This window comes from Chionomys nivalis, chromosome 3, assembly GCF_950005125.1.
Source record: "Chionomys nivalis chromosome 3, mChiNiv1.1, whole genome shotgun sequence".
NCBI lineage: Eukaryota > Metazoa > Chordata > Mammalia > Rodentia > Cricetidae > Chionomys > Chionomys nivalis.
In genome coordinates, this window is record NC_080088.1 from 95390680 (window position 1) to 95534858 (window position 144179).

The window sequence follows — 144179 nt, forward strand, 5'->3', positions numbered from 1 at the left end:
GTAGAAGAATGAAAATAGATCCATTTCTATCACCATGTGCAAAACTCAAGTCCAAATGGATATAAGACCTCAATATTAATCTGAACACGTTGAACCTGATAGAAGGGAAAGTATGAAGTAGTCTACAAGACATGGGCACAGGAGACCACTTCCTATGTAAAACTCCAGTAGCACAGACAATAAGGGCAACATTGAATAAATGGGACCTCCTAAAACTGAGCTTTTGTAAAGCAAAGCACACTGTCATTAAGACAAAAGGCAACCTACTGGCTGGGAGAAGATCTTCACCAACCTCGCAACAGACAAAGGTCTGATTTCCAAAATATATAAAGAACTCAAGAAACTAGACTTTAAAATGCTAATTAACCCAATTTAAAAATGGGGTACTGAATTGAACAGAGAATTCTCAAGAGAAGAAGTTCAAATGGCCAAAAGACACCTAAGGTCCTGCTCAACCTCCTTAGCCATCAGGGAAATGCAAATCAAAACAACTTTGAGATACCTTTTTAAACCTGTCAGAATGGCTAAAATCAAAAACACCAATGATAGCCTTTGCTGGAGATGATGTAGAGTGAGGGGAACACTCATCCATCGCTGGTGGGACTGCAAACTTGTGCAACCACTTTGGAAATCAGTGTGGCGATTTCTCAGGAAATTTGGGATCAACCTACCCCAGGATCCAGCAATAGCACTCTTGGGAATAAACCCAAGAGATGCCCTATCATACTACAAAAGCATTTGTTCAATTATGTTCATAGCAGCTTTATTTGTAATAGCCAGAACCTGGAAACAACTTAGATACCCCTCAGTGGAAGAATGGATAAAGAAAGTATGGAATATGTCTGCATTAGAGTATTACTCAGTGGTAAAAAACAATCACATCTTGAAGTTTGCATGCAAATGGGATGGAAATAGAAAACACTATCCTGAGTGAGATAACCCAGACCCAAAAAGATGAATATGGTGTCACTCATAAGTGATTCTAGCCATAAATAAAGGACATTGAGCATATAATTTGTGATCCTAGAGAAGCTAAATAAAAAGGTGAACCCAAAGAAAAACATATATTTATTCTTCTGGATATTGGAAGGAGACAAGATTGCCAGGCATAAATTGAAAACTTGGGGGTGGGGGTGGGGTGAGGGTAAGAGGAGATGGGGTGAGAAAAGTGAGAAAGGGAGGATGGGGAGAGTTTGGGGGAATGGGATGGTTGGGATGGAGGAAGGGTAGATATTGGAGCAGGGAAGTATATATCTTAATTATGGGAGCCATTTTAGGGTTGGCAAGAGACTTGACTCTAGAGGTGTTCCCAGGTGTCCAAGGAGCTGTCCCCAGCTAGGTCCTTGGACAGCTGAGGAGAGGGAGCCTGAAATGGCCCTATTCTATAGCCAAACTGATGAATATCTTGCATATCACCATAGACCTTTCATCTGGCGATGGATGAAGCTAGAGACAGAGACCCACATTGGAGCACTGCACTGAGCTCCCAAGGTACAAATGAGGATCAGAAGGAGGGAGAACATGAGCAAGCAATTCAGGACTGTGAGGGATGTGCCCACCCACTGAGAAGGTGGGGCTGATCTATTGGGAGCTCACCAAGGCCAGCTGAACTGGGATTGATGGAGCATGTGATCAAACTAGACTCTCTGAACACGGTGGACAAGGAGGGCTGAGTGAGAAGCCAAGAACAATGGCACTGGGTTTTGATCCTACTGCATGTACTGGATTTGTGGGAGCCTAGTCTGTTTGAATTCTCACCTTCCTAGACCTGGATGGAGGGGGGAGGACCTTGGACTTCCCATAGGGCAGGAAACCCTGACTGCTCTTTGGACAGGAGAGGGAGGGGAGGGGACGGGGAAGGGGGAGGGAAATGGGAGGAGGGGAGGAAGTGGAAATTTTTAATTAAAAATAAATAAATAAATGGAAAAAATATCGAGAGAATAATGGATGAAGCATGATCCTAATTAGTCTTAATAATAAAAACCCAGAGCCTATTATCAGGGTAAAAGTTGAAAGATCAGAGAAGCAAAGGAGCAGCCACAGTCAACTCTTACCTCTCCCACTCCTCAGATCAAAAGGGTTGAGATCCTGTCTTTGCCCTGCCTTATCACTTCCTCATTCACACCAGTTATATTACTTCCAGTCTCCTGCCTGTACAGACCTCCAGACCTCTATGGTTAACTAGTGGCTAGATTCACCTTCTAATCTCCAGGTAAGCTTTATTTGTTAGAACACAAGCAAATTATCATAACAAATGAATTTTCGTGGATGTCAGCTTCTAATTTAAACAAATATGTAAATCATATTAGGAGATGAGAGAATAAAGATGGATTTCATTAATAAACAAAAGAAATTATATATATATGTATGTATAATCTTAAATTTCTATATTATCTCTGACAATTGGGTTGGTGCTAAACAGGCTGGGTGACTTCTATGTACTTAAGAAAACATGGACGAAGATGTAAGATTGACTTTTCCTCTAGAATGTGTTTTGTTCCTGACATGAGGAAGCACATTCCTATCTGCTCCGAACAAAATAATATAGCACTTGGGAAGAAAGATGCAGCCTAGGAGACCTGCACTGGAAGCTAGGATGGAGAAGACTTCCATGGCCACCATGAGTTTCCCCTTGGAGTTGTGGTAGACAGGGAGGAAGGTGACACACACATTGAAGAACACCAACATGCTGAAAGTCATGAACTTGGCTTCAAAGAATGTGTCAGGCAGGTTCCTGGACAGGTAAGCCATAGTGTAGCTCCCAAGTGCCATGGAGCAGAGGTATCCCAGGACAGAATGGAAGGCAGTAGTGGATCCCATGTTGCATATAATAATTAAGTGGCTGTGTTCAGAATAAGCATCTGACTCAATAAAAGGACAGATACTCAGCCAAATTCCACAGAGTACAAGTTGAATGAGGGTGCAGATGGGAATGATTAAGTTAGGGGTCCTTGATATCATCATCCACCTCACCATTCTCCCTGGAACTGTGATCTTGAAGGCCAGAACCACAGTAAGAGTTTTGGCCAAGACTGTAGAGAGAGCCACCGTGAAGAGCACCACAAATGTGTTCTGCTGTAGGATACAGTTGTCTGTGTTGGGATGGCTGATGAAAAGCAAAGGACAGAGAAAACAGAAGATCAGAGTGATGAGCAGGATGTAAGTGAAAACCTGGTTATTGGCCTTGACAATGGGAGTGTGGGTGCTTCACAAAGACAATAAGAACACCAGCTGTTAGTGCAGACAAGGCCAGGGCCAAGTAGGTGAGTGCCATGCCCAAAGGGTCTTCATAGGCGACAAAGCTCACTATTTTCTGGAGGCAGTGGTTCTGTTCTGTGTTTATATAATGACTTTCTGGACACTTCACACAATGATCCATATCTACACAGGAATTAAAGTTATTGTGAGTTTCTCCTCAGATTCCCCTTTTATCCCAAACAGCTGCCCATAGCCAGCTCTCTGGCATCTGGCCACATTTCCTTTGTTGTTTAAGACTCAAGTAAATCATTTTTCTCTAAGAAACATTCTCAAATGCTCTTTAAATAACCAGTTCAGGCTGACAGTGCCCATTTTCTTTATTTGACATAAAATCATAAGTATATTCTTTTCATTATTATATTTAAATATATTTTCAAATAAGTGATAATTTATATTTATTTATATAGTCATAAATTAGTTAAACCAAACTTGATAATAGGATCACTTCCATCTGAATTACTTTGTGTGAGTTTGTCATTTGAGTTCAGTATAAGTGGTATGTGCTTTTTTTTTTTTTTGGATGCTAAGTTATTTAATTTAATTTTATTTTATTTTTTTATTAATTAATTTATTTAATTATTAAATATTTCTGCCTCTTCCCCGCCACCACCTCCCATTCCCTCCCCCTCCCCCAATCAAGTCTTCCTTCCTCCTTTTGAAATATTCTGTTATCTCTCACAATTTTGCCTAATTCCATAATGTTTATTGAATTCTCCAGTGTGTTCTTTCTCTGACAGTGCTTCAGGGAATGAGAATTTTTAGATTAATTAAAGCTGGAAAAACTCCTTTTGTGAAATTGTTTTATCATTTCCAGCGAGAAAAGATCTGTTTAACAGATATTAAAACTCTTGCTTTAATCTTAGTTGGTCATGAAATAATTTTGTGATAGCTGAACAATTACAATTTGTGAGTTTTATTATGAATTCCAAAGATATAAATATTAATTATTTACTACTTATTTTCATTCTATTAAAAATATTCAATAATTTTTCAAAGTGGATTTTTCAGTTTGATTTTGTTCAAAAATCTTATGAAAAATCTATTGAATTTATCATTTTGTTTGTGCCTACTACATCATACCTTCTGTTATCCACATTTTATTTGTTATTTCTACCAGATAGCCTTTGTGCTACCCCTTCAATCTCAAGAAACCCTGTCTCTTCTATATCCTGTGTGTTTTCTTCTGTTGGTTTCTAAATGAGCATGAATTCCTCATAAGCACAACTCCATATCTTGTTTAGTAAAGGTATAGGGTATAGAAGAAACTACAAATGTTTTATAGTTCTTTATATGTGATTGTTTTAAATACGGATATACCTCATTTTGTCAGATTTAAAGTTTAGGATTCACTATTTTAAATATTTAGAATTTATGTTTCAGTTTCTTCTTTCTTTCTAAAGCTATTTTGAACTATTTTCTTAAAATACCAAGAATCAGGGTTTTTGGCACTCCAATGCAGGGCCCTTTGGCCTCATTTACTGCAGGGATTCGGGCGTTGGGCTTTTAGGCTGCCCTCCCCTGCGCCTTGCGCCCTCCTCTTCCCGGTGTACTTCTCGCACACAGCACTGCGCCCAGCCCAAGTCCTGCCAGCCTGCTGCAACCCCAGCCCTGGTCCCGCCCAGCTCCCAGCCACCAGGTCAGACATGCTGAATCTTTCCTGGTAAGCCACCACCTCGTGGTGCTGCACAGATTATTAGATATGGGTTAAAGCAAGATATGAGAGTTAGCCAAGAAGAGGCTAGATATAATAGGCCAGGCAGTGTTTAAAAGAATACAGTTTGTGTATTGTTATTTCAGGTAAAGTTAGCTGGTGGCCAGAACCAGGGGGTAGGAAGTGGCCCGCAGCTCTTTTTACAAATGGCACTCAGACATGGATAACTAAATCCACAGAAATCCTAAGAAAGCTTGGGAAAGAATAGAGTAAAGCATGTTTTTTTGGTAGCAGCAATTTCTTGGGTCTGCTCTGCTTGCTAGAGGCACACAAGCGCTCTCATGTAAGAGAGGCTTCCTGACTCAGCTTTAGCTGCAAAACCCTGCAGTTCTTTTAAGAGGTTCTGCCACGAAACACTTAAACGGTGTTGATGAAAAGCTGAATGCATGCTTTTCCGTTTTCAGCCATAGCAGGAAAAAACCTGCACCATTTTAAAATGCCAGCTTTCTGGGCCATCCTGCCAGGACAAACTCTGACTCTTTCAGGCAGGCAGTCTAACTGACTGTGGTCTGTGAGAAGAATGCTGCAGCTTGCTTGCTGGCAGGGACCTTGAAACGCCACATTGTTGTGGCAATAAAAATGGCTCTAGCAGTACCTCTGCCATGAGGCTGGAAAGATAAGGAATGGGCTGGATCTATCCGTCAAAGCCACAGCTTTAATCCTACTCATATTGCTTGGTAAATTAAAGACTTATGTGGTCACAAAAAGAGAGATATACAGTAAAAGAAAGATTTAAAGTTGAAGAAAAACTCTAAATGGTTTACAGTGTGTTAAAAAATATATGCAGGCATGAAAAAAAGTTAAAAGTTCTTAAAGTAAAAAAAAGAGAGAGTAGTTGGGTGTGGTGGTACACACCTTTAATCCCAACACTTGGGGGGCAGAGGTAGATTGGCCTCCATGACTTCAAGGTGTGGCAGGACATACCTTTAATCCCAATGCCTGGGAGGCAGAGACAGATGGATCTCTGAGAGTTCAAGGACAGCCTGGTCTACAGAGTTATTCCAGGACAAAGATATACAGAGAACCTGTCTCAAAAAATAAAAGTAAAAATAAACGAAATAGAGGTTAAAATAAAGCTGCACAAAGATGGAAAATACACAGAGAATCTTGATACTGTATGCTATTATGCTCTCTTTGAATTGTTTGAATGGTGAGGAAGGAGCAACAGCTGCTAAAAAAATATTTGTTTATAAATGCTGCTGAACCAATCCAAGATAGATATTTTGAAAATACCTTGACTTCAAAATTTGGATCTAAGGTTATGATGCTTTGGAAAAGTTCTTCTTTTGTTTTCACAGAGGATGGGACCCTGTGGATTGCTTCTATTCCAATATGGTATGATAGAACACACCCTCCTGAAAGGTTGCTGTGAGCACCTCAAAAATTACTTCACTCACTGCCAACTGAGATGAAACTAGCACACAGGTTATACCATGAAAGACCTGAATAACAGCGTCCCCGTAGAGCAGGAAGCAGTTTGGAGAGAAAAACCTGTGCCCATATTCCCAAATATTGTTTATAAATGTTCTTTTACATTTAAAGGGGGATATGATATAGATATGAATAATTTATATTGGTACAAATTTTGCTTTATTGGTATAAAGTTAAGGTCAATTTTGTTATATGTATATGTATTTTTAATATTGACTAAGGTATTGTGATTGTGTAGTTCATTTTTAAAATGTAATGCATAATTAGGAAATATAGGTTGTTAATGTTGTTAATGGATAATCATCAATAATAGTCAAGCTTGTAGTCATTTTAGTTAGATTTTCTAGATATATAGAGATATATTTCAGTTAGATAGACATTCTTCATATCTTTCAAAGACTGCAGAATATGGCATTTAATATTTTAATAACTTAGGGCTTTTCATAACAATGAAACACATCTACTCCTGGCAGCACCAATCTACTTCAAGAGGAAGATGGGCATTGAAGAGGCTCCTTATGGAGTTTGATAGTCATTTGGGCAAGAAACTGCTCTTGCCTGGACTGATGCATAAACTGGACACAAAGAACCCTCAGAGAGAGGACTGCTGAACTTGCTTAAAGGTGAGATGATCTTTCGGGGTTCCTGATTCATGAACGAGTCTGTGAGACATTCTGCATGACACAGAAGAAAGTGACTGAACTGTCTTTGAAATTTCCTGCTTCATGGAAGAGTCTGCTAGATATTGTGGGTCTGAAGGCTTAAGTTGGATGCCCCAATGGTACAAAAGAACTTTGGGTGGCTGCCCAGGCAGCAAGATGTCTCTGTCACTTCTAGAATTTAGAAGTTGCTTATTTACTGTTTGCTTAGGTAATATTATCTCCTTCTGGAGTATTTGATGGAGTTGAAGAATGGATAGTTATAGTTTTACTTAGTTATGATAAAAGATAAAATAGATATAAATATTGTAACTGTAATTCTTGTTTGATAACTGTTTTGTTATATGTAATTTTACTATGTTAAAGTGAAAGCCTTTCTTTTTTGTTTAAACAGAAAAAGGGGAAATGATGGAGGAGGGTCATCTGTCTATCTGTTGTTTTCGTTGGTTAATTAATAAAGAAACTCCTTGGCCTGATAAGTCAGAACTTAGGTGGGTGGAGTAGACAGAACAGAATGCTGGGAAGAAGGGAAGTGAGGCAGATGCAATGAAGCTCCGGCTCAAGATGGACATAGGTTAGAATCTTCCCGGTAAGCCGCCATCTCATGGTGCTATACACATTAATAAAAATGGGTTAAGCAAGATGTGATAATTAGCCAATAAGAGGCTGAAACTAATGGGTCAGGCAGTGTTTAAATGAATACAGTTTCTGTGTAATTATTCTGGGGCTAAGCTAGCTGTGTGGCAGTTGGGTGGGACAAAAGACAGGCCTGCCTGCAGCTCCTTCTACAGGGTTTGATATGAATGTTTCTCACATGAATACATGTAATTTGTGTATGAACTCCTCATGGGTTCAATGTAAAGAAGCACTTATTTGCATATTAGGTCTTTGATGATCTGTATAGTCAATCTCAATATGCACATTTTGAAATTAGGCAAATTAAAGTCACCAGAATGTTTGAAAGTTTCTATATTTATGAAGTAGTGTTAAAACGTCTGAGTATTCAGGAAAAACATTATGTTACTCAAAATATTCCAATTGATATATGAATAATCACATTAGATTTAAATGCTAAGGTTGAGAAGTCCTCTTTGATTTTTTCTTTATATTCAACATTGGTTTGTATGTGCTCCTCAGATTCACTTTTCTTAGTTGTCTCTTGCCTATTATCTGTTCTTTGGATATATTTAACTCAAGATTCCTCTATTATATCTACCTTTTCCTGGAAAAGAGGATCCTTTGAAATCAGTCTGACTCATTTTAAAACAAGGGTGTGCATCTATTCTTGTCTTATTCACAATACTATTAATAATGGAAGGGGTGATGAATCATTTCAACCCCTTATCACAAAATATTATTCCACAATCTACCTTTTCTATGTTTAGTAATGCTTTCATTAATATCTTAAAGAAAGTAGAGTCATATGTAGAAAATGAGCTAATGAGTACTTATCACAATCTTTAGTTTATATTAGTCAGATTAACACTTAAGTGATATAAATCTAGATTCAAATTTATGATGCATACTAACTAATAATGATTTTAAAAAGATTTTTGTGTTCAGTGCAAGATTCTCATAATATTTTCTTGACATACCTCCATAATGGATATTTCCTGGTCCACAATGTGTTCTAGAACTTTATTGTTACTGAGGGATATTCCTCTTCTTGGAGATACATAATTTTAATTTTTCTGCTACTTTCATGGAGATGGAGAAAAGGAGGGAAAAAAGTATTCTTGTTGAAGGAATGCTGAATGTTATTTGTTCTAGGCATCAAAAGGATGAAAGTAGATAAATCATCCTGTGGTTCAGGGTGCTTATCACTCTTAAGGGAACCTGGGTTAATTTTCAGGCATTCACATGGTGATCAATACTAACTATGACTCCAGCTTCAGGTGATCTGATGTCCTCTCCTAACTTTGATTTTGACCAAGTAAGAGGAGGACACACAAACATGCACATTGACAGAACAGTCACAAATAATATTAAATTATAAAAACACTGAAATAAACATCTCTAAATATGTACATAGGTAAAACATATTCAATCTTTCTGATCACTGCTTATGAACCTGGAATCAAGACTGAGAGAAACACAGCTTGCTACAATACAGAGAGGACCAAGAAGTGAATGACCAGTCATCTGGCAGGACACCTCACTCTCTACACCTTCCATAGTGGGACAAAACCCTGGGCCCCTTCTCCACCTGAATCAGCATATATAGACAGCCAGCACGACCAACAGAGAGGACCAAGAAAGGAACTCTAAAGCATAAACTGTGACTGCACAGAATGGACCAAAAGAGGGAAATAGGAGAGAAAACCAAGAGAGCAGATTGATAAAGACATTAGGGGCTCCCTGAGACACAGACATTCACAGTACAGAGTAGACCAAGTATAATTCCCAAAGACTCAGACAGTCACTGCAAGGATTGGATCAAGACACAAAGAAACTGCTAGCATCAGTTGAAGAAAAAGATGCATAGGCACCAATATAAGAATTCATCCAACAACCTAAAAAGCAACATGTGACCCAGTGGTCACACAAAAGAAGACTTGATCATCCTAACCCAGAAGAAGCAGAAGAAAATGACTTTAAATATAACTTTATGAAAATGATGGAGACATTTAAATATGAAATGAAAAGCTCCCTTAAAGAAATGAAGGAAAAGGCAAACAAAAAATTAGAAACCCAAGAAAAGACAATCAAACAGAAAAAGCAAACAGTTCAAGACTTGAAGACTGAAATAGAGGCGATAAGGAAAACATAAACCAAGGGAACTCTGGATATGGAAAATCTGGGTAAACAAAAGGAACTACAAAAAAAAGGATAACCAACAGAATACAAGAGATGAAGGACAAAAGGCATTCTACTGAATGAAAGGTCTTCACCAACCCTGCATCACACAAAGGTCTGATATCCAAAATATATAAAGAACTCAATTATTCATATCTATATCATATCCTCCTTTAAATGAAAAAGCACATTTATAAACAATATTTGGGAATATGGGCACAGTTTTTTCTCTCCAAATTGCTTTGTGCTCTATGGAGGCGTTCTTAATCAGGTCTTTTATGGTATATCCTGTAAGCTAGGTTAATCTCAGTCTGGAGTTGAGCGAGTTAATTTTCTGAGGATGTTTATGGCAATCTTTCAGGAGGGCGTGGTCTATCATACCATATTGGTCTAGTAGCAATCCACAGGCTCTCATCCTCTGTGAAAACAAAAGAAGAACCTTTTTTCCAAAGCATCATATCCTTAGACCCAAATTCTGAAGTGAAGATACCTTTATAATATCCATGATGGTTTAGCTTGGCAGCCCATATAGTGAGATGTCTCTCTGTACCTAGCTCCTTCACAGTCAAAAAATTTAAAGAAAACACAATAATGCAAAGAATCTAGACTCTCTGTGAATTTTCCATTTTTACATGGCTTATTTTTCTTTCTTTATTTTTTATTTATTTATTTATTTATTTATTTATTTTGTTTACAGTGTTCTGTCTGCGTGTGCGCCTGCAGGTCAGAAGAGGGCACCAGATTTCATTACAGATGGCTGTGAGCCACCATGTGGTTGCTGGGAATTGAACTCAGGATCTCTGGAAGAACAATCAGTGCTCTTAACCTCTGTACTGTCTCTTTTAAGACTTTTTTTTTAAACAATTGTTTTGAGACAGGGTTTCTAGCGTGTCTTTGTCCTGGAACTCACTCTTTAGACCAGGCTGTCCTTGAACTCATAGAGGTTTGCCTGCCTCTGCCTCCCAAGTGCTGGGATTAAAGATGTGTGCTACTACACCTTGAACTCACAGAGATGTGTCTGCCTTCGCGTGCCAGGCACTGGGATTAAAGGCATGTGCCATCATGCCTTGAATTTACAGAGGTCTGCCTGCCTCTGTCTTTTCTTTTCTCTACCCAAGCCTGCATATATTTTTAACAATGTGAACAATTTAGAGGTCGTTTATGTCTGGATCTGTCCTATTGCATTGTCTTTAGTTGTTTACTGTCTTGACAAGCTTTTAAAATGCTAGGCAGCTAGGTTGCAGCTGCTCCACCTCTCTCCAATTTCAAAATGGTGGATGTACCATTTTTTGCTAGCTGTGGGGCCTCCAGGCAGAAGCTACGCTCAGCAGTTCAACCTGAAGAATGAGCGTGCCACACATAAATCCTTTTTATCTGAGTTACAGCCAAATCTGCCACGCAGAGCACTACGCAGCTGGGAAACATCTCTCTGTATGATGGCAGAAATTCTCCATGCTCTCCTGCCTGTGCATGCCTAGTAGACCTGATCCCGCTGCCTGCCCAGGCAGGGAGTGACAAACCACAGGCATGGTCTCAGTTACTTTGATCAAGACCGTAAGTGGGCACACAAACATCAGGGCCCACAAATGCTCCATAGCCAGAGATGGCACTGGTAACAGGGCCCAGGAAGCCTTGTTTTAAAATGACACAGCTTTTTTTTCTGCTGCTATCACTGAGTCAGGAAATCTCTCTGTGGCATGCACTAGCAAATAGCAAAAAGCTGTGTTAAACTCTATATTTGTGCCTAGAATTCCTTTTAAAGCCCTCTCAGGTGTTACGTGGAGTTAGTCGACCATGTTGAGGTGCCAACTCTCCCATTTTAGTTTAACCCATTTCTAATAATCTGTATATCACCACGAGGTTGTGGCTTACCAGGAAAGATTCTAACCAGCGTCTGTCTCAGGCAGGAGAATCATGGCATCTGCCACACTGCCCTTCTTCCCAGCATTCTGTTCTATCTACTATGCCCACCTAAGGGCTGCCCTATCAAAAGGCCAAGGCAGTTTCTTTATTCAGCCAATGAAAGCAACACATCGACAGAAGAATCTTCTACATCACTCTTACAGCTGAAAAATACTTTCAGTGATGTGGCAGGATACAAAATCAACTAAATAAAATCAGTAACCCTCCTATATACAAATGATAAAGAAGCTGAGAAGGAAATCAGAGAAATCACTTTTTACAATAGCCCCAAATAACATAATATATCTTGGGGTAATGCTAACCAAAGAAGTGAAAGAACTTTTGACAAGAACTTTAAGTCCTTGAAGAAAGAAACTGAAGAAGATACCAGAAAATGGAAGGATCTCCCATGCTCTTGGATAAGTAGGCTAAACATAGTAAAAATAGTAATCCTACCAAAAGCAATTACTAGATTCAATGCACTACCAATCAAAATCTCAATGTAATTCTTCACAGACCTTGAAGGAACAATAATCAACTTCATATGGAAAAAAAATAAAAAAACCCAGGAGAGCCAAAAAAAATCATGTACACTAAAGGAACTTCTGTAAGTATCACCACCCCTGATATCAAGGTCTATTACAAGGCTACATTAATGAAAACAGCTTGGTATTAGCATAAAAACAGACAGTTTGACCAATGGAATAAAATTGAAGCACTGGATTTTAATCCACATAGCTATGAACACCTGATTTTTGATAAAGAAGCTAAAATTATATAATGGAATATAGACAGCATCTTCAACAATTGGTGCTGGAATAACTGGATGTCAACATGTAGAAGAAGGAAAATAGATCCATATCTATTACCACGCACAAAACTCAAGTCCAAATGGATTAAAAACTTCAATATAATTCTGACCACTTTGAACCTGATAGAAGAGAAAGTGGGAAGTAATCTTCAATGCATGGGCACAGGAGACCACTTCCTAAATATAACCCTGGTAACGCAGACAATGAGAACAACAATAAATAAATGGGACTTCCTGAAACTGAGAAGCTTCTGTAAAGCAAAGGACACAGTCAATAAGACAAAAAGGCAACCTACTGAACAGGAAAAGATCTTCAGCAACCCCACATCAGACGAAGGACTGATCTCCAATATATATAAAGAACTCAAGAAATTAGACATCAAAATGAACATAGGCATTTGTCTTTCACAGAGAATTCTCAACAGAATCTCAAATGGCTGAAAGACACTTAAGGAAATGCTCAACATACTTAGCCATCAGGGAAATGGAAAGCCAAACAACTCTGAGATACCATCTTACTCTTGTCAAAATGGTTAAGATAAAAAACACCAATAATAAGTTATGCTGAGAGGATTTGGAGTAAGGGCAGCACTCCACCATTTCTGGTCGGAATGCAAACTTGTACAACCACTTTGGAAATAAGTATGGCAGTTTTTCAGAAAATTGGGAGTCAACCTACCTAAGGATCCAGCAATACCACTCTTGGTCATATACCCCAAAGATGTTCAATCATATAACAAAGCCACATGTTCAACTATGTTCATAATAGCATTATTTATAATAGTCAGAATTTAGAGACAATCTAGATGCCCCTCAACCAAAGAATGGATAAAGAAAATGTGGCACATTTACCCGTTAGAGTACTACTCGGCTGTAAAAAAATGACATCTTAAATTTTTCATGCAAATTGATGGAACTAGAAAAAACCATCCTGAATATGGTAACCCATACCAGAAAAGATGAATATGGTATGTGCTCACTCATAAGTGGATACTAGGTATAAACAAAGGATATTGAGCCTATAGTTCATGATTCTAGACTGTCTAAGTAATAAGGTAAACCCTAAGAAAAACATATAGATCCACCTGGAAAGCTGAAATAGTTAAGTTCCTCTGACAAAATTGGGAACATGTGGGTAGGGGATAAGGGAAGGTAGAAGGAGAATAGGAGGGGAGAAGGAGAGGGATAGGGAGTAGGACTTGGGGGAATGGGATAGTCGGAATGGAGAAAGGACAGAGATGAGAGCAAGGAAAGTGATATCTTGATTGAGGGAGCCATTATAGGGTTAGCAAGAAACCTGGCTCTAAAGAAATTCCCAGGAATTCCCAAGGATGACCCCAGTTAAGACCCTAAGCAATAGAGGAGAGAGTACCTAACCTGCCCTTGTCCTGTAGTCAGACTGATGAATATCTTTTTTTTTTCAACATTTTTTTTATTCTTTTTTAATTAAAATTTCCACCTGCTCCCCGTTTCCCATTTCCCTCCCCTCCTCCCAAATATTGCCCGCTCCCCCCACTTCCCTCCCCCTATCCCCACTCCTCTTCTCCTCCCCCCACTCCATTCCCCCTCCCTCTCGATACTGAAGAGCAGTCCAAATTCCCTGCCCTGCAGGAAGACCAAGGTCCTTCTATCTACGTCCAGAAAGGTGAGCGTCCAAACAGGCTAAGCTCCCACAAAGCCAGTTCACGTATTAGGATCGAAACCTAGTGCCATTGTCCTTGGCTTCTCATCAGTCTTCATTGGCCGCCATGCTCAGAGAGTCCGGAATCAACCCATGCTTATTCAGTCCCAGACCAGCTGGCCTTGGTGGGCTCACAATAAATCAGTTCCACTGTCACAGTGGGTGGGTGCATCCCTCGTGGTCCTGATTTTTTGCTCATGTTCTCCCTCCTTCTGCTCCTCATTTGGACCTTAAGAGCTCAGACCGTTGCTCCAAATTGAGACTCTGTCTCTACCTCGATCCATCGCCAGATGAAGGTTCTAAGGTGATATGTAAGATATTCATCAGTATAGGATAGGGTCATTTCAGGTTCCCTCTCCTTAGTTGCCCAAGGTACCAGCTGGGGACATATTCCTGGACACCTGCGAACCCCTCAAGAGTCAAGTCTCTTGCCAACCCTAAGATGGCTCCCTTAGATAGGATATATACTTCGCTGCTCCCGTATCCATCCTTCCTATATCCCAACCATCCCAATCCCCCGAGCTCCTCCCATCCTCCCCTTCTCATATTTCTCATCCCATTTCCCCTTTGCCCCATGCCATCTCACCCGCAAGTTCCCAGTTTTTGCCCTGCAATCTTGTCTACTTCTCCCTCTCCATGCGGATGACTATATGATTTTCTTTGGGTTCACTTTCTTATTTAACTTCTATAGGATCACACATTATATGCTTAATGTCTTTTATTTATGGCTAGAAACCGATTATGAGTGAGTACATCCCATGTTCCTCTTTTTGGGTCTGGGATACCTCACTCAGGATAGTGTTTTCTATTTCCATCCATTTGCACGCAAAATTCGAGAAGTCATTGTTTTTTACTGCTGAGTAGTACTCTAATATGTATATATTCCACACTTTCTTCATCCATTCCTCCATTGAAGGGCATCTAGGTTGTTTCCAGGTTTTGGCTATTACAAACAATGCTGCTATGAACATAGTTGAACAGATACTTTTGTCATTTGATGTGGCATCTCTTGGGTATATTCCCAATAGTGGTATTACTGGATCTTGGGGTAGGTTGATCCCAAATTTCCTGAGAAATCGCCAAACTGATTTCCAAAGTGATTGCACAAGTTTGCATTCCCACCAGCAATGAATGAGTGTGCCTCTTTCTCCACAACCTCTCCAGCAAAGGCTATCATTGGTGTTTTTGATTTTAGCCATTCTGACAGGTGTAAGATGGTATCTCAAAGTTGTTTTAATTTGCATTTCCCTTATCGCTAAGGAGGTTGAGCATGACCTTAGGTGTCTTTTGGCCATTTGAATTTCTTCTGTTGAGAATTCTCTGTTCAGATCAGTGCCCCATTTTTTTATTGGGTTCATTAGCATTTTAAAGTTTAGTTTCTTGAGTTCTTTATATATTTTGGTGATCAGACCTTTGTCTGTAGCAGGGTTGGTGAAGATCTTCTCCCAGTCAGTGGGTTGCCTTTTTGTCTTAGTGACAGTGTCCTTTGCTTTACAGAAGCTACTCAGTTTCAGGAGGTCCCATTTATTCAATGTTGTCCTTAATGTCTGTGCTGCTGGGGATAAACGTAGGAAGTGATCTCCTGTACCCATATGTTGTAGAGTACTTCCAACTTTTTCTTCTATCAGGTTCAGTGTGTTCAGACTAATATTGAGGTCTTTAATCCATTTGGACTTGAGTTTTGTGCATGGTGATAGATATGGATCTATTTTCATTCTTCTACACGTTGACAACCAGTTCTGCCAGCACCATTTGTTGAAGATGCTCTCTTTTTTCCATTGAATACTTTTAGCTCCTTTATCAAAAATTAGGTGTTCATAAGTTTGTGGGTTAAACTGATGAATATCTTAAATGTCACCATAGAACCTTCATCCAGCAACTGAAGGAAACAGAGGCAGAGACCCACATTGGAGCACTGGACTGAGCTACCAAAGTCTAGTTGAAGAGTGGGAGGAATAAGAATATGAGCAAAGAGGTCAAGACCGTGATAGGTACACCCACTGAAACAGTCTATCTGAGCTAATAAGAGCTCACCAACCCCAGCCAGACTGGGAAGGAACAAGCATAGGACCAAACTAGTTTCTCTGATTGTCGTTGACAGTTGCATGGCTGGGGCAGACTGAGGGGCCACTGGCAGTGGCACCAGGATTTATCCCTATTGCTTGTACTGATATTTTTGTAACTTATTCTCTTTAGCTGGATATCTTGCTCAGCCTAGATATAGTTTAAGAGCCTTGGACATTCCCCAAAGCAATGTGCCTTACCCTCTCTGAGAAGTGGATGGGGATGGGTTGAGGGAGTAAGTGGAGGGAATGGGAACTTGGATTGGTATGTATAATGAAAAAAGATAGTTTTTTTTCTTTTGTAAAAACAAAATAAAAAGACTGAAATTATGCCAGTAAGTTTCATAAGCATCTAGCTCTTAAATTTGTGCTAGCTATGAACTAAACATGCTTTGAAATACAAAAAAGTCAGTAATTTATACTGTGTGTGTGTGTGTGTGTGTGTATGTGTGTGTGTGTGAAATGCCATGGAGAAATAAAGCAGGCTCCTCCATGAATGGTAAAGTGGTTGTCTGAAAGAAACAATGGCTGTAGAGTATCAACAACATAAATCGAGTGTGAGTCTCAATAGCTAGAGCACCAATTACATAATAACAAGCTAAAACATTTTTCTTATAACTTAAAAAATATCAGTCATATCTCTACTGTTCTTTCACAGAACTTTTCCATCTGCTTAGACATTGTAGAACACTGTGGAGAGGTGGTAAGTTCCACAGTGAGACTGACACTTAACCTGTGTCGTTGGAAATCTCATTGTCTGGACAAGGAGTACAATCACAGCAACAGGCAGACCTCCACTCCTGGGGGGATTTTCTCCAGGACCACAGCTCTCACTGCACATAGAACAAGGAAGCTGAGATTAAATACATGGTGAAAACACTCAGAAGTGCACATTTTTAGAACAACAAAAATGTTTTCCAATACTGAACAAGGCAATGGCGTATTTTATTTTTATAATTTGTTGACTGCAAATTCTTTCTTTGATTCAGTATAGTATACCCTACAAAGTTCATTGTGTTTAAACAATGATCCATAACAACAGAAATCTGAACAATTGTTGAAAATATAAGAGGTAGGGAAAACTGACTATGCAAGGTCATTCAGTACACGTTTAAATGGGCAACTGTAATGGCATACTGATCCTATTGTGTACATTCTGACAGCTGGGGTAAGCAGATTTGTTTCCTAATGGCAATGCTTAATTTACATTTGTCAACTTGACAGGATTCAGAATTACCATAGAAACCACTCTTCTTGACTGTCTGTGAGAGATGATCTACATTAGGGTACTTGAAGTGAGAAGATATATAATTAGGGAGCACCATTTCATTGACTGAAGTTAAGGACTGAAAGAAAGAAAACGGGATGTGAAGAGCAGTGTTCATCTCCATTTACTTCCTAACTGCAGATACAACATGACCCACTTTTCAGGCTCTTGTCAACATGACTGCCTCAATTATTATAGACTGTTCAGGTCAAGTAGGATCCAGGAAAATCTTTGTTCTTACGTTATGCCTTCCTGTTTTTTTTTTTTTTGATTGTCTAACAAATTGCTTCCTTCATCAGGAGCAAGACATGTAATTTATCCATGACCATGTGCCCTCCATGCTACTGGGCATTGCCATGTGCCCGAAAGCAAAAGGTACATGTACTGATATTTCATAATCTGGCAGTCAAATTAATGGTCTTGTCATGTAGTTTCAGCACTGGGATAAAATCTTAAAATTAGACACTATATTTATAACTAGAAACATGTGCCCATAGAAAAAATTATGGAAAAACAAACTATTTCATTACTCAGAATAAAGCAACAGAAACTTCTTCATATGACAGTAATTTTATGCATACTGCTGGGCACTGTATACAGAACCAATAGTCATTGCATCCACAAACAAATGTTTAGTGACATAGAGATCAAAGCAGTGATATGAGGTCCAACCCACCTCTGTAAATCCTATAGCCCATTGTATCATATTGTCAGACAAAAACAGTTCTTGACCCTGTGGAGAAAATGTGCCAACTTTCATCTTGTGTCTGAGACAATCTGGAAAATTTCAGAGGATAAGAACATCATATTCTACATCTAATTTCCTTTGTGAATCCCAAACCACAAGGTTTCCAGCACCATTTTTGAAATGGATTTTCTTGAGGTAAGGGTTAAGCTAAAAGAAATGCAGAATATGATCATGAATTTATTCTTAGAAAAGTTCAACAGAACCCAATGAAGCAATGGGTCTCATTATCCTAGATTTCTGACACTAATTGCAAGCTATATCAAGCTATTAAATTTTAAGTGGATGAAGACTGAAAGTGAACATATTGTAACATTTCTAGATGGTCAGTAACTTTTAAAAGAAAGAATTGATGCATACACACACACGCATTTAAATCTTGTTCTTCACACCCATTCATTAGGAACATGTGTCTGCAATGACTACTAGATGATTAATTACAGTCTCACAGATGCATTTTCCAAACATCTGCCAGAGCGTATAGCTACATATTGAGTGCATTTATAAAACCTCACAAGTCATGGTGCTATTGATAAAATATACAAAGAGAGAAATTACCTCCCAAGGGTAGGAATTAACCTCTTCATTTCCAGAGGGATGAATTTTTACTTGTTTGAGAGTCTTCTCATGGACACTGTGAGCCAAAGCATATACAGAATTATATACACTGTAACTCTCTTCAGTCATGTCCATTTCCCAAATATTTCTAGGCAACATTTTCAAGGAAACATTGGGTAGACAGTTACCCAAAATTTTACAATCAGGTCCAGAAAAAGAGCAATTGAAGTGTATGTTCCACAAAACAGCAAGACAAAGGTCTTCTGGATATTTGGAAGGGTTATATGTCTGGATGAACTTCCTAAATTCAGAAATCTCAGCATGTTGATGTGCAAAAATGAGACTCCAATGTAATGAATGTAGAAAGTACATGTACATGAAAGTAGAAAGATATTTAGATACGTCCCATTGTGACTTCATGACCCAAACTTTCCAGGTTATTAAATGTTGTACTATAGTTTGGATTATACCATGTAAAGATTCAGTATCACCATAAATGATAACCACACTTGCCGATGATTTTAGGATCTGTAGGTGAGTTTTTATGGAAAAGTAGTAAAAGGGAACCATGTTGTCTGGAATCATTTCTACAAAAGCTATGCACACTCTATTCTTGTCCAGCTCTCCTCTCAAATCTGAGAGAATTTGGGCCCCATTGTGGTCATCTGTGAGAAACAGTCCCACCCAGGTCCAGCTGAAATGAACCATCAAAGTGACAATGCCATGTGATAGAGAAGTGTCTTTTGGTAGTGTCTGGTAGAGAGAAGAGAACTGACCTCTGTCACTCAGGATAGTATAAAATGGCCCAAAAGTAAGCTGAAGGAAATTTCAAATAGGAAACAAGAGGGAAAATATTTACATAGAACACAATCTTGAACCTTTGAAGGCACCTTGGATTGGTAGCAACTAACTTCTGCTTATGATATTTTAAACTCCCATCTTGTTTCTGGAGACATTTATAGAGAATTCCGTACAAGGAACAGCATTTTCTAAAAAACCACTCTATGCTCCAATCGCTTCCTCTTCTTTAACGCAAGCAAAGTATGTGAGGCCATATAATCAAACGCCTAACTTATTCTTCAATAGATGAATGACACAGCCTCATGTCTTTACAGTTGAAAATACCTGAAATGTCTGCAGTTTAATTTAGGTTTCCTATTCCCTCAAGCCCTCACCTGTGGATATTTGTAGAGATTCAGCAGTGTCCCAATATGTGCAGATGTTGCCCATGATGTTCCTGTAAGTAAAGCAGCAGCCTTTATGTGCCTTCTACATGTGTAATTGGGAATATTAATCCCCACTCCTGTGAGGCAAGTAAAAGCTTCCTGCACAATATTCCATTGATTGCCTTGAACTTTTTAAAGATCAAATCCTAGAGATGTGTTGGGTAAAATGTGAATGTTTCCGTTGATCCCCTCAATGGCAAATATGAAGGCCAAAGAAAACTGGTAGCTCCTCAGCTTGAACTTACAGAGCAAGATTGTCTCTGTTTATGAAAGGAACTCATATCATATCTAAAAGTTTGATGGAATGGTTTTTATACCTTTAATATTGCATATTTTCAATCAACATTTTTGTCATCATATTAATTGTTATAATTTGAATTCTATGATATATAGTAAGTGATGGTTCAGTTATCTAAAAGCCTTGGGTGGATATAAACTATGTGGACAGGAATGCTGGTGTGAACTGTTATCAACCATGGAATGTCTGGTAAGGAGACACACAAATAAACCCCCCTAATTCTCTGATGCTTTGGTGAAATAACCAGTAGATGGAAACTTCCATCCTTAAAAGCTACCTTGTTCTATAATAGAAAAATCCCAACATCACACACACATCCACTCTGTGTGTACATAGATGGAGAGACTGTATCCATTTAGTTGCAGTTAAGGGGCAATTGTTCTTTTTTTTTATTTATTCTTTTTTAATTAAAATTTCCAACTGCTCCCTGTTTCCCATTTCCCTCCCCCTCCTCCCAAATATTGCCCCCTCCCCCCGCTCCCCTCCCCCTATCCCCACTCCAATTCTCCTCCTCCTAGTCCACTCCCCCTTCCTCTCGATACTGAAGAGCAGTCCAAATTCCCTTCTCTACAGGAAGACCAAGGTCCTCCCACTTCTATCTAGGTCCAGGAAGGTGAGCATCCAAACAGGCTATGCTCCCACAAAGCCAGTTCATGTATTAGGATCGAAACCTAGTGCCATTGTCCTTGGCTTCTCATCAGCCTTCATTGTCCGCCTTGTTCAGAGAGTCCAGTTTCAACCCATGCTTATTCAGTCCCAGTCCAGCTGGCCTTGGAGAGCTCCCAATAGATCAGTTCCACTGTCACAGTGGGTGGGTGCACGCCTCGTGGTCCTGATTTCCTTGCTCATGTTCTCCCTCCTTCTGCTCCTCATTTGGACCTTAAGAGCTCAGATGGTTGATCCAAATTGGGTCTCTGTCTCTCTCTCGATCCATCGCCAGATGAAAGTTCCTGTGCCATTCTCCTTGGCCTCTCGTCAGCTCTCATTGTCCACCACATTCAGAGAGTCTGGTTTTATCCCATGTTTTTTTCAGTAGCAGTCCAGCTGGCCTTGGTGAGCTCCCAATAGATCGGCCCCCCTGTCTCAGTGGTTGGGTGCACCCCTCATGGTCCTGACTTCCTTGTTCATGTTCTCTCTCCTTCTGCTCCTCATTATAACCTTGGGAGCTCAGTCCGGTGCTCCAGTGTGGGTCTCTGTCTCTATCTTCATCCATCGCTAGATGAAGGTTCTATGGCGATATGCAAGATATTCATCAGTATGATTATAGGATAGGTTCATTTCAGGTTCCCTATCCTCAGGTGCCCCAATGAACTAACTGGGGACATTGCCCTGGGCATCTGGTAGCCATTCCAGGTTCAAGTCTCTTGCCAACCCTTAGGTGGCTCTCTTAACTAAGGTATGAGTTTCCCTGCTCCCCAATCCAACCTTCTTTTAACCACAATCACCCGATTCCCCCAGTTCCCCTCATCCTCTCCTTCACACTTTTCTCTCCCCATCACCCCTCATCCCCATCCCACCCCACCCCCCAAGATTCCAATTTTTTGCCCGTCAATCTTGTCTATTTCCCATAGCTGGGAGGATATCTATATGTTTTTCCTTGGGTTTACCCTCTTGTTTAGCTTCTTTAGGATCACAAATTATAGACTCAGAGGCCCCTATCCATGGCTAGAAACCAATTATGAGTGAGTACATCCCATGATCTTCTTTTTGGGTCTGGGTTACCTCACTCAGGATCGTATTTTCTATTTCCATCCATTTGCATGCAAAATTCGAGAAGTCATTGTTTTTTTACCGCAGAGTAGTACTCTAATGTATATATATTCCACACGTTCTTCATCCATTCTTCTATTGAAGGGCATCTAGGTTGCTTCCAGGTTCTGGCTATTACAAACAATGCTGCTATGAACATAGTTGGGTCATATGATAGGGCATCTCTTGGGTATATTCCCAAGAGTGCTATTGCTGGGTCCAGGGGTAGGTTGATCCCAATTTTTCTGAGAAACCGCCACACTGATTTCCAAAGTGGTTGCACAAGTTTGCAGTCCCACCAGCAATGGATGAGGGTACCCCTTTCTCCACAACCTTTCCAGCAAAGGCTATCCTTGGTGTTTTTGATTTTAGCCATTCTGACAGGTGTAAGATGATATCTCAAAGTTGTTTTGATTTGCATTTCTCTGATCACTAAGGAGGTTGAGCATGACCTTAAGTATCTTTTGGCCATTTGAACTTCTTCTGTTGAGAATTCTCTGTTCAGTTCAGTGCCCCATTTTTTAATTGGGTTAATTATCCTTTTAAAGTCTAGTTTCTTGAGTTCTTTATATATTTTGGAGATCAGACCTTTGTCTGTTGCGGGGTTGGTGAAGATCTTCTCCCAGTCAGTAGGCTGCCTTTTTGTCTTAATGACAGTGTCCTTTGCTTTACAGAAGCTTCTCAGTTTCAGGAGGTCCCATTTATTCAATGTTGCCCTTAATGCCTATGCTGCTGGGGTTATACATAGGAAGCGATCTCCTGTGCCCATATGTTGTAGGGTACTTCCCATTTTCTCTTCTATCAGGTTCAGTGTGTTCAGATTGATATTGAGGTCTTTGATCCATTTGGACTTGAGTTTTGTGCATGGTGATAGATATGGGTCTATTTTCATTCTTCTACAGGTTGACATCCAATTGTGCCAGCACCATTTCTTGAAGATGCTTTCTTTCTTCCATTGTATACTTTTAGCTCCTTTATCGAAAATCAGATGTTCATAGGTTTGTGGGTTAAAATACGGGTCTTCTATACGATTCCATTGGTCGACTTCTCTGTTTTTATGCCAGTACCACGCTGTTTTCATTACTGTAGCTCTGTAATAGAGTTTGAAGTCAGGGATGGTAATGCCTCCAGAAGTTCCTTTATTGTATAAGATTGTTTTGGCTATCCTGGGTTTTTTGTTTCTCCATATAAAGTTGATTATTGTCCTTTCAAGATCTGTGAAGAATTTTGATGGGATTTTAATGGGGATTGCATTGAATCTATAAATTGCCCTTGGTAGAATTGCCATTTTTACTATGTTGATTCTCCCAATCCAAGAGCAAGGGAGATCCTTCCATTTTCTGGTATCCTCTTCAATTTCTTTCTTCAATGCCTTAAAGTTTTTGTCAAATAGATCTTTCACTTCCTTGGTTAGAGTTACCCCAAGATATTTTATGCTTATTGTGGCTATCGTGAAAGGTAATGATTCTCTTATTTCCCCCTCTGCTTCCATATCCTTTGTGTATAAGAGGGCGACTGATTTTTGAGTTGATCTTGTATCCTGCCACATTACTAAAGGCGTTTATCAGCTGTAGGAGTTCTTTGGAGGAGTTTTTGGGATCGCGTTGTACACTATCATATCATCTGCAAATAATGCAAGTATAACTTCTTCCTTTCCAATTTGAATCCCCTTTATCCCCTTATGCTGTCTTATTGCTATTGCTAAAACTTCGAGAACTATATTGAAGAGGTATGGAGAGAGTGGACAGCCTTGGCGTGTTCCTGATTTTAGTGGGATGGCCTTAAGTTTCTCTCCATTTAATTTGATATTAGCTGTCGGCTTGCTGTATATAGCTTTAATTATATTTAGGTATGACCCTTGTATCCCTAATCTCTCCAAGACTTTTATCATAAAGGGATGTTGAATTTTGTCAAATGCTTTTTCAGCATCTAATGAAACGATCATATGGTTTTTTTCTTTCAGTTTATTTATATGATGGATTACATTGATAGATTTGCGTATGTTAAACCAGCCCTGCATCTCTGGTATGAAGCCTACTTGATCATAATGGATAATTTTTCTAATGTGTTCTTGGATTCGGTTTGCCAGAATTTTGTTGAGGATTTTTGCGTTGATGTTCATGAGTGAGATTGGCCTGTAATTCTCTTTCTTGGTTGGGTCTTTGTGTGATTTTGGTATCAAAGTTACTGTAGCTTCATAAAAGGAATTTGGCAATGACTCTTCTGTTTCTATATTGTGAAATACATTAAGGAGAATAGGTATTAGGTCTTCTTAGAAGTTCTGGTAGAATTCCGCATTGAAACCATCTGGTCCTGGACTTTTTTTGGAAGGGAGGTTTTTGATAACAGCTTCTAATTCTTCACGACTAACAAGTCTATTTAGGTTGTTCACCTGGTCCTGGTTTAACTTTGGTATATGGTATTTATCTAAAAAAGTGTCCATTTCTTTTACATTTTCCCGTTTTGTGGCATACAGGCTTTTGTAGTAAGATCTAATGATTCTCTGAATTTCCTTTGTGTCTGTGGTTATGTCCCCCTTTTCATTTCTGATCTTATTAATTTGCAAATTCTCTCTCTGCCATTTGATTAGTTTGGATAGGGGTTTATCAATCTTGTTGATTTTCTCCAGGAACCAGCTTTTTGATTCATTGATTCTTTCAATTGTTTTCTGTGTTTCTATTTTGTTGATTTCAGCTCTCAGTTTGATTATTTCCAGTCTTCTACCCCTTCTAGGTGAGTCTGCTTCTTTTTTTTCTAGAGCTTTCAGGTGGGCTGTTAAGTCTCCAATGTGTGCTTTCTCTGTTTTCTTTAAGTGGGCAGTTAGTGCTATGAACTTTCCTCTCAGGACTGCTTTCATAGTGTCCCATAGGTTTGAGTATGTTGTTTCTTTATTTTCATTGTCTTCAAGGAAGACTTTAATTTCTTTCTTTATTTCTTCCTTAATCCAGATATGGTTCAGTAGTTGACTATTCAGTTTCCATGAGTTTGTAGGCTTTCTGGGGGTAGCATTGTTTTGAATTCTAGCTTTAATCCATGATGATCTGATAAGATACAGGTGGTTATTAATATTTTTTGTAACTGTGGATGTTTGCTTTGTTACCGAGTATGTGGTCGATTTTTGAGAAGGTTCCATGAGCTGCAGAGAAGAAGGTATATTCTTTCCTATTTGGGTGGAATATTCTATAGATGTCTGTTAAGTCCATTTGATTCATTACCTCCATTAATTCTCTTATTTCTCTGTTAGGTTTCTGTCTAATTGACCTGTCCATTGGTGAGAGAGGAGTATTAAAGTCTCCTACTATTAATGTGTGCGGTTTGATGGCTGCCTTGAGTTTTAACAATGTTTCTTTTACATACGTGGGTGCTTTTATATTAGGGGCATAGATATTCAGGATTGAGACTTCATCCTGATGAATTGTTCCTGTTATGAGTAGAAAATGTCCCTTTCCATCTCTCCTGATTGATTTAAGTTTGAAGTCAACTTTGTTAGAAATTAGTATGGCCACCCCTGCTTCTTTCTTAGGTCCATTTACTTGATAAGCCTTATCCCAACCCTTTACTCTGAGTAGGTGCCTGTCTTTGTGGTTGAGGTGTGTTTCTTGTAAACAGCAGAATGTTGGATCCTGTTTTCGTATCCAATCTCTTAGTCTGTGCCTTTTTATAGGAGAGTTGAGTCCATTGACATTAAGTGATATTAATGACCAGTGGTTGTTAACTCCGGTCATTTTTTAAGTTTTAAATTTTGTGTGTTCCCCTTCTTTGTGTTGCGCTGGTGAAGGGTCTCTAGTTGTCTGAGATATTGTGGTCATTGTTGGACTCCTTGGTTAGTGATTTTCCTTCCATTACTTTCTGTAAGGCTGGATTTGTGGCTACGTATTGTTTAATTTGTTTTTATCCTGGAAAATTTTGTTTTCTCCATTTATAGTGAAAGAAAGCTTAGCTGGGTATAGTAGTCTGGGCTTGCATCCATGGTCTCTTAGTTTCTGCAGTACATCTATCCAGGACCTTCTGGCTTTCATGGTTTCCATAGAGAAGTCAGGTGTAAGTCTGATAGGTTTACCTTTATAAGTAACTTGGCCTTTTTCCTTTGCTGCTCTTAGTATTCTTTCTTTATTCTGTATGCTTTGTGTTTTGATTATTATATGGCGAGAGGATGTTTTTTTTCGATCCAGCCTATTCGGTGTTCTGTATGCTTCTTGAACCTTCATAGGTATATCTTTCTTTAGGTTGGGAAAGTTTTCTTCTATAATTTTATTAAATATATTTTCTGGACCGTTGAGCTGCGCTTCTTCTCCTTCTTCTATTCCTATTATTCTTAGGTTTGGTCTTTGTATTGTGTCCCATATTTCCTGAATGTTTTGTGATGAGAATTTTTTGGCCTTGCTGTTTTCTTTGATCAGCATGTTTATATTCTCTATGGTATCTTCAGAATCTGAGATTCTTTCTTCTATCTCTTGTATTCTGTTGGTTATGCTTGCTTCTGTAGTCTCTATTCGTTTACCTAGATTTTCCCTGTCCAGCTGGCCTTCTGTTTGTGTTTTCTTCTTTGCCTCCATTTCAGTTTTTAAGTCTTGAACTGTTTCCATTATCTGTTTGATTGTTTTTCCTTGGTTTCCTAGGGTTTCATTCACTGATTTACTCAATTCTTCAAACTTTCTGTTATACTTCTCATCCATTTCTATAAGGGCATTTTTTACATGCTGTTTAAGGGCGTCAATCACTTTCATAAAGTCAATTTTATCTACTTCTTCATGATTAAGGTGTTCATGTCCTCCTGTTGTGAGGTCACTGGGTTCTGGTGGTTTCATATAGTTTTTCAGATTGTTGGGTGAATTCTTGCATTGGCGCCTGCCCATCTCTTTCTCCGAATGCTCCCCTATGGATCTTCTTTTACTGGATCAGGTCTCCTTGCCTACTGATGTACCTTCCCAGTGATGGCACCCTGCAGTGATAGCTCTCCTGGTGCTCCAGTGATGTCTCTCCTGGTACCAATATCAGATCTCCGTGCCCAAAGACGGCTCTCCTGGTACCCAGATTAGCTCTCCCACTGATGGCTCTCCTGGTGCCAAGATCAGATCTCCGTGCAGGTTGTGTAGTTCGTAAACAAAGCTCCTCCCTTGCTTGGTGCAGGCAGGCCAGTGAACCAAAGGAAGTCTCGCCTGCCTACTTGCCCTGAGGATTTGCCCCCAGCGCCAGACAGACTGAGCTGGATGGTGTTATGTGCCCAAAGAGGAAAGGGGGCAGAAGGAAGAAGGGTTCTGGATGCAAGCTGGGTGTGACAAGAAGAGAGAGGCTGTATGCAGGGTGTAGAGCCCCTGCAGGGAGCCCAGGGAGTATAGGGTGGGGGATGAGGAACTTCAGAGTTCCCTGTCCAGGGCTGCTTCCGCCGCCGGTCACAAACTCACCCCGCTGCTGTCTCTCCTGGTGCCGAGATCAGATCTCCGTGCAGGTTGGGTAGTTCGTAAACAAAGCCCTTACCTTGCTTGGTGCAGGCAGGCCAGTGAAACAAAGGAAGTCTCGCCTGCCTACTTGCCCTGAGGATTTGCCTCCAGCGCCAGACAGACTGAGCTGGATGGTGTTGTGTGCCCAAAGAGGAAAGGGGGCAGAAGGAAGAAGGGTTCTGGATGCAAGCTGGGTGGGACAAGAAGAGAGAGGCAGTATGCAGGGTGTAGAGCCCCTGCAGGGAGCCCAGGGAGTATAGGGTGGGGGATGAGGAACTTCAGAGTTCCCTGTCCAGGGCTGCTTCCGCCGCCGCTGGTCACAAACTCACCCCGCTGCTGTCTCTCCTCGTGCCTAGATCAGATCTCCGTGCAGGTTGGGTAGTTTGTAAAACAAAGCCCTTACCTTGCTTGGTGCAGGCAGGCCAGTGAACCAAAGGAAGTCTCACCTGCCTACTTGGGGCAATTGTTCTTATGGGGATGCCTGTCACATGCATCAATCCCAAACAACATTGAATCTGAACCTGTGAGGAGTCTGGGGGCTCCCTTATTCAGGCACAATTCTTTAAACAACGTTTCCTCTCTCCCATTGCCATCTCCCTTTCCTTTCTGAGAGACAGACAATGAAGAACAGGATGACTGAGTGAGATTCCTTTGTTTTAACGGTCTAGAATCATGTAGGCTTGAATCCTCTGGGGACTTTTGTGCTCAGATTTCTTTTCTTTTTTTTTTTATTGAAAAATAATTTTCCGCCTCCTCCCCACCTCCCATTTCCCTCCCCCTCCTCCTCCCTCTCCCCCTCCCCCCACTCCTCTTCTCCTCCCTCTCCAGCCCCAAGAGCTGTCAGGGTTCCCTGCCCTGTGGAAAGTCCAAGGTCCTCCCCACTCCATCCAGGTCTAGGAAGGTGAACATCCAAACTGTCTAGGCTCCCACAAAGCCAGAACATGAAGTAGGATCAACACCCCGTGCCATTGTCCTTGGCCTCTCATCAGCTCTCATTGTCTGCCATGTTCAGAGAGTCTGGTTTTATCCCATGCTTTTTCAGTCACAGTCCAGCTGGCCTTGTGCTCAGATTTTTAAAATTTCCTTCATCCACCTTTCTTTTTCTTTATCCTTTCACATTATACAACACCCTTGAATGCACTGATGACAGATGTAATTACCTTACGTTGCATCTGAGTTCAACTTGAAAAGAATATATGACCTGGTTTATTGCACACATGACTTCAGAATTCTTATCAGTATATAAGCAACCATGAGCCTTGGCTGATGATTATGCAAATGATATTACAAAGAAAATATACACCATATGACTTCACCACTATCTTGGTTAATGTCACCACTTGGGGCAAGCAAAATGGTGGCTGTCATTATACTTCATGGTCCCATTGAGTCCAATAGGATCCCCACACCTATTTTATAATTGACCATGGAGAAAATATTGGAACTCTATGGTGTTTATTTTTTAATTTTCAGTGTTTTCTTTTTTGTTTTAACATTAATCGGTTTTCCATGATATAATTACTGGCTTCTATGAGATCCTAATTGAAATGGACAGATTCCAAAAGAGATTCAAAGGATGAATTGCCACGAGTGAGACAAGCTGCAGCCAAGAAAGAACTACCATTGTTGTCTGCTTTTCTTTCTACCCAAATTCACAACATGTTTATTAAAATTCCTCTGTTAAGTTTCCCCTTAACAATGAAAATTATAAAAATCTAATCCCAGTAAGCAATAATCATAAATTGATTTATTAGAATTTGTCTTTTGTATTATTTATATATAAACTGTCAATGTGAAATTATGGTTTGTTGCTCACATCATGCACTTAATAACAAAATGATTATTGTAGAGGCCCAAAAATGTGAGTCTATTTCTAACTTGTCTGATGATCAGAGAATTTGGAAGTTGCTCAGAATGGTTGACAAGCATGGCTGCATGCCCCAACTCAGGATGTGATTACATGGTTCTTTTGACATTATGATAGCTCATACAAATAGATCCTTTCTATCTTGACAGATGGTCAGGAAATACAAACACGCTTCTTCTTCTTCTTTTGTAATTATGAGGTTATCTGGGGGAATGGTTGCTTTCAGGATACTTGGTCTAGTGTGGTTTTACTGCCTAAGCAACAGAATGATAATGACTTGATGCCTCAGAGTGTTAAAGCAATAAACTGTTCACATTGTCCTCTGTGTCATGTTAAGAAGTCTTTTGTTACCTTCTTCTCCCTTTTGTGTTAGGGTATAAAAGAGTATGGAGAATTGAACATGGGCAATATTAGTATTCACTGGAATGCCCTCTTGGAACTTTTTATGGTTTATGTTTTTATTTTTTTCATGCATCTTTGTATTCTTTACTAATATTTCTAAATCCCCACATGCTGTAGGAATTCCTACAGCCAGTACCCTTTAAGATACTGGCTTACTTGGGCATGGCCTCTTATACTATAAATGCCTATGTAAGTGTGCTGTCACCCTCTCTTTTGGTTGCAGGATTTGGTTGATGTTCCTCATTCAAACAAAGGATTGTTATCTGTGAGTCTGCCCTAAATAAATATCTCTTTATTATACTCAATTCTGAGGTAGTGTGGGATTTCTTTTTAGTATCCGTCTTCATCTGGCGCCCATGTGGACCCAAACTTCACACCTACTAAGTGGACTGCCTTAAAGGTTTAACGGGTTAACAGCCCAGAAATTCTCCCACCCTGACTGCTTGGCTTGCTTTTACCTACTAAGCAGTTTTTTATAAAATCCCCACCACAGTGGAGCTAAGTGCATTAGGCGACCTGGAAATTTCCTAAGCTGGTGCACAATCCCCCCTCCCCAGCAGTATTTCCTGCCTCAGGGCGACTTGTGTAGCTTCCAGTTTGTGCTCCCTGCTCTTGAGTTCTGGGCTTCTTGCTCCACTTACGGACTTGATTTAATTGCTTTTAATTTGTCAAGCAAAGCATATCTCTCAGTATTTAACCAGCATTAAGGCAGGAAGCCAAAGTAGTGCTGGACTGTGCCTGGCACCACCAGTTGTGCCACCACTAGTCACGACTCTGCAACAACGACACCTACTGGACAATAAAGATTATTACACCTAAAACAATTTACCAGACATTATTACGTAAATATTTTATTAATTAATAAATCAATAAACTCGAAAGTTATATAATGGCAGCACCAATCCATTCCTGAGAGAATGTTGAACACCAAAGACATTCTACTTGGAGCATTAACCTAGATCTTTAGCAGGAATACACACATTTAATGCAGAACTAATTCTGATGGAAACCTATAAAAGGACAAGAGGAGAAAGGAATTGCTGTTCTTTGCCTGCTTGCTATCACTTACCTAACAAGTCCATTACTTCACTGGCTTTAGAATCTACTTTTTCTGGATTTTAGAATATATATCAAGATAAATGGCTTTGAAATATCTAACTCTGGGATTTACCTTGATACTCTACAACATGTGCTCAGAGGAATATATATATATATATATATATATATATATATATATATATATATATACACACACACACATATATACAGGGAAACGTGTAAAGTTTAAAAAGTGCCCATTGAGTAATAATGCACACAATAATAACTACTCTGGAAACAGAGATACAATAAGCCATTTTATGTAGAATAGAAATAAAAAGACAACATGTAAATTGAAAAATAATATATTGATAGAATTTGAATGCAGATTTTAAGAACTTAAAGTATTCATGCTATACCATATTATACAAAATTCACCCCCATAAAACACATACACACAAACAAAACCATGCATTTGAAAAGCTAGACAAGAAAATAGAATGTTGTCATAATGAAAAATGTCTAATTTTTGTAGAAATGTGTTTCTATATAGGAGTGAGGGGGCCACTTGTTTGTCCTGGCCACCTGGCTAGCTTAGCCCCAAAAGAACCACACGGAAACTGTATTAATTAAATCACTTCTTGGCCCATTAGCTCTAGCTTCTTAGTGGCTAAGTCTTACATCTTAATTTAACCCATTTCTATTAATCTGTGTATCACCACGTGGCAGTGTCTTACTGGTAAAGCACGTCTATCTCTGGCGGTGGATCCATGGTGTCCCCTGACTCTGTTTTCTTCCTCCCAGAATTCAGGTCTGTCTTCTCTGCCTACCTAAATTCTGCCCTATCAGGCCAGGGCAGTTTCTTTATTCATTAACCAATACTAGAAACACATAGACAGAAGGACCTCCCACACCATACCTAGTAATGTAAATACATTGAAATAAATGTAAATTTCTACAGGAAAAATAAAATTGAAATATGATTTAAATTACAAAACAGAACAAGAACTAAAAACAAAACAAAAAACCTAATCAAGGTGATATAAAATCTCCAAGCCTGAATGCAGTTTTCTGGAGATGAGGCCAGATGTGGGATACTTGTGCCATATGTCTTTAGTTTCTATTTTAAAAGTTTTATGAGCCTCCAAAATGATTTCTATAAAATCTCTATACATTTTCATGCCCACCCGCAGAAAATAAGGATTTCTCTTTGCCATCAGCCTTTCAAATACTTACGATTAGAATTCTTGATGTTAACTATTATACTGTGTTAAGCTGGTACTTCTATATAATTGTAATTTTCTTTACACAGCAATCACACAGCCAAGTATCCTTTTAAACAAGGAGAAAAATGAGCAGTTGAAGACATAGCCTAAACAAGAAATGCAGGTGACAGGCTGGATATCAACATGCAGTGAAGTAAAATTAGACCATTATCCTCCACCTTGCATAGGAATCAATTCAAAACAGTCCACAATCCTAAGCTGAGAACATGAAACATTGAAAGTTATAGAAGAACACACACCTAACAATTGTCAAGACATTGGTGTAGGCAAGAAGTTACTGCAAAGAATGCCAATGTCACACAAATTAGCTTCAGGAATCAAAAGATGGTACCACACAAAATGAAGATGCAAATGTGGAAAAGAAATATTTTGTAGAGCAAGGAAAACTATAACCAGAACACCATATGATGAGAGAAAACGCCTTCCATTTGTTCTTTAGATTTTTGGCTAATGTAGAAAGGTTTCAATTAACTGAAGAAGTTGTAAATCAAGGGAATAAAGCCTCCAACCAACAATGAGTAATGACATGAGCAGATCCTATACAAAAGAAAAACACATACACCTAGCACCTACTTTAAAAGGTTTTCAACATCACTGATCATCAGGAAAAACCAAAACTAAAAAAGAACTAAGCATTGATTGTTTTTAGTATTTTAGTATTTTAGATACGCATTGGTTCCACCCAAGGCCTTGGGCTGTCTGAGCTGAAAGAGGCAGTGCTTCTTGTTTGACTATGTGATGTCTTATGAGGAAGAAGGGAGAATGGTTGGTCTTTCTTGGGTGGTAAGACTAGGAGAGGTGGCATAAAGCAGCATGTGATTGGTCCCCAGCTTTCCAAAGACTTTGAAACTTGATTTACCATATCCTGTATTCATGAGTGTATTACCCCCTTTCATATTTAAAAATTCTTAATACCCCTTAAACAGACACATATGGATTTATTATAACAAGTGGCCTTGTTACCTATCAACCTCTGCAGCTGTTGGTGAGTTTGGATCCCTGAGACACAAGATCCCCACCCCACAGCTTCCTGCCCTCCAAGTAGTTTCAGCCCCCACCACATGCTCCCTTAGCCACCTCTGTTTGCTACAGGAGTCGCTTGCTAGCTTCTGCACTAGGTGCATTGAACTCTGGGTCCAGCCTGACCCATCTTATTTATTTATTTATTTATTTATTTATTTATTTATTTATTTATTTATTCATTTATTTATTTATTTGGCAAAAAGGAGACCTGGCACTCACTCTGTTCTGGCACCAGCCCTACAGCTCCCATCTCCCATCTCCAGCTTGGACAAGATCTTGCACCCATGAGCTGCTCTGCCCCTGAGGCCAGCAGCGATGTGCATGCCCTTTCACACCCCTACCAAACTGCTAAGTTGGAACAATGCCTGTGGTAAATTGGCCTGAAGGCCTGAAGAGTCCACATTCCAGCTTCCAGGGTTCCCTGTGGGAGTCAGTGTTACATTCTGCCTCCCGACTCCACTTAAGCACCAGACAGATCTGCTCAGGTTTTTGGAGCACCACACAAGTTGAGGACTTCTAAAATCGTTCAGTGTACTGCTTCATTAGTATATATAATCTGTTGTGCTCTCTATAGTTCTGCCTAGTACTTGGGGGTACCAGGTGCAAGTTTGCTTGGGTGAGTCTCTAATTTACAGGCACCCACTCTGGGAGCCTGACTTAGCCTTATCTGATCTGGTCTGGTGGTACACCTGCGGCTCCTGCTGGTCAAGCGTTGTCATTACAGCCTAAAAATAATTAGGACACCTAGAACAGTCTCCAGAGGATTTTTTTCTGAGATCATACAGAAATTTAAAACCTTTTTTGTTTCTACTATGGATGGAATTTTAGAAGAGATATACGACTTACCTTGTACGTATACATTTTTAGCTATAGTTACTATTAGTCTGGAAATTCATATCATATCCTTAAAAATGATTTGCTAACAGTGCCAAGAGTGAGAAACTTACTGAAATGGTACAGACTTTACAAAGTGGTAATGGGGGATTAGCCAAAAGGATTCATTCAATTGGAAAATGATAATAATAAATTGGCAGGCAAAGTTCATTCCTTGGAACATGGAAATGATAAATTAGCAGATAAAATTCATTCCGTGTCAAATGGTTATGAAAAACTGGCAGATAAAACATTGCTTTGGGAAGACAATCTGAATGCCACACAGGTAATATCTAAGGATGAAAGGTATCATTGATGAATAAAATGAAAATTTTAGAATTATATGCAAATGATGAAAACAAGAAACTGATTGATCTAATAAAATCACTGGATTCATTCATGTTCAGAAGTTCAGACCCTACAAAAAGTGGTGAAAAATAGAGTTCAAACTTGAGAAGAACTTATTATAATGATAAAAAGAGCATTAAGGCACCAATGAAAGGGATTAAGGGAGCTTAACCTCTGTACAAGCTTACGAAGTCAGAGATGGCCCGCCTATAGTCATGAGTTCACTTGCTATGATCTATCCTGTTATTATTGTGTAAAGTCAGCTAATGTTAATTGTCCTGAAGGATATGCAGATTGTATATGGGAGTCTATACATATGAAAGATTTCAATGATATTAAGGAAGCAATAGTGTCCTATTACACATTCAGTATATATAAGGTAGATGCTGAATACCTGGTCTTCTAGGAGTAGAATCACTCTAAATGGCTGGAATCAACTAGTCTCAGAAGTATTAGAATATAGTCATCAGTTATCATGGAAAAACTGGTTGAGAGAAGAAGCTAAGGCCCTTGAACAGCAAGATAAGTTTAGATGTTTTGAGATTTCTCATCTCCTTGGTGAGGGCTGTTTTACTGACATAAATAAGCAGACTACCTTAGATGAGCACACATTGCTCACATACTTTAAGGGAGCCTTAAATGATTGAGATAAGATTCAAGAATTAGAAAAATAATTGAGCCATTTACTAAAGTTATACAAGGCTCAAAAGAACCCTTTACTGACTTTTTGCAGAGATTCACTGAAGAAGTAAATAGAGCAATATCAGATCAAGTTAGATGACTACTAGTTGAATCTTTCACTTTTAAAATGTTAATTTAGAATGAAAAATAATTGTGCGTTTAAAGGTCAGATCAACACCCATGGAAGAATGAATGCAACACAGTCAATATTGAGTCTCATAACTATAGCAATGAGGCTTGGATAGGAGAGGTGATGTTCAAAGGCCTGAAGAGATATCAAAATGTCAAATGTTATAAATGTTGCAAACAAGGACATCTAATAAGAAATTGTACATAGAATGGTACTAGACATGATGTTTTTCTACGAATGACCCAGATAGAAGACCCCAAACTTCTGAATTATGCAGAAGATATTGCAAAGGCCGAGATTGGAAGAATGAATGCAGGTCAATAAGATACAAACAAGGCAACCATTTACCATGGGGAAATGACTTGGGTGGGGGTCCTTATAGGCCCCCAGGTTGATCGTGGTCCAGTCATTCCCAGTCACTGTGGAGGAAACTCCTCCCCAGAACAATTAGAGGATCCAGTGCCTATTGTAAAAAGCCATTCCACTCTGGATGATAGAATATCTTTGGAGGATGAATAAAAAAATTCCAAGAAGAATCATAAAATGTATATTTTTTGCAGACTTAATTATCAAATTATCAAAGGCCAATAAATAACATTATAATATAGGGCCTATTAGACATGTGTGTGTGTGTGTGTGTTTGTGGGTGAGACTATTATTACCACAGAACCATAGCATCCAATTTGACCTCTTCAGGAGGTAGATGTTCATTTCCTAGGATTGAAACCCTATCTCAACAAGAGTAAAACAAAGCATGAGATGGGTTGACTGCATGGGGCCAGAAGTCCAGAAGGAAAGGTTGAAGCCATATGTGGCTAATGTAGCAGTTAGTCCATGGATCTGTGATATGTTACAGTAATGTAATACCCAGATTAATATTTCTCCAAGATCAGAAGTATACCATAAACCAATTTATGTTTCTGGGAATAATATTATAAGACAGTATAAAAAACAGTCACTGACCATTCAGGCTGTACAAAAACAGGGCATAACAGATATTGAACTGTCAGAGGTAAGGTACCAACAGCCTTGCTCTTGAAATGGCTAACTGACAAACCTGTCTGGGTTGAACAGTGGCCTCTGACATCAGAGAAACCAAAGGCTTTAGAGCAGCTGGTACAGGAACAAGTAAATGACTGACATATTAAAGAATCTACCAGCCCTTGATTAAAAAGAAATCTGGAAAATGGAGAACACTAAAAAACTTGAGAGTCATTCAGTCAGTGGGCTCTCTACAGCCTGGAATGCCTTTGTCTTTTCTGTTACCTAAAGAATGGCCTATTATACTTATTGGCTTAAAAGACTGTTTCTTCACTATGCATCTATAAGAATAGGATAGGGAAAAATTTGCCTTCACAGTACCTACTTATAATAATTCTTAGCCAGTTAAGAGATTTCAATGGAAGATTCTTCCACAGTGAATTTTAAATAACACTACCATGTGCCAATATTTTGTGTAAAATCTGTTGGAAATAGTTCATGTATAGTTTCCACAATCTATAATTTACCATTATATGGACAATATCTTATTAGCTGATTCAAAGGTAGATACTTTAGAAAAATATTTGGAAAAGTAATGGAAGGTTTTCATTGCTGGGGATTACAAGTTGCTTCCCCCCCCAAACAAAGAAAAGATTCTAGCAATTACTTAGCATATAAAATAGGTCTATAACCCTAAAAGGTACAAATCAGGAAAGATCAGTTGTTGACTCTTAATGACTTTCAAAGTTTGCCAGTAGTCATTTCCAATTTACAGACCATTATTGGGATAGAACCTTATAAACTGAATAATTTGTTCAGTACTCTAGAAGGGGACAAGGACTTAAATAGTCCAAGAAAATTATTAGCTAAAGCTGAAAAAGAATTGCTTCAGTGAAAAAGAAATTACATAACGCACATGTGGACCCTGTGGATCCAAAGTTTAGCAGCATTCTGGTTATATTACCCTCCAGACAATACCCTAGAGGGATTTTGAAGCAGAGGGAAGGCATATTGGAGTGGATATTTCTACCACATAAACAGAGTAAGAAATTAAAAACATAGGTGGAAAAGATTTCAATTTTGATTTTAAAGGAAAATTTAGACTTTGTTAATGGACAAGAATGGACTTATCAGAAATTATAACTAATATAATTATAACTTTAACTAATGAGTACATTTATGGAAAGATAATGAATATGGCAAAGAGCTTGGAATCTTTTTTTTTGGGGGGGGGAGATAAACAACAGTTATCCTAAAAGAAAGAGTATTAAATTCTTAAAAAGAACCAGTTGGATCCTTCCATGCACTGTAAAGAGAACATCAATCTTTGAAGTCCCTATGTTCTATACTGATGCAATTAAATCAGAAAAGACAGGGTATGCATCAGGAAACTTTAGCAAATTGGTTAAAAGCCCTTATAATTTGTGCAAAAGTTAAAATTGTATTCCATTCTCATTATACTAATAGATTTTACAAAACCTCTCCACATAGTTACTGACTGTCAATGTACAGAAAGAATTGTTTTATATATTTTAACTGCTGAATTTATTCCTGATAAAATAAAATTAGCTTCATTATTTATACAATTACAGGAAATAATAGGAATAGGAATCATCTCACTTATATAATACACATCAGATTTCGTATGGATCTGCAAGGTCCTCTAGCACAAGGTAATGATGAAATTAATCTCTTATTAATATGAAATGTCATAAAGTCACCGTGTTAACAGCACAGATTTGAAAAAGGATTTTTCCATCACATGACAACAAGCCAAGGAAATTGTAAAAAAAAATGTCCTATATATTCCTTCTATAACCAAACTCCATTACCTGCAGGGAGTAACCCTAAAAGTATGCAAAGAAAGGAAATTTGGGAAGTGGATATGTTTCATTTTGCAGAATTTATTTGGAAAACTTAAATATGTATATCATACTATAGATTGTTTTCAGGATTTCAATGGGAGACTGCTTTGAGTTCTAAAAAGGCTGATTTTGTTATTACATGCCTATTAGAAATCATGGCCATTATAGGTATATCTGTATAAATTAAGACTGACAGTGTTCCAGCATATGTCTCCAGTAAAATAAAACCATTTTCTGCATATTATAATATTAAGTGTTTTACAGGTATTCCACACAATTCTATAGGACAAGCTATCATTGAAAGATCTAATTGCACCTTTAAAAATGTTTAATACACAAAAAGAGAGCAATAGCGCCACAGTTTTATGTTAATGAAGAAGGAGCAGCAGGCTGCGTTCCTGCCACCTGGCTTCTGGAAGCCTGGCTAGCTTATGCCCCAAAATAATTACACAGAAACTGTATTCTTTAAAACTGCCTGGCCCATTATCTCTAGCCTCTTACTGACTAACTCTTACATCATGATTAACCCATTTCTAATAATCTGTGTAGCACCATGAGGTGGTGGCTTACAGGGAAAGATTCAGCATGTCTGACCTGGTGCCTGGCTCCATGGCAGCTGCCCCACTTCCCTTCTTCCCAGCATTCTGTTCTGTCTACTACACCCACCTATGTTCTAACCTATCAGACAAGCAGTTTCTTTATTAATTAACCAATGAAAGCAACAGACAGACAGATGACCCTCCTACATCATGTTAAATTCTACCTGTGACCTCACTGTATAGACTCTTGTTCTCAATATTTCTTCCCAAGGAAAGAGAAATTGATATGTACTGATATGCTGACTAAATAATATATATAACTGAAGGCATTTGTGAATATGTATATTTATGGTTATGTATGAGTGAATAATGTATATTTATGTGTTTACATATGTGAATATGTGTGTTTATTTATGTTTTTGTGTAAATGTCTGTATTTGTGTAGGTGCACATATAAATTTGTGTATTTATATATGTATATGTGTGAATATGTGTATGTGTGTCTGTTGAATAAGCCCATGATCTGTTTTTCCCCCATGATATAGTTATGGAACCTAGTCAGCTCTGCTGGTCTCTACATGCTATTTGCTTGTGGGATTTTGGTGATCATTCTATCTCCCTAATCACTAATACAGCAGAAATATTCAGTTGGATGTGAATCAACTTTTGTGCATGTTAAGGCTAATAAGCTATGATTTTGCTGGCTAATATATTCCAAAAGTGATCCAGGATATGAGCAATATGAAGCTAGGGCATCAACAACAGACTAAAGGCAATTCTATTCAGGTTAAACCTGGTAAACCAATGACTTTATTGGTTCTGGAGAATGGGTCAAGAGTACCTTATAGGAAGAAATGGTCACTCAAATTTACCCACATCAATGAAGAGTTCAAACCAGCAGGGTTAGAGACTAATAAATATCCTCACTCCCTGGAACTCCCTCTAAGACTTGTTCCCCACAAGCAATTATTAATTACTTTAATAACCTTGGGGAGGAGCCTTGTGAAACCTGTAACTTATGAGTTTCTGAGTTTTGGTGGACTCATAAGTCTCTTGAGTCTTCTTGGTGATCTCCCTAAGTCTTATGAGTCTCCTTTCTCCTTTAAGAAGGGAAGTTGAAATTTGGAGGAAATAGCCACACAACATATGAACTCATTTAACTTGTCACTGACACATTTTCTGTGTCTGTTCAGTCTGAACAATAGATAAGCTGGAAAACACAGTCTCAAATTTCTAAAAACACAGTGAAATTAAGACACACAAGCTGCAATTGTGTATTTTTCTTTTCTGTTTTTGTTGGCAGTCATTTTGTAGAAATCAAAACTCTCCCTATCTGCATGCCTTTTAAACCCCCATAGTTGCCTGACACTGGCATAAGAGGGAGACATTTCATTGGTTAAAATTTACTGACTTGTACAAATCTCTTCTCATTCTAATTCTTTGCCCAGGAGATTTTGAACACCTTGAAATTTTTGTCACCTTTGAGTGCTGTCCTACTCAAGTGTTCTCCACCATAGCTGCTCCTGATAAGTATAAAACACAAACCAACCTTATTAATGCTTAGTTCAGTGCCTGATGTCTGAATGTTGTCTGTATGTGTGTGTGTTTGTATGTGTGTGTGATGCCATATATGGACTAGAAGCTACAAAAGTCCCTTCCCTCAAGATCATCTTTCCAATGTAGTTAGATAAATACATAGATGGACTTGATACATGAAGCTAGAATACAACCATAGAAAAATAATATTAAGTGTTCAGGAAACTCTGACATATTTTTGTCACCTTTCAACTACTGGGTGTTATTAAACACAGGATCATGCCACTGCTCCCAGTTTTCATGTTTAGAAATAGCTTTGATGTCTTCTAGTGGCTTTATAAATGGTTATTTTTTTCTTTTCTTTTTTGTGTATATGAGTGAGTGTGTGTGCATATCCATCAATATGAGTGTGGCATGAGTGCATATGTGTGCACAGATGTGCACATCAGTGTCCTGTTCTGTCACACTCTGCCTTATTCCTTTGAGACACAGTCCTCATTAAAAATTGAGCTTGATTGGCAGCCACAAAGTCCTAGTCATCTCCTGTCTCCACACCTCATTGTAGTGATGTGGCGAGCAGGCCTGCTTTTCATCCCTCCCGGCTCCTTCATAGTTAGCTTTACACCAGAGATAACAACATACAAATTGTATTCATTTAAACACTGCCTGGCCCATTAGTTTCAGCCCCTTATTGGCTAATTCTCACATCTTGATGAACCCATTTCTAATAATTTGTGTAGCACCACAAAGTGGTGGCTTACTGGGAAAGATTCAGCATGTCTGACCTGGTGGCTGGCCCCATGGTGTCTGCCTCACTTCCTTTCTTCCCAGCATTCTGTTCTGTCTACTCCACCCACCTATGTTCTGAGCTATCAAACCAAGCAATTTCTTTATTAATTAACCAACGAAATAAACACATAGAAAGAAGACCCACCTACATCACCTCACAGTGTTTGGGTTACAAAGTTTACATGACTCTACCTAGCATTTTACATTCATGGGTGCTAGATATTTCAGCTCAGATTCTTGTGCTTGTGTGGTAAGTGCTCTTAGCACTGAACTGCCTATCCAGCTTATCACCATGAAAAGTCATATATAAAACTAATAATAGATAAGGAGATTATTAATCCATTTTTGATTTGCATGTTACCAGAAGAGAAAATTAACCATCCACATTACCTAGTTATAAATCTTGCTATCTACAACAGATTCCAGTTCTGTCTGCAAGATATACTGGCTAAATAGCAGAAAAGATGTTACAGGGTAATGTTTAAGCCCTACTCCACGAGATGGAACCAATAACTGACATTGCCAAAGTGGCCAAAACCCTGGGCCTAGGGGAAAAACCTGCCACTCTTCTAAAGAAACAGCAGAAAATTGGCTGCAAGAGACATATTGATTCTCCCATAATATAGGGGAATCCCTATATTAGTGCTAACACTCAGTCCTCATCAGAAATACTTCTTCTTGCAATTCATGGTGATTTACAAAGAAATTTACAAGTGAACAACTGCACAATGTGTGGAGGGTGAGAGACTTGGAATCACTCAGCCCTAAATGAGATGTCTCTAGTCACACAGAGTGCAAAGGTCACCTGGCTAGAAAGCACATTGTCCATGTCAGTCTTCTAGCAGATAACAGGTTTTGTATTCCTTTTCTTGAAGGAACAAACTTGTGTGCTTAACATTCCAGGTTCTCCTAGCTCGTGTCTGTGGACACAAAAAATTCTGTGCCCTCTACATGAACATGGGTTCAACCCTAACCGATAAGAAATACACAATTGATACCTGATGGCAAAGCAAAAATCAATTTCCTCCCTTGGAATGTCACTGGCTATATCAACCACATCCCAGGGTAGACCCCGTGCCCAGGAGTATTTGAACACCAGAAAATGTACTTCATGTTTCTTTTGTGTGTGATTTTTGTTTTGGTAATTTTTGTCTTTGTCTTATTGATTTTAATTTGAAGAATTTATGTTTTGGATTTTCCCCCCTTTCTTTTTTTTATTTTTGAAATGTTACTGACAACTTCCTTTAACTTTATTTAACTTTGTATTAATGTATTTTTATGGATTCTTAGGTAATTTCATATTATGAACTCCAATCCCGCACATTTTCTAGTCCTCCCATTTCCACTATCCACCCTTGAAGCTTTCCCCCACAAATTAAAAAATAACAAAACATTCATTCCTCCATTTTTTCCACCACTCCATCACATATTCATTTGTGGTAGTGTCCTTGGGAGCTATGATGTGTCATGCAGTATACCCCTTTGCCCAAACAGCTCATCCTACTACAGGACCAAATGAGTCTTTGGCTGTGGTGGTATTCCAAAATTAAAGAGGACTAGATTACTTCTTGTGTAATCAGATTGATGACTCCTCATTGCCATCATAGAACTATTATTCAATGAATGATGGAAACATGCAGAGATTCACAGCCAAGCAAAAACAGACTCATCAGTAGTTTTATCTAGCTGTGAAATAAAGACCAGTATGTCAAGATATGAATTCATGAGTGTAATAGTCACATAACAATTATAGGATAACTAGCCACTTTTTGATTGTATTTAACTTCACTCTAGGAGAAGAAATGCATGCCTGGTACTAGGTCTCTGGCCAAGAATCCATGGTTGAGGAACTCACAAATCTCAAGAATGAAACTACTACTATTATTTTAATCTTCATATCACACTGCTTTCTAAAGTTGTATCTCTTTATCCAGAGATGAATGCAGCCCTTAGACTTAATCAAAGAAATTGTTCAGTGGTCAACACCTAAACTTACAGCTGCTCAAAGGACAAAAAAATGGGTATCATTGGAGTACTCAGTCATCAATCGAAAATCAAAGATTTTATGATGGAAAAAATATTATCAATATTGCTGAGAAAACTTTATCAGTATTGAAATAAAACACAATGAGATATCACTGGGAAAATGGATGTATTTTGATATTAAAGAACATATACATTGTTAAATAATAATTTTCTTTCCACACAAAATAATTGAAACTCGATCAAGACAATGAAAGATAAATAAAGATTCTGAATGCTCAATTCATGAAGTATGGTAGATAAATGAAATATTTATCTAGGCTTTATTCAGAAGTGAATTAAAATCACAGGTGTTTAGGATACAATATTTGAATAACATATCAGGACTTGAGACAAATCAGTTTTCATTTTTGACCCCATCTCTTGATATAGTCTTCAGGATGATAGGTTTTTCTGGATAAAGAAGTACTTGCCCACTTAAATTCATGGGAATCTATAATAGTTGAAAAAAATATACTGGTAAACAACCAATGAAAAATGCACAGAAGACTAATAGAACTAATTTATTAAGAACTACAATAGTTTCTTCATGTATTGTCATTTGGCCATGATCTTAGTACAAAGATGTAAGAGTCAGGAAGAATGTAAATTTAAGGCTGGCTGAGCTACATAGCAAGTTCTATATAAACCTGAACAATATGAACTATTTCATATAAATAATCTGTCTTTATAAATGAATATTTATGACTTTTATCAACACATTTCTTGAATTACTCATACATTTATCTTCATAAAAACTGAAAAAAGAAAATATGCCTTCATCTATCATACATCAAAGTGAATATTTATCACCCATTCCTTACATACCAAGACAAAATTGTCATGGTATGTCTTCCTCAGTAATACACATTTTAAATGGAGCAGTAATTTGAACTCTATAAAGCATATTTGTGGGTATACAGAAAACAGCATTTGAAAGGTGATATAAAGTGAGCAGAAAGAAAACTGCATTTACAGGAGATCTAAAGTGAATTTTGCATTTAGTAAAATGGAAAGATAATCATGATTTTTCTCTGTACACATCTTGCTCCTAAACAATGTATTTACCTTCCACACTGAAACATGGAAATTCGTGATGGAAAGAAAACCTTGGAACCACTAAGATATTAGTCCTCTGTATTTCTTCTGAACTCAAGGGAGTGCTTTAGGATATTTGTAGTCTATTTTATACCTTATTTTTATACCATACTTTCATTAGTTTAAAAAGTGAAGAATCTCCAACAGACCAATATTTTTATCTAAGTAGAAGAATGTACAAATAGTTTGTCCTGTAATTTGACAAAGACCATCTTGTATGTAACTAGAGCTTATCAGGGGTTACCAAAACTTGCTTTCCATCAAAGCAAAGTATCCACATACAGAACATCAAGACACCTGTCCTCAAGTCTCTAAAAAGAAGATGACCACCTTATCCTCCTATTTTTCCATGAAGAAAAACCTACTGATACTCAAGGTATATTAAACACAAAAGTCATAAGATTAAACCCATTTGGCATTACTTCAATTTAAATTAGTGGTAAAGTATTCTTATGTTATTCAGGGGAGGTATTCCAACCATGTTTCTAAATATTTCACCTTACATAAAAAGTACATAGAAAAGGGAGAAAAGTTTTAACATCAGAAGTGATGTCTGACCTCAAGAAACCATGTTTTCCAAACAAAACAACAGAGAACACATGCACAGCTGAAATCACAAGAATATGAAAGAATAAACAAGGCATGTACAACCACAATCTATATAAAATGCCAGAATGGAGTGAGTGTGGATAGAAACACAGTTCCATCCTTAGTTGATGAGCTTTTGTTATCCTATGTTGCTGGAAAAAGCCAAGCCCTTTTTATTTAAATGGTAGTGTCTCTCTTAAATCAACCTGACTCTAGGGAAAGGCCCTCTTTACTCAAGAGCAGTTGGCTAAGAAAAATTAAACTTTATGTATTTAAAAATGAGAGATTGGAATTATAGACAATGAGGTGAATTGCCATGAAATTCTTAGGGAATAAATAAAAATATTATTTAAAATATACACATGTATTTACAAAAGCAATTTTCTTCATTTTAAATGGTAAAATAACTTAAAATATATACCCAAGAGTTAAAAAACAGCTACAAAACCTCCTTTATGTATTCACTGAAAATTTTTAGCCTTAAAGTCAGAATTTCAGTTAATGGAAAGAATAAAATCAAGTGATTCAGAAAGTAAGAGGAATACTGAACATAGAGAAAATACCACAGAAAAGTACATGTAGTAATTAATGTGTTACCAGGGGCAAAGGCAGCATATAGAAACCATTGCTAGAAGACAGGAGTAATTTACAGAGACAAGCTAGGAAAGTTTTATGGGGTTGGGACACAGTTGGTTTCTTTGAATTTGAAGGATGAGAAATAATGAAGGGACATTATTGTAAAAATGTAAAGGGAGGTCTGTTAGTCTATACTAGCATTCCCAAAATGTGAGGACAAATGGTCAGAATGATCTAGAAAAGGAGTAATTTATATCCATGAATAATACTTAAAACTGGTGATTCTTGACTATGGATATAAGTGGAAATCATTGTGGAGCTTTAAAAGCCATTCTGTGGGTGAGGGTTTTCTAGTATCTGAGGTGACACAGGCATCATAAGGTGATCGTTATAGCTTCTGGAGATTAGACATGTCCACATATGTAGTTAACCGAAACACTATTTAATAACTAGTTCTATGTATGGTACATTCATTTATGAATACACTATAAACCAAGCCATTATTTTGTAAAATGGAGATATACTAGTAAGAAGGAAGAAATTTTTTGTTTAAATCCAACAATATCATACATAATCATATAAAAAAGATCTTCATTGACCTTATATGATATTTACACTTAGATATGGACTAATTGCTCCATACTTCAGGACCCTACAATTCACACATGACTTCAGATAGATCACTGAATAGAGAAAGCTTTAATTAGAGATGAATATACATTTTTTAAGAATAAATGAAGCCCCAGTTTATGAAAATGCCTAAAATAAAATCTTTCCAAAAAAAGAATATTTTCTGCCTCACCTGTGTTTCCTCACAAGGTTCCACAGAGAAGTTCTGCAAGATTTTGACAACAGCAAGCTTCATGGTAATGAGAGCAAATCTCATGGCAATGCACTTTCTAGGACCATTCCCAAAAGGCATGTATACAAAAGGATTGATTGCATCTTTGTTTTTCTTGGAGAACCTGTTGGCACAATTTTACAAGAGCACAAAATAATGAAACATTACACCAAGTACACAAGAAGTAAAATGTTTGTAGTTTTAATGTACAACCAAAAGTGAGGATTATGCAGGACACTGCAGTGTGTTGACTGTTCCAAATGTGTTGTGGTTATTTCATTTAATTCATCATGAGTTTTTTTCTCGTTTATTTATTTATTTATTTATTTATTTATTTATTTATTTATTTATCGAGACAGGGTTTCTCTTTAGCTTTGGAGCCTGTCCTGGAACTAGCTCTTTTTTCTTTCAGAGTGAAGTTGGATGTTTATTTAGTGGGCTTTGGAGGGGAAAGGAGAGAAGAGGAGGCTAAATGGCCTCCAGAGAAAAATAATAGTGAAAAGTTCTATTGTGTTGGTCTGGACAATGATTATGTTTTAGGATATAGCAAGCAGCACCACCCAAAACACAGAAACCAAAATCAAAATAAGTAAGATTGTATCAGAGTTAAGGAGAGAGAGAGAGAGAGAGAGAGAAAGAGAGAGAGAGAGAGAGAGAGAGAGAGAGAGAGAGAGAGAGAGAGAGAGAGAGAGAAGACTGTCCAAAATAAAGATAATGAGTCACACAGAGAATTAACTCCTGTATTGGGAAGGAAAAAAACAAATGGCCAACCATAAAACTGAGAAGGGGCTGGGGTCAGGAATTCAAATAGCTTAATGAAACAAAAATTTAAACAGCCCAAAAAATGAAACATAAATACAATTTTTAAATGGGAAAAAGATCTAAGCAGACACACAAATGGCCAACAGCTACCTTAAATGGTGTTTCATATCACCATTGACCACATAGGACAGGTGATGCTTTATGGTGACAGAGCATTAGCCTAGTATTTACAATGTTCTGAGTGTGATCTCCTGAGCCAATAAATAAATAAATAAAAATTAAAACTACAAAGAAACAAACAATGAGCTATTTTCCCTAAATCTATGAAAATGGCTTTTACCGAAAAAATGTAGCTGTTGGTATAATTTGAATGCAAATCCTATAGGCTATAGGTGAGAATATAAATTAGTATAATCATTATGCAAAATAGTATGGAGGTTGCTCATAAAAGTAACAAATAATTATAGAATTTGCTAGCACCATTTCTGGGCATATGCCCAAAGAAAATGAAATTAGTGAGTCAGAAAACTGTTTGTACTGTCTTTGGCATGGACAGCAGCATTATTCACCGATGCCAAGGTACAGAAACAATCCAGATGTCCCCCAAATGAATGAATATATAAAGAAAAGGTAGTATATATACACGATGAGAAATAACTCACCCTTAAAAGGTAAAGAAAATTCTTTCATTTTCAACAACATGAGTAAGCCTATGAGGCATTCAACCAAATAAAAACAAGCCAGTCACACAAAGAGAATGATTTCCTACAAACACACAACCCAAAAAGATATACAAGCTGGAGAGTTGAACAGCACAACCTAGAGATGAGCTGCAAAGCTGGTGGTCGGAAAGTGTAAGATTGCAGCTGAACAGGATAGTATCTGAGACTTAATATCCTGTCTGATATTGAGTTAATAATATCCATTATGTATTTCAAAATTATTGAAAGAGCATATTTTGGATCTAGTCACAACTAGAAGAATTAATTTCATGAGGTAAGAGATATGCTAACTTATTTTAATTATCATACAACTTGAATATTTGCCAAATCATCACATTGCAAATATATGTAAATTTACATATTTAAACACACATATACAACATATATTTATATACATATATATATTAGTAAAAATAAAGAAAAAGGAGAATAAGAGAAATCACAACTTGATTACTTTCTGAAATAGATTAATAAACTTGGTTTTGGAAGAAACGTCTAATATTTAACGTTGTTATATTTCATACTATCTTAGAGGTCATTTTATTTAAGAAACCTTGCAACTATTTCTGGAAAAATTAGTATCCTATATTTTTAGATTTATTAAATATGGAAAGATTTTAATAATTACTTGTAGTTATTTATTTATTTTTATTTTTCCATTCAAAAATTTCCACTTCCCCCTCTCCTCTCATTCCCAACAAATTCCATCACTAACCCTCTTCCCTCCCCCTCCAACCTTAAATGAGGGCAGGGTACCCTGCCCTGTGGGAAATCCAAGGCCCTCCCCCTTACATCAAGGCTTAAAATCTGTGCATCCAAATAGACTAGGGTCCCAAAAAGCCAGTACATGCAGACTCACCCAGGAGGAGTAGAAGACAGGAAATAAGTTCAGAGCTGAAATCAACAAAATAGAAACACAGAAAACAATCCAAAGAATCAATTAAACAAAGAGCTGGTTCTTTTTGCAATAGCAATAAGACTACAAAAGGAGATCAGGGTGATTCGATTTGGAAAGGAAGAAGTCAAACTTTTGTTATTTGCAGATGATATGATAGTGTACATCAGTGACCACCAAAACTCTACCAAAGAACTCCTACAGCTGGTAGATACCTTCAGTGATGTGGCAGGATACAAGAGGAACTAAAAAAAAATCAGTAGCCCTTAGAAACACAAAGGATAAAGAAGCAGAGAGGGAAATCAGAGAAACTTCACATTTCACGATAGCCACAAATAGCATAAAGTATCTTGGTGTAACACTAACCAAGGAAGTGAAAGATTTATTCGACAAGAACTTTAAGGCTTTGAAGAAAGAAATTAAAGAAGACAACAGAAAATGGGAGGATCTTCCATGCTCTTGGATTGGGAGGATCAACATAGTAAAAATGTCAATTCTACCAAAGGCAATCTAAAAATTCAATGCAATCCCCATTAAAATCCCAACAAAATTCTACACAGACCTTGAGAGAACAATAATCAACTTTATACAAAAACAAAACAAAACAAAACAGGATAGCCAAAATAATCCTATACAATAAAGGAACTTCCAAAGGCATTACCATACCTGACTTCAAACTCTATTACAGAGCTACAGTAATGAAAACATCTTGGTATTGGCATAAAAACAGAGACATCAACCAATGGAATCGAATAGAAGACCCAGATATTAACCCACATACCTATGAACACCTGATTTTCGACAAGGGAGCTAAAATTATACAATGGAAGAAAGAAAGAATCTTCAACAAATGGTGCTGGCATAACTGGATCTCAACCTGTAGTAGAATGAAAATAGATCCATATCTATCACCATGCACAAAACTCAAATTCAAATGGATTAAAGACCTCAATATAAATCCAACCACACTGAACCTGATAGAAGAAAAAGTGGAAGTAGATTGCAACACATGGTCACAGGAGACCCCTTCCTACGTATAACCCCAGTAGCACAAACAATGAGAGCAACAATGAATAAATGGGACCTCCTGAAACTGAGAAGCTTCTGTAAAGCAAAGGACATTGTCATTAAGACAAAAAGGCAACCTACTGGATGGGAGAAGATCATCACCAACTCCACATCAGAAAAAGGTCTGATCTTCAAAATATATAAAGAACTCAAGAAACTAGACATTAAAATTCTAAATAACCCAATTTAAAAAATGGGACACTGAACTGAAAAGAGAACACTCAACAGCAGATGCTCAAATGGCCAGAAGATACTTAAAGTCATGTTAAACTTTCTTAGAGATCAATGAAATGCAAATTAAAACAACTTTGAGATAGCATCTTACAGCTGCCAGAATGACTAAAATCAAAAACACCAATGATAGCCTATGCTGGAGAGGACATGGAGTAAGGGGAACACTCATCTATTGCTGGTGGGAATTCAAACTTGTACAACCACTTTGGAAAACAGTGTGGTGGTTTCTCAGGAAACTAGATGTCAACCTACCTCAGGATCCAGCACTACCACTCTTGGGAATATACCCAAGAGATCCCCAATCATACTATAAAAGCATTTGTTCAACTATGTTCATAGCAGCATTATTTGTAATAGCCAGAACCTGGAAACAACCTAGATGTCCCTCAATAGAAGAATGGATAAAGAAAGTGTGGAATATATACACATTAGAGTACTACTCAGTGATTAAAAAAAAAAAAAACAATGACATCTTGAATTTTGCATGCAAATGAATGAAAATAGAAAACTCTATCCTAAATGAGATAACCCAGACCCAAAATGATGAATATGGTATATACTCACTCATGAGTGGATTCTAGCCATAAACAAAAGACATTGAGCCTATAGTTTACAAGCCTAGAGAAGACAAATAACAAGGTAAACCCCCCCCCCCCCGCAAAATATATAAATCCTCCTGGAAATTCGAAGCAGAAAATAATGCCAGGCAAAAGTTGGGAGCATAGGGGTTGGGCTAGGGGTGAGGGTGGGGAAGGGGAGAGAGAAGGCAGAAGGGAAGGATTAGAGAGAGCTTTGGGGAGTGGGAGAGCCGAGATAGAGGAAGGGTGGATATAGGAGCAGGAATAAAAATATCTACATTAAGGGAGCCATTTTAGGGTGGTAAGAGACTTGGCTAGAGAGGGGAACACAGGTGTCTACAATGATGTCCCCAGCCAGGACCTTAGGCAGCATAGGAGAGGGTGCCTGAACTGCCCTTGCCCCATAATCACACTGATGATTATCTTGCATATCACCATAGAATCTTCATCCAGGAATGGATGGAGATAGAGCCACAGACCCACATCAGAGCACTGGACTGAGCTCCCAAGGTCCAGTTGAATAACAGAAGGAGAAAGTAGATGAGCAAGGAAGTCAGGACCATGAGGGGTTGGTCCACCCAATGAGACAGTGTGCCTGATCAAATGGGAGCTCACCAAATCCAGCTGGACTGGGACTGAATGAACATGTGATCAAACTGGACTCCCTGAATGCAGCTGACAAAGGTGGCTGACTGAGAAGACATTGATAAAGACACTGGGACTTGTTTCTACACTGGCTTTTGGAATTAGCTCTTGTAGATCAGGCTGGCTTCAAACTCACAGAGATCTATCTGCCTCTGCCTCCTGAGTGCTGGGATTAAAGGCATGCACCACCACTGCCTGGTGAGATTTTTTTTTATTTTATATTAAATCAAAGGACAAGGTCAATAAGACAAAACGACAGCCTACAGAATGGGAAAAGCTCTTTACTAATACCACATCAGACAGAGGTCTGATCTCCAAAATATACAAAGAACTCAAAAAATTGGTCATCAAAAAAACAAGTAATCCAATAAAAAATGGAGTACAAACCTAAACGGAGAACTCTCAACAGAGGAATCTAAAATGGCTAAAAGACACTTATGGAAATGTTCAACACCCTTAGTCATCAGAGAAATGCAAATCAAAACAACTCTGAGATTCCATCTTACACTTCTACGAATAGCCAAGGACAAAAACACTGATGACAACTTATACTGGAGAGGTGTGGGGAAAAGGGAACACTGGTGCATTGCTGGTGAAAATGCAAGCTGATACAGCCCCTTTGGATGGTGATTTCTCAGAAAATTAGGAAACAACCATCCTCACGACGCAGTAATACCACTTTTGGGTATATATCTAAAGGATGTTCAATTGTGCCACAAGGACATGTGCTTAACTATGTTCATGGCAGCATTGTTTGTCATAGCCAGAAGCTGGAAACAACCTTAATGCCCTTCAACCAAAGAATGGATAAGGAAAATGTGGTAAATTTACACAAAGGAGCACTACATAGCAGAAAAAATAATGACATCTTGAATGTTGCAGGAAAATGGATGGAGCTAGAAAACATTATTCTGAGTTTGGTAACCGAGACCAAGAAAGACAATTCTCACATGTACTCCATCATAGGTGGTTTTTAAACATAAAGCAAAGAAAGTCAGCCCACAAATCACAATACCAGAGAACTTAGACAACAATGAGGAAACTAAGCGAGCCTTACATAGATCTAATCTACATGGGAAGTAGGAAAAGACAAGATCTCCTGAGTAAATTGGGAGCATGGTAACCTTGGGGGAGGGATGAAGGGGAGAGAGGAAAGGCAGGGAGGGGAGCAGAGAAAAATGTAGAGCTTAATAAAAATCAATTAAAAAATGTGTTATCTGCCTAAGCACTAGTGGATCTCCTACTGTTTATATGACATTTGAAGACTACCCATTGAGAGTAAATGTGCCTTTACAGTTCAAAGTACTAAAGATATTGTGGTGTTCCCAATATGAAAAGATCACAGAAAGTGGCATGAAGAAGGAGGAAGGAATTTTTATAACACTTAAGATGGGGGTTTAATGGGGAACATCCTGTAGGGACATAGCCCCACCCATTGGGGGCGTGTTCGCCTCGGGCTAATGTTTACGGATAAATCTGCCGGGCGTGAGCCCAGCAGCGCCTTTTCTTTTGCTCCGCTTTTCCAGTACTCCGTGGGAACCTGTGGTCCTGTAAGTCTATTTCCTTATTAAAGCTGTATATATCTATATAATCTGTCTACATTCATTTGCGCCACCACATTTGGCGTCCCAACGTCGGGCTATTTTGCCCCCGACCCGGCACAGGGGGGGCGCAAGCTCCACCTTTCCCGGCTAGTTGCCTGAGCTCAGGAAGGCGATTTACAGCGCGCTCCCTGCTCACTTTCCCTTCCCCCACTCCAGGCCACTACAGTCGCAGAGCAGCAACCCCCACAGAGCAGTTAATAGCTTCCTGCTTCTTCCAAACCCTCACTGCCTGATTTAAGTGAAGCACCTGCGGTTTTGAAGCAAAAGCCGCCAACCCCTTCCCTTAACAGGCAGTACAATAATTTTTGTTTTGAGTTAATTGTTTCAGACCGGCTCTGGCTTAGATCACGTGGACTCAGGTGCATTTCTTTAGCCACCACTGGCAGGAAAACTTCATTACAGGTACATAATTTTCTTTTATAAATAAGAAAAATGTCTGAAAACATTACCATTCAAGACTTTAACAGCCTTTTCAGTTGTACCATGTGGGAGATTTTACAAGAAGTGTCTGTCAGCCCACAGATATGGATCTTTCTGGGATTCGTAGTTTTCCTTGGTACTGTATGGTTTGATAATAGAAATATGATAAAGTCTTTACGAGACGAGGTTGAACGCTTAAAAACAATTGAGAATGACAACAATCTTCTCAAAAATCAGTTTGAAGTTCTCCAGGCAGAGAACAGATCTTTGTTTAACACAACTCGACAAACTGAAAAACGCTTAAAAACAATTGAGAATGACAACAATCTTCTCAAAAATCAGTTTGAAGTTCTCCAGGAAGAGAACAGATCTTTGTTTAACACAACTCGACAAACTGAAAAAAATTTAGAAGAGGTACAGGCTGATGTTAAGGAGAAATTCATTACTATGGAAGAGGGAACAGCTGATTTGGATCGTAAGCTTCAGTCCCTTTCAGTAGGAACTGAAATATTAACGGCTGATATTAAGGAGAAATTTATTACTATGGAAGAAGGAACAGCTGATTTGGATCGTAAGCTTCAGTCCCTTTCAGTAGGAACAGAAACATTAACTGAGAGAATCAAAACTGCTGAATGTGACAATCGGATTTTGTCTAAAGCTTATGACAGATTGACAGAAAGATTATCTATACAAGAAGGCACGGTATATGCTATAAAAATTATGTCCAAAGATGAGACGTTATCTCTAATGGACAAACTTCATACTTTAGAATCCTCAATGAAGGCTTTAGAACATAATTCTGGACAGGAGATTCAGACATTAAAGAAGGCAATGGTGAATAGAATTGAAAAGATTGAGGAATTTCTAAATTCTGATGAAGAAGAGCAAGAGGTAGAAAGGCATATTTTAACTAAATCTGTGGGTAAATCCCTCCGGGACAATTCCCACAAAGCTCTACCTACAGTTCTACCTGCCTTTCCAGTTGTAACAACCGAGAAAGTAGTTGGTTCCAGAAACCCTAGGGTCATCAAGGAAGATACATGGGAACCTGTCCGTATGAATGATCTCAAAGAAATTAAACAGGCTGTAATGACTTTTGGAATGAATGCCTCTTTTGTTAAAGAGATGCTAAGATCTTGGGCCACGACGAATAAGGTCACGCCCTCTGACTGGTTTCAACTGAGCTCTGCTGTCCTTGAGACTGGAACGCAATTGAAATGGAAATGCTTATTCAGGCAAGAGGCTAGACTTTTAGAACAGCAAGAAAGAGCAAAGGGAATTGAGATTTCCATAGATCAAATTTTGGGAGAGGGGCTATTTTCTGAGCCTTAGGAACAAGCTAATTTGGATGAAAACATACTCTCTGTGTGTACTACAGCAGCCTTAAGGGCTTGGGAGAGGGTGCAAGACCCAGGACAGAGGATGGAATCATTTGTCAGAGTTAAACAGGGTCAGAGAGAACCCTTTAGTGACTTTTTACAAAGAATAACTAAAGCTGTACAAATAGGGATATCTGACCCAGAAGCAAGACATATAATGATCGCGACTTTGGCTTATAAAAATGCAAATGTGGAATGCAAAAGGATTTAGGGATCTTTGAAGTTCAGATCAGCGCCGTTGGAAGAATGGGTCTTGCATACACTGAATGTTGATACATTTGACTATGGCACTGAAGCATGGGTAGAAGAAGCAATTTCCAATGGTAAAAGGAGACATCAGAATACCAAATGTTTTAATTGTGGCAAAATGGGTCATATGAAAAGGAATTGTAGACAACGGATTTTCAGAAATAATAATAATGCATCTTCTAGAAATAACAGAAATAGGAGGACTCAGCCTTCAGGTTTATGTAGAAGATGTGGAAAGGGCAGACACTGGACGAATGAGTGCAGGTCTACAAGAGATAGACAAGGCAACCTGATACAGACGGGAAACGTGAGGGGGGGGCCTCACAGGCCCCCATGGCAAACATGGTTCAGTCATTTCCAGTTACTACAGAGAACGTGACTCGTCAGGACAATTAGAAAGCCCCATGCCTACTGTTACAAGCAATAATGATCAGAAAGATGAGTTCCGTGTGTTTTGGCAAACTTCTATAAATGACCAAAGACCAAAGCTGAGAGTGTGTGTAAATGGCATTTTTATTACTGGCCTGCTGGACACAGGTGCGGATGTAAGTATCATTACCCCAGAATCTTGGCATCCATATTGGCCTCTTCAGAATGTAAATGTTCAGCTCCTGGGAATTGGAACTCTATCTCGAGTAAGGCAGAGCACGAGATGGGTTGAATGTATAGGACCAGAGGGACAAATAGGAAAATTAAGGCCATATGTAGCCAATATTGCAATGAATTTATGGGGTCGTGACCTATTACAACAATGGAATACCCAAATTAACATTCCTGCTACTTCTAGAGCCTATATTTCTGGGGATAATATTAAAAGATATTACAAACGGAGAAAACCGGCCATTCGGGCTGTACAAGAACAAGCAATTGATGTCCCTTCAGAGATACCAACAGCCTTGCCTTTAAAATGGTTGACTGAGAAACCAATATGGACAAAGCAATGGCCTTTAGCTGAGGAAAAGTTACAGGCTTTAGAACAGTTGGTACAAGAGCAATTAGATGCTGGACATATAGAAGAATCTACCAGCCCTTGGAATTCTCCTGTATTTGTGGTTAAGAAAAAATCAGGTAAATGGAGAATGGTGACAGATCTCAGGGCTATCAACAAGGTTATTCAACCTATGGGCCCTCTGCAATCTGGAATTCCTTTGCCCTCTTTATTGCCAAAAGGATGGCCTCTCATAGTTATTGATTTAAAGGATTGTTTTTTCACTATACCTTTACAAAAAGAAGATAGAGAAAAATTTGCCTTCACAGTGCCTACTTATAATAATTCTCAACCTTCGAGGAGGTACCACTGGGCCGTCCTCCCCCAGGGTATGTTAAATAGCCCCTTCCTGTGCCAATATTTTGTGAATCAACCATTGCAAATAATACGCAAGAAATTTCCCAAATCGATAGTATATCATTACATGGACGACATTTTGTTATCCGATTCAAACATGGATACCTTGAACAGACTGTTTGAAGAAATAAAAATACTTTTACCAAAATGGGGATTGCAAATTGCTCCTGAAAAGATTCAGAAGGGAGATTCTGTTAATTATTTAGGTTAGAAAATAGGTTTACAAAAAATTAAGACACAAAAGGCACAAATTCGGAGAGATCGCCTACGGACTCTTAATGACTTTCAAAGACTATTAGGGGACATTTCCAGTCTACGGCCAACTATTGGGATAACACCTGATCTAATAATTCATTTGAACAAAACCTTGGATGGTGACAAAGATTTAAACAGTCCCAGAGAATTAACAGCTGAAGCAGAAAAGGAACTGACGATGATTGAGGAAAAATTACAACAGGCACATGTGGATAGGGTAAATCCAGAGCTCGACTGTATTCTCGTCATACTACCATCAAAAATTTCCCCTACAGGAATTTTAATGCAGAGAGATGATATTATCTTGGAATGGATCTTTTTACCACATAAACCAAGTAAGAAACTGAAAACTTATATAGAAAAAGTCTCTGAGTTAATTATAAAAGGTAAGTTGAGACTTCGTCAACTAGCAGGCATAGACCCAGCAGAAATTATAGTGCCTTTCACTGCTGATGAACTAAAGAAATTATGGGAAGATAATGAACCATGGCAAAGAGCTTGTGCTAATTTCTTGGGAGACATTAATAACAACTATCCAAAAAGCAAGAGGCTTAACTTCATAAAGAGAACTTCTTGGATCCTTCCTCGAATCGTCCGTGATACTCCAATAACTGGAGCCCGTACGTTCTATACTGATGCCAATAAATCAGGGAAGGCAGGTTACAAATCAGAAGACTTGGGTAAGGTGGAACAAAGTCCTTATGATTCTGTCCAGAAGGCAGAATTATATGCCATTCTTATGGTGCTAAGGGATTTTAAAGAACCTATTAATATAGTTACTGATTCACAATATGCAGAAAGAGTTATTTTACATATTGAAACTGCTGAATTTATACCTGATGATACAGAACTAACCTCTTTGTTTATCCAGGTGCAAGATTTGATTAGGAACAGGCTTTGCCCTATGTACATAACACACATCCAATCCCATACGGGTCTGCCAGGTCCTCTAGCACAAGGTAATGCAGAAATTGATCAATTATTGATTGGTAGTGTGCTACAAGCCTCTGAATTTCATAAAAACATCATGTTAATAGCAAAGGTTTGAAGAAAGAGTTTTCTATTACATGGCAACAAGCTAGGGAGATTGTAAAGAAATGCCCTACTTGCTCTTTCTATAACCAAACGCCACTGCCTGCAGGGGCTAATCCAAAGGGCACCCAAAGGAATGAAATCTGGCAGATGGATGTGTTCCACTTTGCAGAATTTGGCAAATTAAAATATGTTCATCACACCATTGACACGTATTCAGGCTTTCAGTGGGCAACGGCTTTAAGTTCAGAAAAAGCTGATTCAGTTATCACTCATTTATTAGAAGTCATGGTTATCATGGGTATACCTACACAAATAAAGACAGATAATGGTCCTGCTTATGTCTCTAGGAAAATGAAACGGTTTTTTGATTATTACAATATCAAGCATGTTACAGGTATACCATACAATCCTACAGGTCAAGCAGTCATAGAAAGATCAAATCAAACTATAAAGGATATGTTGAACAAACAGAAAGGGGTGGAAAACACCCCCAGAAATAGGTTACATAATGCTTTGTTAACCTTGAATTTCCTCAACGCTAATGAGAAGGGAACATCGGCTGCAGAAAGACATTGGATAATGGAAAAGTCTACTGAACTAAATCAACCAGTTTATTTCAAGGATGTGCTGACCTCACAATGGAAGCCAGGAGATGTGCTGCGTTGGGGAAGGGGATTTGCTCTTGTCTCCACAGGTGAGGAAAAATTGTGGATTCCATCAAAATTGATAAAGGTTCGTTTTGATGAAGAGAAGCCAGTTGGGAAAGATAAATAACAATTCAATCACATGGATGGCAATCATACTGATGGTAAGTAATACAAATAGGTTGGGGGCAGGGTTCTCTTCTTATCTCCACAGGAAAATACCCATCTTCAAAGAATTTAAGGTACCCCTAATATTTAATTACTGATGGAGGGACTTGTTCTGTAAGTATTAATTTATATATATATATATATATATATATATATATATATATATATATATATCTATATATATATCTTAAACTTTCTTTGCTTTTCCTCATATCTGTGTCTTTCTTTATATGTCAGTATATGTCCTTGTTGTTAATGTTTAAATTTCCCATAACAAGCAACAAATTTTCCTACAGTAATCTTTGAAGTTTCCAGGATGAAGATGGGGCCCCACAACATCAACTACATCTGGTTTTTATGACGTCATGATTTTTTTTTTAAAGCACTAATATTAGACCTGTTTTTTGGTACCAACTACAAGAGACAATTTCGAATGGTGCACATTTTTGACAACACTCTGGTTGGACCTTCTCAAAACGCTCTGAGACTAGTTACAATTTTCTTAGGTCAAAGGTTAATTTGGAAATTTTACCATCATTTGCTTTCACAGGACCCCCTAACAAGAATGTCGCCCCCATGTCAGCTAGAAGCAATCTTAGAGGACGGCATCCCCTCTCCCAACAGAGTTTGCCCTCAGGGTTGGGGACATCTTTTAATGGTTGGTTTAGGGTTGAGGGGATGGGGTGATATTTTTTTTTTGGAAAAAAAAAAGAAGAAGAAGAGGAAGAAGAAGGGGGTAACTGGTTTTTTGGGATGATTGGTATTTGTGAATTACTGTTTATAGAAAATTGTACTGGTACTGTTTCTTGTATATTGATATGTTGAATATTGAATGTGAGTGTTCCTACCTCTATTTTTGTATGAGTATGCTTATAACTTTGTCTATATTGTATTGATACATCTACCATATTACATTGTACATTTCTACCTCTGATACTATGACATTGTTTACAGTTGAAGATCATTGTCTTCATATATTGCACAGTTGTTTATTCTTTTAGTCTTCAAAGTTAGATAGGTATTGAGAATTATATGTTTGTCATATTTATTTTTAAGTTTATCAGGTCTTTTAGTTACATAGAGATTATATTTAGTATAGAGAGTATGATCTTCAGCCTCTTCGAAGAGCTGTAGAAAATGGCCTTTAATCTAACCTAAAATTTCTGTGCCAAAGAGACACAATTACTCCTGGCAACACCACTTTATCCCGAGAGAACGTTGAGCACCAAAGACACTCCACTGGGAGCTTGTCTTCTTGGCAGAACTGGCCTTTGGGTTAAGAAAAGCCCATACCTCAACTTCTGACAAAGATACAGAATATCCCTAAGTGGATGAAACAGGATTGTCTTATCTTGCCAAGACAGGGTAGGATAGTCCTAAGAAAGTTCCTTGCCTTTAATAATGGTATGCCAGTTATGTTAGGCCTTAGCCAAAGTTGGTTGACTCAACATTGCAAACGAGACTTTGGGTGATTGCCCAGGTAGTCAGTTGTCTCTGTCAATTGTTGCACATTTTGGATATCTCTCGATTGTTAAGTAATATTTATTCCCTTCTCAGATCTTTGACGGAGTTGAAGATTATATAATTGTAGTTACTCTCTATGTTATTTAGACTCCTTGAGATAGAATGTTTAGCAAAAGTTTTGTTCTCAATATTGTTTGTTATATTTATTATTTGTTATTATTGTATATAGTTGTATTTGGTTTGGTTCTATCTTATTTAGACAAAAGGGGGAGATGTAGGGACATAGCCCCACCCATTGGGGGCGTGTTCGCCTCGGGCCAATGTTTACGGATAAATCTGCCGGGCGTGAGCCCAGCAGCGCCTTTTCTTTTGCTCCGCTTTTCCAGTACTCCGCGGGAACCTGTGGTCCTGTAAGTCTATTTCCTTATTAAAGCTGTATATATCTATATAATCTGTCTACATTCATTTGCGCCACCACAACATCCTTCAGCCAATGCCCTTTGATGAGTTGGACCAAGTAGAGAATGGCTTAGGGTACCAAAAAGCCTGCTGACGCAGGCCCTCTTCTACTCATGCACCACACCTGAATGCTGGACCCCATTCCTATTTTCTTGTTGTGACCCATGAGTTTCCCTTTTAATAAAGAAAAACCTTAGTATACTCTCTTCAGAACTAATTTGGAATTATTTGATTAGTGTTCCCCCTTCAGACGTGTTCTGCTTCATCTGACTGCCCAGCGTGGGGCCTAGTCCACATTCACCAGAACTCCCCCGGCATCCCCTGCTCTGCTCCCAGTTCACCAGCCTGGGCATGTTTCTCCCCCACCCCCGCCCACAGCTTACCTACCACTGCCTAGGACTCCAACTTTCCCCACAGCAGTATGCCATTCTTTTTTCACATTGTGATCTCTTAATAACTGTTCTTATTTTGTTAAGCAAAGCATAATTTTCAGTATCTAAGTAAGCAACAGCACAAATGGAACCAGCACAGGACACTGTCAGAACCCTGGATGATCAGTCCCTCTGCCACACAGCTACAACTGTGACACCTTCTGACCAAAAAAAGATATTACACCTACTCCAGTTTACTATAATTACCTAGGCTGATTAGTAGATTGTAAAATTTGAAAGTTTTATGATTATTGATAGTATTACCATTCAGAAATTAAAAAGCATTTTGCTTGTATTATGGATGGTATTCTTAAAGGCTTATGTGATTTTCCTTATCCATGCATTTATTTGATTTTGCTAATTAGATTTATTTTTCATATTATATCTTTAAGAAAATAGCTTGATAACAGAGCCAAGAAAAAAACTTTTACAGAAATAATACAATCTTTACAGACTACTAATGAATAACTAACTGAAAAAAATCATACTGTTGAACAAGATAACATTAATTTGACAGACAAAATTCAATCTATGTCAAAGGGTGCTGAAAAATTCTCTAAAAGAATTCATACTGTTAAATCTAACAATCAGAATCTTTTGAAGTTATGCTAGATTAATGGATAAGGTATATCTCCAGGAAGGCAATATGCACACCATCCAAATAATATACAAGGATGAGACATTATCTTTACTGGACAAATCTCATACTTTGGATACATACGTACAGAATAAGAACCAGAAGCTAAATGAATCAATGAGGCCACTAAAACAGCACAAAGCACTGAAGATTTGGACTTTAAAATAGGCAGTGGTAAAAAGATTTGAAATGTGTTGTAGAGTACTTCCCACTTTCTCTTCTATCAGGTTCAGTGTGTTAAGATTGATATTGAGGTCTTTAATCCATTTGGACTTGAGTTTTGAGCATGGTGATAGATATGGATCTATTTTCATTCTTCTACAGATTGACATCCAGTTTTGCCAGCACCATTTGTTGAAGATGCTCTCTTTTTTCCATTGTATACTTTTAGCTCCTTTATCAAAAATCAGGTGTTCATAGGTTTGTGGGTTAAAGCCAGGGTCTTCTATTCGATTCCATTGGTCGACTTCTCTGTTTCTATGCCAATACCAAGCTGTTTTCAATACTGTAGCTCTGTAATAGAGTTTGAAGTCAGGGATGGTAATGCCTCCAGACAATCCTTTATTGTATAAGATTGTTTTGGCTATCCTGGGTTTTTTGTTTTTCCATATAAAGTTGATTATTGTCTTTTCCAGATCTGTGAAGAACTTTGATGGGGATTGCATTGAATCTCTAGATTGCTTTTGGTAGAATTGCCATTTTTACTATGTTGATCCTCCCAATCCAAGAGCAAGGGAGATCCTTCCATTTTCTGGTGTCCTCATCAATTTCTTTCTTCAAAGACTTAAAGTTCTTGTTAAACAGACCTTTCACTTCCTTGGTCAGAGTTACCCCAAGATATTTTATGCTATTTGTGGCTATCATGAAAGGTGACCTAGTGAAGCAATGGAATATCCAGGTTAACATTCCTGCAATCCCAAAAACTCATGTTTCTGGGGAGGATGTTATAAGATATTATAAATAAGGGTCAACAGCCATTCAGGCTGTCGAAGATCATAAAGCAATAGAAAATCCCCAGAGGTACTAATGTCCCTACATTTAAAATGGTTAACTGAGAAGCCCATATGGGTTAAACAATGGCTTTTAACAGAAAAAACTGAAGGCTTTAGAACAGCTGGTACAGGAGCAACTATATGCTCACCATATTGAAGAATCAATCAGCTTTTGGAATTCTTCTGCATTTGTTGTTAAAAAATCTGGTAAATGGAGAATGGTGACAGATGTAAGAGCTATCAACAAGGTAATTCAACCTAGTGACCCTCCACAATCTGAAACACCTCTGACTTCTCTATTGCCAAAATGATGGCCTCTTATAGTTATTGATTTAAAAGACTTTTTCTTCACAATGACTTTAAAAGAAAAGGACAGAGCTTTTATAGCCTGCCTGCAGCAAGCGAGGTAGGCCCTTTGTTTATGAGCTACCCAACCAGCACAGAGATCTGATCTTGGCACCAGGAGAGCCATCACTGGGAACCTTCATCTGGTGATGGATGGAGATAGAGACAGAGACCCACACTGGAGCACTGGAATGAGCTCCCAAGGTCCCAATGAGGAGCAGAAGAATGGAGAACATGAGCAAGGAAGTCAGGACTGTGAGGGGTGCACCCACCCACTGAGACAGTGGGGCTGATCTATTGGGAGCTCACCAAGGCCAGTTGGACTGGGACTGAAAAACATGGGATAAAACTGGATTCTCTGAACATGGCGGACAATGAGGACTGATGAGAAGCCGAGGACAATGGCACTGGGTTTTGATCCTACTTCATGTTCTGGCTTTGTGGGAGCCTAGCCAGTTTGGATGCTCACCTTCCTAGACCTGGACGGAGGGGGGAGGACCTTGGACTTTCCATAGGGCAGGGAACACTGACTGCTCTTCAGACTGGAGAGGGAGGGGGAGTGAGTGGGGGGAAGGGAGAGAGGAGTGAGAGGAGGGGGAGGGAACTGGGATGCTGGGAGGAGGTGCAAATTTTTTTTCAATGAAAATAATAAATAAATAAATAAAAGAACAGAGAAAAATTTGCCTTCACAGTGCCTACTTATAATAATTCTCAGCCTACTAAGAAATAAAAGTGGACCATACTCCCACAGGTAATGCTCAATAGCCCCAGCCTGTGCCATTACTTTGTAAGTCAGACATTGGAAATATGTATGCAATTTCCTAAGTCTATAATTTACCATTACATGGATGACATTTTGCTATCTGATTCAAGTGCAGAAACTTTAGAAAGGATGTTTGAAGAAGTAAAGAAAGCTTTGCCTAAATGGGGATTACAAATTGCTCCTGAAAAAATACAAAGAGGAGATTCCATCAGTTCTTAGGTTATAAAATAGGTTTACAGAAAGTTCGAACACAAAAGACAAAATTAGAAAGGACCAATTGGAGTCTCTTAATGGCTTTCAATGATCGTCTGTGATGGGCTGTTGGGATAACACCTGATCTAATAATTCATTTCAACAAAACTTTACATGGTAACAAAGACTTAAATAGTCCCAGAAAATTCACAACTGAAGCTAAGGAAAAATTGACTGTTGTTGAAGAGAATTTCAGAACATTCATGTTGATAGGGTAAATCCAAATCTTAATTGCATTCTAGTCATATTGCCTTCAAGAAACTTTCCTACAGGAATTTTAATGCAGAGGAAAGGTATTATCTTAGAATGGATCTTTTTAGTACGTAAACTAAGTAAAAATTAAAAACCTATGTGGAAAAGGTCTCTGAATTAATTATAAAAGGAAAATTGAAACCTAGTCAACCAGCAGGTATAGACCCAGCAGAGAGTATAGTGACTTTTATTATTGATTAAATTAAAAAATATGGAAATACAATGAACCTTGGCAAAAAGTTTGTGCCAAAATTTAGGAGAGATTAATAGCAATTATCACAAAAGCAATAGAATTAACCTTATAAAGAGAACTACATGGATTCTTCCCTGAACTGTATGTGACACACTAATAACTTGAGCCTATACATTTTAACTGATGCAAATAAGTCATGAAAAAAGATTTAATTAAGTAAGGTGTAACAAAGCTTGTTGGGTCAAAATTATCTCAGGGCCTATACCTCGAGACCTGTAGGACAGAGAAAATCCTGACTTGAGTGTGAAGTATACTCTTAAAGCTACCAAGGAGGGATGAGACAGAGGGAGGGCTTGGCTGTCTCTCATTGGCTAGAGGTACCCCACACCACATGGTATCACTTACCCTATATAATCTGATGCTCACAGTAATAAACTGAGTTCCTACTTTGACTTGACTCCCTATCACGTCTGATTGTCCTGTGTCATTAAGCTGCAGATCTGATTGTCCTGTGTCATGGGGCTGAGAAATGGGCAAATAGAGCACTCACCTTTCCCTGGGGAATAAGGTTAAGAAGGTCTGGAAACTGGCATTGGAACATGGGGTTACTGGTCCCAGGGAAAAGTGGTCTGTCAAGGTGAGTGGGTCCCCATGATGGGCAATGTCACTTCAAACAAAAATGACTCAGGGCTTAAGGCGGTGATATATGTGCTACTCTCCCAAGGTCTGGAATTGTCAGACCACAATGCAATCCAGGCATGAGAGGATATAATTACCCTGGCCCCCTGGGTACCATCCAGGAATCTTTTCTCATGGGACATGTGGAACTGAGTGGAGACTCTGGCCAGTGAAAAGGAAAAACACTTTGATAGACCCCCACCATTGGGCTTCTATTCAACTATTAAGACCCTTAAGGCTTGTTTTCACCCTCTGCTTCCCCCAAAGGCAGGTAACAAAAAGGTCAGAGACCAGGAGAGGTCTAAAGAATCTGAAAATAACCAATTGGCTATGAGCGTAGGGGAAAATTTGATAGACAAGGAGCAGGAAAAGGTCAAAGATCAGGAGAGGTATGAAGAATACAAAAATAACCAATTAACCAAAAGAATGGGAGAAAAGGAGACAGACAAGGGGGAAGGTAAAAAAAAAATGGGCACAAGTTATTGAAGAGTTGTTCCAGGGAGAAGGAATATGGCAGGCAGAGGTAAAGACAAAAAGGAAAGTAGATATTGTCTGTGATGAGGAATGCCTGCCTCCTTATGCCCCCAGCTGCCCTGGAAAGAATTAAATGGGTGAAGTGAATGGGACAAATAAGGGGGCTCCATACTTTCCAGGAGGAAATGACTATACGATTGGGTGGGGCTGTATGGAGACAAATGAAAGTTCAGGCCTCTGATCCTCCCAAGGTTATCTGCAAACCTCCTAGAACAAGATTTGTTAGGACAAATGGATGTCATTATTACCACTGACCACCTAGCCTTTTATGATGATAAAATTGAGCAAGGTGTCATCAGGCAGACCCTTGACACCTGGAATCACCCCCAAAAGTAGAGGTCACTGCCCCCACAGTCCCCCTCATTAGGTGTGTATCTGGTAAGCCTGTATGGGTGGAGCAATGGCCATTACCTGAACTTAAACTTAAGATGTTCAAGGAAATGACCAGAAATCCGCCTAAAGAAGGATGGATAAAGCCCTCAATGAGCCCCTGTAACAACCCTGTGTTTGTGATACATTAGCCTAATGGGACCTAGAGAATGTTACAGGACCTACAGGCAATCAATGCCCATATGGAGCTAGTAGGGGCTTACCTTGGGTCCCAACAATCTCCTCCCAGTTTCACCTCACGGATATTGATCTAAAGGACTGCTTCTTCTCAATATCTCTTTAGGAGGAGGATTGTGAAAAGTTCGCCTTTTCCATTCCTACAGTTAACTCCTCTTGACTTGACAAGAGATACAAATGGGCTGTTCTCCACAGGGTATGGCCAATTATCTGGCCTTTTGCCAACAATATTTGTATAATATTCTCTCTCCTTATTTTGACAAAGATAATACCCTCCTATATGTTTATATGGATGATCTAATCATTGGGCATTTAACCACTATATTTGATATCCTCCAACAATGTGGCTTTAAAATAGCCCCAAACAAAATACAAAAGGTACCCCAATTTCATATATTGGGATTCCAGTTAACACTCACTCAAGCCAAAGAGAATGGACCCCAATTCATCAAGTCTGAGTCTCTCACTTTATCAGGGTTACAAAAGATACTGGGGAAAATAAACTGGGTAAGGCCCTGGTTACCTGTAGAGACTGGGAGACTAGATGTGTTATATAACCTCCTAAAAGGGAGGCAATCATATGAGATCATTTCCTTGCCTCCTGAGGGTCATCAGGCACTCAATGAACTCGTCAACAAGCTCCATCAGGCTTCTTTGATAGAATCCTAACATTCTAATCTAAGGCTGAATATTATTAGGAAAAATTACATGCTGGCTGCCATTTTTCAGCTGTCACAACCAGTAGAACATATACAAACCACCCAAGGGACATTCACAGAGGATACTCTCTAGTTGATCAAATAGCTGATATAATAAAATAAAAATAAAAAAATCAAGACACATCCCTCCAACATTATGGAAAAGATTCTTCTAAATTAATAATTCCATTCAAAATTAAGGCTTTAGAAGGGGCAGCCAGACATTGTTCTCAATTGAGCCTCACCCTGGAGGGATTTCTGGGGACTCTGGACACCCACTTTGGGGAGTTCTGGTTAGTGAAGTTATCAAGAACTGTACTGGAGAGTCCCCTTGGTCTTTTCTTCTAGGCCCTTGCCCCAAGCATTCACTGTTTACACAAATGGCAGGAAGAATGGGGCCATCTGTGTAGTTTTCTCTACAGGGGGGACCAAGACAAAGATTGCCAAAATTCTCTCTTGTGGGGGATTTGCTCAATATAAGAAAATGATGACCCTATATATTGCCCTACAAGAGGTCCCAGAACCCTGCAACCTCTATTCAGGCAGCTCTTATGTGGTGAACCTACTGCCACACTTACCCTATGTCTATATCAGACTGGATGCTAATCCAATGTCTGCCTTGATAATACAACTCAGATCACTCTAAGAAGGTAGAAAAAAAACCATATATATTCAACATCTCAGAGGACACCAAAACCTCACTGGTCTCATTTCCCAAGGGAATGCTGTTGCAGATGTTACAGCTTCAGGGGCCTGTCTCACAGAGATCTCAACTCTGCCCATATAAAATGCTACCCAATTTAATGACTTAACTCATGTCAACTCAAATACCTTTACCCCCAGATACCCACAATAGAATTAGAGAGAATTGCTCATATATGTAAGATATGTCAATAGTTTCTCTGCACCCCTCCTTTACAAGGGCTGGGGATTAACCCAAGAGGGTTAGAACCCATTATCATCTGGTAAACAGATGTAACACATTACCTTCCATTTGGCAATTAAAATATATGTTTGTGACAATAGATACATACTCTAAGGCATGCTAGGCTACCAAACACTCAGGGGAAAAGGCAACCCAAGTCAAAGCCACTTCTTACAATGTTTTGCTATGTTGGGACTACCACAACAGGTCAAGACTGACAACGGCCCTGTTTTATAAGTAAAACTTTAAAAGAATTCTTCCAGAGATAGAATATATCCCATACCACTCGGATCCCATACAACCCTCAGGGTCAAGCAACTATCAAAAGCCATCACCAATATCTCAAAGAGGTCCTTATAAAACAAAAGGGGGGAGAAGTCTCCCTCATCTACAACTGCAAAAGGCATTATTAACAATCAATATTTTAAATTTTTAAAAATCAGATGAACAAAATAGATTTCAGAAACATAAAGGTTAAGTGGAAGTTTCCTCTCACTAACCAATGGAGCGGCCCAGATCCCTGTTGACACAGGGCCGAGGATATGGATGTGTCTTCCTAAACCGAGGGAAAATACCTATATGGCTACCTGCTTGTAACTTAATATTTCTCCCATCCCCTCAGGACAATGGGGGAGACCAAGATGACTAATAAAGAAAGAGATTATGGTGAACAACCCTTAATTCAAACACAAGAAAAGAAAAATCACCACTGCCCAAGAGAGACTGACCCTTGAAGAAAGTGTTGCCTATTTATCTATTTTAGATGGTCCTACCAGTGAAATCATGTTAATTCTTCTCACAGGGACCAAGGTATAGGCAACAAACCCCACCAACAACAGAAGTGACGTGGATCTTGTCGAGTGCTGGCATTGAAGAGATCCTAAACCATACTTCCTAGATGATGACACCATGGATATTGTGGCCTGACTTGATGTCAAACCTCTGTGATTTGGTGCATGGGAGCTGGGATGTGAGAGACTGGATTCTGGGGATTGAAGGGAGGCCTGAATGCGGAGGCTCTCAGGGGTGCATCCTACCACAGGAATCTTACTCTAATGAGCCTGGGTGTTCTCATGTCCTTAGGAAACATGCCCTCCTGCAAACACGTTTTTATGTATGCCCAGGAAGGAACCAAACTACCTCCACTATTAGAAACTGAAAAGTGACTCCTGATTACTATTGTTCTTCCTGGAGATGTGAGCAGTCTAGGCTGGACACAATTGGAAAAGACAGAAACTGTGTTACGTTATTTACAAAACTCTTTGAATTCCCTAGCAAGGGTAACCTTACAAAATAGGAGAGGTTTGGACCCTTTTATGGAACAGGGAGGAATTTCCAGGGCACTAGGGAAAAATGTTGCTTCTATGCAGACCATTCTGCAATAGTTGCAAGAACCCTGGATGAGTTAAGAAAAGATATTGATTCATGTAAGTCAAGGACCCCCTATGAGACTTGGTAAAATGGTCCCCATGGCTACGCTAATCTCTTCCCTAATTGGGCCGATGGTTATTTATTTATTGATCTGACTTTTTGGCCCATGAATTCTCCAAAGCCCAAAACAAGCATTCCAAAAACAGATACAACAGGTACAACTCATGGCACTTCAAGCACATTATGATAGGCTTGATAATCTCACCCCATGGATGAACTCTCAATTTGAGGGTATCCAGGCTGAAACTCCAGATAGGGGTGGCCCTGGCCCATACTCTCTCCCTGGTGGGCTATTCTGACTTGGTGACCAGTGTAGAGGGTGGGATATAAAACAAAAAAGGGGAAGATTTTGGGCCAAAATTATCTCAGAACCTGTACCTTGAGGCCTGTAGGACAGAGAAAAGTGTGGCTCGAGTTTGAAGTATAGTCTTAAAGCTACCGAGGGGGGATGGGAGAGCAAAATCTTTGTAAATGCCCCTCTAGCCAGAGTGGGGACTTGGTTGACTCTCATTGGCTAGAGGAACCCCCACATCAAACAATGTCACTTAACCTATATAAGCTGATGCTCACAGTAATAAACTGAGTTTCCGCTTTGATTTGACACCCTATTGTGTCTGATTATCCTGCCTCATGGGGATACAGGTTTGATTGTCCTGCCTTGTGAGGTTGCAGAATGGGTGGATAGCGCACTCACCTTTCTGTGTGGAATAAGGCTAATGAGGTCTGGCAAAAGCCCTTATGAGAGTGTCTAAAAGCACAGTTATATGCTATTTTAATGGTACTAAGGGACTTTAGAGAACCTCTCAATATAGTTACTAATCTGTAATATGCAGAAAGAGTTGTCTTCTATACAGAAACTGCAAAATTTATACCAGATGATACAGACCTGACTTCATTATTCATTTATGTTCAAGATATAATCAGAAATAGTCTTTGTCCTATATACATAACACACATCTAATTCCATATGTGTCTACTAGGTCATCTAGTACAAGGTAATGCAGAAATTGATCAATTATTGATTGGAAGTATGCTATAGGCCTCAGAATTTCCTAAAAATCATGTCAATAGCAAAGATTTAAAGAAAGAGTTTTCTAATAATGGCAACAAGTTAGGGAGATTATAAAGAGATGTCCTACATGCTCTTTCTATAACCAAATACTGTTGTTACCTGCAGGGAGTAACACAAAGGGTACTCAAAGGAATAAAATCTGGCAGATGGATGTGTTCCACTTTACAGAATTTGAAAAATTAAAACATGTATACGACACCATACTTATTCAGGTTTTCTGTATAAGTAATCATGATGTATTAGAAATGATGACCATTATGGGTATATCTGCACAAATAAAGACAGAAAATGGTCCAGCATATGTCTCAGAAAATATTAATGTTTTACTTATTATAATATAAAGAATATTAGATGTAAACCAAACAATCCTACAGGTCAGGTAGTTATAGAAAAATTCAATCAAACTGTAAAGGACATGTTAAACAACCATAAAGGAATGGAAAATACCCCCAGAAATAGATTGCATAATGCTTTATTAACCTTGAATTTTTTTTAGTGCTAATGAGAATGGAACAATGGCAGCAGAGAGACAGGAGATAATAGAAAAAACTTGTGAATTTAATCAGCTGGTGTATTTTAAGGATGTGTTGATCTCACAATAGAAATCAGGAGATGTGCTACGTTGAGGAAGCACTTTCACTCTTGTTTCCACAGGGGAAGAAATGGAAACCATCAAAATTAATAAAGATTCGATCTGAAAAAGAGAAACCTCTTGAGAAAGAGAAACCTCTTGAGAAAGAGAAATGACAGGTCATCCACAGATGTGACAATCATACAAGTTGCATGTATTCCCATAAGAATGGTGGCAGGGTTCTGTTCTTTGCTTTGCAGGAAAATACTCATCATCAAAAAGTCAATAGACCCTGGATGTTTGGATGCCTTTAGAGAACAAAATAAATATTGAAAAATGATCCCCAAACAAAGAGAAACATGACTTACAAGGACAAGTCATCTGAAGGTAAAAATTCATTTTATACACACACACACACACACACACACACACACATTTGGCTTTGAAGTTGCACAATGGCCATTTTTTTCTAATTCCAAGCAAGTTGTTAAAAGAAAAATTCAAAGTTCCTGTCTCGTGTCAGGAGCCATCTTGTATGGGACAATAAGAAGAAAGATTTTAGGAAAAAATTACTTTTCTCCATATCTATTTTTTTTTACTTATTTATTTATTTTTATTCTTTTTTAATTAAAATTTCCACCTGCTCCCCGTTTCCCATTTCCCTCCCCTCCTCCCAAATATTGCCCTCCCCCCACTTCCCTCCCCCTATCCCCACTCCTCTTCTCCTCCCCCCACTCCATTCCCCCTCCCTCTCGATACTGAAGAGCAGTCCAAATTCCCTGCCCTGCGGGAAGACCAAGGTCCTTCTATCTACGTCCAGAAAGGTGAGCGTCCAAACAGGCTAAGCTCCCACAAAGCCAGTTCATGTATTAGGATCGAAACCTAGTGCCATTGTCCTTGGCTTCTCATCAGTCTTCATTGACCGCCATGCTCAGAGAGTCCGGAATCAACCCATGCTTATTCAGTCCCAGACCAGCTGGCCTTGGTGGGCTCCCAATAACTCAGTTCCACTGTCACAGTGGGTGGGTGCATCCATATTAGAGTACTACTCAGCAGTAAAAAACAATGACTTCTCGAATTTTGCGTGCAAATGGATGGAAATAGAAAACACTATCCTGAGTGAGGTATCCCAGACTCAAAAAGAGGAACATGGGATGTACTCACTCATAATCGGTTTCTAGCCATAAAATAAAAGACATTAAGCATATAATGTGTGATCCTATAGAAGCTAAATAAGAAAGTGAACCCAAAGAAAATCATATAGTCATCCGCATGGAGAGGGGGAAGTAGACAAGATTCCAGGGCAAAAACTGGGAACTTGCGGGTGAGGTGGCATGGGGCAAAGGGGAAATGGGATGAGAAATATGAGAAGGGGAGGATGGGAGGAGCTCGGAGGATTGGGATGGTTGGGATATAGGAAAGATGGATACGGGAGCAGCGAAGTATATATCCTATCGAAGGGAGCCATCTTAGGGTTGGCAAGAGACTTGACTCTTGAGGGGTTCGCAGGTGTCCAGGAATATGTCCCCAGCAGGTACCTTGGGCAACTAAGGAGAGGGAACCTGAAATGACCCTATCCTATACTGATGAATATCTTGCATATCACCTTAGAACCTTCATCTGGCGATGGATCGAGGTAGAGACAGAGTCTCAATTTGGAGCAACGGTCTGAGCTCTTAAGGTCCAAATGAGGAGCAGAAGGAGGGAGAACATGAGCAAAAAATCTCCATATCTATTTTGTCTATATCATATCATTCATTCAATATATGTCTATGTGAGCAACGTTTAAGTTAACAATGAACAATAGATTTTCCTGCAGTAACCTTTGAAGTTTCCAGGAAAAAGATAGTACCCACAACAATGACTCCACCTGGTTTTGTGATGTCATGATGCCGATAGTGCTACTATAAGATCAGTTTCGGCCACCAGCTGCTAAAGTTGGTTCCAATTTGGATAGCTAAAGTGGACAGAATTCCAAATTAAGAACTTCAGAAAAACCCTATCTATTACTCAGAGACCATTTGCAATTATACCAGATAGTAATCTTGAAACTTAACCGTCATTTTACTTTTACAGGATCCCATAGAAAGAACATTGTCCCCGTGACAGCTGGAAGTAATTTTAGAAGACAATGGCCCTCCTCCCAACAAAGTTTGTCCTAAGAATTAGGAACATTATCTAGAGGTTGATTGTTACTGATATAAGGTTTGGGATTGGGGTGGAAATTATGTAGGCTCAGAGATCACTTTGAAAGAAAAAGGTAATTCAATGGGATAAGAGGTAGATTAAGTGTGAACTTACTCACACTAATAATAATTATGATAGTGAGTAATAGAGTGAATACTTGTGAGCTATTATTTACGGATACTTTACATTGGTACAGATTTTTGCATATAGATACAAGTTCAAATTATATTTCTTATGTTGTATATCTTCTTATTTCTTTTTACAATATTTGTATACTTATGCAAATTTATTTTGTCAGATGGTATGCATGCATTTTTCTACCTCTGTTTAAGACATTTAATATATTGATACAATTTTAGGATATATTTAACATATTGCATTATACATTTCTACCTCTGATCAAAATACTTACACATTGTTTGCATTTTGAGGTTATTGTTCTCATTTGTTGCACAGTTTTTAAAGATTGTTCAATATTCTAATATGAAGTCTTACTTTTTAACTCACATAGGTGAATAGTCAGCCATGTTTGTCATACTCATAATTAGACTAGTCAGTTATTTGGATATATGGAGATTTTATTCTGCATAGATAGTTAATATTCAACCACTTTAAAGAACTGTAGAACATGGCATTTAAATAACTTAGGGTTCTTTTGACTTGAGAAATGACTGCTCCTGGTAGCACCAATCTATTCCCAAGATAATGATGAGCATCAAAGTCCCTACATTTGGAGATTGTTTTCTTCTTGACAAATCTGGCCTTTGGGCAAGGAATTTTGCTTTGGTCACTGATAAAATGTATGGTGTCTGAACTGGACAAGTAGGATACAAGAAAAAAGACTGCCAAACCTTGCCAAGACAAGGTAAGATGGTTTTGAAACTTTTCCTGTCTCTGAAAATGTCCTGTCAGTTACTCTAGGCCTTAGCCAAAGTTGGTTGCTTCAACATTGCAAATGAGACTTTGGGTACTGCCCAGGTAGCTAGTTGTCTCTGTCATCTACTGCACATTTTGGAAGCAGCTTGATTGCACTTACTGCCTACTCAAGTAATATAATCTCCTTTCTCAGGCCTTTGATGGTCTTGAAGATTAGATAATTGTAGTTACTTTCCTCTCATGATTTAGTCAAGCCATTTCTAATACAAGATTTAGACTCCTTAAGATAGAATAATTATTAAAACACTTAGTATATGTTTCTTTCTTAACATTGTTTATACTGGTTGTAATTCCTATTTTTTTTTACTTGATATCTGCTCTTATTATATAAAGTTTTGTATAGTGTTTGGAACTCTCTTATTTAGACAAAAGGAGGCAATGATGGAGAACCTCCTTCAGCCAATAGCCTTTGAGAGGCTGGACCAGATGGGGTGTGGCTTTGGGTACCAAAAAGCCATGGTCCCAGCCAGTTGGGTCCTCTTATTACCACACACCACACCTGGATGGCAGATTCCATTCCTATTTACTCATTGTAATCTGTGAGTTTCCCTTATAACAAAGAAAACACTTAGCATATCCTATTTGGAGTGAGTGTGGATTATTTAATTCATGTTTCCCCCATTTGATGTGTTCTATTTCAGAGGTTTGCTTATTGGAGAAGAAAAATATTTGTGTTATTAATGAAATGTTTTATTCCATTCCATTCTCTCTTCTCCTTTCTTTCTATCCTTCCATCCTTGTTTAATTCCAATCTTCCTCTACTGTTTTCTCTTCTTCTTCACCATCCTTTCCCTCTCAAGCCTTCATGTTTTTCCCTCATTGAGCTCCTTCCACAATTCTTTTACCTTCTCTCTCCTCCAAAGAGTCATTAAGTGAAATAGTATGCTAAGACACAGCTGCTTCTCTATTATCACTGACCTTTGTCTCTATCTCCTCCTTAGCATAAACAATTTTAAAAGTATAGAGCTATGTTTATATACACACATACAAAAAAGCACAAGTTATAAAATAGTGAAAACAGATTTTCTAAACACAGGAGAAATCTCATATTTTTCTAATTCTTAAATACCTACAGGCACATAGAAATGTGTCCACTGATACCATGATGTTAATGGAATTCATGTTAAAGTTTTTGAAAGGACTTCAAAACAAAATAAAGTAAAGCAGTGTCATTATTTTCTAGATTGAAATGCCTGTAGTTTTTACAATAATTATCACTTTGCACTACAAACATTTAAAAATCAAACACACATGCAAGAAAATAAATATTTATAGTTATGTGGTTACTAGTAAGATGTTTCTTAGAATACTTAGAGAGATATGGTTCTCAGTAGGTTTCCTTTTCCAGTGTCCTCATACCTTTCAGGGCGGAATTTCTCAGGCTCTGGCCAGTATTTTGGATCTCGGTGAAGAAGAAAGATAGGTATGCCCACCCGTGTCCCTTTGGCAATGAACACACCATTTATTTTAGCATCTTTCTTACTGACTCTGTGAATCCTGTAGGTAATTGGATATAATCTCAAAGTTTCATTTAAAACCATGTCCAGATATTCCAGTTTTACCAGGGCTTCATAAGTGGCAGGTGCCTGGGAAGAGAAAAAACAGATTTTGATGAGTCAAGATTTAAAATTAACTTTCAGGTCAAGCAATACAGCACTATTAAGTTGTCAGAAACTACACATTCCACCAAGGTTAAAGAGTGAATTTATCATTATTAGTAATTTTTACAACAGTAATATTTTTGACCTGCTAAAGGAGTATTGAAATGCATGGTGAAGTGAATATGGGAGAATATTCAGTACCCAAATCTTTAGTTTTCTTTTGCACTACTTTCTTTTACATGTAATAATGAATGATACAGTATGACAATTCCATTCAAGGTCAATCAACTTTTGAGTTGGTCATAAGGTAATAGAAAGTAACCATAAGACCAGACAAAGGAAATATAATATGGTACCACCTTTTAATAAAACTGTACGTGAAAGTCTTTCAACTGACAGTTCAAGTTTTGTAAATTTTGTGGCTAAATTTGTTATTACTATACCTATGCAATTTGAAGAGAAATGCTGTTATATATATATATATATATATATATATATATATATGAAATTGATAGTGAATGACTCCAACAGGAACTTCCCCTGAAAATTCATAAAATAAGGCAACAACAGATAGTACTTGAGCACAAAATTTCAATTCAACTGAAAAGTTCACTCAGGTTCATGTCTAACTACTGAAATAATCTTCCTCCTTATAGCTCCAAATGGTGCCCTAGTGAACTTTAACTTCCAACATTAACCAGACCAGAAGCACCCTAGAAGGTCTCAAATTAGGGATTAGTGTTTCCACCATCACACTGACTTGGGAGCATTTGTTGGTAGGTTTGTTCTAATTGCTAAATTGACTGAGCATGGTCAATCCCTCTTCAGGTAGCACTATTTCCTGAGTATGTGTACCTGTGCTAAGAACAGCTAGATAAGCATGAGTCAGTGAGTGATCCAAATATCAACCAGTGTCTTCATGGGCCTTTGCTGTGTTTCTTTAACTGTGAGATAGCATCTTGTTCAGAAGCAGTGCTGTGTGGAGCGATAAGAAGTCCTGCCTCCAAGTTCCTGTCTTGAGTTCCTCCTTTGGCTTTCCTCAATGATAGACTGTTATCAGAAAAAAAAAATGTAAGTTGAAATCAAACCTTTCCTTCCCATAGTTATTTTGTGTCATGGCACTTAACACAGTAGCAGAAAGAAGCAAAAAGAGAGGGTGAGTATGAGGTCTGAAGATGCTTGTGTGCACTTCACTGACAACCCATCCAGTCCCAGAGTTCAGGTACTTCTCTCCCCATAGCATCAGGTTTGGGTGTAGATTTGAATACAACTTGTGTAACATGTGGTTGGCACTCCATGGAGCACTGAAGGGACCATATTGGAAAGGTTAACAGTTTAGATTGTAAGTTACCATGGTTGATCTTGTTCTAGTCTAATTAATTATATGATTGAAAAGACGAGTTATGGTGAGAATAGTTGAATCAGCCTACTTAGCTGAAATAAGCCAAGTCTCCATCAATATACCACATTGCCAAAGTACTTCTAATATTAATAATACAGCTATCAATTGTTGTAAAGTCTAGATGGATGCCTCTGGTTAAGAGCACTATTTGTTCTGTCTGATCCAGAGACAGTTCCTGTAACCATATTATAGATCACAGTTTTTTGGAGCTCTTCTTAGAGGGGACCTGATGTTCTCTTCTGGCCTTTTCTATTTCCAGACATGCACAAGGATCATAGATAAACATTTAGGTAAAACCTTTATAAAAATTAAATTAAAATTAAATTAAGTAAAATTTAAAGGGGACACTTAACTTTTGTATGCTTATTATTAAAATCTAAAGTGTTTTATGCATGTTTTTGGATTCTGTCACTGTGGAAATAGATAATGGATATGACCAGAGGAGTAATGAAATTAAAAAGATTATTTTATCTGAACACAATTTTCTCTATTTCTCACTTTTTCTTCTTCCCATATATTTTCAGTGACTATTGCTGAAAGAACCAATGCTTACTATATTTACTACAATTTTAAGGGCAAGTATGGAAGAAGAACTTCTCATTAGGCCTTCATTTTTTCCATCTGTCTCCAGGCACTACTCACTCACCTTATTGGGCAATACTGAATCGATCTCCTGCTGGAGTTTCCTCTGAACATCAGGGTGAGTGGCCAATGAATACATAATAAAGGAAAGAGTAATGCTTGTAGTCTCATAGCCAGCAAAAATAAATGTGATCGATTGGGCTATGATCTCCATATCAGAAAGAGCTAGAATGAGAATAGATATTTATGTCACCACAGGAAAGCAGCATAGATTAGACCAAGTGAAATAGTCTCTGTTTATATGAATTTAGAAAAGGAATTATAAAGTGTGTGGAAGGTAATTCTGTATAAGAATAAAAAGTACAAAATGTTATATATTAGATGAATAAGATAATCATGGATTATAATGTAGGGCACTAAGTAGAGTGGTAGATAGGAATCAAATTGCCACACACTGTACAGCTGTAGGCAAAAAGGAACAGGGAAGGACTGCGAACCTCCAATGATTCACAATCAGGCATTCTACATAAGTAAAGTTTAAGATGAGAGATTTAAGAGCATCATGCATAGTCAAGAATGGCCCTGTATTTCCTAGTTGCCCTCTAGTGATTTGCATGGAAATGGTCTTACTTGTCAACTGGTAGCTGATTTCAGGGTTATATTTAGAAATGAAAGAGACCAGGAGTAGCTTTACTAGAAAGCACATCTTACTTAGAAAATGTCAGTTGGAGTGAATGGAAATCCTTGTACTGCTCTTGGTTTTAGTGGACATATTTTGAATTTTTTCCATTTATATGGGTTTGAATGTGGCTTTGTTTTATATTGCCCATTTTATGTAGAGACATATTCATTAATTGAGAGATTCTATGAGATTTTCAGCATATAGAGATGTTGGCTATTTCAAAGGCAGCTTCCCATCGAATGAGATGATCTTGTACTTTCCCTTCTTGAGGCTTTTTATGCCATTGGTTATATGTGTTGATGTATATTATTGGGATCATTCCCGCAACTCTGAGACAAAAGAGACTAGATAGAGCTAAATGATCTTTTACATGTTTTCTTGAATTTGGTTTGCAAGTATTTTATCAAGAAATGTTGCATGTATATTCATGAGGGAGATTTGTCTATTCATCCCTTTTTCACTTTTTAACCCATATTTTGTATCAGAGTAATTTTAGAGATGGCGCAGTGGTTAAGAGCATTGCCTGCTCTTCCAAAGGTCTTGAGTTCAATTCCCAGCAACCACATGATGGCTCACAACCATCTGTAATGAGGTTTGGTGCCCTCTTCTGGCCTGTAGACATACTCACAGACAGAATATTGTATACATAATAAATAAAAATTAAAAAAAAATAAAAAAAAATAAAAAAAAATTAAAAAAAAAGATTTTTATATATCTTATTCTTTATTATTTTACAGAAAATTTTGAGAAGTTCTGATGTGATGTTAGTTCTTCGACTGTATGATCAAATTCTACACTAAATTGATATGGCTGTGAGCTTGTACAAGTTGTGACATTTTGAAATTATTCATTCTATCTTTTTTTGGATATTGGTATTTTAAATTGTTTATTTTATCTTGCCCTAACTATAACATATCATATACATGTAGAAATGCATACATTTAGATTTTCCAGTTGAGTAGAATATAGATTTTGAAACTGTGTCTTATGAGTCTATGAATTTCCTCAATATCTAAAATTCATAGATAGGACTGTAAGCCAAGAGAAAGTAAGATAGACTACAATGTATCTTTATCTTTGAGTATACGATTTTATAAAAAAAGAACTCTAAAACTCCACTAAAATATTTCCATCATAGATAAATTTAGAAAGTAGCAGGATACAAAATTTGAATATAAATATCAACAACTTCATAATAACAATGACAAACAAACCAAGAAAGAAATCAGAAAATCTATTTCATCCACAGTTACCTCACAAAAGTCTTGGAATAAATGTAAAGAGTGAAAGATTTGCATAATAAAAATGTTAACACACTGAAGAAAATAATTGTAGAAGGTAACAGAAAAGGTATATAAATCCCATGGGATTGGTAGTATTAATAGTGTGAAATGGGCCACATATGAAAAACAATCTACAGATTCAGTGAAATCCCTTCCATGATTCCAATGCCGTTCTACACAGACATAGAAAGTCATTTCAAAATTCGTATGGAGACAAAAAAGACCTTGAATAGAAAAAAATTCAGAAATTTAAAATTATTTCTTGCAGGTATCACCAGCCCTGGTTTCAAGTTACACTGCAAATCTAGAGAAATAAAAAAATCACAGTAATGACATTTAAACAGCACACTGATCAGTGGAAAAGAACTGAGTATCATATTTGATCCTACAATCCCATGGTCATTTGAATTTACAATTTGCAGAATGGCAAAAACATATTATAGAAAAGAGCCTCTTCAACAAATGGCGTTGATCAAAGTGGGTGTTTGTATGTTGCATCTTAAAGAATGAAAATAGATCTTTTTTTTCACCCTGCACAAAACTCAACTCCAAGTGAATGGATCAAGGACTTCAACATGAGACTTATATGTGCTAGAGGACAATGTAGGCATTAAGCTTCAATTTATAGGCAAGGATAATCGTTTACTCCAAGGGATACAAGTAATATAGGAATTAATGCCAGTAACTGAGCAGTGGACCTCATGACACTAAATATGTTTTTCATGACAAAGGACACCATTATTTGAGTAAAAAGGCAGGCTCTATAATATGGAAAAATTCATATTTTCCCACAATGTATCAGACAAAGGGTTAGTATCTAGAATATACAAAGAACTTAAAATGCCAAAAGTCAATAAAACTAATACCCTTATTAAATATTGGGATATGTATCTAAACAGAGAGCTATATAAAGAAAAATAAAAATATTTTTAAATGTTCAATACCCTTAGTCATCATTAAAATACAATGATCAATATTTTGAGATTTCATTTTACTCCAATTAGACTAAGATTAAAAACTGACAATAAAAGCTGGTATGAATATAATATAAGGGGAAATTTATTTAGTGTTGGGGAGAGAGAAAACTGGTGCAGTCACTATGGAAATCAGTGTGGAGGTTCCTCAAAAAGATAAAAAGTATATCTATAATATGACCCAGATATACTGCTACTGGGCTTATTCCCAGATGATTCTTTGTCTTACTGCACGGACACTAGGATATATATATTCATTGCTGTTCCATTAACAGTAAACTACATATCCACCAATTGAAGAATGGTAATGAAAATATAGTACTACAAGCAGTAAAATATGTAGAATAAATTCTAATTATAATAAATAACAAATATATAATAACAACAACAAGAATAACAATAATAATAATAAACCTAGAGTCAGATATTGGGACAAATCTGAAATTTCAGAGAAGTAAAGGATCCAATCTCCAGAGAGACTTTTTAGCTCTACCAAATCATTAGACCAAAGTGGACAAGATCTTGTCTTCATGAATCATCAGACTGAATGGGCTGAGCTCTGTCTCCTTCCACCTTATATTCCACTCTCCACCTAGCCATATCGCTTCCTCTTTCTATTTTACTAGTTCTGGGATTAAAGGCATGTGACTCCCAAGTACTGGGATAAGAGGTGTAAACCATCATCACCTAGTTCTGTTTCTGTTTTAGACTGGATCATCTTGTGTGGTCCAGGGTGGCGTTGAACTAACAGAGATCTATCTTTCTCTCTCTCCAGAGTGCTGGTATTAAAGGTGTGTGCCACCACTGCCTGGCCTCTATGGTTACTTAGTGGCTTAGCTCCAAACTCTGATCTTTGGACAAGCATCATTTGTTATACCAAAAACAAAATATCACCACAGAAATAGAATGTATTTTAATAAAATATGAGATAATAAATTTCTTGGGGAAATATATGGAGGTGAAAATGTTCATTCTGCTGATGTTAACCCAGACATAGAAAAGGAAACAATGCATGTTGTCCTTAATATAAAGATGCTAGTTTTGTGTCTTTCAATATGTGTACTTAAATTGGATTAACCACAGAAGTCAGAAACCTTGTAACTGATTCTGAGGTTGTTTTTGGGAAAGAGTACAAACTATGAATGAAGTCTGATGGAGCAAAATGCAGCAATAGTTCAGGAGAGTTTAGATGGTGTGGAGCAGGTAGAGGGGGGTGCAAATAAGACCAAATACCTTTGAATATCTCATGGAATCCTGCTACTCTAAGTGATACATACATATGTAAAAAAAATTAACTTAACTATTATGGAGGGACAAAATCTTCCTGAGACATCATTAAAAAAAGAAAAGAAAAGAAAAGAAAGATAGAAAGAAAGAAAGAAGGAAGGAAGGAAGGAAGGAAGGAAGGAAGGAAAGACCATAGCAGAGTTATCCCTTTGGATAGTTGCTGGTGTGTGGGCTCCAAACATTACTGTCTATGGCCCTTATTCTTTGTCACCTTTCAGAACTGATAGTAAGACTTTATTGCTGAAGACACTACATATTTAAGTCACAGACATGAAGAAATCAAGCTGTTACTGAATCTGGAAGTTTTATCCCTGCTGAGCAACTTCCACAGTGAAGCATGCTTTTGTGCAGTCTGCCAGGGAAAGGGTAATAATCAATACTGTTGCCTAGCTGTAAACCTTGTGAGATACAATAATAACTAGCCTGCTTGGTAATGACATTTGGAATGATAGTAACACAATGTTGATATTGGCAACTAGGCAGAGTGGGTCATAGGTCCTATGGAAGAGTCTAACAGTGTAATGACTCAGTAGTAAACTGTTCCATAATTTTTTATCTTTTTCCTTCTATGTCAGTGCACCTCTTAGCCTTCATCATTGAAACTTTTTGTTTTTAATAAATGACAATACAGAGATCCGGACTGGTCAACATGCAAAAAATAAGAGACTGTGTGGAGTTTAGTTCTTAATGGTACATCTACATTATATACCTTTTAGCTCCATGACTCAGAGTTTATCCTTGAATAAAAAGAAAGATTGTCAGAGCCAGAAGTGGTGGATATCTGCAGGATAAGTGCTTGCTGGAGAAGGCAGAGTCCTTGAACAGATGAACTCACAGGAGGTGGAATGCATCCAGAGGACTTGTATTACATCAAGCTAGCCAAAATCCTAACATGGGTTGGAGAGGGTTTATGATATCCCATATGTAAATGAGGAGCTATTGGCATTTCATGACTGCGAAGAAATGTAGAGATATCCCTTTTTTAGAAATGGGGATCTGAGATTCTACTCACACTGCCATACATGGTCCTATATTCATCATATACAGGCAGCACCGAGGACCCAGTAGGTTTTTTTTTTTTTTTTAAAAAGACAGGATATAAACATGGAGGGAAAGTGGTGATGGGGGATTCAGGAGAAATAGAAGAGGAGGAAATTTGGGTAGATTTGACCACAATACATTAATTTTTGTTTGAAATTCTAAATAATAGCTATTTAAAAATCAAAGATGTTTTCAAAGGCACCCAAATTGCTGACTGTCACCATAATTGAATAGGATGTTCACATCTTACATTAATAAAATTATGTAGGATATAATGGACAAGAATTAAATGTTATTTCAACTACAAAGTTCTGTAACAATAGTATGTTAATGCCTACCAATCAATTATAATGAATCCACCACTAGAGTGGGGATACTAATTGCTGGGGAATGTATTTGATTCTAGGCTGGTAAGTATTGAGGAAATATTACATTCTCATCAATGGGACTTTGAACCAAAATATTTCTAAAAATAATCTTTATTTTTACAAGTAGTGTTTTATAAAGAAAGATCTAGAAGTACATGAGAGGGACAAATTCACTAATCTCAGAGAACAAAAAACATGTTGCAAACTATGACTTAAAAAGATGGAATTTGCAAACATGTAAAATCTTATTAGTGAGGAAAAAGTTAGAGACTGTACTAGAAGTTAACTGGTATGTATGAAATACTCTTTACATTGTATACTGATTTTAAATGTAGAATAAGTGACAAAATTAGATAATTGTAATATTCCATCCATTGCAATACTAACATATTGTGAAAACATTATTCTCAAATACTCATGTTAGGGACAATGGGTAAAAGAATAAAGAGGAAATAATTCACTCACAATGATTTTTTTCTTCTTTGTAGTAGATCATTTTGAAAGTTAAAATACATTTACTTAGTCCCTTAAGCTAGTGAACACGTCTACTGTGTGAAACGCAGTAAACATTTATGTGTGGCTACTGCACATCCTTCTTATATCCTATGGAAGTAGATTTACAGGCCGAGGTTCTGAGTCACTGGCTCTGAAGGAGGCTGAGAATAAGCATTTGACTGATTCAGGTGGCCCACACATCACTGGATGCATTGAGAGCATGAAAGTCATATTTACAGATGACATTAAGATTTCTGTAACTTTAATACAATTTAACCATACAATTTTTACCCTTTCCTGATATTCCTCTTATTCTTCCTATGCTATATTCCCACTCATTCCCAAATTCATTGTCTCCTCTTGATTAACCATTATTGTTACACACATGCAAATGAATAATCATATAAATACAGTCTTCTGAGTCTTCTTACTGTTGCCTACAGATTTTAGGTCTAGGGCCAGTGACTTGATATTGAAGAGCCAATAAGGGTGTTCATTCCTGAGGAAGACTTATCCCTGTAGCTCTTCATCTAAGAGTGGTTCCTCATGTGATTTCCCTCACCTATGTAAGAATGTTGATTGTTTCTGGAACTATTCATGTCTTAAGTAGCCATGTTGATGAAATATCATGATTGTAGTTTCCCTGTCATTGATAGAAGGCACAATAATCCTCAGAGTTTGAGCATTCTTACACTGTGTACTTATAGATAATTCCTCAGACTGTTGCCCATAGCACACATATCTCTTTTTGCAATTGAGCTGGAAACCTTCTCTGCTTAAATTACTTCCTTATATTTCAAAAACAAGCCCCTCCCTCTGTGCTTTTCTTTTAGACCCCAAGACATTTTAGTTACCTTTATGAGACTCCTCATTTTTGGAATTCTGGGAGTTCAACATCAGCTGAAGAAAGTCCACACGGTTCTGAAAGCAGACACAAATTTCAAGAGCATAAGTTGCATTGTGAAGTAAAAAATGAGTATGGAATGAAGACCTTAAACTCTTATGAGGATATGGCCTAATTACAGTCAGACTATGTCTAAGTTTGCCTAAATCAGTAGTGACACAAAATACTCATCCACAGATTCTGGAGAACAAAGAACCTATCAAGGTCTAGTATAATGCTGCCATGTCCAACACCCATTCTCATGGCTTTTCCTCATTCTGAGCAGCTGCATCTGCTAAGGAAAGACCCTTACTGGATGATTATCAGGTTCCTCTCCTTGCCATAGATAATTGTGTAGAAATAAATTCTGCAATCAATCTGTTGTTCCTTGACATATTCTAAACCATATCCCACACTAATCAATCACTGTTTGTGGAGCTCATTTCTGGGTTTTATGTGACCACCTAGAAATGCTCCAAATCCCAGAATGCTCAACAAAATGAAGTAACCTTAGGAAAGATACTAATTCCCTGAGATTCTTCTGACATCATCTTTCTGCCACTATTCTTAGGCTATCATATAGGAAATATTAGATAAAGCTGGGTTACTCGAGTAACATGCTCAATGCTCAAAAACATAGCCCAAGCTTAAAGCAAGCTACAAATCAAATTAAACAGACTAAATTTATCAAAAATCCAGACCCTAAGAGAGCCATACATAGATCTAATCTACTTGGGAAGTAGAAAAAGACAAGATCTCCTGAGTAAATTGGGAGCATAGGAACCTTGGGAGAGGGCTGAAGGGGACGAAAGTGGCAGGGAGAGAAGCAGAGAAAAATGTAGAGCTCAATAAGCATCAATAAAATATCCTATTAGAACCTTGTAAGGGGAATGTGTGACATGTGATAGCATTACTTCAAAATTGAAATAAATTTTGTTATATTTTACCTCTTGGTTATTTTCAAGTCGATCTTTTATGGTCTTTTCTACAAAAATCTTTAAAAATATCATAGCTTCACTTGAAAATATGGAGATATTTAATTTTTCATATATTCGGCGAAGGAATGGAAAGAGTGCTATAGATAAAAGAAAAAAAACATGATTAAAATGAAAATTTTATTTAGTGACAGTTATTTTATTCACTAATGACAAAAATTCAATAATTTAGGTAAAAAACAACAAAAATGAAAACATATTGGTAGAAATGATTAGAATTATGAAATATAGAATGCCTAGTAAACCCAAAATTCATTAACTTACAAATAACACACCCAGAAAGGAAAGTTCTGCTTCAGAAAGATTTTGCGTGGAATTCTATGAAATAGTTAACAGAAAATTCTTACCAGTACTTTATAAGCATTTTCAAAACTTAGAAAACTTGAGAGCATGTGAAATTTCAGTCTGAAAGCTAGTACTTCCTGGCTACTAAAATCAGAATATATCCTTGATAGAAATCCTGTATGGATATGTGATTTGCAAGTACTATCAGAAACCTTATCAAGAAATCACTCACCAACTGAATGCAGAAACATGAAATGAATCCTAGTCCATAATCACATGTGTGATACCCAAGGAGGCACAAGACAGAAAAAAGTCAAATCAAACAAACAGCCAGAGATGGAGTATTATGATAAATTTTTAGGTAAAACTCAACATTCTTCCCTGCTTAACATTCTTATAAAAAATAGAAAGAGATGTAACTCACTTTTGTTGATGAAAACTTTCTATGGAAACTAAGAGCTAACACAGAAATTAAATGAATAAATCTTTCCCATCATGTTCAGAGAAGAGGCAATGATAGCTTGCTATTTTCTCACCTCTATTCAGCAACTAAAACCAAAAAGCAGGTTTATATGTTGATGTGGAATTCCCCTTTTTATACTGTGAATATCATTGGCTAATAAAGGAGTTACTTTGGCCTATACCAGAGCATTGCGTTAGGGGAACAGAGCTAGGTGGAGAAAACTAAACTGAATGCTGGGAGAAAGGAGGCAGAGTCAGAGAGATGCAATGTAGCCCTGCCAGAGACAGACACCGGAAACATTAGCTGGTAAACCACAGCCATGTAGCAATACACAGATTAATGGAGATGGGTTAAATTAATACGTAAGAGTTAACCAGTAAGAAGTTAGAGCTAATGGGCCAAGCAGTGATTTAATTAATACAGTTTCTGTGTGATTATTTTGGGCTAAGCAGCCAGGAACCAACAAGCAGCTCTCTCCTTACAACAATATGTCTTTGCTTGTACAACATTAATATGCAAAAATACACAGGAATACAAAGTTATAATCACATGCAGTTGCACATTCATGATTACAACTCATTGGGGATTGAGGCAGAGACTCACACAATTTGAGAGTAGATTTAATTATTAGACAGAATTTGTGTAAAATTTTTAGAAATTGCAATTTTAGTGGTGGTATACATAGCCTTTTACATGCTACCCAAGAGTCATATCATGAAACTCTACCTCCAGCATTTGGTAATGAACTAAAATCTTGATTTTAGAGCAGACAGGTCAAGAATTATAATTCTTCTATTTCTATTGCATTACTGCTGGCATTAAAACTTCACCAAAACACTTGACATAATAATTTACTTTTATTTAATTGTACTCATGTCTAAAGCCACAAATACATACAACATGTGATTAGCAAGAAAACAACATTTACAAAATCATGCTGTTTGGGCTCTGGGACCGGGTAGTGAGTGCAACCAGTAGGGCAGGAGTTCCTTTGTTTTAATAGCCTGCCTGCAGCAAGGTAGGCCTTTTGTTGGCGAGCTACTTGGCCAGCTAAGAGACCTGATCTCGCTACCAGAAGATCCATCAGTGGGGTGAGTGAGTTCCCGACCCACGGCAGCAGCCAGAGAGATGGAGCACAGATATTCTTCAACACCCTATACTTCCGGATCTTCCTGCAGAAGCTATTCTTCCTGGCTACTGCCTCTCTCTTCCTACCCCACCCAGCTTTCATCCAGAAAACCCCTCCCTTCTCCCTTCCCTCTTTAGGCCCATAACATCCCCAGCTCAGCCTGTTTGGGCACTTGGAACAGGTTGTGAGTATAACCAGGCAGGCAGGAGTTCCTTTGTTCCAATAGCCTGCCTGCAGCAAGGTAGGCCTTTTTCTGTGAACTCCCTGGCCAGCAAGGAGACCTGATCCTGTAAAATAAGATCCATAGGGGAGCATTCAGAGGAAGAGATGGGCAGGCGCCAATGCAAGAATTCCTCCAACAATCTGAAAAACAACATGAAATCACCAGAACCCAGAAAACTTACAAAAGGAGGACTTGAACACCTTAATCAAGAAGAAGTAGAAAAAACAGACTTTATGAAAGTGATAGAAGCCCTAAAACAGGAGGTCAAAAACTCCCTTAAAGAAATGGATGAGAAGAATAACAAAAAGTTTGAAGAATTGAGTAAATCTGTAAATGATATCCTAGGAAAACAAGGAAAAACAATCAAACAGATAATGGAAACAGTTTAAGACTTGAAAACTGAAATGGAGGCAAGGAAGAAAACACAAACCGTGGACTGGCTGGATATAGAAAATCTAGGTAAACCAATAGAGACTACAGAAACAAGAATAACTAACAAAATACAAGAGATAGAATAAAGAATCTTGGATTCTGAAGATACCATAGAGAAAATAAACGCACTGATCAAAGAAAACAGCAAATGCAACAAACTCTCATCTCAAAACATTCAGGAAATCTGGGACACAATAAAAAGACCAAACCTAAGAATAATAGGGATAGAAGAAGGAGAAGAAGTACAGCTCAATGGTCCAAAAATATATTTAATAAAATTATAGAAGAAAACTTTCCCAACCTTAAGAAAGATATTTCTTTGAAGGTCCAAGAAGCATACAGAACACCGAATCAACTGGATCAAAGATGAAGAAAGTGTGGAATATATACATATTAGAGTACTACACTCAGCAGTAAAAATCAATGACTTCTCGAATTTTGCGTGCAAATGGATGGAAATAGAAAACACTATCCTGAGTGAGGTATCCCAGACCCAAAAAGAGGAACATGGGATGTACTCACTCATAATCGGTTTCTAGCCATAAATAAAGGACATTGAGCTTATAATTTGTGATCCTAGAGAAGCTAAATAAGAAAGTGAACCCAAAGAAAATCATATAGTCATCTGCCTGGAGAGGGGAAGTAGACAAGATTGCAGGGCAAAAACTGGGAACTTGCGGGTGAGGTGGCATGGGGCAAAGGGGAAATGGGATGCGAAACATGAGAAGGGGAGGATGGGAGGAGCTCGGGGGATTGGGATGGTTGGGATATAGGAAGGGAGGATACGGGAGCAGCGAAGTATATATCCTAACTAAGGGAGCCATCTTAGGGTTGGCAAGAAACTTGACTCTAGAGGGGTTCGCAGGTGTCCAGGGAGATGTCCCCAGCTGGTACCTTGGGCAACTAAAGAGAGGGAACCTGAAATGACCCTATCCTATACTGATGAATATCTTGCATATCACCTTGGAACCTTCATCTGGCGATGGATCGAGGTAGAGACAGAGTCTCAATTTGGAGCAACGGTCTGAGCTCTTAAGGTCCAAATGAGAAGCAGAAGGAGGGAGAACATGAGCAAGGAAATCAGGACCACGAGGGATGCACCCACCCACGGTGACAGTGGAACTGATTTATTGGGAGCCCACCAAGGCCAGCTGGTCTGGGACTGAATAAGCATGGGTTGAAACCGGACTCACTGAACATGGCAGACAATGAAGGCTGATGAGAAGCCAAGGACAATGGCACTAGGTTTCGATCCTAATACATGAACTGGCTTTGTGGGAGCTTAGCCTGTTTAGACGCTCACCTTCCTGGACGTAGATAGAAGACCTTCGTCTTCCCGCAGGGCAGAGAATTTGGAGTGCTCTTCAGTATCGAGAGGGAGGGGGAATGGTGTGGGAGGAGGAGAAGAGGAGTGGGGATTAATAAAAAATAAAAATAAAAAAAAGACCAAACCTAAGAGTAATAGGGGTAGAAGAAGGAGAAGAAATATAGCTCAACGGTCCAGAAAATATATTTAATAAAATTATAGAAGAAAACTTTCCCAATCTAAAGAAAGATATTCCTATGAAGATTCAAGAAGCATACAGAACACCAAATAGACTGAATCAAAAAAAAATCCCCTTGACATATCATAATCAAAACACAAAACATACAGAATAAAGAAAGAATATTAAGAGCTGCAAAGGAAAAAGGTCAAGTAACTTATAAAGGTAAACCTATCAGACTTACACCTGACTTCTTTATGGAAACCATGAAAGCCAGAAGGTCCTGGATAGATGTACTGCAGAAACTAAGAGACCATGGATGCAAGCCCAGACTACTATACCCAGCCAAGCTTTCGTTCACTATAAATAGAGAAAACAAAATTTTCCAGGATAAAAACAAATTTAAACAATACGTAGCCATAAATCCAGCCTTACAGAAAGTAACAGAGTGAAAACCACAAACCAAGGAATCCAACAATGCCCACAATAACTCAGACATCTAGTGACCCTCCACAAGCACACCTCGAAGAAGGGAAACACACAAACTCTATTACCAATAAAAGTGACCAGAGTTAACAACCACTGATCATTAATATCACTTAATATCAATGGACTCAATTCACCTATAAAAAGGAACAGGCTAAGAGATTGGATATGAAAACAGAATCCAACATTCTGCTATTTACAAGAAACACAGCTCAACCACAAAGACAGACATCTACTCAGAGTAAAGGGTTAGGAAAAGGTTTATCAAGCAAATCGACCTAAGAAACAAGCAGGTGTGGCCACACTAATTTCTAAGAAAGTTGACTTCAAACTAAAATCAATCAGAAGAGATTCAGAGGGACATTTTATACTCATAACAGGAACAATCCATCAGGATAAAGTCTCAATCCTGAATATCTTTGCCCCTAATATAAATGCACCCACTTATGTAAAAGAAACATTACTAAAACTCAAGGCAGTCATCAAACCATACACACTAATAGTAGGAGGATACAAGATCAACTCCACAAAATTAGTTGCCCTCCTATACACAAAGGATAAGGAAGCAGAGAGGGGAAATAAGAGAAGCATCATCTTTCATGATAGTCACAAAGAGCATAAAATATTTTGGGGAAACGATAACAAAGGAAGTGAGAGATCTATTTTGACAAGAACTTTAAGTCTTTGAAGAAAGAAATTGAAGAGGATACCAGAAAATGGAAGAATTTCCCTTGCTCTTGGATTGGGAGGATCAACATAGTAAAAACGGCAATTCTACCAAAGGCAGTCTATAGATTCATTGCAATTCCCATCAAGGTCCCTTCAAAATTCTTCACAGATCTTGAGAGGACAATCATCAACTTTATATGGAAAAACAAAAAGCCCAGGATAGCCAAAACAATCTTATAAAATAAAGGAACTTCTGGAGGCATTACCATCCCTGACTTCAAACTCTATTACAGAGCTACAGTAATGAAAACAGCATGGTATTGGCATATAAACAATGGAATAGAATTGAAGACCCAGATTTTAACCCACAAACCTATGAACACCTGATTTTTGACAAAGGAGCTAAAAGTATACAATGGAAGAAAGAAAGCATCTTCAACAAATGGTGCTGGCAGAACTGATTGTCAACTTGTAGAAGAATGAAAATAGATCCATATCTATTGCCATGCACAAAACTCAAGTCCAAATGGATTAAAGACCTCAATATCAATCTGAACACAATGAACTTGATAGAAGAGAAAGTGGGAAATACTCTACAACATATGGGCACAAGAGAACGCTTCCTACATATAACCCCAGCAGCACAGACATTAAGGGCATCATTGAATAAATGGGACCTCCTGCTGAAAAGATCTGTGAAGCAAAGGAAACTGTCTCTAAGACAAAAAGGCAACCTACTGACTGGGAGAAGCTCTTCACCAACCCCGCAACTGACAAAGGTCTGATCTCCAAATATATAAAGAACTCAAGAAACTAGACTTTAAAATGTTAATTAACCCAATTAAAAATGGGGCACTGAACTGAATAGAGAATTCTCAACAGAAGAAATTCAAATAGCCAAAAGACACTTAAGGTCATGCTCAACCTCCTTAGCGATCAGGGAAATGCAAATCAAAACAACTTTGAGATATCACCTTTCACCTGTCAGAATGGCTAAAATCAAAAACACCAATGATAGCCTTTGCTGGAGAGGTTGCGGAGGAAGGGATACACTCATCCATTGCTGGTGGGAAATCAATCTTGTGCAACCACTTTGGAAATCAGTGTGGTGGTTTCTCAGGAAATTTGGGATCAACCTACCCAAGGATCCAGCAATACGACTCTTGGGAATATACCCAAGTGATGCCTTTTCACATTACAAAAGCATTTGTTCAATTATGTTCATAGCAGCATTGTTTGTAATAGCCAGAACGTGGAAACAACCTAGATGCCCCTCAATAGAAGAATGGATGAAGAAAGTGTGGAATATATACACATTAGTGTACTACTCAGTGGTAAAAAACAATGACATCTTGAATTTTGCATGCAAATAGATGGAAATAGAAAACACTATCTTGAGTGAGGTAAGCCAGATCCAAAAAGATGAACATGGGCTGTACTCACTCATAATTGGTTTCTAGCCATAAATATAGGACATTGAGCTTATAATTTGTGATCCTAGAGAAGCTAAAAAAGAAGGTGAACCCAAAGAAAAACATATAGTTATCCTCCTGGATATTGGAAGTAGACAAGATTACTGGGCAAAAATTGGGAACTTGGGGGTGGGGTGGGATGGGGGAAAGGGGAAATGCGGAGAGAAAAGTGAGAAGGGGAGAATGGGAAGAGCTTGGGGGAATGGGACAGTTAGGATGGAGGAAGGGTGGATATGGGAGCAGGGAAGTATATATCTTAAATAAGGGAGCCATTTTAGGGTTGGCAAGAGACTTGACTCTAGAGGGGTTCCCAGGTGTCTAGGGAGATGTCCCCAGCTAGTTTCTTGGGCAACTGAGGGGAGGGAACCTGAAATGGACCTATCCTATAGCCATACTGATGAATATCTTGTATATTACCATAGAACCTTCATCTGGCCATGGATGGAGATAGAGACGGAGACTCTCATTGGAGCACTGGACTGAGCTCCCAATGTCCAAATGAGGAGCAGAAAGAGGGAGAACACGAGCAATGAAGTTAGGACCGCGAGAGGTGGACCCACCCTCTGTTGTATTATGAGCAGCAGGGCTGCTTCTTGCCACCCGGCTAGCTTTACCCAGACTACAGCCATTGCGATCTCTGTCTGGCTCCTATGAGAGATAGAGCTTTTAAATGGAGCATTTGGAGTAAAGTGCTATGGCAATGTGGACTGCTGTGTGCCTGGAACTGTGTGTGCCTCAGGGGCATCAAATGGCTCTGAGGCAGGAGCAGCTCAGCTCTGCCATGCTGAACTGTGCTGGTCTCAGGCAGGAACTACCATACTTACCATAATAACAAAGCAGTTAAGGTTTATACTGGCAGTAAACAGGCAGTACCATATTACCTGTATATGGTGCAACTTAAGTGTTTAAGAAGTACTTAACATTTTAAGAAATGCTCCTGGATAGTAAAAAATTACAGATTCACAATAAAACAGATTCAGACATAAAAGACCACAGTATTGGATGAGTGTACATAGGCTTGAGAGAGAAGAAAAAATATAGAGAATAAAGTTAATGGTTTAAAAAAAAGGGTAAAGTCTTTAAAGAGACAGAGTACAGATAGTTATAGATTAAAAGAAATAAAGAAAAATAAGCCATGTAAAAATGGAAAATTCACAGAGAGTCTGGATTATGTACATTGTGTTTTCTTTAAAATTTTTGACTGTGAAGGAGCTAAGTACAGACAGACATTTCATTATATGGGCTGCCAAGTGGAACCAGAATGGATATCATGAGGGTATGACTTCAGAATTTGGGTCTAAGGATATGATGCTTTGGAAAGGGTCTTCTTTTGTTTTCACAGAGGATGAGACCCTGTGGATTGCATCTATCCCAATATAGTATGATAGATCACGCTCTCCTAAAAGGTTGCTGTGAACACCCTCAAAAAATTACTTCACTCAATTGCTGACTGAGATGACCCTGGCACACAGGTTATACCATGAAAGACCTAATTAACAACGCCCCCATTCAGCAGGAAACCGTTTGGAAAGAAAAACTGCACCCATATTCCCAAATATTGTTTATAAATGTTCTTTTACATTTAAATGGGGATATGATATAGGTATGAATAATTTGCATTGGTATGGATTTTAAGGTCAATTTTGTTATATGTATTTCTGATCTTTATTGAGGTATTGTGATTGTGTAGTTTATTTAAGAATGTAATGTATAATTAGGAAATACAGTTTGTTAATGGATAATCATCAATAATAATCAAGTTTGTAGTCATGTTAGTTAGATTTTCTAGATATATAAAGATATATTTCAGTTAGATAGGCATTCTTCATATCTTTCAAAGACTACAGAATATGGCATTTAATGTTTTAATAGCTTAGGGCTTTTCATGACAATGAGACACATCTGCTCCTGGCAACACCAATTTACTTCAAGAGGAAGATAGGTATCGAAGAAGCTCCTTATGGAGTTTGATAACCATTTCGGCAAGAAACTGCTCTTGCCTGGACTGTTGCATAAATTGGACACAAAGAACCCACAGAGAAAGGACTGCTGAACTTGCCTAAAGGTGAGATATTCTTTCGGGGTTCCTGATTCATGAAAGATTCTATAAGACATTCTGCAGGACACAGCAGAAAGTGACTGAACTGTCTTTGGAATTTCCTGCTTCATGACTATGGGCCTGTAGGCCAAAGATGGATGCCCCAATGGTACAAAAGAACTTTGGGTGACTGTACAGGCAGCGAGATGTCTCTGTCATTTCTAGAATTTTAGAAGTTACTTATTTCTTGTTTGCTTAGGTAATATTATATCCTTCTGGAGTCTTTGATGGAGTTGAAGAATGGTTAGTTATAGTTTTCCTTAGTTATGATAAAAGATAAAATAGATATAAATATTGTAACTGTAATTCTTGCTTGATATTGTTTTGTTATATGTAATCTTACTATGTTAAAGTGAAAGCCTTTCTTTTTTGTTTAAACAGAAAAAGGGGAAATGATGGGGGAGAGTCTTCTGTTTTGTGTTAATTTCATTGGTTAATTAATAAAGAAACTGCTTGGCCCTCTGATAGGGTAGAATTTAGATAGGCGGAGTAAACAAAACAGAATGCTGGGAAAAAGAAGACGAGTCAGGCAGTCGCCATGATTCTCCCACTTCAGAAAGACACAGGTTAAGATCTTTCCTGGTAAGCCAGTTCGTGGTGCTATACAAAATATTAGAAATGGGTTAGATCAATATGTAAGAGCTAGCCAGTAAGAGGTTAAAACTAATGGGCCAAGCAGTTTCTTTATTAATTAACCAATGAAATTAACACAAAACAGAAGACTCTCCCCCATCAACTCACTGAGATAGTGGGGCTGATCTATTGGCAACTCACCAAGGGCTGCTGGACTGGGACTGAAAAAGCATGGGATCAAATTGGACTTTCTGAACATGGCTGACAATGACTGCTGATGAGAAGCCAAAGACAATGGCACTGGGTTTTGATTCTACTGCATGTACTGGCTTTGTGGGAGCCTAACCTGTTTGGACGCTTACCCTCCTAGACCTGGATGGAGGGGGGAGGACCTTGGACTTCCCACAGGGCAGGGAACCCTGACTGCTCTTCAGACTGGAGAGGGGGGGAAGAGGAGTGGAGGTGGGGGTAGGGAAATGGGAGGCCGGGAAGAGGTGGAAATTTTTTCAATAAAAAAAAAGACAAAATCATCAAAACATAAATAATCATGGTCCAACCACTACACTCTGGTCCAACTAGCTGCTTCACAATCATGGTGGATAGTCCAGGAAGAATATGAAGTTCAAAGTCAACATGCAGAAATATTCTGGAGCAGGACTTTTGGGAAAATATATACAGAGGATCTTTCAGCAGTGAGACAATCCATTATCTGGCTAGTTGGTTTTATTATCCAATGACCACCCCATTCTCATTTTCTTTGAGTTATTCTTTATTTATATTATATCCAAGTTCAATTTAGAAGGCCATTACAGTTTCTCCATTTTTTCATTTTATGTAAGGTTTTGGGAAGCTTTCTTTATATCCTTTCTTCTTTTTTGAACATGGAATGCCCTGTTTGATAGGTCCTCTGGGACTCAGTTTCCTTTGAGATGAAACTGTTCTACATGATCTGACTGTAAAAACCTACCTCTCCCTTTTTTCAGTTTATCTTTATTCAAATCTCTCAGACCTATAAAAGTATTTGGCAATTGTGAATAACCACATGTGATATGAATGCATAATGGGGGATAACAGGGCTAGATCATAGAGTGGGGTGAGGGAGATAGGGCAGAGAATTAATTGTTTATGTATACACTATGAGAAACTTTTTACTTTGCATACTAATTGAAAATAAATTACAATGTTTACATAGTTGAAAAATAGGCTACATACCTACAGAGAAAACCCTTGGTTTGAAAAAGCCATATGTTACTAGCTTTCTGGTATTCTTCAGAAAGGGATCCTGGGGGTTGTTGAGGGAATCAATGTTTACTCCAAACGATGTAGCAGTGATCACATCTGTACTGTAGGCCCCAAACATCCTGAGTAGAGAAACAGGGGAGTTAACAAGTAACACACACAACCTGTGAGCTGTCTGACAATTCATCTGTAGCCCGAGTTTATCATTGTGATGTCTTCAGAATTCAACATGACTTTGCTAGTCACACCATTTCCAGAACCTTCTCCATTTTCAGTTAATGATGTTAGAATAAACTTGTTTTTTTCCTGGTATTTTTCTAAAATCCTCCACAGAAATTGAAGCTTTAGACTGTTTAGTTATAAACAATAACATTCTTTCCTGACCAAATACCTCTCATGTACCACTCTGAAGGTCTTCTCCTTTAGGGGTGCTATTAATTTAAAATTTTCTTTTATTTTACATCTGTATTGCAGTTTCCCCTCCCTTCCCTCTTTCTAATCCTTCCTTAGGCCTCCTCTTTACCCCTCCCCCATACACTCCTCCTCAGTTTCCTTTCAAAAAGGGGCAGACCTTCATTGGGCATCAACAAAAGAGGGCACATCAAGATGATACAGGATCAAGCTCCTACCTCTGCATCAAGGTGAGGTAAGGCAACTCAGTATGGAAAATAGGTTCCCAAAAGCACTTTAAAGGCCAGGGACAAGTCCTTATCTTAATGTTAGGAGCCTCACAAACAGATCAAGCAACATGAAAGTCGCCTGCATGCAGAGGGCCTAAGCTGGTGCCATTCAGGGTCTCTGATTACCAGTCTAGATTCCATGAGCTCCTATGAACTCAGGTCAGCTGTCTCTACCTCTCATATATATTTTTTGCCACTTCCATTATTCTAAAATATTGTTTCTTTCAAAACTATATGATTTTCTTCTAGAACATACAACAAGACAACAACTAACCTAATTTTGTGTTGTATACACAAGGGAAACTCCCCCAAGGCAATCTGAAAGGGAACTGTTACTTCTCACAAGCATACTCATAGCAGAGTAACATCACATTCCTTTTTTACTTTGGTGCTGAAATAATTCAACATGCAGAATAGTAGCTGATGGGAGTCATGTGACTTTTTTGGGAAACAATGCCTAAGAATAGCATGAACAACTCTCCTTGTGGCAAGTCTACTTGGCAAGGATTTGTGGCCAGTTCCCTGAATAATTCTGGGCAAGACCCTAGGACTACGTGTGTTATGTGCTTTCCTTGTTTTTACTATGCTAGCTATACTGCTGACCTGAATGGGTCACAGTATCATGAAGTTTAAAGATACATATTTGTATAACTGTTCTGGGAAGAATGATTTTGACCACAAGAATTTTAAAGAAATACTGTTACATACATAATACCAAGATTTAATGGAAACATTCAAGGAACAGAACAGGGAATAAAGCAAAATCACAGAAGCACACTGTTCTATCATTTAATAACTATGCCAATACCCCTAAGAAGTTAAGGAAGATAAACATAAGGCTAAGGCATAAGCAATGGCAACACTTAAGAATAAGGTTCCAGGTTACGTTGCTTATAGAACAAAATGGAAAACCCTGGCATTCCCCAAGAAGGAGTAGAACAGTAAAAAATACAGAATGGACTGATCCAGTTCAGGTTGGTAAGTTGATTGTGAGAACCCAGATCATAGTCGATGGTACAGATGTAAATATTAAGCACAAGAGAGAAAATTGTCCTTCACCCTGCATGATACTGTGACCATATGTGCTGACAAACAAGAAAACTGTTCTACACTAAGGTATACCTAGTTAGAAAGTTCCTTTGTAGTTTGTAAACATGTTGTATCATGTTTCTGATAATAGAAATATAGATCAAAAAGATAACATCTACCTATAGGAGAGTTAGGAGACATAAAGGGAAAGTGGCAAGGGTCAAACCAGTAATTATTGTAATAATATTTAGAAACTTAGAAAGTAAAAACTGGTTGTAAAACTGTTCATGCGAGATATTGAAACTGCATAAATAAAGACTGCTCAAGCTATCTGGGGCCACTTCATTAAACAGCAACAGGTGGTCACAATTTCTTTGTGGCAATGATTCCACACTTCTGTCCCAGGTCCACGAATCCATCAGGAGCAAACTCTCCAAAGTCTGCAGTAATAAGCTACCTGGCAGGCAAGGGGAGATCTCTATATGAGGCAAAGAGGCCCCAGAAAATGTGTACCCCACTACTCACACTTTCATGTGAATGGGCTTGCCTTTCTCTGCTTCCTGGCTCATGTTTTTCACCAGCATATCTCCATACTTTTGGATGATGGGGAACATCTAAGCACAATACACAAAACATTCTGTTGTTAAAATGTGAGGTTCTGAGTCCCAAAATAACAAGACATCTGCAATTATGAGAAGATAATCACATTTTAAGTGTATTAGATCTCAATAGAGCGAAGACTATTCTTAGAACGTAATGCTCAAAAGAACATCCCTTGGAAGCGATACTGGTTTTAGTTGTTCTCAGATATACTCTTTTACATTTATCATACAAGTCCTTCATTTTCTTACCTCTTTCAGTTTTCCACTGGTGAAGGTTGGAGTTAGTAATGTTCGAACTCTCTTCCAATTTTCATTCTCACAAACAGCGACACCCTTTCTCAATAATCCATTTGGACCAGAAAGCTACAATATCAAGAAAAATGGATTTTTCCCTTCATGAGATTGGTTATCTTAACAATTCTAAAACATGGATAAAAGAAAGAACACTCCCTTAATGTAGTTTCTGACCCTCTTCTAGGTATTTAGTTCTATTCTAGAATCTCAATAAGTTTTAATTAAAATGCTTCAAACTGGACTGGAGTAATGTCTTATTGGTTAAGTGCACTTGCTCTTCTTGTAGAGGACCCTGTTTCAATTATCAGCACCCATATTCGGTGGTGCACAACTAACACCATTTGCAGATATCTGATACCATCTTCTTGTCTTTATGATCACTCATACACATTCAATGCACATACGTACACTCAGATACACACATGAAAAATAAATTAAAATATGTAAAATGCCTCAAACTAAAATAGTATAATATAACCACATTGTGTGGTGTAAAGTGGTTATATTACAATATTATTTCAGCTCAATTTCTTCTGCTGAAAAACTGCCTGTATAGGTGAATAAGCAGGTAGAAAATCTAAAATAGTCTCCAAGGCAGTATAGAAAGTACTGGATAGTTTTCTTAGTTTAGATTTCTATTGTTGTGATAAAGACTATAACCAAAACCACTTTGGGGAGTAGAGGGTATATTTTAGCTTCCAACTCTCAAGTCACACTCCAGCAATAAGGAAAGTCAGGGCAAGGACTGAAAGTCAGAACCTAAAAGCAGAGCCTGAAGCAAAAGCCATGGAGGAATGCCACTTAGTGGTTTCCTCCTCATGAATCTCTTAGCTTGCTTTCATACACAACCTAGGATTAACTGCCCAGGTGTGGTATCCACCACAGCAAGAGGGGCCCTCAGTAACTAAGAAAATGCCACATAGTCTGTCTACAGGTGACTTGAGGCAAGCATTTTCTCAGTTGGGGTTCTAAATAAGACTATGTTTGTGCCATGTTGTCAAATAACAACTAGCACAATAGGGTCTACATAAGAGGCTATAATGGCAAACTTACTTCAGACCAGTTTTGTACTTGCAATTATCTGCAGCATGAGCTTTTTTTAAAAAAAGAAGTGACATGATGTAATAATTCTTAATATTGTCAAAATACTGAAAGGACCATGTTTTGCTTTTGTAAGTATTACTTGAATGTAATGGAAATATTTTTTCATGTTTGGTTATACAGGAATATAAGCAGAAGAGAAATATAATTATATTTTCCAAATGGAGATTTCCTTCCTTCATATGCATATGTATTTGATTCTGAATAGAAATTTTCCAGTATTTCTTCATTACAAAAATACATGTTATTAGTGATAGGGAACTTCTTCCACATGACAAAAACATCATTAAACAAAGCCTTTGTCCAATGCCACACTTTATGGAGAAACACTGAAGGTTTTCCTTTAAGAAAACATTTTAAAATACCAGTCCTCACCCTTTATTCCAACTCAGTCTGACAGTTAGTTCAATGAGAGAAAAATAATAAATTAAAATGCATGCAGATTTCATTGGAAAGAAAAGTATTTTCATATTTAACTGATGTCATTAACCACATGGAACACCTAACAATTATACACAAAAATTAAGAATATGTTAAGTGACAGAATATCTCTAACCACTCATACCTAAGGCTTAGGGAACATTTTAGAAGAAGGAGTTGAAAGATTTCAAGAACTAGAGCAGTATTGTCAGATTAGCTTCTGAACATGACAGGATTATAACACACATGAACTCTTAGTTGCTATGGTTACCCCAAGACACAAAGAAGACTAGTACAATTAAAAAGAAACAACATTGAGGGGAAAGTGGCTCTTGATACCACCTCCCCATCTAATGAACTAATGATAGAGTTTTGCTTGTATGTATGTATACATGTATGTATGTTATGGAATATTATTTTCACCAGGTATAAACATTTGTTTATGCTGCAGAATATTACTTTAACTGTGTAGATGTGTGTTACTTTTTTGTTGTATTTGTTTAACAATGTAAGGATGTATGTTTAATTATATAAAAATGTGTTGCAACTGTTTCACCTTGCCTGCCTAAGGCACCTGATTGGTCTAATAAAGAGCTGAGTGGCCAGCAGCTAGGCTGAAAGGATGGGTGGGGATGCTAGGCAGAGAGAATAATTAGGAGAAATGTAGGCTCAAGACAGAGAAGAAGGAATGAGATAAGGAGGAAGTGAGAATAAGGGAGGTTCCCAGGTCCATAAGCCAGGCAGTCATCAGCCATCCAGATACTGAGACATTGAGAAAGGAGGAAAGTAAAAAGACCAGAAGCAAAAGTGTAGATAAAGGGAAGTAGACTAAAGTAAGACCTATGATAAAGCCAAGCATTCATAAAGAATATTAAGTCTTTCTGTCATGATTTGGGAGCTGGTTGGTGGCCTAAAAGAAAAACCATATGTGTGTATGTGTGTATGTATGTTTATGTATCACATATGTGTAGTGTCTTTAGAGTGATACAAGGGCATTGAATTCAATGGTATTGGAGCTACAGTTGGTTGTTTGGCACCATACTACTGCTGAATATTGGACCCTTGTTCTCTGTAATAGCAGTCAGCATTCTTAACTGCTGAGTCATCTTTATAATACATGTGGTATTATAAAACTGCTAACAACCTGTCTTTGGCACTAGTGCAGAAATTACTGTTGTTCTTTCTGAATAGACATTTATTTAAAAAATTTTACGGTCTACAGGAATGTGTACAGACTTGGGGAATGCTGCCATCTGGGCTTGTAAAGGTCATTGCAATCTTGAAATCCCACCAAACATGGTAAATTGCACAGGACCACCACAGGAAAGACCCATAAGGGTTCTGTTATAGAGAAAGAAAGAATTCGTAAGATCCTGCCTTACACTGAGGATTTATAGGTATGTAGAGGTTACCTAGGAAGGGAGAACCACGTTCTTTTGCATTGTAGATACTGGGAGGATGTCAATATTTGTACAAATGTGCTCTTGTAACCAACCTATATTAAATTGATTGAGTCACCATAATTTTTAAAAAAACAGTAAAAGGGAGAATAATTAGAAAGAGGAAGGGAAAGAACAAGAGTGGAAAAACAAGTGTAGGTAATTGGAGCTAAATATAAGCAAACTACATTAAATATGTATATATGATATATATATATATATATATATATATATATATATATTAGCATATGTCCTTGAAATATGATTGAGCATCTTTTGGTATATGCCCCAGAGTGATATTGCTGGATGCTGAGGTAGGTTGATTCCTAATTTTTGAGAAACCACCATACTGATTTCAAAAGTGATTGTGCAAGTTTGCATCTCCCCCAGCAATGGATGAGAGTTCCCCTTACTCCACATTCTCTCAAGAGTAAGCTCTCATTGTTTCTTTTTATCTTAGCCATTCTAACTTCTGTGAGATGGTATCTCAGAATTGTTTTGATTTGCATTTCCCTGACGGTTAAGGATACTGAACATTTTCTTAAGTGTCTTTTGGCCATTTGAGATTCTTCTGTTGAGAATTCTGTTTAGTTCTGTACCCCCTTTTTAATTGGACTATTTGGAATTTTGATGTCTAATTTCTTGATATATATACATATATATATATGTGTATATATATATATATATTTGGAGGTCAGTTCTCTATTTAATGTGGAGTTGGTGAAGATCTTTTCCCATTCAGTAGGCTGCCTTTTGCCTTATTGACTGTGTCCTTTCTTTATATAAGCATCTCAGTTTCAGGATGTCCCATTTATTTATTGTTGTTCTCACTCTCTCTCCTACTGGGGTTATATTTAGGAAGTTGTCTCATGTGCCCATGCATTGAAGGCTACTTCTCACTTTACCGTCTATCACATTAAATGTGGTCCGATTTATATTGAGGTCCATTTGGACTTGAGTTTTGTTCATGGTGATAGATATGGATATATTTTCATTCTTCTACAGGTTAACATCCAGTTAAGCCAGTGCCATTTATTGAAGATGCTTTCATTTTTCCATTGTATATTTTTAGCTTCTTTGTCAAAAATTAGGTGTTCATAGCTGTGTGAATTAACATCCAAGTCTTCAACTTCATTCCATTGTTTTACTTCTCTGCTTTGAGGTTTGAGAATTTCTTCTTTGGGAATAATGAATAGCATAAAGACACACAATACTCCTTGTATATTGTTGGCAAATTACAGTGCATACCTAAGTACTTTAGAGTAAAATGTTTGCTTGTTTATTTGTTTGTTTTGTCAACTGGAGATTGAACCCTGGGCTAGGAGACTAATCTACCACTGAACAACACCTCTAACCTCTCATAATACAATTTTAAATGAATGCTTACATTTTTACTGTTTACTTTTGAGATTATGATACAGTTACAAGATTTCTCCTTTGTCATTCCTCTTTCTAAACTCTTCCATATACTCTTTCCCAATCTCTTTCATAGTCAAGTTTTTTAAAAAAATAATTGTTGTTACAAGCATATATACATATGTATACACATAAATATTTTCAAATATAACCTCTTCAGTTTGTATATTGCTCACATTAAGAGAAGAGAAAAATATACCTGCCGATTTGTGAAGACAGAATAAAATTCCTTCACTAGCACTTTTCTGATCATGTCTGGCTCTGCAATGACCAGAAGAGGCTGCATCCCATCATACAATCTGTATTAGGAAAAGAGATATGGTTAAACTTTGATCCTGATGTTACCTCTAGTTCTACAAGAAAGGGCAATAACTGCTGCTAGTTCAACCACAGAAACCACTTGTTAGGTCTGGAAATGAAGAGTAACATAACCCAGGAAAAGATGAAATACAGACCCCAAATGAGCACATTTGGGAATGAACTGTGCTGTCCTTTAAAATTTAAGTTCAAAGACAGTTTTAAATTTCAACACATTCTGTGGAAATGAAAACAACACAAAAGTAATAGGTTTTAAGTTGGACAGGGAGGTCAAAGAAAAAGCAAGAAAGCACAAAACTGTGAGTGAAAGAGTGCTTGGAATGCCAAGATACAAATCAAGAGTTCAGATGACACTGGATTTTAGGCTTTTGTGTCCCAGGGCCATGGACAGTTATATATGTATAATAGATTTATATAAATAATAGATACTACTGATTAAGAATATGATTGCACTGACAGCAATGAAGTATACTGGTAACCTGAGAAAAGAGCCATATTGGTATCTACCATGCAGTGTGCAGCCCTTGATAAGACCTTTCAAGTACAGCTTCTTAAATTTGTGTTTCCCTAGCTTTTATCTTATCTACACTTGCTCTGATCCTCATATAGAGCCCAGGTAAGGAAAGGCCTCCAGATTGCCTGTGGAAACTGGGTTATTTCATATGTTCTTATGCTTAACTTGATGTTTTACTCATTTCCTATTTCACCTTAGGATTTACCCCTAAGAGACATGGTCCCAAAAATAGTTGTGAAGGATCAGAGAGTTGATGATGAAATCAATCTACTGTAACTCTTTCCATGTCAATAAGGGCCATAATTGTCGACCAAAAGAACATGTGTCTTTTTCCCTAAAAATATAAAACTCTTATTTGGAGGAAAGTTCTTTGATTCCAAAAATTAGTCATTGCCTTAAATCCTATATCATATATGGTTTAGTTTTTCAACATTTAAAATTATTAACTATCTATGCTTGGAATGGAGGCTGGTATTGGACTCCTTCCTAGGTTGTATAATAACATGGGCTTGTGAACTTCAGTATAAACATACAAAAATTAAAAGACATATTGATGTCAGAATGATAATAAATGTGTTCAAATTTAAAGATAAGGTATTTTTTATTTCATATGTAAGTGTGAACATAACTATGATGAATGTGCATGATGCATGTGCAGAAGCTCTTGAATGTCTGAGGTTGTATCAGATTTCCTGGGTGTGAGTGACCATATGGGTGTTGGGACCCAACTGTGGATATTCTGTAAAAGCAACAATTGCTATTCACTGCTCAAACATCTCTCCAGCCCCTAAAGATAAACTATGAACAATTAACAAGCAATAATATTACAAGAAGTTCCTTTAGAGCTATAAGAAATGCAGCACAGCACAGTCGTGGCAATGGGTCACCTGGCCATGTCAACTCAGCAGACCCTGTGATTAGTACTGTGGTTTCTGATGATGAATGAGAAGAGATGAAGGGGCAGAACCTCCTCCACCATGTTTGTGACACACAGTACAGCGATGTCACTTTTTCCCAGGATCTTACCAAAACCCCAGAGTTTTGAGAGGGAAGATCTGCTGCTCTTGGCTCAATCATCACACAAACCAATAAATAAAAATCCTAGAACGCAACAGCATGGTGTAACTCATCCTATACCTGTTCTTCAAAGTGAGTAGTATGTGTTGAGAGACTATATCCCATACACTCCTGCTAAATAGTCATTGACTATTTTCAAATGTAAAAAAAATAAAAAGACAAAACAATTAATCAAGATGTGATGTCACAGACCCCTAGGATCAGTAGTTAGGAGGCAGATATTGAAGTCAGTGACCTCCAGGCCAATGTGGGCTTCATAGACACTTCCAGGACAACCAAAGACACATTTAAATCTGGCCTGAAAAAAGAGGGAGAAAACCAAGGAAGACTCAAACCTGAATAAAGAACTAGAGAAAACCAAGAAATGCTGAGAGTGAAAGAAATACTCTTCCCAGGGAAGACTACACCAATTGATTATTCACTTACACATGGTCAGTTCTGAAAACATACATATGTGTGACATTTTACAAACTGAGCAGGTTGTACTTAGGAATCTATCTATCTATCTATCTATCTATCTATCTATCTATCTATCTATCTATCCATCCATCCATCATCTATCTATCTATCTATCTATCTATCTATCTATCTATCTATCTATCTATCTATCTATCATCTACCTATATGTATGTATGCATAAACACAGATATATGCATTTACATATATTAAACATTTACATATATCTATATATGTACATGTAGTAGTAATTAATGAAATGACACTGTGTCTGAAAGAGAGCAATGAGCGGAATATGGAAGTATTTGAAGGGAGAAAAGGGAAGGGAGAAATGAAGCAGTATTATAGTCCCAAACAATAAAAGAAATAATAGATATAAAATAATTACAAAGTTTTGATATAAGAAATTAAACTAAAAGCAATCACAAATATGCCTGTTTTCTGGTAGCCTGTCTTTAAAAAGTATATATTTACTGTAAATAATTTTATAAAATGATTTTGCTTTTCTTTAAGTGTAAATCAGTTGGGAAAGAAGTGCTTTCCTGAATTATAAGGACACATTATATGTCATCTGAAATAATACATTCCACACAATTAAAAAGTTCTAAGGAAGGGTAAATGAAGGCAAGAACCCTTACAAAGCACTGGATGGAAGTCATGTTATGTGTCCCTGGATCATGAAGGGATTGCCTGCAACTTTCTCAGTCTTTCAGACTGTGAGTTATAACATACATACGGAACTACTGGCAGGACATGCTGTCACACACTTAAAATTAGGCAAATGTGATTACGACTGAATAGAACAAGTAATCACACATGCATTTCCAGGGTGGCCTGCTCTGGGTGCTGAGGAGAAAAAATGGGCTTTCCAGGGGCCTTACAGTGTGGTTGGGCACTGTTTTGGTGAGCAAATGTAAGGTGTTTTATAGGAGAGAGAGAGAGAGAGAGAGAGAGAGAGAGAGAGAGAGAGAGAGAGAGAGAAGAAGAGAGAGAGAGAGAGAGAGAGAGAGAGAGAGAGAGAGAGAGAGAGAGAGAGAGAGAGATCCTGTGAAGAAAGGTAGATTGAAGAGTTGAAAACAGTAACATGTTGACTGAGGTTAAGTGTCACCCAGGACCGTGGTGATGTGTTGGCCTGGGCTGCTGCCAAGGCCCATGTCTGATACCACAATAGGCCTAGAAGATAGGATTACACAGAGTTGGAACAGCCCCTCGTTAGCTGCAACACTAGGGAGAACTGTCCCTGTCCCTTATCAACTGTAGCACTCAGAAGAAACTAATATACCTTGCTTGGACTGCAAAGTGAAGCTAACTGATGATGGGTGAGCTGGCCCTGCAAACATGAGAGTGGGAAAGAGGATCCCATCCTCTCTTCTTGGCCATGTGGTAGCGTGAGTGAAAGAAAGATGTCCCACCTCATCCCCTCACCACCTGCAGTAGGAAAAGGATATGATCTAACACTTTGACAATTGCATGACTCCTAAGAACAGGTTCTTTGCCTCACTTGGGCAAAACAGTATAGCTGATACTGAACACAGGGTGCAGGTGAGTCACCCAGAACAGTGAGCATGGGAGATCTGGCCCTGCTCATCATCTGCCACTTGGCGGCTTGCATGAGGGAAAGATGCTCCTCGCTAAGACATCTGTTGCAGGTTGGGAAAACTGGCACTGAGGTCATTAGAGTGGGAGAGTTGTCTCTGTCCCTCACCAGCTACAGGACTCAGGAGAGTAGCCCCCACACCACACCTGGTCAACATAGTAGAGCTGGCCTTGATGGTGTTTGTGTAGGTGAGCTGGCCCTGAAGGCTTGAAAGCAGGAATCTGGTCCCACATCATACTCATTGCTGCAAAGGGTGAACTAGCAATGGCAGTGCTGAACAGCTCACCCTTGTTGTGACAGTGACCAACCCTGCAATAACAACACAGTCCCAGAAACAGGACGATGAGGTGGCCCAACCCAACATCCACCCCGTCTATGATCTTCTGGAGCATGTGATAGGACTGGGCCTGTAGATTTAAAATTTCAGGAATGACATGGGACAACTATAGGATATTGAAAAGGAGTCCCAGTGAGGGCCCACTATTGATAATGGAACAAAGACTGGAGAAATTGAAATAGAACGTTGATTTTTTGCAATGGACAATTACAAGTAGAAGTGTATGGACTAAGAGGTATACTGTGTGGCTCGAAGTGTGTTGTGATCTAGCTGCCCTCACTCCCCCTGACTGACAGAGGAACTTCCTTGTGGTCTGTAATTGATAAGGATGTTTATGTTCTTTATGGCCAGTGGTTTTCCACAGAAGTTTTCTTCACTCTTCTCTCTCTCTCTCTCTTTCTCTCTCTCTCTGTCTCTCTCTTCTTTCTTCATGCATTTATTTACTTTTTTGTACTTTTTTCTTTTCTATTATTTTTTTTTAACTTTAGGCAGGAGGTTACAAAGGCAGAGGTGGATACAAAGGGACAGAGATGAATGGAATTGAGATGTTGAGATGCATCATGTGAAAGACACAATGAATAAATTTAAAAATGAGGCAAATGTGTCCTAAGATACTCCAGACTTGACAAAATTGTCATGCAGTTTGGTGTCATATAATAACCAAACTACATATTGGCCATTTCCAGAATACTTACCCCCACAAATCCCCATACTTTTTTCGGCATTCTGTATCATATTTCCACAAACCCTGTGAAAAGAAAAAGGAAGAAAGAAAGAATGAACGAACGAAAGAAAGGCCATTATTTTTCTACCTGAATTGGCCAATAAATTAAAAAAAAGACTCAAACCCCAGCATATCAGGCTCATTATTTAACTTCCATAATAAAAAGTTAATGGAAATCATTCAGGATTTGTTGATGTGGTAAAAGAAAATACAGGGCATGCTTGAAATGGGGATTTTAATGATAATCAGGTTTTCATTTCCAGGACAGCTTTTGTTCCAAAAAATTTCTTTCTCTAGTTTTTTGTTTTTTGTTTTTTCAAGGCAGGGTTTCTCTGCATGTTCCTGGATGTCCTAAAACTTGCTCTGTAGAACAGACTGGCCTTGAACTCAGAGATTTATCTTCTTCTGATTCCTAAGTACCGGGATAAAAGGTGGGTGCTACAACTGAAGAAGGACACTTAAAAGAAATCCCACACTAGCTCAGAATTGAGAAATAAATGGTTATTTATTTAGAGGTGGACTCACAAACCAGAATCCTCTGCCTAACCGGAGATCAGAAACCAAATCCCACAGCCAGAAAAAGAGCTCAGTTGCATGCTCTACATTGTCTTATATAGTATAAGAGGCCATTCCCCAGTGAACGGGTAACCATTGACTGTAAGACTTCCTACAGCACTTCCCCTTTTTATTTAAATAAGAGAGTTCTAAGTCTAATACAAAATTGCATATACTAAAAAATATATATTCAATAATTATCCTATCCTAAATAGTATAATAACCTGACCAAGTCATGAGAGGAAAGTAACTACAACTATCTAGAATTCAACCCCATCGAAGATCCAAGAAGGGAAATAATATTACTTGAGTAAGCAGGAAGTGCAATCAAGCAACTTCCAAAGTATGCAACAAATGACAGAGACAACTGGCTACCTGGGCCCAAAGTCTCATTTGCAATGTTGAAGCAACCAATTTTGGCTAAGGCCTAGAATAATTGAAAGACCACTTTCAGAGGCAAGAAATTTATCAAAACTGTCTTACCCTGTTTTGGCAAGATTTGACAGTCCCTCTTATCCATTTCTGAATACCATGTGTCTTGTCAGTGGTTGAGGCATTTCTTTGCCCAAAGGCCAGTTTTGCCAAGAAGAAAACAAACTCCAAGTGGAGTGTCTTTGGTGTTCAACATTTAGACATAAAAGAACTCTAAATGAGTCATAGTATTGAATAAGAGTACATAGGCTTGGGAGAAAGAGGAAAGAGTATAGACAATTATTAAAAGAAGTAAATGGTAATAAATGTCTTTAAAGACACAGAGTACAGAAAGAAAAATAAGCCACATAAAGATGAAAAATTTGGAGTGCCTGACTAGCAGGCAGGCCTCAAGGTCCCGGCCAGGGAGCGCGGGCCCCTGCTGCTGGGGCTGCAGGGTCTGCTGTGCTCTCCTGGACCCACCCTGCCTGCCTCCTTCTTCCCTTGGTCCCTGGCTCTTTGGGCTACCAGGTGTCCCTGTGTAGGTGCTGAGAAGTTCCATCTGGACGGGTGAGTGTGTGCTATCCTGGGGCGAACTGTCCCGGAAAAGAGCACAAAACCCCCTCCCCCAGATCCTGCTGCAGGGCTTTCTTTCCTACACATGCGCCCCCCCCTGCCCCCCAAGCCTGCCTTGTCTGCAAGGTCCTATGCTGAGGATCAGCTTCCTGCTCCTACACTAAGGTTACCCACCAAGAGCAGTGAGTGTCTGACTAGCAGGCAGGCCTCAAGGTCCCCTCCAGGGAGTGCGGGCCCCTGCTGCTGGGGCTGCAGGGTCTGCTGTGCTCTCCTAGACCCACCCTGCCTGCATCCTTCTGCCCTTGGTCCCTGGCTCTTTGGGCTACCAGGTGTCCCTGTGTAGTTGCTGAGAATATCCATCTGGACAGGTGAGTGTGTGCTATCCAGGGGCGGATTGTCCCAGAATAGAGCACAAAGTCCCCCTCCCCCAGCTCCTGCTGCAGGGCTTTCTTTCCTACACACACCCCGCCCCCAAGCCTGCCTTGTCTGCAAAGTCCTTTGCTGAGGAACAGCTTCCTGCTCCTACACTAAGGCTACCCACCCAGAGCAGTGAATGCCTGCCTACTGGGCAGGCGTCATCAACCCCCGAAAGGGAGCACAGGCACCTCCAACCAGTGATGCAGGGTCGCGTGTGTTCTTTGTTTTTATTAATTAATTAATTAATTAAATTATTAAAGATTTCTGCCTCTTCCCCGCCACTACCTCCCATTCCCCCCCTCCCGCCGAATCAAGTCTTCTTCCCTCCTCAGCCCAAAGAGCAAGCAGGTTTCCCTGCCCTGTGGGAGGTCCAAGGACCACCCACCTCCATCCAGGTCTAGTAAGGTGAGCATCCAAACTATATTCGACCCCGACCTACCCCCTGCATTCGCTCTTTTGTCCGTGGGTCATTGGACTACCAGATGTTCATGTTTTGGTGTTGAGGAGTCCATCTGGAAGGGAACGGTTCCTGCCCCTACACTGAGGAGATACACCCAGAGAGTTAGTCACAGCAAAGACTGGTCCAAGACACCAGGCCTCTCCTTGCTCCATTTGAAGGAAGAGATGGGCAGGCGCCAATGCAAGAATTTCTCCAACAACCTGAAAGGCAACATGACATCACCAGAATCCAGGAATCCCGAAATAAGAAGAATTGTACACCCTATTCCAGAAGAATTAGAAGAATTCGACCATAAAGTGAATTATATGAAAATAATAGAGGACCTTAAACAGGAGGTGAAAAACTGCCATATTCAATCAGAGATTACAAACAAAAAGGTAGAGGAAATGAATAAATCTCGTAAAGATACCCAAGAAAAACAAGAGAAACAAGAAAAAGTAATCAAACAGGTAAGGGAATCGGTTCAAGACTTGAAGAATGAAGTGGAAGTAATAAAGAAAACACAAACCGAGGGAAGGATGGAGATGGAAAATTTGGATAAATGAACAGGAACTACAGAAACAAGTACTACCAACAGATTACAAGATAGAAGAAAGAATCTCAGACACTGAAGATATCATTGAGAAAATAAACACACTGATCAAAGAAAACAGCAAAGCCAACAAATTCTCTTCACAAAACATTCAGGAAATCTGGGACACAATAAAAAGACCAAATCTAAGACTAATAGGGATAGAAGAAGGAGAAGAAGTACAGCTCAATGGTCCAGAAAATATACTTAATAAAATTATAGAAGAAAACTTTCCCAACCTTAAGAAAGATATTCCTTTGAAGGTCCAAGAAGCATACAGAACACCGAATCAACTGGATCAAAAGAAACCATCTCCTCATCATATAATAATCAAAACACAAAACATACAGAATAAAGAAAGAATATTAAGAGCTGCAAAGGAAAAAGGTCAAGTTACCTATAAAGGTAAACCTATCAGACTTACACCTGACTTCTCTATGGAAACCATGAAAGCCAGAAGGTCCTGGATAGATGTACTGCAGAAACTAAGAGACCATGGATGGAAGCCCAGAATACTATACCCAGCCAAACTTGCATTCACTATAAATGGAGAAAACAAAATTTTCCAGGATAAAAACAAATTTAAACAATACGTAGCCACAAATCCAGCCTTACAGAAAGTAATTGAAAGAAAATCACGACCCAAGGAGTCCAACAATGCCCACAATAACTCAGACATCTAATGACCCTTCACCAGCACAACTTGAAGAAGGGAAACACACAAACTCTACTACCAAAAGAAAGAAAGAGAGAAAGGAAAAATGACCGGAGTTAACAACCACTGGTCATTAATATCACTTAATATCAATGGACTCAAGTCACCTATAAAAAGGCACAGGCTAAGAGATTGGATACGAAAACAGGATCCAACATTCTGCTTTTTACAAGAAACACACCTCAATTACAAAGACAGACATCTACTCAGAGTAAAGGGCTGGGAAAAGGTTTATCAAACAAATGGACATAAGAAACAAGCAGGTGTGGCCATACTAATTTCTAAGAAAGTTGACTTCAAACTAAAATAAATCAGAAGAGATGGAGAGGGACATTTTTTACTCATAAGAGGAACAATTCATCAGGATGAAGTCTCAATCCTGAATATCTATGCCCCTAATATAAAAGCACCCACTTATGTAAAAGAAACATTACTAAAACTCAAGGCAGTCATCATACCACACACACTAATAGTAGGCGATTTCAACACTCCTCTCTCACCAATGGACAGGTCAATCAGACAGAAACCTAACAGAGAAATAAGAGAATTAATGGAGGTAATGAATCAAATGGACTTAACAGACATCTATAGAACATTCCACTCAAATAGGAAAGAATATACCTTCTTCTCTGCAGCGCATGGAACCTTCTCGAAAATAGACCACATACTCGGTAACAAAGCAAACTTACACAGTTACAAAAAAATATCAGTAACCACCTGTGTCTTATCAGATTACCATGGATTAAAGTTAGAATTCAACAACAATGCTATCTCCAGAAAGCACAAACTCATGGAAACTGGACAGTCAACTACTGAACCACACCTGGATCAAGGAAGAAATAAAGAAAGAAATTAAAGTCTTTCTTGAATTCAATGAAAACGAAGACTCAACATACTCAAACCTATGGGACACTATGAAAGCAGTGCTAAGAGGAAAGTTCATAGCATTAAGCGCCCACTTAAAGAAAACGGAGAAAGCACACATTGGAGACTTAATAGCCCACCTGAAGGCTCTTTAAAAAAAAGAAGCAGACTCACCTAGGAGAAGTAGAAGACTGGAAATAATCAAACTGAGGGCTGAAATCAACACAATAGAAACACAGAAAACAATCCAAAGATTCAATTAAACAAAAAGCTGGTTCTTGGAGAAAATCAATAAGATTGATAAACCCCTATCCAAACTAATCAAACAGCGGAGAGAGAATACGCGGATTAACAAGATCAGAAACGAAAAGGGAGACATAACCACAGACACAGAGGAAATTCAGAGATTCATTAGATCTTACTACAAAATTCTGTATGCCACAAAATTGGAAAATGTAAAAGAAATGGACACTTTTTTAGATAAGTACCATATACCAAAGTTAAACCAGGACCAGGTGAACAATCTAAATAGACCTGTTAGTCGCGAAGAATTAGAAGTTGTTATAAAAAACCTCCCTACCAAAAAAAGCCCAGGTCCAGACGGCTTCAATGCAGAATTCTATTAGAACTTCCAAGAAGACCTAATACCCATACTCCTTAATGTATTTCACAATATAGAAACAGAGAAGTCATTGTCAAATTCCTTTTATGAAGCTGCAGTTACTCTGATACCAAAACCACACAAAGATTCAACCAAGAAAGAGAACTACAGGCCAATCTCACTCATGAACATCAACGCAAAGATACTCAATAAAATACTGGAAAACCGAATCTAAGAACACATTAGAAAAATTATCCATTATGATCAAGTAGGCTTAATCCCAGAGATGCAGGGCAGGTTCAACATACGAAAATCTATCAATGTAATCCATCATATAAATAAACTGAAAGAAAAAAACCATATGATCATTTCATTAGATGCTGAAAAAGCATTTAACAAAATTCAACATCCCTTTATGATAAAGGTCTTAGAGAGATTAGGGATACAAGGGTCGTACCTAACTATAATAAAAGCTATTTATAGCAAGCCGATAGCTAACATCAAATAAAATGGAGAGAAAGTCAAAGCTATTCCACTAAAATCAGGAACACGACAAGGTTCTCCACTCTCTCCATACATCTTTAATATAGTGCTTGAAATTCTAGCGATAGCAATAAGACAACATAAGGGGATCAAAGGGATTCAAATTGGAAAGGAAGAAGGTAAACTTTCATTATTTGCAGACGATATGATAGTATACATAAGCGATCCCAGAAACTCCAGCAAAGAACTCCTTCAGCTGATAAACACCTTTAGTAGCATGGCAGGATACAAGATCAATTCCAAAAAATCAGTTGGCCTCCTATACACAAAGGATAAGGAAGCAGAGAGAGAAATCAGAGAAGCATCACCCTTCACGATAGCCACAAATAGCATAAAATATCTTGGGGTAACCCTAACCAAGGAAGTGAAGGATCTATTTGACAAGAACTTTAAGTCTTTGAAGAAAGAAATTGAGGAGGATACCAGAAAATGGAAGGATCTCCCTTGCTCTTGGATTGGGACAATCAACATAGTAAAAATGGCAATTCTACGAAGGGCAATGTATAGATTCAATGCAAACCCCATTAAAATCCCATCAAAATTCTTCACAGATCTTGAGAGGACATTAATCAACTTTATATGGAAAAACAAAAAACCCAGGATAGCCAAAACAATCTTATATAATAAAGGATCGTCTGGAGGCATTACCATCCCTGACCTCAAATTCTATTACAGAGCCTCAGTATTGAAAACAGCTTGGTATTGGCATAAAAACAGAGAAGTCGATCAATGGAACCGAGTAGAAGACCCTGATTTTAACCCACAAACATATGAACACCTGATTTTTGATAAAGGAGCTAAAAGTATTCAATGGAAAAAAGAGAGCATCTTCAACAAATGGTGCTGGCAGAACTGGTTGTCAAACTGTAGAAGAATGAAAATAGATCCATATCTATCGCCATGCACAAAACTCAAGTCCAAATGGATTAAAGACCTCAATATCAGTCTGAAAACACTGAACCTGATAGAAGAAAAAGTGGGAAGTACTCTATAACATACGGCCACAGGAGATCACTTCCTATGTTTATCCCCAGCAGCACAGACATTAAGGACAACATTGAATAAATGGGACCTCCTGAAAATGAGTAGCTTCTGTAAAGCGAAGGACACTGTCACTAAGACAAAAAGGCAACCCACTGACTGGGAGAAGATCTTCACCAACCCTGCAACAGACAAAGGTCTGATCTCCAAAATATATAAAGAACTCAAGAAACTAGACTTTAAAAGGATAATTAACCCAATTAAAAAATGGGGCACTGATCTGAACAGAGAATTCTCAACAGAAGAAATTCAAATGGCCAAAAGACACTTAAGGTCATGCTCAACCTCCTTAGTGATAAGGGAAATGCAAATTAAAACAACTTTGAGATACCATCTTACACCTGTCAGAATGGCTAAAATCAAAAACACCAATGATAGCCTTTGCTGGAGAGGGTGTGGAGAAAGGGGCACACTCATCCATTGCTGGTGGGAATGCAAACTTGTGCAACCACTTTGGAAATCAGTGTGGCGATTTCTCAGGAAATTTGGGATCAACCTACCTCAAGATCCAGTAATACCACTCTTGGGAATATACCCAAGAGATGCCCTATCATATGACAAAAGTATCTGTTCAACTATGTTCATAGCAGCATTGTTTGTAATAGCCAGAACCTGGAAACAACCTAGATGCCCTTCAATGGAGGAATGGATGAAGAAAGTGTGGAATATATACATATTAGAGTACTACTCAGCGCTAAAAAATAATGACTTCTCGAATTTTGCATGCAAATGGATGGAAATAGAAAACACTATCGTGAGTGAGGTATCCCAGACCAAAAAAGAGGAACATGAGATGTACTCACTCATAATTGGTTTCTAGCCATAAATAACGGACATTGAGCATATAATTTGTGATCCTAGAGAAGCTAAATAAGAAAGTGAACCCAAAGAATATCGTATAGTCATTCGCCTGGATAAGGGAAGTAGACAAGATTACCAGGCAAAAACTGGGAACTTGCGCGTGAGGTGGCTTGGGGCTAAGGGGAAATGGGATGAGAAAGGTGAGAAGGGGAGGATGGGAGGAGCTTGAGGGATTGGGAATTCTTGCATTGGCGTCTGCCCATCTTTTCCTTCAAATGCAGCCAGGAGAGGCCTGGTGTCTTGGACCAGTCTTTGCTGTGACTAACTCTCTGGGTGTATCTCCTCAGTGTAGGGGCAGGAACCGTTCCCTTGCAGATGAACTCCTCAACACCGAAACAGGGATGCCTGGTATTCCAATGACCCGCGGAAAGAAGGCCGAATGCAAGGTGTAAGGCGGGGTCGAGTAGAACACAGGTGACACTGCAGTACAAGCTGGAGGTGCCTGCGCTCCCTTTCGGGGGTTACTTAGGCCTGCCCGCTGCTCTGGTTGGGTAGCCTTAGTGTAGGGGGGTTTGTGCTCTCTACCGGGACAGTCCGCCCCAGGCTACTACACACTCACCCGTCCATATGGAACCTCTCAGCACCTACACAGGGACTCCTGGTAGCCCCAATGAGCCAGGGACCAAGGGAAGTAGGGGGCAGGCAGAGCAGGTCCAGGAGAGCACAGCAGACACTGCAGCCCCAGCAGTAGGGGCCGGCGTTCCCTGGCGGGGACCTTGAGGCCTGTCCTCTAGTCAGGCACTCCCTGCTCTGGGTTAGTAGCCTTAGTGAAAGGGCAGGAAACTGTTCCACAGCAAAGGACCTTGCAGACAAGGCAGGCTTGGGGGTGGGGGTGGGGGCGCGTGTGTAGGAAAGAAAGCCCTGCAGCAGGAGCTGGGGGAGGGTTGTTTGTGCTCTCTACCGGGACAGTCCACCCCAGGATAGCACACACTCACCCGTCCAGATGGGACTTCTCAGCACCTACACAGGGACTCCTGGTAGCCCCGATGAGCCAGGGGCCAAGGGAAATAGGGGGCAGGCAGAGCAGGTCCAGGAGAGCACAGCAGACACTGCAGCCCCAGCAGCAGGGGCCCGCGTTCCCTGGCGGGGACCTTGAGGCCTGCCCTCTAGTCGGGCTCTCACTGCTCTGGGTTGGGCAGGAAACTGTTCCACAGCAAAGGACCTTGCAGACAAGGCAGGCTTGGGGGTGGGGGTGGGGGCGCGTGTGTAGGAAAGAAAGCCCTGCAGCAGGAGCTGGGGGAGGGGCATTTGTGCTCTCTACCAGGACAGTCCACCCCAGGATAGCACACACTCACCCGTCCAGATGGGACTTCTCAGCACCTACAGAGGGGCTCCTGGTAGCCCCGATGAGCCAGGGGCCAAGGGAAATGGGGGGCAGGCAGAGCAGATCCAGGAGAGCACAGCTGACACTGCAGCCCCAGCAGCAGGGGCCCGCGTTCCCTGGCGGGGACCTTGAGGCCTGCCCTCTCTGGGACTGTTATTTCTGTAGGTTAGGGTCAAACCCTAGTTTTGTTACCCACCCTCCTGTAAATAAGAAACCATATCACACAAAGCACTAAGTAAGGATATTAGGGAATCTATGGTCATCTGAATAGCAAGTTTGCAACCAGTCTTCTCTACAGGAGATGCTACTTAATACAAAAACAAACGTGAAACAAAAGCATGAGTGGGACAAAACACCAAAAGGGCATTTCAAAGAAAATCCACATCTTCTAAAATAATGGAATAGTTACTACATTTTGAAACAGGGGGAAAAGTATGGAATTCTTAATAAAGTTAGTAATGGACCATCGGTTTTGAAGAATTATGATCTGATGAGCAAACCTTGATTATTTTGAAAAACTAATCTTTCAAGAGTGCAGTCTGCATATAGGAACTGATTTTGGTCTCCTGGGCATGAACTTAGGAATGACAGTACAGGAGCCTAACATTTTAGAAATAAAGCATTCAGGAAGGCTCTGTGTAAATTCATAATCCAGTTTGTTATATATTAATGATGATGATATGTGTATGCATTTACATATATTATAATCCACTTATTAAATTTTTTTAACAAATTTGTCAAATAATTCTTTCTTTAGTTATTATGTAAATGATTTGGCTTTGTTTAAAGAAACAAAACTCATAATCTGGCTAAATATCTTAGGTTGAAAGACAACATCTCTCACATTCCCACTCCTAAGAATTATAAATAGGTTCTACTTTGAAGTGAAAAGGAGAATATTTTTGTTTGATTTCTCAATATATGCCTACACACACACACACGAAATCACTGGTAGCAAGAGCCTGGCAAATGATATCAGGGAATTTTTTGGTATTATTGAGTATTCATTTATGTGCATATACCACAAAATAACTGTGTGCCTCCTGATCAGCATGTGCCAGAATTACTCAACAAGAAGGGCCAAGGTTTGATGGAGGAAGGTCATTGGTTAAAAAATAAAGAAACTGCTTGGCCCTCATAGGTTAGAACATACGTGGGTGGAGTAAACAGAACAGAATGCTGGGAGGAAGAGGAAGTGAGCTCAGAAGTCATGCAGCTCCTCTCAGGGCAGACGCAATGAAGCAAGCCGCCAGGTCAGACATGCTGAATCTTCCCTGGTAAGACTGGTGCTACACAGATTATTAGAGATGGGTTGATCGGTATATGAGAATTAGCCAGTAAGGACTAGAGCTAATGGGCCAAGCAGTGTTTAAAAGAATACAGTTTGTGTGTTGTTATTTCGGGGCATAAGCTAACCAGGCCGAGAGCTGGGTGGCAGGAACGCAGCCCACAGCTCCCTACTACAAAAGTTACAGTGAACTCTGACATGAAAGAAGGAATCAATTTAGTGACATGCCATGCAGAAGTCATGACATGTGTTTCTTTAAATACTGAGTTAGCGTAAGTTTACTCTTTTGGAAGTTGTACTAAGAAAAATTTTAATCTTTCAGGCTTCCAAAGCCTCTACATCAGGTTTTTAATTCAGGTTATGCAAACACTGTAGGTTTTCATAAGATGCAACCTGAGGCTTCAGACATTTGTCAAACAACAACAGAGTAACTTCACAATGATGTTTTTGTGACATAAATAATTCTGAAAGCTGAAAACCTTCATATTTCATACTAATGGCCATTATGCACTGAACTGACACAGAGTTTCTGAACACTCATGAAAATGACACAGTCACAATAAGTAAAGGAAAAGTCCCAACATCACTCACCTTCCTGTAGTTAAGTAGCGTCCCAACAAAAGGGAGAGGTTTGGGGCCAGGAATTCCTATCTTCTTAAAAAGTCCATGTGAAGAGGTCCCATAACTAAGACATAGAGAAGAAAACCAAGTTATGGGGTTCTTGGTAGTACATGTAAATATACACATTCACACATACACACAGTGAATGAATATATATCTTCATATTCACATACACAAATTGACACATTCACATATACACATGTACATAAAAATGCATATCTACACATGCACAAATATAAACATACATATCGTACATTGTGGTAGTTTCAGACAAAATGGCCAACAAAGGGACTGGAACTATTAGGAAACATGTGCTTGTTGAAATAGGTATGGTCTTTTTAAAAATTATTTATTTATTTATTTCTTAATAATTACTGCCTCTTCCCCAACATGGCCTCCCATTTCCCTCCCCCTCCCCCGATCAAGTCTCCCTCCCTCGTCAGCCCAAAGAGCAATCAGGGTTCCCTGTCCTGTGGGAAGTCCAAGGACCACCCACCTCCATCCAGGTCTAATAAGGTGAGCATCCAAACTGCCTAGGCTCCCACAAAGCCAGTACGTGCAGTGGGATCAAAAACCCATTGCCATTGTTCTTGAGTTCTCAGTAGTCCTCATTGTCTGCTATGTTCAGCGAGTCTGGTTTTATCCCATGCTTTTTCAGACCCAGGCCACCTGGCCTTGGTGAGTTCCCAATAGAACATCCAAATGGCCAAAAGACACTTAAGATCATGCTCAACTTCCTTAGCGATCAGGGAACTGCAAATCAAGAAAATATTAAGATACCATCTTGCACCTGTCAGAATGGCTAAAATAAAAAACACCAATGATAGCCTCTGCTGGAGAGGTTGTGGAGAAAGGGGTACACTCATCCATTGCTGGTGGGAATGCAAACTTGTACAACCACTTTGGAAAGCAGTATGGTGGTTTCTCAGGAAATTCGAGATCAACCTACCCCTGGACCCAGCAATACCACTCTTGGGAATATACCCAAGAGATGCCCTATCATACAGCAAAAGTATATGCTCAACTATGTTCATAGCAGCATTGTTTGTAATATCCAGAACCTGGAAACAACCGAGATGCCCTTCAACGGAAGAATGGATGAAGAAAGTGTGGAATATATACATATTAGAGTACTACTCAGCAGTAAAAAACAATGACTTCTTGAATTTTGCATACAAATGGATGGAAATAGAAAACACTATCCTGAGTGAGGTAAGCCAGACCCAAAAAGAGGAACATGGGATGTACTCACTCATATTTGGTTTCTAGTCATAAATAAAGGACATTGAGCCTATAAATCATGATCCTAGAGAAGCTAAATAAGAAGTTGAACCCAAAGAAAAACATATAAGCATCCTCCTGAATATTAACCTTCATCAGGTGATGAAAGGAGACAGAGACAGAGACCCACATTGGAGCACCGGACTGAAATCTCAAGGTCCAGATCAGGAGCAGAAGGAGAGAGAACACGAACAAGGAACTCAGGACCGCGAGGGGTGCACCCACACACTGAGACAATGAGGTATGGTCTTGATAGAGGAAGTGTGTCATTGTAGAGAAGGGCTTGGCAGTCTCAAGCCACCTCCACCTAGGCGATTCAATTCCAGTTGCCTTTGGGTGAAAATGAAAGGATGCTAAGCACTAGCTCCATGTCTGCCTACATGCTGACTTGCTTCCTGCTATGACAACAATGGACTAAAATTCTAAATTGTAAGTGAAACACACTAGCTGAAGCTTTCTCTTCATAAGAGTTGCTGTGGCCATGGTGTCTCATCACAGCAATAACAACTTGAACTAACACAAATATAAATACAAGTATAAATACAAATTCACATATGTAGCTACTCATGTACTCCTAATACATGTGTATTTTTGAGTCAATATATAATATATACATATGAAAATATATCTACACATGTGTTTATATATATACATATATGTATATATATATACATATATGTATATGTGTTTATACACATATGTATTTTCTTGGACACATACATGGAGAACTATAAGAATTTATCCAGACTGGCCTGCCTGCACCAAGCAAGGTAGGCGCTTTGTTTACGAACTACCCAACCTGCACGGAGATCTGATCTCGGCACCATGAGAGACATCAGTGGGGTGAGTTTGTGACCGGCGGCGGAAGCAGCCCTGGACAGGGAACTCTGAAGTACCTCATCCCCCACACTATACTCCCTGGGCTCCCTGCAGGGGCTGTACACCCCGCATACTGCCTCTCTCTTCTTGTCCCACCCAGCTTGCATCCAGAACCCTTCTTCCTTCTGCCCCCTTTCCTCTTTGGGCACATAACACCATCCAGCTCAGTCTGTCTGGTGCTGGGGGCAAATCCTCAGGGCAAGTAGGCAGACGAGACTTCCTTTGTTTCACTGGCCTGCCTGCAACAAGCAAGGTAGGGGCTTTGTTTACGAACTACCCAACCTGCAGGGAGATTTGATCTTGACACCAGGAGAGCCATCAGTGGGAGAGCTAATCTGGGTACCAGGAGAGCCGTCTTTGGGCACGGAGATCCGATATTGGTACCAGGAGAGACATCACTGGAGCACCAGGGGAGCTATCACTGCAGAGTGCCATCACTGGGAAGGTACATCAGTAGGCAAGGAGACCTGATCCGGTAAAAGAAGATCCATAGGGGAGCATTCAGAGAAAGAGATGGGCAGGCGCCAATGCAAGAATTCACCCAACAATCTGAAAAACTATATGAAACTACCAGAACCAAGCGCCCTCACAACAGGAGGACATGAACACCTTAATCATGAAGAAGTAGATAAAATTGACTTTATGAAAGTGATTGACGCCCTTAAACAGGATGTAAAAAATGCCCTTATAGAAATGGATGAGAAGTATAACAGAAAGTTTGAAGAATTGAGTAAATCAGTGAATGATACCCTAGGAAACCAAGGAAAAACAATCAAACAGATAATGCAAATAGTTCAGGACTAAAAAACTGAAATGGAGGCAAAGAAGAAAACACAAACAGAAGGCCAGCTGGACAGGGAAAATCTAGGTAAACGAATAGAGACTACAGAAGCAAGCAGTAATAGAAGGAAAATCGTTGATCAAGGAGTCCAACAATGACCACAATAACTCAGACATCTAGAGACCCTTTACCAGCGCACTCAAAGAAGGGAAACACACAAAATCTACTACTAAAAAAGTGACCGGAGTTAACAACCACTGGTCATTAATATCACTTAATGTCAATGGACTCAACTCACCTATAAAAAGGCACAGACTAAGAGATTGGATACAAAAACAGGATCCAACATTGTACTGTTTACAAGAAACACACCTCAACCACAAAGACAGGCACCTACTCAGAGTAAAGGGCTGGGATAAGGCTTATCAAGTAAATAGACCTAAGAAACAAGCAGGTGTGGCCATACTAATTTCTAACAAAGTTGACTTCAAACTTAAATCAATCAGAAGAGATGGAGAGGGACATTTTCTACTCGTAACAGGAACAATTCATCAGGATGAAGTCTCAATCCTGAATATCTATGCCCCTAATATAAAAGCACCCATGTACGTAAAAGAAACATTGTTAAAACTCAAGGCAGCCATCAAACCGCACACATTAATAGTAGGAGACTTTAATACTCCTCTCTCACCAATGGACAGGTCAATTAGACAGAAACCTAACAGAGAAATAAGAGAATTAATGGAGGTAATGAATCAAATGGACTTAACAGACATCTATAGAATATTCCACCCAAATAGGAAAGAATATACCTTCTTCTCTGCAGCTCATGGAACCTTCTCAAAAATCGACCACATACTCGGTAAGAAAGCAAACATCCACAGTTACAAAAAAATCTTTTTTTTTTTTTCGGTTTTTTGAGACAGGGTTTCTCTGCCGTTTTGGAGCCTGTCCTGGAACTAGCTCTTGTAGACAAGGCTGGTCTCGAACTCACAGAGATCCGCCTGCCTCTGCCTCCCAAGTGCTGGGATTAAAGGCGTGCGCCACCACCGCCCGGCTACAAAAAAATCTTAATAACCACCTGTATCTTATCAGATCACCATGGATTAAAGCTAGAATTCAAAACAATGCTACCCCCAGAAAGCCTAAAAACTCATGGAAACTGAATAGTCAACTACTGAACCATACCTGGATTAAGGAAGAAATAAAGAAAGAAATTAAAGTCTTCCTTGAAGACAATGAAAATAAAGAAACAACATACTCAAACCTATGGGACACTATGAAAGCAGTCCTGAGAGGAAAGTTCATAGCACTAACTGCCCACTTAAAGAAAACGGAGAAAGCACACATTGGAGACTTAACAGCCCACCTGAAAGCTCTAGAAAAAACAGAAGCAGACTCACCTAGAAGGGGTAGAAGACTGGAAATAATCAAACTGAGGGCTGAAATCAACAAAATAGAAACACAGAAAACAATTGAAAGAATCAATGAATCAAAAAGCTGGTTCCTGGAGAAAATCAACAAGATTTATAAGCCCCTATCCAAACTAATCAAATGGCAGAGAGAGAATTTGCAAATTAATAAGATCAGAAATGAAAAGGGGGACATAACCACAGACACAGAGGAAATTCAGAGAATCATTAGATCTTACTACAAAAGCCTGTATGCCACCAAACTGGAAAATGTAAAAGAAATGGACACTCTTTTAGATAAATACCATATACCAAAGTTAAACCAGGACCAGGTGAACAACATAAATAGACCTGTTAGTCGTGAAGAATTAGAAGCTGTTATCAAAAACCTCCCTTCCAAAAAAATTCCAGGACCAGATGGTTTCAATGCGGAATTCTACCAGAACTTCTAAGAAGACCTAATACCTATACTCCTTAATGTATTTCACAATATAGAAACAGAAGAGTCATTGCCAAATTCCTTTTATGAAGCTACAGTAACTCTGATACCAAAACCACACAAAGACCCGAGCAAGAAAGAGAATTACAGGCCAATCTCACTCATGAACATCAACGCAAAAATCCTCAACAAAATTCTGGCAAACCGAATCCAAGAACACATTAGAAAAATTATCCATTATGATCAGGTAGGCTTCATACCAGAGATGCAGGGCTGGTTTAACATACGCAAATCTATCAATGTAATCCATCATATAAATAAACTGAAAGAAAAAAACCATATGATCGTTTCATTAGATGCTGAAAAAGCATTTGACAAAATTCAACATCCCTTTATGATAAAAGTCTTGGAGAGATTAGGGATACAAGGGTCATACCTAAATATAATTAAAGCTATATACAGCAAGCCGACAGCTAATATCAAATTAAATGGAGAGAAACTTAAAGCCATCCCACTAAAATCAGGAACACACCAAGGCTGTCCACTCTCTCCATACCTCTTCAATATAGTTCTCGAAGTTTTAGCAATAGCAATAAGACAACATAAGTGGATAAAGGGGATTCAAATTGGAAAGGAAGAAGTTAAACTTGCATTATTTGCAGATGATATGATAGTGTACATGAGCAACCCCAAAAACTCCACCAAAGAACTCCTACAGCTGATAAACGCCTTTAGTAATGTGGCAGGATACAAGATCAACTCCAAAAAATCAGTCGCCCTCTTATACACAAAGGATATGGAAGCAGAGAGGGAAATGAGAGAATAATCACCTTTCACGATAGCCACAAAAAGCATAAAATATCTTGAGGTAACTCTAACCAAGGAAGTGAAAGATCTATTTGACAAGAACTTTAAGGCATTGAAGAAAGAAATTGAAGAGGATACCAGAAAATGGAAGGATCTCCCTTGCTCTTGGATTGGGAGGATCAACATAGTAAAAATGGCAATTTTACCAAGGGCAATTTAGAGATTCAATGCAATCCCCATTAAAATCCCATCAAAATTCTTCACAGATCTTGAAAGGACAATAATCAACTTTATATGGAGAAACAAAAAACCCAGGATAGCCAAAACAATCTTATACAATAAAGGAACTTCTGGAGGCATTACCATCCCTGACTTCAAACTCTATTACAGAGCTACAGTATTGAAAACAGCGTGGTACTGGCATAAAAACAGAGAGGTTGACCAATGGAATCGTATAAAAGACCCGGATTTTAACCCACAAACCTATGAACAACTGGTTTTCGATAAAGAGCTAAAAGTATTCAATGGAAGAAAGAAAGCATCTTCAACAAATGGTGCTGGCACAATTGGATGTCAACCTGTAGAAGAATGAAAATAGACCCATATCTATCACCATGCACAAAACTCAAGTCCAAATGGATCAAAGACCTCAATATCAATCTGAACACACTGAACCTGATAGAAGAGAAAATGGGAAGTACCCTACAACATATGGGCACAGGAGATCGCTTCCTATGTATAACCCCAGCAGCACAGACATTAAGGGCAACATTGAATAAATGGGACCTCCTGAAACTAAGAAGCTTCTGTAAAGCAAAGGACACTGTCATTAAGACAAAAAGGCAGCCTACTGACTGGAAGAAGATCTTCACCAACCCCGCAACAGACAAAGGTCTGATCTCCAAAATATATAAAGAACTCAAGAAACTAGACTTTAAAAGGATAATTAACCCAATTAAAAAATGGGGCACTGAACTGAACAGAGAATTCTCAACAGAAGAAGTTCAAATGGCCAAAAGATACTTAAGGTCATGCTCAACCTCCTTAGTGATAAGGGAAATGCAAATCAAAACAACTTTGAGATATCATCTTACACCTGTCAGAATGGCTAAAATCAAAAACACCAAGGATAGCCTTTGCTGGAGAGGTTTTGGAGAAAGGGGTACCCTCATCCATTGCTGGTGGGACTGCAAACTTGTGCAACCACTTTGGAAATCAGTGTGGTGGTTTCTCAGAAAAATTGGGATCAACCTACCCATGGACCCAGCAATAACACTCTTGGGAATATACCCAAGAGATGCCCTATCATATGACAAAAGCATTTGTCCAACTATGTTCATAGCAGCATTATTTGTAATAGCCAGAACCTGGAAGCAACCTAGATGCCCTTCAATGGAAGAATGGATGAAGAAAGTGTGGAATATATACACATTAGAGTACTACTCTGCGGTAAAAAACAATGACTTCTCGAATTTTGCATGCAAATGGATGGAAATAGAAAATACTATCCTGAGTGAGGTAACCCAGACCCAAAAAGAAGATCATGGGATGTACTCACTCATAATTGGTTTCTAGCCATGATAGGGGCCACTGAGTCTACAATTTGTGATCCTAAAGAAGCTAAACAAGAGGGTAAACCCAAGGAAAAACATATAGATATCCTCCCAGGTATGGGAAATAGACAAGATTGATGGGCAAAAATTGGAATCTTGGGCGTGGGGTGGGATGGGGATGAGGAGTGATGGGGAGAGAAAAGTGTGAAGAAGAGGATGAGGGGAACTGGGGGAATCGGGGTGATTGGGGATAAAGGAAGGTTGGATAGGGGAGCAGGGAAACTCATACCTTAGTTAAGGGAGCCACCTAAGGGTTGGCAAGAGACTTGTACTTGGAATGGCTACCAGATGCCCAGGGCAATGTTTCCAGTTAGTTCATTGGGGCACCTGAGGATAGGGAACCTGAAAGGAACCTATCCTATAATCATACTGATGAATATCTTGCATATCGCCATTGAACCTTCATCTAGCGATGGATGGAGATAGAGACAGAGACCCACACTGGAGCACCTGACTGAGCTCCCAAGGTTATAATGAGGAGCAGAAGGAGAGAGAACATGAACAAGGAAGTCAGGACCATGAGGGGTGTACCCAACCACTGAGACAGTGGGGCTGATCTATTGGGAGCTCACCAAGGCCAGCTGGACTGCTACTGAAAAAACATGGGATAAAACCAGACTCTCTGAATGTGGCGGTCAATGAGAGCTGACGAGAGGCCAAGGAGAATGGCACAGGAACTTTCATCTGGCGATGGATCGAGAGAGAGACAGAGACCCAATTTGGAGCAACGGTATGAGCTCTTAAGGTCCAAATGAGGAGCAGAAGGAGGGAGAACATGAGCAAGGGAGTCAGGACCACGAGGCGTGCACCCACCCACTGTGACAGTGGAACTGATCTATTGGGAGCTCTCCAAGGCCAGCTGGACTGGGACTGAATAAGCATGGGTTGAAACTGGACTCTCTGAACATGGCGGACAATGAAGGCTGATGAGAAGCCAAGGACAATGGCACTAGGTTTCGATCCTAATACATGAACTGGCTTTGTGGGAGCTTAGCCTGTTTGGATGATCACCTTCCTGGACCTAGATAGAAGTGGGAGGACCTTGGTCTTCCTGTAGGGCAGGGAATTTGGACTGCTCTTCATTATCGAGAGGGAGGGGGAATGGACTGGGGGGAGGAGAAGAGGTGTGGGGATAGGGGGAGGGGTGCGGGGGGAGGGGCAATATGTAGGAGGAGGGGGAGGGAAATGGGAAACGGGGAGCAGTTGGAAATTTTAATTAAAAAAGAATAAAAAAATGAGAAAAAAAGAATTTATCCAGTGAGGGAAGAGGTGGGCAGAATTTTACATAAAAATTGTCATAATCTCCATCACATACAATTTTATTGTATTATTAAACTTTTAATATAAACTATTAAACTATTATTATAAACTTTAATGTTAATACTTCATGATCCTTGTCCTAGAGTTATATGTAATAATAATCTCTAACCTTAAAACTGAATGTTACTGAGAGGCTCACCAGATAGAAAATAAGCAAAAATCAGCAACGTGGGTAACCTGCATTGCAAGCTCTACATGATATCTCCTGAACAGTGAACAGTAAGGCTGCTCAAATGGAAATGATAGCCCACCAGGAAAGTCTGCTGACAAGACTTTCACATGACCCACCCTCAGCTTGAAAATTGTGCAGAGAGTTTCCCATTTTGGTTAGAGAGGTGGAACAGCAGCTAACAGCATTGGCTGCTCTTGCGGGCATGCAGGTTCAGTTCCCAGCACCCAAATAACTGCTCACAATGGTCTACACTTCCAGTCCCTGGAAATCCAATGCTTTTTATTAACTCGCATATGCTAACAGGCATGCATGCAGTACACATACATACAAGCATGAAAAACATTCATGTGCACAAAATTAATGATAAATATGTATGTTAAAGATACAGGTTTTGTGAGTTATCTGTTCAGGTGTGGGGGTTTGATATTGCAGTTGCCTTTGAGTCATTCATGCTCCTGCATGTAAACTTTCAACCAAACTACTGTGATAACCTGATAAACTCATGTCTCTTCAAGGGTGCTTTGGAGGATGGGATACATTGATTTATTATTTTTTCCTACTTAGATCAACGATTATTTGCATGATCTATTATGCAAATGCTAACTGTGGTCTTGGTGTTTTTTCACAGCAGCAGAAACCTTAACTAAGACACACATGCAAATACATATATAAATACATACTTGCATAGGTAATTACTCATATTCATCTATACTATTGATCTGTGTGTATATATGAGCGTATGTGTATGTGTGTGTGTGTGTGTGTATAAATTCATTCTTGGATACAAATATTGACAACTACAAAAATTTATCCAATGTGATACCAGGAGGACAGAATATAACATAAAAGAACACAGAGCATTAATTCCCTCCACCTTCCATTTTAGCATAAACTTTTATGTTAATGTTTGATGATCCTAGTCCTTGAGTTAATATGCAATAACACTTTCTAATCTTGAGTTTGAATATTAGTAAGGGGCTCACCAGAGTTAGTAAATAAGCAAACATCAGCAAAATGGATAATGTGCGGTGCAAGTTCTACTTGATGCCCACAGAATAGTGAAGAGTGTGGTTGCTCATAGGAGGAGGTTATCCCACGAGCAGAGCCTCCTGACAAGACTCTCTCTCCTGGCCTATCCCTCAGCTTTAACAGTGTGCAGAGGTTCTCAGGTGCAGCCTTTGGGATGGAGAGGTGGTTCAGCAACTAACAGCAGTTACTGCTCTTGCGTGATATTCAGGTTCAGTTCCCAGCTCTCAAATGACTGCTCACAATAGTCTACAATTCTAGTTCCTGGAAATTCAAAACATTTCCCTTAACTTAAATAGGCATCAGGTAGATGTGTGATACACATACAAACATGTATGCAAAACATTCATATGAACAAAATTAATAATAAATATATATTTAAAGACGCAGATTTTTCCAGTCATCATCTGTTCAGTTATGAGGATTTGATGCTGCAGTTGCCTTTGAATTATTCATGCACCTGCAAGTAACCTTTCAAACAAACTCCTGTGGGAAATTGATAACTCATTTTTGATACTATTGAGAAAGTGGGGCTGATCTATTGGGAGCTCGCCAAGGCCAGTTGAACTGAGTCTGAAAAAGCATGGGATAAAACCAGACTCTCTGAACATGGCAGACAATGAGGTCTGATGAGAAGCCAAGGACATTGGCACTGGGTCTTGATCCTAGTGCATGTACTGGCTTTGAGGGAGCCTAGCCTGTTTGAATGCTCACCTTCCTAGACCTGGATGGAGGGGGGAGGACCTTGGACTGCCCACAGGGAAGGCAACCCTGACTGCTCTTTGAACTGGAGAGGGAAGGGGAGAGAAGTGGGGGGGAGGGGAAGCAGAGTGGGGGGAGGGGGAATGGGAGTGGGGAGGAGGCCGAAATTTTTTTTCAATAAAAATAAATTAAAAAATTTAAAAAAAGAAAGAAATAGATAACTCATGTCTCTCCAAGGGGAACTTTGGGGAAAGGGCTACACTGATCTGTTAATCAAGTTCTACTAAGATCAAAGGTATTTGCGCCCATCTACTTTGATCTGCTAATTGTGTCCTATTGAGATCAAGGGTATTTACTTCCATATTTCCCAGGAAGCTAGAATTGCACCAAATTACCAAATGGTAATTGTGGTCGTGGAGTCTCTTCACAACAACAGAAACCTTAACTAAGATGCATATGCACATACATATTTAAATACATAGCTTTGTAGGTATTCATACATATACATGTATACTATTGAGTCAATATAAATACATATATTTGTACATATACATTCTTGGATAAAAATATTGGCAACTACAAGATGTTATTCAGTGTGGTAACAGGTGGGCAGAATATAACATAAAAACTAAGAGCATTAATTACTCCCACCTATCTTTTTATTTTAAACTATTCTTTTAATATTTAATGGTCCAAGACTTAGATTTAATATGTAGTAACACTTTCTAACCTTGAGTTAGAAAGGGACTCACCAGAGTTAATAAATAATCAAACATCAGCGACTTGGGTGATCTGCAAGACAAAGTTCACCTGATACCTCATGAACAGTGAACAGTGAGGTTGCTCAGAGCAGGAAGTTAGCCCACCATCAGAGCCTCCTGACAAGACTCTCAAATTGCCCATCCCTCAGCTTGAAAATTGTGCAGAGTTTCCCATGTATATCCTTTGGGCTAGAGAGGTGGCTCAGCAACTAACAGCATTGGCTGCTCTTGCAGGGCATGCAGGTTCAGTTCCCAGCACCCAAATAACTGGAAACCCAGTGCAGTTCACTTAATTTAAACGTGCATCAGACCGGCATGTGATACATATACATACAGGCATGCAAAACATTTATATGCACAAAATTAAAAATAAATACATATTTTAAAGATACAGGTTTTATGAGTCATCATCTGCTCAGGTGTGGGGATTTGATGCTATGGTTGCCTTTGAGTCATTCATGGTCCTTTGAGTAACGTTTTAAATAAACTCCTGTGATAACCTCATAAATATTTGTGTCTCTAAGGGGTATTCTGTAGGAAGAGCTACTTTGATGTGTCAATTGTACTTGACCTACTTAGGTCAGAAGGTATTTGCTCCTGTATTTCCTAGAAAAGTGAAATTTCACCATGTATTACCCACACGAACTCATGAGGTGATGGCCCACATAAAATACAATTTCTATGCCCTATTTCTTTCTAAACCATAGACATCGCCATGCTAGCTAGCTTTCTGCAAAAGGATAATAAGTCATAAGGTATTTATTTATGAACTATATTGGTAACACAACAATCTCTGTTACAAAATTTTTTGGGAAGGCAGGCCTGAGTCAAGTAATCATTTGCAACTCAAATGTAGTTTCCATCCTTGGGAGTACTAGGCCCCTAAAACTTCCTATTGCAGACTGATGAAGACATGATAAGTGTAAAGGCAGAAAACAAACCAAGAGAAACAGCTTACTGTAATCACTTTAAACCTTCTTCTGATTTTTTTTACAGCATTGATTTCTTGAAAAGCATTTAGAACATTTGGCCAGAAACACAGTGAGTTAAATGGTTTAGTTTACAGTAGAAATCTGTTCAGCTGTGGCAGTATTAATTCCACTGGATGATATTATTTTTTTTTGATTTTCCTGAAGGAAAAGCAACCTGAGAATCGTCCAATCTCTAGGGTCACAAAGGAGAGGCATCCAGCCCATTACTCACAGGTAGAGGAGCACCAAGATGCTAGCCAGCAGAGCCCACGTTTCCATGGAAAAAATTAAAATTGGGTCCATTGTTTATTTTTTTCTTTCTAGAAATTTTCTCTCTGACGTTTCCTCCTTGGTGAGGATTTGAATACACTTTCTGAGTCCGGCTGTGAATCTGTGAAGCCAAGCCACAGTATTTATGTGCTAAGAAAAGGGGTGGAGGAGGTGATACTGCCAGTAGAAAGATGAGGTGTGACTCTAACACGGGTATTGACATTTTGACTTTTTAATAGTTAATTTTAAGTATAATTTTAATAAGTTAATAATTATTTTAATAAGTTAATAACTATTAAGGTTATAAAAATATTACTGAGAAGACCAGAGGTCATTTTTTTTACCAGAAATGTAATGGAATGGGTGACATTAAATTCCTTTAATATTTCTTCACCTATTTTTATTGCAAAACACATTAAGTCTTTGTATACAAGATCCATCTATAAATATTTTTGTATTTTTTTATTGAAAAAAAATTTTCTGCCTCCTCCCCGCCTCCCATTTCCCTCCCCCTCCTCCCGCCCCTCTCCCCCTCCCACCACTCCTCTTCTCCTCCCTCTCTAGTCCCAGGAGCAGTCAGGGTTCCCTGCCCTGTGGAAAGTCCAAGGTCCTCCCCCCTCCATCCAGGTCTAGGAAGGTGAACATCCAAACTGTCTAGGCTCCCACAAAGCCAGAACATGAACTAGGATCAAAACCCCGTGCCATTGTCCTTGGCCTCTCGTCAGTTCTCATTGTCCGCCATGTTCAGAGAGTCCGGTTTTATCCCATGCTTTTTCAGTCACAGTCCAGGGGGCCTTGGTGAGCTCCCAATAGATCGGCCCCACTGTCTCAGTGGGTGGGTGCACCCCTCGTGGTCCTGACTTCCTTGTTCATGTTCTCCCTCCTTCTGCTCCTCATTAGGACCTTGGGAGCTCAGTCTGGTGCTCCAGTGTGGGTCTCTGTCTCTATCTCCATCCATAGCTGGATGAAGGTTCAGCTTTTGTTGAGATGAACAATCTGATTCTGTCATTTGTGTTTAAATGTCAGATCAGAGTGATGCTTGACAGGGCTTATACAGCAGTGCCATGTAGAATCAACAGCTCCTTTACCTGGAGACATTGAGGTATCTGTGACATCTAGAGATAGGAATTGGTTTTCTCCCTCTACTATGTGGGTCCTGGGATTGAATTTAGGTCATCAGATTTGATGGTAAACATTATACCTATGGAGCCATTTCTGGCCTAGTGCCATTGTCCTTGGCTTCTCATCAGCCTTCATTGTCCGCCATGTTCAGAGAGTCCAGTTTCAACCCATGCTTATTCAGTCCCAGACGAGCTGGCCTTGGTGGGCTCCCAATAAATCAGATCCACTGTCACAGTGGGTGGGTGCATCCCTCGTGGTCCTGATTTCCTTGCTCATGTTCTCCCTCCTTCTGCTCCTCATTTGGACCTTAAGAGCTCAGACCGTTGCTCCAAATTGAGTCTCTGTCTCTACCTCGATCCATCGCCAGATGAAGGTTCTAAGGTGATATGTAAGATATTCATCAGTATAGGATAGGGTCATTTCAGGTTCCCTCTCCTCAGTTGCCCAAGGTACCAACTGGGGACATCTCCCTGGACACCTGCGAACCTCTCTAGAGTCAAGTCTCTTGCCAACCCTAAGATGGCTCCCTTAGTTAGGATATATACTTCTCTGCTCCCGTATCCACCCTTCCTATATCCCAACCATCCCAATCCCCCGAGCTCCTCCCATCCTCCCCTTCTCATGTTTCTCATCCCATTTCCCCTTTGCCCCATGCCACCTCCCCCGCAAGTTCCCAGTTTTTGCCCGGCAATCTTGTCTACTTCCCCTCTCCATGTGGATGACTGTACGATTTTCTTTGGGTTCACTTTCTTATTTAGCTTCTCTAGGATCACAAATTATATGCTCAATGTCCTTTATTTATGGCTAGAAACCGATTATGAGTGAGTACATCCCATGTTCCTCTTTTTGGGTCTGGGATACCTCACTCAGGATAGTGTTTTCTATTTCCATCCATTTGCATGCAAAATTCAAGAAGTCATTGATTTTTACCGCTGAGTAGTACTCTAATATGTATATATTCCACACTTTCTTCATCCATTCCTCCATTGAAGGGCATCTAGGTTGTTTCCAGGTTTTGGCTATTACAAACAATGCTGCTATGAACATAGTTGAACAGATACTTTTGTCATTTGATGGGGCATCTCTTGGGTTTATTCCCAAGAGTGGTATTACTGGATCTTGGGGTAGGTTGATCCCAAATTTCCTGAGAAATCGCCACACTGATTTCCAAAGTGGTTGCACAAGTTTGCATTCCCACCAGCAATGAATGAGTGTGCCCCTTTCTCCACAACCTCTCCAGCAAAGGCTATCATTGGTGTTTTTGATTTTAGCCATTCTGACAGGTGTAAGATGGTATCTCAAAGTTGTTTTAATTTGCATTTCCCTTATCGCTAAGGAGGTTGAGCAGGACCTTAAGTGTCTTTTGGCCATTTGAATTTCTTCTGTTGAGAATTCTCTGTTCAGATCAGTGCCCCATTTTTTAATTGGGTTAATTATCCTTTTAAAGTCTAGTTTCTTGAGTTCTTTATATATTTTGGAGATCAGACCTTTGTCTGTTGCAGGGTTGGTGAAGATCTTCTCCCAGTCAGTGGGTTGCCTTTTTGTCTTAGTGACAGTGTCCTTTGCTTTACAGAAGCTACTCATTTTCAGGAGGTCCCATTTATTCAATGTTGTCCTTAATGTCTGTGCTGCTGGGGATAAACGTAGGATGTGATCTCCTGTGCCCATATGTTATAGAGTACTTCCCACTTTTTCTTCTATCAGGTTCATTGTGTTCAGACTGATATTGAGGTCTTTAATCCATTTGGACTTGAGTTTTGTGCATGGCGATAGATATGGATCTATTTTCATTCTTCTACAGTTTGACAACCAGTTCTGCCAGCACCATTTGTTGAAGATGCTCTCTTTTTTCCATTGAATAATTTTAGCTCCTTTATCAAAAATCAGGTGTTCATATGTTTGTGGGTTAAAATCAGGGTCTTCTACTCGGTTCCATTGATCGACTTCTCTGTTTTTTAAAAGGAAAACAATTTTTTATTATACATACCAATCCAAGTTCCCACTCCTTCCCCTCCTCCCATTCCATCCAAATATCTCCCCACCCCATCCCATTCACCTCTCAGAGAAGGTAAAGCACATGGCTCTGGGGAAGGTTCAAAGACCTCTCTGCTCTATCTAGGCTGAGCAAGGTATCCACCCAAAGAGAATAAGTGTCAAAAAAGCCAGTGCATGCAGTAGGGATAAATCCTGGTGCCACTGCTAGTGGCCCCTCAGTCTGCCCCAGTCATGCAACTGTGAACCACATTGAGAGTGACTAGTTTGGTCCTATGCTTTTTTTTATTCCCAGTTTGGCTAGAGTTGATGAGCTCCTGTTAAATCAGCTAGATAGTTTCAGTGGTATATCTATCATGGTCTTGACTTCATTGCTCATTTTTTCATTCTTCCTCCTTTTCAGCTGTTCTTTGGAAAGTCAGTCCAGGGCTCTGATGCAGGTTTCTGCCTCTGTTTCCATCAGATGCTGGATGAAGGTTCTATGGTGATATTTAAGATATTCATCAGTCTGACTACAGGGCAAGGCCAGTTAGAAAACCATCTCCTCTATGGCTTAGGATCTTAGCTGAGGTCATCCTTGTGGATTCCTGGGAATTCTACTAGAGCCAGGTTTCTTGCTTACCCCATAATGGCTCCCTCAATCAAGATATCTCTTTACTTGCTCTTATCTCCATCCTTCCTTGATCTTGACTATTCCATTCCCTGAAGTTTTCCTCACTCCTCCCCTTCTCCCCTCCTTTCTCACTTCCACCCTAGCTTCTCTGAACTATTATGTTCCCATTTTTTTTAGCTGATCTTTTCTATTTCGACTTTCCAAGTGGATCTATATATGTTTTTCTTAGAGTTCACCTTGTTACTTAGTTTCTCTAGTATCGTGAACTATAGGCTCAATAACCTATGTTTATGATTAGTATCTATTTATGCATGAGTAGATACCATATTCATCTTTTTGGGTCTGGGCTACCTCACTCGGGATGGTGTTTTCTAGATCTGTTCATTTACATGCAAAATTCGAGATGTCATTTTTTTTCTGCCGAGTAGTACACTAATGAGTAAATGTGCTACATTTTCTTTTTCCATTCTTTGGTTGAGGACCATGTGGTTGTTACAGATTGTGGATGTTACAAATAATGATGCTATGAACCTAATTGAACAAATGCCTTTGTAATATGATTGAGCATCTCTTGGGTATATGTCCAAGAGTAGCATTTCTGGTTCCTGAACATAGGTTGATTTTCAATTTTCTGAGAATCCATCATACTGACTTCAAAAGTAATTGTACAAGTTTGCAATCCAACTAGCAGTGGATGAGAGTTCAACTTATTTCACATCCTCTCCAGCATAAGCTCTCATTGGTCTCTTTGATCTTAGCCATCCTGACAGGTGTAAGATGGTATCACAGAGTTGTTTTGATTTGCATTTCCCTGACGGATAAGGATGTTGACCATTTTCTTAAGTGCATTTTGTCCATTTAAGATTCTTCTGTCGAAAATTCTCTGCTTAGTTCAGTACCCCATTTTTAAATTGTGTTATTTAGAATTTTGATGTTTAATTTCTTGAGTTCTTTAAATATTTTTGGAGATCATTCCCTTGTCTGATGTGGGTTTGATGAAGATCTTTTTCCATTCAGTAGGCTGCCTTTTTGTCTTATTGACTGTGTCCTTTGCTTTACTGAAGCTTGACAGTTTCAGGAGGTCCCATTTATTTATTTTTGCTCTCAGTGTCTGTGCTACTGGACTTATATAAAAGACGTGGTATCCTGTGCCCATGCATTGAAGATTTCTTCCCAGTTTCTCTTCTATCAGGTTCAGTGTGTAAGAATTTTATTGAGGTTTTTAATCCATTTGGACTTGAGTTTTGTGCATAGAGATAGATATGGATCTATTTTCATTCTTCTACATGTTGACATCCAGTTATGCCAGCACCATTTGTTGAAGATGCTTTCTTTTTTCCATTATATAATTTTAGCTTCGTTATCAATAATCGGGTATTCATAGGTGTGTGGATTAATATCTTGGTCTTTAGTTTGATTCCATTGGTCAACCTCTCTGTTTTTATGCCAATGCCAAGCTGTTTTCATTCCTGTAGCTCTGTAGTAGAGCTTGATGTCAGGGATGATGATGCCTCCAGAAGTTCCTTTATTGTACAGAATTGTTTTGGCTATCCTGGGTTTTTTGTTTTTCCAAATGAAATTGATTTTTGTTCTTTCTCGGTCCATGAAGAATTGTGTTGGAATTTTGATGGGAATTCCATGGACTCTATAGATTGTTTTAGGTAGGATTGCCATTTTTGTTACGTTGATCATACCTATACAAGAGTATGGAACATCTTTCCATTTTCTGGTATCTTCTTCAGTTTCTTTCTTCAAAGTCTTAAAGTTCTTGTCAAATATGTCTTTTACTTTTTTGGTTAGTGTTATCCCATGATATTTTGTGTTATTTGTGAAAGGTTATGGTTTCTGATTTCTTTCTCAGAGTTTTTATCATTTGTGTATAGGAGGGCTACTGATATTTTTGGAGTTGATCTTCTATTCTTCCACATTACTGAAGGTATTTATCATCTGTAGGAGTTCTATAGTAGAGTTTTTGTGGTTACTTATATATACACCTATATATACTAATAACAAAAGTTTGACTTCTTCCTTTCCAATTTGAATCCTCTTGATCTCCTTTTGTTTTCTTATTGCTATTGTGAGAACTTCAAGAACTACATTGAATAGATATGGAGAGAGTATACAGCCTCATTTTGTTCCTAATTTTAGTGGAATCACTTTGAGTTTCTCTCCATTTAATTGGCTGTAGGTTTGCTGTGTATTGCTTTTATTATATTTAGATATGTTCATTTTATCCCTGATCTCTCCAAGACTTTTATCATGGAGGGGTGTTGTATTTTGTCAAATACCTTTTCAGCATCTCGTAAAATTATCATATGGACATTCTTACTTTAATTTATTTATATGATGGATTAAATTGAGACATTTTCATATGTTGAACGAACCATGCTTCTCTGGAATGATGCTGACTTGATCATGTGGATGAATTTTTTGATGCGTTCTTTGTAATAAAGTGGAGCGAGCTCTGTCCTGTTGCCCAACTAGATTAACCCCTGAAATAACCATACTGGCTCCTGGCCAACCTGCTAGCTTAACCCTGAAATAATTACACAGAAACTGTATTCATTTAACACTGCCTGGCCCATTATTTCTAGCCTCCTATTGGCCAACTCTCACATCTTGATTAACCCATTTCTATTAATATGTATCGCCACTGAACTGTGGGTTACCAGCATGAGTCTAACCAGCATCCATCTTGGGCAAGAGAATCCAGGCATCTGCCTGACTGCTCTTCTTCTCAGCCTCCAGTTCTGTCTTTCCTACATACCGAAGTTTCTGCTCTATCAAAAGGCCAAGGCAGTCTCTTTATTCAACCAATGAAAGCAACACATCCTACACCAGTTCTTGGGTTTGGTTTGCCAGTATTTTATTGAATATTTTTGCATTCATGTTCATGATTGATTGGTCTGTGATGCACTTTCTTGGTTGATTCTTTGTGTGGTTTTGGTATCGGGGTAGCTGCAGGCTCATGAAGAGAGTTTGGCAATGTTACTTCTGTTTCTATTATGTGGAGCACTTTGAGGAGTATAGGTATTAGCTCTTCTTGGAATTTATGGTAGAATTCTCCTCTAAAACCTTCTGGCCCTGGGCTTTTCTTGGTTGGGAGGTTATTTGATGACAGCTTCTATTTCGTTGCATTTTATAGGCCTCTTTAGATTATTTATCTGGTCATGATTTAGTTATGGTATATGGTATAAATGGTATCTAGAAAACTGTCCATTTCTTTTATGTTTTTCAATTTTGTGGAATATAGATTTTGTAGTATGACATAAGGATTCTCTGGATTTCCTCAGTGTCAATTGCTATGTCCCCCTTTTCATTTCTGATTTTGTTAATTTGGGTGTTCTCTCTCTGCCTTTTGATTATTTTGGATAAGGGTTTTTCTATCTTGTTGATTTTCTCATAGAACCAGCTCTTTGTTTCATTGATTCTTTGTATTGTTTTCTTTGTTTCTGTTTTGTTGATTTCAGCTCTCAGTTTTTTTCCTGTCTTCTACTCCTCCTGGGTGAGTCTGATTCTTTTTGTTCTAGAGCTTTCAGGTGTGCTGCTGAAGTCATTGATGTGAGCTTTCTCCATTTTCTTTATGTGGGTACTTAGTGCTATGAACTTTCCTTTTAGGATTGCTTTCATTGTGACCCATAGATTTGGGTATTCTGTGCCTTCGTTTTCTTTGAATTCTAGGAAGACTTTAATTTCTTTCTTTATTTTTCCATTGACTCAGGGATGGTTCAATAGTTCACTGTTCAATTTCCATGAATTTGTGGACTTTCTGAGAGTAGTATTGTTGTTACTTCTAATTTTAATCTGCAGTGAAATGATGAGACACAGGGATTACTCCAATTTTTTGTGTGTCTGTGAAGGTTTGTGGTCATTATTAGAGAAGGATCCATGAGGTGTTGAGAAGAAGGTCTATTCTTTTGGGTAAAGGGAAATGCTTTATAGATGTCTGGTAAGTCCATTTCATTCATGACACCTGCTTGTTCTCTTATTTCTTTGTTAAGTTTCTGATTGGTTGACCTGTTCCATTGGAGAGAGTAGAGTGTGGAATAGTCTCCTACTATTAGTGTGTAGGGTTTGATGTGTGATTTAAGTTTTAGTAATGTCTCTTTTACATATATGGTTGCTCTTGTATTGGGGCATAGATGTATTAGGGGCATAGACTGAGACTACATCTTGGTGGATCGTTCCTGTTATGAGTATAAAGTGTTCTTCTCCATCTCTTCTGATTGATTTTAGTTTGAAATCTATTTTGTTAGGTATTAGGATAGCCACACCCGCTTGTTTCTTAAATTCACCTGATTGGAAAACCTTTTCCCAATTCTTTACTCTGAGGTAGTGTCTGTCTTTGAGGTTGAGGTGTGTTTCTTGTATATAGCAGAAGGCTGGATCCTGTTTTCATATCCATTCTCTTAGCCAGTGTTTTTTTTTATAGGTGAATTGAGTCCTTTGATATTAAGATATATTAATGATATGTCATTGTTAATTCCTATTATTTTTCATTAGTAGTATTTGTATGTCCCCTTCTTTGTTTTTTTTTTTTTTTCTGGTGGAAGGTTATCTGTTGCCTGTGTATTTGTGGTTGCATTTAGCTTCGTTGGATTTGGGTTTCCCTTCTAGTACTTTCTGTAAGACTAGGTTTGTGGATACAATTATTTAAAAATGTTTTTGTCATGGAATAGCTTGCCTTCTCCATCAGTGGGGATTTAACACTTTTCTGGGTATAGTATACATGGCTTGTATCCATGGTCTCTTATTGTCTGCAGTATATCTGCCCAAGTGCTTCTGGCTTTCATGGTTTCCATTTAGAAGTCAGGTGTAATTCTGATAGGTCTACCTTTATGTGTTACTTGACCCTGTTCCTTTGCAGCTCTTAATATTTTTTCTTTATTTTATATGTTTTGCATTTTGATTATTATATGGCGAGAGAACATTTTTGATTCAATCTATTTGGTGTTCTGTAAGCTTCTTGCACCTTCATAGGGATACCCTTCTTTAGGTTTGGATAGTTCTTCTCTGATTTTGTTCAATATATTTCCTGTGTCTTTGAGGTGGAGTTCTTATTTTTCTATCTCTATAATTCTTAGGTTTGGTCTTTTCATGGTGTCCTAGATTTCCTGGATGCTTTGTGTTAAGAAATTGCTGGATTTAATGGTTTGTTTTGACCAATGAATCGATTTCCTCTATAGTATCTTCAACATCTGAGATTCTTTCTTCTATCTCTTATATTTTCTTGGTTATAATTGCCTCTGTAGTTCATGTTCCTTAACCCAGATTTTCCATATCCAGAATCCCCAGATTTTTGTTTCCTTTATTTACTCTATTTCAGTCTTCAAGTATTGAACTGGTGGCTTCATCTGTTTGATTGTTTTTCTTGGTTTTCTTTGAGGGATTTATTAATTTCTTTCAATTAATTGTTCATATTTTCCTGCATTTCTTTAAGGGAGTTTTTCATTTCCTCTTTAAAGGTGTCCATAATTTTCATAAAGTTAAATTTAAAGTCATTTTCTTCTGCTTCTTCTGAGTTAGGATGATCAAGTTTTCCTGTTGTGTGACCACTGGTTTCTGGTGTTACCATGTTGTTATTTAAGTTGATGGATGGATTCTTGCATTGTTGCCTATTCATCTCTCTTTAGAAATGAGGCCAGAAGTGTCTTTGAATCTTGATCCAATTCTTTCAGTGGCTGTCTGAGTCTTTACCTTGAGCTCAAAAAAGGCTGATTCACTAATCATGCATTTAGTAGAAGTTATGACCATCATGAGCCTTCACCAATAAAGACGGACAATGGTCTAGCATATGTGTCTAAGAAAATGAAACAGGACAGGCAGTTATAGAAAGATCAAATCAAACTATAAAGGATATGTTAAACAAACAGAAAGGGCTGGAAAATACCCCCAGAAATGATTGCATAATGCTTTATTAACCTTGAATTTTTGTATCACTAATGAGAAAGAAACAACATAGCAGAGAGATATTGGATAATAGAAAATATTTTTTAAAAAATTAGTCAGTGGCCCTATACTCCCCGGGCTCCCTGCAGGGGCTCTACCCCCCCATACTGCCTCTCTCTTCTTGTCCCACCCAGCTTGCATCCAGAACCCTTCTTCCTTCTGTCCCCTTTCCTCTTTGGGCACATAACACCATCCAGCTCAGTCTGTCTGGCGCTGGGGGCAAATCCTCAGGGCAAGTAGGCAGGCGAGACCTCCTTTGTTTCACTGGCCTGCCTGCACCAACCAAGGTAGGCGGTTTGTTTACGAACTACCCAACCTGCACGGAGATCTGATCTTGGCACCAGGAGAGACAGTAGTGGGGTGAGTTTGTGACCAGCGGCGGCGGAAGCAGCCCTGGACAGGGAACTCTGAAGTTCCTCATCCCCCTCCCTATACTCCCCGGGCTCCATGCAGGGGCTCTACCCCCCCATACTGCCTCTCTCTTCTTGTCCCACCCAGCTTGCATCCAGAACCCTTCTTCCTTCTGTCCCCTTTCCTCTTTGGGCACATAACACCATCCAGCTCAGTCTGTCTGGCGCTGGGGGCAAATCCTCAGGGCAAGTAGGCAGGCGAGACCTCCTTTGTTTCACTGGCCTGCCTGCACCAACCAAGGTAGGTGGTTTGTTTACGAACTACCCAACCTGCACGGGGATCTGATCTCGGCACCAGGAGAGACAGCAGCGGGGTGAGTTTGTGACCAGCGGCGGCGGAAGCAGCCCTGGACAGGGAACTCTGAAGTTCCTCATCCCCCTCCCTATACTCCCTGGGCTCCCTGCAGGGGCTCTACACCCCTCATACTGCCTCTCTCTTCTTGTCCCACCCAGCTTGCATCCAGAACCCTTCTTCCTTCTGCCCCCTTTCCTCTTTGGGCACATAACACCATCCAGCTCAGTCTGTCTGGCGCTGGGGGCAAATCCTCAGGGCAAGTAGGCAGAGGAGACTTCCTTTGTTTCACTGGCCTGCCTGCAACAAGCAAGGAGAGACATCACTGGAGCACCAGGAGAGCTATCAATGCAGAGAGCCATCACTGGGAAGGTACATCAGTAGGCAAGGAGACCTGATCCGGTAAAAGAAGATCCATAGGGGAGCATTCAGAGAAAGAGATGGGCAGGCGCCAAGGCAAGAATTCACCTAACAATCTGAAAAACTATATGAAACCACCAGAACCCAGCGACCTCCCAACAGGAGGACATGAACACCTTAATCATGAAGAAGTAGATAAAATTGACTTTATGAAAGTGATTGACGCCCTTAAACAACATGTAAAAAATGCCCTTATAGAAATGGATGAGAAGTATAACAGAAAGTTTGAAGAATTGAGTAAATCAGTGAATGATACCCTAGGAAACCAAGGAAAAACAATCAAACAGATAATGCAAACAGTTCAGGACTTAAAACTGAAATGGAGGCAAAGAAGAAAATACAAACAGAAGGCCAGCTGGACAGGGAAAATCTAGGTAAACGAATAGAGACTACAGAAGCAAGCATAACCAACAGAATACAAGAGATAGAAGAAAGAATCTCAGATTCTGAAGATACCATAGAGAAAATAAACACGCTGATCAAAGAAAACAGCAAGGCCAACAAATTCTCATCACAAAACATTCAGGAAATATGGGACACAATAAAAAGACCAAACCTAAGAATAATATGAATAGAAGAAGGAGAAGAAGCGCAGCTCAACGGTCCAGAAAATATATTTAATAAAATTATAGAAGAAAACTTTCCCAACCTAAAGAAAGATATACCTATGAAGGTTCAAGAAGCATACAGAACACCGAATAGGCTGGATCAAAAAAAAAACATCCTCTCGCCATATAATAATCAAATCACAAAGCATACAGAATAAAGAAAGAATACTAAGAGCAGCAAAGGAAAAAGGCCAAGTTACTTATAAAGGTAAACCTATCAGACTTACACCTGACTTCTCTATGGAAACCATGAAAGCCAGAAGGTCCTGGATAGATGTACTGCAGAAACTAAGAGACCATGGATGCAAGCCCAGACTACTATACCCAGCTAAGCTTTCTTTCACTATAAATGGAGAAAACAAAATTTTCCAGGATAAAAACAAATTAAACAATACGTAGCCACAAATCCAGCCTTACAGAAAGTAATGGAAGGAAAATCACTAACCAAGGAGTCCAACAATGACCACAATATCTCAGACAACTAGAGACCCTTCACCAGCGCAACACAAAGAAGGGGAACACACAAAATTTAAAACTTAAAAAATGACCGGAGTTAACAACCACTGGTCATTAATATCACTTAATGTCAATGGACTCAACTCTCCTATAAAAAGGCACAGACTAAGAGATTGGATACGAAAACAGGATCCAACATTCTGCTGTTTACAAGAAACACACCTCAACCACAAAGACAGGCACCTACTCAGAGTAAAGGGTTGGGATAAGGCTTATCAAGTAAATGGACCTAAGAAAGAAGCAGGGGTGGCCATACTAATTTCTAACAAAGTTGACTTCAAACTTAAATCAATCAGGAGAGATGGAAAGGGACATTTTCTACTCATAACAGGAACAATTCATCAGGATGAAGTCTCAATCCTGAATATCTATGCCCCTAATATAAAAGCACCCACGTATGTAAAAGAAACATTGTTAAAACTCAAGGCAGCCATCAAACCGCACACATTAATAGTAGGAGACTTTAATACTCCTCTCTCACCAATGGACAGGTCAATTAGACAGAAACCTAACAGAGAAATAAGAGAATTAATGGAGGTAATGAATCAAATGGACTTAACAGACATCTATAGAATATTCCACCCAAATAGGAAAGAATATACCTTCTTCTCTGCAGCTCATGGAACCTTCTCAAAAATCGACCACATACTCGGTAACAAAGCAAACATCCACAGTTACAAAAAATATTAATAACCACCTGTATCTTATCAGATCATCATGGATTAAAGCTAGAATTCAAAACAATGCTACCCCCAGAAAGCCTACAAACTCATGGAAACTGAATAGTCAACTACTGAACCATATCTGGATTAAGGAAGAAATAAAGAAAGAAATTAAAGTCTTCCTTGAAGACAATGAAAATAAAGAAACAACATACTCAAACCTATGGGACACTATGAAAGCAGTCCTGAGAGGAAAGTTCATAGCACTAACTGCCCACTTAAAGAAAACAGAGAAAGCACACATTGGAGACTTAACAGCCCACCTGAAAGCTCTAGAAAAAAAAGAAGCAGACTCACCTAGAAGGGGTAGAAGACTGGAAATAATCAAACTGAGAGCTGAAATCAACAAAATAGAAACACAGAAAACAATTGAAAGAATCAATGAATCAAAAAGCTGGTTCCTGGAGAAAATCAACAAGATTGATAAACCCCTATCCAAACTAATCAAATGGCAGAGAGAGAATTTGCAAATTAATAAGATCAGAAATGAAAAGGGGGACATAACCACAGACACAGAGGAAATTCAGAGAATCATTAGATCTTACTACAAAAGCCTGTATGCCACAAAACGGGAAAATGTAAAAGAAATGGACACTTTTTTAGATAAATACCATATACCAAAGTTAAACCAGGA

General features: G+C 38.8%; 1 protein-coding gene and 1 pseudogene across 1 annotated transcript; both read right to left on the minus strand.

The window, feature by feature from the left end:
* Window positions 1-2442: 2442 nt before the first annotated feature.
* Window positions 2443-34073, minus strand: LOC130871382 (vomeronasal type-2 receptor 116-like; annotated as a pseudogene).
* Window positions 34074-43334: 9261 nt separating this feature from the next.
* On the minus strand, window positions 43335-118593 carry LOC130871383 (cytochrome P450 3A6-like). Its single transcript, XM_057764721.1, has 12 exons — window positions 118438-118593; window positions 107591-107643; window positions 102796-102895; window positions 98176-98289; window positions 97850-97938; window positions 95589-95737; window positions 85015-85142; window positions 84039-84105; window positions 77119-77279; window positions 74829-75055; window positions 46041-46203; window positions 43335-43430 (listed from the first exon to the last, which is right to left on the minus strand). The coding sequence occupies exons 1-12, from the start codon at window positions 118591-118593 to the stop codon at window positions 43335-43337; spliced, it is 1503 nt and encodes a 500-aa protein (XP_057620704.1).
* Window positions 118594-144179: the final 25586 nt, after the last annotated feature.

Coding starts and splice junctions, on each gene's coding strand:
- LOC130871383 (XM_057764721.1), bottom strand. CDS start 118,593: ATGTGTATATTTACATGTACTACCAAGAACCCCATAACTTGGTTTTCT. Junction 46,204..74,828: donor GAGAAATTCCGCCCTGAAAG/GTATGAGGACAC, acceptor TTGTGCCAACAG/GTTCTCCAAGAAAAACAAAG. Junction 43,431..46,040: donor AACCTTGTGAGGAAACACAG/GTGAGGCAGAAA, acceptor CAACTATTATAG/ATTCCCATGAATTTAAGTGG.